This window comes from Sciurus vulgaris, assembly GCF_902686455.1.
Source record: "Sciurus vulgaris genome assembly, chromosome: 16".
Lineage (NCBI taxonomy): Eukaryota > Metazoa > Chordata > Mammalia > Rodentia > Sciuridae > Sciurus > Sciurus vulgaris.
The window spans coordinates 28,429,625-28,573,803 of NC_136477.1; the positions used below are offsets into that span (position 1 = coordinate 28,429,625).

Consider the following 144,179-nt stretch of genomic DNA (forward strand, 5'->3'; position numbering starts at 1 on the left):
TTCTGAACTTACTAGGGAGAACTTGCAGAACTCAGCATGTAGGAGGCATGATTGTGGTTTGTAAAGCATGCCAGGCGCAGTCAGTAAAGGCACAGGGCACACAGGCGAAGTCCAGGTACTAGGTGCATGCTTCTGAGTGCCCATCCAGAGCCACAGGGAGCATGCTTAGCACATTTCCAGCAATGAGTTGTAGGGACACAGGTAAAACCGGTAAGGGAAGCTTATTAGTGACTAAGAACTCAGGGATTTTACTGGGGGGTTACCATGTAGGCAGCTTCTGTCTAGCACGTATCAAAATTTCAGTCTCAGAAGGAAAATACGTTGAAAGGAGCTACCTTTCTGTGTAAACAGTTTAGGACTGCCAGTTCTAGGAATGGTGGGAACCCTCTTGAAGTCTAAGTTCCAGATCATGGGCAAGACTTTCTTCTTCTTTTTTTTTTTAATTTATTTTTATTGTAAACAAATGGGATATATGTTAATTCTGTTTGTACATGGAGTAAAGGCATACCATTTGTGTAATCATACATTCACATAGGGTAATGTTGTTTGATTCATTCTGTTATTTTCTTCCCTACCCTCCCACCCCGCTTTTCCCTCTATACAGTCCCTCCTTCATTCTTGCCCACTCCCACCCCCCATTATATGTCATCATCTGCTTATCAGCGAGATCATTCGTCCTTTGGTTTTTTGAGATTAGCTTATCTCACTTAGCATGATATTCTCCAATTTCATTCATTTGCCTGGAAATGCCATAATTTTATCATTCTTTATGGCCGAGTAGTATTCCATTGTGTGTGTGTGTGTGTGTGTGTGTGTGTATATATATATATATATATATATGCCACAGTTTCTTTATCCATTCACCAGTTGAAGGACATACAGATTGGTTCCACAATCTGGCTATGGTGAATTGAGCAGCAATGAACATTGATGTGGCTGTATCTCTGTAGTATGCAGATTTTAAGTCCTTTGGGTATAGGCCAAGGAGTGGGATAGCTGGGTCAAATGGGGGTTCCATTCCAAGCTTTCTGAGGAATCTCCATACTGCTTTCCACAGCGGTTGCACTAATTTGCAACCCCACCAGCAATGTATGAGTGTACCTTTTTCCCCACATCCTCGCCAACACCTATTGTTGCTTGTGTTCTTGATAATCGCCATTCTAATTGGGGTGAGATGGAATCTTAGGGTAGTTTTGATTTGCATTTCTCTTATTACTAGAGATGTTGAACATTTTTTCATATATCTGTTGATTGCTTGTACATCTTCTTCTGTGAAGTGTCTGTTCGTTTCCTTAGCCCATTTGTTGATTGGATTATTTGTATTCTTGGTGTAGAGTTTTTTGAGATCTTTATATGTTCTGGAAATTAGCACTCTTATCTGTAGTATGAGTGGCAAAGATTTTCTCCCACTCTGTAGGCTCTCTCTTCACAGTACTGATAGTTTCCTTTGCTGAGAGAAAGCTTTTTAGTTGGAATCTATTCCAGTTGTTGATTCTTGCTTTTATTTCTTGTGCTATGGGAGTCCTGTTAAGGAAGTCTGATCCTAAGCCAACATGTTGAAGATTTGGACCTACTTTTTCTTCTATAAGATGCAGGGTCTCTGGTCTGATTCTGAGGTCCTTGATCCATTTTGAGTTGAGTTTTGTGCAGGGTGAGAGATAGGGGTTTAATTTCACTCTGTTGCATATGGTTTTCCAGTTTTCCCAGCACCATTTGTTGAAGAGGCTATCTTTTCTCCATTGCATATTTTTGGCACCTTTGTCTAGTATGAGAAAATTGTATTTATTTGGGTTTATGTCCATGTCCTCTATTCTGTACCATTGATCTACCTGTCTATTTTGGTACCAATACCATGCCGTTTTTGTTACAATTGCTTTGTAATAGAGTTGAAGATCTGGTATTGCGATACCCCCTGCTTTGCTCTTTCTACTGAGGATTGCTTTAGCTATTCTGGGTTTCTTATTCTCCCAGATGAATTTCATAATTGTTTGCTCTATTTCTGTAAGGTATGTCATTGGGATTTTAATTGGAATTGCACTGAATCTGTATAGCACTTTTGATAGTATGGCCATTTTGACAATATTAATTCTGCCTATCCAAGAACATGGGAGATCTTTCCATCTTCTAAGGTTTCCTTTAATTTCTTTCTTTAGTGTTCTGTAGTTCTCATTGTAGAGGTCTTTCACCTCTTTTGTGAGATTGATTCCCAAATTTTTTTTTTCCTGAGGCTATTGTAAATGGGGTAGTTTTCCTAACTTCTTTTTCTGAAGATTCATCACTTATGTATAAAAATGCTTTGGATTTACGAGCATTGATCTTATATCCTGCTACTTTACTGAATTCACTTATGAGTTCTAAAAGTTTTCTGGTGGAATTTCTGGGTTCCTCTAAATATATAATCATGTCATCAGCAAATAGGGATAGTTTGAGTTCGTCTTTTCCTATTCGTATTCCTTTAATTTCTTTGGTTTCTCTAATTGCTCTGGCTAGAGTTTCAAGGACAATGTTGAGTAGAAGTGGTGAAAGAGGGCATCCCTGCCTTGTTCCAGTTTTTAGGGGGAATGCTTTCAGTTTTTCACCATTTAGAATGATATTGGCCATGGGCTTAGCATAGATGGCCTTTACAATGTTAAGGAATGTTCCCACTATCCCTATTTTTTCTAGTGTTTTGAGCATAAAGGGATGCTGTATTTTATCAAATGCTTTTTCTGCATCTATCAAAATAATCATGTGATTCTTAACTTTAAGTCTGTTGATATGATGAATGACATTTATTGATTTCCAGATGTTGAACCAACCTTGCATCCCTGGGATAAAACCCACTTGATCGTGGTGCACTATCTTTTAAATATATTTTTGTATGCAATTTGCTAAGATTTTGTTGAGAATTTTTGCGTCAATATTCTTTAAGAATATTGGTCTGAAATTTTCTTTCCTCGATGTGTCTCTGTCTGGTTTAGGTATCAGGGTGATATTGGCTTCATAGGCTTCATAGAATGAGTTTGGGAGGGTTCCCTCCTCTTCTATTTCATGGAATACTTTGAGGAGTATTGGAATGAGCTCTTCTTTAAAGGTTTTGTAGAACTCGGCTGAGAACCCATCTGGTCCTGGACTTTTCTTTGTTGGTAGGCTTTTGATGACCTCTTCTATTTCATTACTTAAAATTGATCTATTTACGTTGTGTATGTCCTCCTGGTTCTGTTTAGGTAATTCATATGTCTCTAGAAACCTGTTGGTGTCTTCGAGATTTTCTGATTTGTGGAGTATAGATTTCAAAATAGCTTCTAATTATGTTTTGTATTTCACTTGTGTCTGTCGTGATATTTCCTTGTTCATTCCGAATTTTAGTAATTTGAGTTTTCTCTCTTCTTCTCTTTGTTAGTGTGGCAAAGGGTTTATCAATTTTGATTATTTTTTCAAAGAACCAACTATTTATTTTGTTAATTTTTTCTATTGTTTCTTTTGTTTGAATTTCATTGATTTCAGCTCTGATTTTAACTATTTCCTGTCTTCTACTACTTTTGGTGTTGATTTGTCCTTCTTTTTCTAGGGCTTTAAGCTGTAGTGTTAAGTCAATTATTTGTTGAATTTTACTTCTTTTATTGAATATGCTCCATGAAATAAATCTTCCTCTAAGTACTGCTTTCATAGTGTCCCAGAGATTTTGATGTGATGTTTCTTTGTTCTCGTTTACTTCTAAGAATTTTTTTATTTCCCTCTTGATGTCTTCTGTTATCCATTCATCATATAATAGCATATTGTTTAATCTCCAGGTGTTGGAGTAGTTTCTGTTTTTTATTCTGTCATTTATTTCTAATTTCAATACATTATGATCTGTTAGAATACAAGGTAGTATCTCTATCTTGTATTTGCTAACATTAGCTTTATGGCATAAAATATGGTCTATTTTAGAGAAGGATCCATGTGCTGCTGAGAAGAAGGTATATTCACTCTTTGTTGGATGGTATATTCTATATATGTCCTTTAAGTCTAAATTGTTGATGATGTTATTGAGATCTATGGTTTCTTTATTCAGTTTTTTTTTTTTGGAAGATCTGTCCAGTGGTGAGAGAGGTGTGTTAAAATCGCCTAGTATTAATATGTTGTGGTCTATTTGATTTCTGGAATTGAGAAGGATTTGTTTGACATACATGGATGAGCCAATGTTTGGGGCATAGATATTTATGATTGTTATGTCTTGCTGATTTATGCTTCCCTTAAGCAGTATGAAATGTCTTTCTTTATCCCTTCTGACTAACTTTGGCTTGAAGTCCACATTATCTGAAATGAGGAAGGATACTCCAGCTTTTTTGCTGTGTCCGTGTGCATGGTATGTTTTTCCCCATCCTTTCACCTTTAGTCTGTGGGTGTCTCTTTCTATGACATGAGTCTCTTGCAGGCAGCATATTGTTGGATCTTTCTTTTTAATCCAATCAGCCAGTCTACGTCTTTTGATTAATGAGTTCAGGCCATTAACATTCAGGGTTATTATTGAGATATGATTTATATTACCAGTCATTTGGCTCATTTTTGTTTTTTGACACGACTTGGTTTCTCCTTTATTTAGCTATTCCTTTAGGCTAGTTCCTCCCTTTGCTGATTTGCATGATTGTTTTTCATCTCTTCCTCATGGGATATTTTGTTGAGAATGTTCTGTAATGCCGGCTTTCTTTTTGTAAATTCTTTTAGTTTTTGTTTATCATGGAAGGATTTTATTTCATCATCAAATCTGAAGGTAAGTTTTGCTGGATATAAGATTCTTGGTTGGCATCCATTTTCCTTCAGGGCTTGATATATGTTGTTCCAGGCCCTTCTAGCTTTTAGGGTCTGGATTGAAAAATCTGCTGATATCCGTATTGGTTTCCCCCTGAATGTAATTCGATTCTTTTTTCTTGCAGCCTTTAAAATTTCTGTCTTTATTTTGTATGTTAGGTATTTTCATAATAATGTGCCTTGGTGTGGGTCTGTTGTAATTTTGTGTATGTGGAGTTCTATAAGCCTCTTGTACCTGGTTTTCCATTTCATTCTTCAGATTTGGGAAATTTTCTGATATTTCATTGAATATATTGTTCATTCCTTTGGTTTGTTTCTCTGTGCCTTCCTCTATCCCGATAATTCTCAAATTTGGCCTTTTCATGATATCCCATAATTCTTGTAGATTCTGTTCATGATTTCTTAGCATCTTCTCTGTTTGGTCAACTTTGTTTTCAAGATTAAACATTTTGTCTTCAATGTCTGAGGTTCTGTCTTCCAGGTGTTCTATCCTATTGGTTATGCTTTCTATGGAGTTTTAAATTTGGTTTATTGTTTCCTTCATTTCAAGGATTTCTGTTTTTTTTTTTTTTTTCAGTATCTCTTAACTCTTTATTGAAATGATCTTTTGCTTCCTGTATTTGCTCTTTTAACTGTTGATTGATGTGATCATTTAATGCCTTCATTTGCTCTTTCATCTCGTCCTTCAATGCCTGCATTTGCTCTTTCATCTCCTCGTTTGCTTCCCTGATTTTTTTAATTATGTCCGTTCTGAACTCCCTTTCTGACATTTCTTCTGCTGTGCTGTCATTGGGTTTTATTGATATAGTATCTAGGTTTGTTTGGGACATTTTCTTCTCTTGTTTTCTCATATTGATCAGATGTCAGTGGGTCTCTGAAATATTGCAGATTTCCTCTTTGGCTTATAGTGTCCCTGTAGATTTCCAGTGTATCACCTCCCAGCCTTCAGTAGCCTGAAGTCTTGGAGGAATTTGATAATTCAGTGCTTCCGAAGAAAGCTGCCCCTGGCCAGCTGCTGGGTGCGGGATTAGGGGATGTGTGTGCTGGGAAAGCCTCTCACTGGGCAGGTCTGCTCTGAGAAGCTGGCTATGGAACGGGCCTGCCGCCGAATGGAGCCAGGCTGCTGGGGAACGCCTCTCACTGCCCTGCCCTGCTCTGAGAAGTTATCTGCGGACCTGACCGGGGTGGCCACTGGGACTGGGTGTGCGTGGAAAGCCTCTCACTAGGTGGGTCTGCTGCGAGAAGCTGGCCGTGGAATGGGCCTGCCGCTGGATGGAGCCGGGCTGCTGGGGAAAACCTCTCACTGCCCTGCCCTGTTCCGAGAAGCTGCCCACTGTCCCAACCTGCTGCCCTGGCCAAGCTTCACACTGTGGGAGCGACTCACCCAGTGTCTCTGAGTTCGTCCAAGTCTCTCAGTACCTCCTCTTCTTGAATCCTGAGTTCTGGAGTGCCGGAGATACAGTCACCCTCTAGTCAGCCATCTTGAAACCGCCCTGGGCAAGCCTTTCAAAGGACAGCTGTCAGGCCTCTTGGGCGTGACCCATTTTCTGCATGGGGGTCTTCCTTTAGTTGAGGCTTTGTCATGTTACCCCATGGTTGCCTATGGGTACCTCTCTGTATCTAGCTGTTAGCTAAGTGCCTATGTGACTACTCTCTCCCAAGTCAGGGGAGTGAGTGTTTAGGAACATTTCATCCTAAAAGCCATCTTCCAACTGGTCTTAGATATTGGTTCCACTTCCTTGCATTCAATGGTAGCCATTCATAATGTTGTTTGGGTCCTTTGTTGTTTGGGTTGTTTTGAGGCCAGCTGAGGACAGGAAGCCTTACTTATGCCTCTGGTTGCTGTTCTCTCCCTTTTTCCCACCAACACACACATAATTGTGCCTGAGCATTCTGATTCAAGAATCCTTGTTCTCAAATTCCCTGGGACCAGGGTCCAGTCTTCCAGTGACTGAAGGAAGGATGAACACCAATGAGACAGCAAAAGCATCCACACGCTGCTGATGCCTTACCTTATCACTGGTAGAAAAATTGGTGGAAACTGAGATAATGTGTCTTGTCCTGGGTCACAGAGCTGGTTTGAGGCAGGGCTGAGGCCTTGGGCAGGGTTTTCTGATGCCAACCAGCACTCTTTCCACTAAGGACTCAGGTGCTGAGGTCAACAGCACATGCCAGCAATTCTTTCTTGGGGTCCATCATTCCCACCAAGTATCAGTGCACAGAGTATGCTACCCCTTGGGTATTTAGAAGGCTTATTCCTTTCAACCTTCACTTTGTCTTTTGACGTAGTATTTTTCTGTAGGAAAGTGGAATGTCCTGTAGTGAAACGTAAGTCTGTCTTACTGTTGACCACCAGGAGCAGCCTGGACTCTGACCTCTCAAAAGAGGACAAAGCAGATGCCAAAACTCATTCCTAGTGGATAGCCCAGCCTAGCACTGCTCCCAAAGTTGCCGGCTTTACTCTCTTCTGTGCCTGCACCCTTTATTACCCTGAGTATTGTGGTTCACATACACGAATCTCATGCCTCACACCTCTCCTTGCAAACCCAGGACTCAACAACCTGTGTTCACCTGTGTTCAGCCTGCCTCAGTTTCTCTGAGTGGAAATTTGTAGTTCAAAATGAGCCCCAAGTTTTCTGGGCAGCCTGGTCAGCACTGACAACTGCAAGAGCTCACAGACCTCTGGGTAACTGAAAGCTGATATTACACCTGCTCTTAAATAATGTGGAAAGAGAGTTATGTTAATGCTCATAGGTCACATAGGTCGCCAAGGTCTCCCACTGGTGACTATCACTTTCTCTAATACCGATGGAGCAGGCTCTACTGGACCCTTCTGAGGGGTGGAGTTCAGTGCTACCAGGTAGGTGAATGGATTGTGGGATGTGAGAGGGGTGAGGCCAGGAGATGAACCAGTCTTGGACTCTATCATCTGAAACACACAGAAAGGGGTTCCCAGGCAGGACAAGACGATCCCTCCTGTGACTAAGAGAAATAGTTAGATGTGAACTTCCTGAGTCTTCAACTGACACTAGAATCAGTTTGAGAATCACTTTGATGATCCTGGGGTTTAATGGTCTAGCAGTAGAATAATACACATGAATCTTGGTTGTGCAAGAAATGTCACATTTTATTTAAATTAATTCAAATCCCATTCTGAACCCTATTGCTTTTTTAGTGAGAAATTCAACCTGAGTCATTATTGGGGTGCCTACTGCTTTTTAAGGTCTCTTTAAGTACCAGAAGGGAGGCTTAAGCAGTATGGGTGACATGAAGGAGATCCCTTCCTCTTCAGTTTATCATGACTGCCACTGACACACACTGTTCCAGCTGGCAGGGAATCAGAGATGGGGGGTGACTTTTCTCCTTCCCAGCTGAGTCTGGAAATGCTGGGAGCCTGAGGCATCTGGTATAGACTTTGTAACTAAATCTTTGGTTCACCATCCCCCACTCAGGTTATCTCATCTCCCCACTGTATTGCACTGAGGGTGACAGTAGGTCCCTGTTGGTCATGATGCACATATCGGTCTCACCCTTGCACTGAGGGAGCCTAAAATCCTGGGTACTTTCCTGAAAGGGGCAGAGGGAAATAGAGAGTAGAAACAAATGTATAGTCAAATAGGGACTTGAGGGCTAGGGGGACTTCAAGGACAGCCACTCTCCATTCCTTCCCATCCCTGTCTGTGTAGGTCACTCTTCATCCAGAGTAGGGTCTGTCTTCCTCCCCTATAGACTAATTTTAGCCAACAAAAAGCAGCAGAAGTGAAACTGTCCCCATTCCAGGTCTTGCCTTTAAGCAGACCTGGTAGATTGGGATAATTCAGCAATCATGTAAGGATTGACCACCATGCTGTGATGAACCCCGGCGTTGGAGAGGCCGTGTGTAGAAGAGAAGCCAAGGGGAGGAGTCCAAGGCACCACACACGTGAGTGAAGCCTTCTTGTTTTTGGCTCAGGTGCTGGATAAATGTGGTTGAATAGTACCCCTTACTCATGCCAAATGGAGTAAAACCACCACGAGTTGAGACCTCCCCAGATTTCTGACCCTTAAAATTATGAAAATTAATAAATGATGACTGTTTCTAATCGCTGTTTGTAATACAATGCATAACCAAATGAGGGCCTACTATGTACTGTTAGGCATATTGCATCCATGATCTTCAGATCTTAAAAGAATTTTCCAAAACAAAGGCTGAGAACTACTTATATATAGCATTACATATTAAGGGATGAGCCTGGGCCTGGGGAGCAGATAGGTGGCAGAGAAGAACTCTCTATTGGACCCCCTGCATTACAGTCTGTCATTGCGAGGAAAGAGCGTCATCCGCCTCTTCTCCTGGCCTGGTGGGGATCCTAGTACCATAGTACCTACAACCCTAGGACTCTGAGGGGATCCTAGAATCCACCCTCAGAATCAAGCTTTTGTCATCTTGGCAACCAGCTGTCTAACTTGGTTGCCAGGGCAACCTGCAGGCAGAGTGGGTCAATGTTACAGGGTTCTTACCACTGTTCCCCAGGGGCACTGTTAACCAACACTGTTGGTTGTCACAGAAAGGAAGGCCTGCCTCTAAAATTTGTAGGGTCTGGGATAAGATTATGAGTGGAGACTTCTCCCCTACTCCTTCTCTTCCCATCCTTGCTTCACCCCAAACCATAAAAGGCCTCCCTTGCAGTGGAGACATGGCAGTCGTGTCAAAACTCATTCCATGTCTGCACACTCTCTTCCCCCAGTAGTCAGCCTTGGGCCTCTGAGACACAGGACTTCAGAGGGAAGAGGCTCAGGGCTCAGGGCCTGGGATATGTACTCTTTTTTTTGCAGGTTCAGATCACAATTCTTAGCAAATAGCACAGTGCTGTACCACTCTTTGGTCATTTCTTCTCACGCATCATTTCCTTCAGGGTCCTTGCAGGTCAGGAATCTAAGCATTTATAGCTTCTTTAGCCACAAAACCATTAAAATCCTCTGACTATCTAACATCTCTCCCTCACTCTCTCCTGCCCCCTCCTCACACACACACACACACACACACAAAATCTCAAAATAAAGTAAGTTCTCCTTGGCATTCCTCAGTAGGGTGACCTGGGTCTGGGATGCTTTAAATGTGTTCCAGGATCAATACCATGTAATTATCACAAATCTGTGTCCCTGAGGTCATCCTCCAGCTCATGATTCAGAGGATAGAGAAATCAATGCACCAGGTAACTGCTCTCCTTTCTGTCACAAATCTCTCTCCTGGGCAACTGAAATGGCTGTACCTAACCTTGTCACTTAAGCTGCTCCAGAGATTCTAACTGGAGAACTAAAGGCCAAGTGGGCTGCATGAGGAATCATCATGAGAAGCCACTCAGCAACCCCCCAAACAGTACAGAGGAAAAGAGTTCATTGCAAACCTCTCTGTTTAACCTGGTAGGCTTTAATTCCTTACTGCAGCAGAGAAACCAGGTCTGCCTCAGACAGCTGATCCTCACTCCCACACACCCCTGTGTTCCCCACTCAGGAAGGAGGGGGAGAAGCCATCAGCAAGGTACCTGGCGTACTTTAGGTAGGCTGTTGTTTACAAGCCGTGCTGAAGCCTTCCATCCGTTCAGAAGTTCATGTTCTCTATTAAGACACATGTACCTCACTCTTCACACTGTGACATGATCTGATTGTCTGATAGGACCTTTGGTGGCATTGAGTTGCAACAGGTAAACAGGATACTGTCACAATAATATCTTTGAAGTGGTGCCTAAAATTAAAATTAGGCTTCCCATACTGAGCATGTGAATCCAGACCCCTTATTTAAAGTCTCTGAGCCCATCTGGGAATTTGTAAAATGGAAATAATAACACAGGCTTGTGGCTTTATTTCATGACCTTATCCTTCCTCCCTTCCCACCTCCCTTCCATAGATGGATCAAAACTCTGAAAAGAGTTCACATAGGGATTTGTTTCCAGGGCCAAGAAGGGTGGTCATGAGCAACAAGGAGCTCTGGGAACAAAGCTGGGTCAGCTTTTGTGTGCCCTTTACAGAGGTGGGAACATTTCTAAGAGGGCTTTGTTCCCAAGAACCCAACCTCCTTTTAGAGACTGAGTCTATTTTTAACCCAAGTTTTAGTGATTCTGCAGGACAGCTGTTTCAGGGAAATATGTAGGCCAGTCTGTGATTTTAGGAGTCATCATTTTTAAGGTTAGGGAGTGGGATGGGAGAAGAAAACTAGAATAACTCTGGAGTTTCTGGAGGTATTCACAGAGATCCACACCTACCCTGAAAACAGCTGCACCCTAATTTACTTGATGGCTACTACGGAGTATCTGGATGAGGTGAGCAGGGGAACACTCTTCTGTTACACTTTGAGTGTGTCAATTTCTGTCCTCTTTCCATCCCCATTTGCCATTACCAAGTCATGATGAAGAAAAGATCGACAGCACCCATGCTGGTGAGACTGTTGGAAGGGGTTTTCCCACTCTCTGTAATGGGAACAGGTCCTGCGTGGATGGCACTTCAACAACAGCTATTGTAACTATGAGTGGACTCGCCTTTGGATTCAGCATTCTTTTTGTTTCATTTTTTTCCCTTTTTAAAAAATTATTAATAAAAAATAAAATTATTAAGACAGATAACATAAAATTTACCTAATCATTTTAAAGTGTAACGTTCCATAGTGTTAAGTATGTTCATGTTGCTGTGCACCCATCCTCTGGCACTGTTTCATCTTCTAGAACTGAAACTCTACTCACTAAACACCAATTCCCCCACTTGCCTCCCTCCAAGCCCCTGGCAACAACCTTCTACTTTCTGTCTCTTTGAACTTGACCACTCTAGTTACCTTATGTAAACAGACTCACACCATAGTTGTCTTTTTGTGAATGACTTATTTCACTTGTCATGGTGTCTTCAAGTCTCTTCCATGTTGTAGCATACGTCAGAACGTCCTTCCTTGTTTAAGGCTGTATTCTACTCTATCTATAACTTGACATTCCTACTTTGAGGGATTAACATTAGAGAAACATGCCTATAAATGTCCAAATAAAGGTTCCCTTTAAGGGTGTTTGGGAGACTGCAAAATTGGAGACACTTTTTTAAAAAGGTCTAAATATTCTGGGTGGAAATATGGCAAAGATCAATTGCTCACTGAAAACTCAAACTATGGAAGAGGTTCTGTGTTTCAATCCATTTTTTGCAAAAATAAATAAAAAATGCAGTTCTAAATTAGTGATGGTGATGAGCTTCAGTATTCTGTAAGAGTTGGATTTTTGGAAATAGTTTGGATTATTTCTGGGCATAAAAAACTTGTTTTCAGAAATCAAAGTGGACACTTGTAAACCCAGAGGTTCAGGAGGTTGAGGCAGGAGGATTGCAAGTTCAAAGTCAGCCTCAGCAATTTAGCAAGCCCCTGAGCAATATAGTGAGATCCTGTCTCAGAATAATAAATAAAGGACTGGGAATGTGGCTCAGTAGTTAAGTGCCCCTGGCACCAAGAAAAGAGAAAGAAAGCAAATGGAAAATCAAGAAGGAAATATTTCTTGTCCAAAGAGATAGTTAGAAAAGAACCCACTCTGGTGTTTGCAGAGAGATACTCAGGTTTTTGCAAAACCGTATTAAGAGGTATTGTCATGTATTCTATGGCAATGATAACCCGTTGGAAAAGATGGTCTTATGGATAACCATTGAGGTTCTCCATGGCTCTGTGCCTCTCATCCAACTGACCCAAATCTATCTGCTGTGCATCTCCAGCTTCCCAGGAATAAGGAAAAATCTTAGCTTCTAGTGTTGTCCATTAGTTACACCTTGATTTTTATCTCCTGATCTTGTTATGTCCTGCTCCTGGTAATCTTGACTCTACATTCTATCTTACTCCCTGAGAGCATCTTTGCCCATCCCAGTCTCATAACTGATGGCTTCCTCCTGGGCCTTCCCTGGATTCTGTCTGTAATAGCAGCTACAATTTTTTGAATGAGTCTTTCATACTGGCTCCTACAGGTCCTGCCCAGGGAGGACACCAACAGCCCCACAAGAGCCCCACCATTATTATATCCATAATAATGGAGACATAATGGTGGAGACAGAGGCTCTGAGAACCTTATCTAGCTTTGTCCCTCTGGACGATAACTTCAGCAGTAGCCCATGCAGTAACGTTGTACAGAAATATGGTGGAAGTTTTCTTGAGGGTATGAACATTTTTCTTTCATCTTTTATCCCATAAATTTCTTCATTTATTTCAAATGGATATCAGCATGCTTCCAATTCCTGGGGTCCTTTGGTTATTTTGATGCTAACCTTGCAGGTGTTAATTTGTTGACCCCCCAATCCAGCCCCTCTCAGGTGACTATGTTACCTGTGTACACAGGTGAGGTGCTCAAAAGTCCATTTTCCAGGGCAGAAGCCAGGGTGGTAAACCCAGTACTGGGGATGCCTTCCCACTGGTCTTTCCAGCCTTGGAGAGGAACCCCTGGGACCACACAGTGCCCAGTCCCCTCCAAGGAAGGAGAAGAGGAGGGAAACATTCCCTCTAGTGGAATGTTTCTAATTTCACAAGGGAAGACACAGACCTGAAGATCAGGTTGGTGACTTTTTCAACGTAGAACTTCTGAGTCAGAGCAGGGGGAAAAGACTTCATCTCTAGCTGGGGCTGTGCAGTATCAGAACAGCTGGACAAAAGGCAGAAGATGCAGTCTGTTGTCCTGGGACTTTGTGTGCCTGCTACCAAACACTGGCATTCTTACAACTTACCACAGGAGTGTGAACCTTGATCATCAACTCTGCTAGCTCATCAAAGCTCAACGCTTTAAGAACCTGAGTCAGAGCTGGGGTTGTGGCTCAGTGGTAGAGCTCTTGCCTGGCATGCATGAGGCACTGGGTTCTATCCTCAACACCACATAAAATGAATAAATAAAGGTATTATGTCCATCTACAACTAAAAAAAATATTTAAAAAAAATGAACCTGAGTCAGGCTAGAGTGACCTGGACTTGTGACTGAGGCAATTTTCTGGAAGAATTCTAATCTCTCTTCTATCAAGGACATCCAAGTAAAAATTTTAAAGAAGTAGAAATCCTGTTAGAATAAAAGTAGATTTTGGAGATGCGGGGTTGTCAGATGCTGATTGTGCTGGAGGAGACGGAATGTGGTCTGGGCCCAAGGGCTCAGCTGTGGAGAGGGCAGGACACTTACAGCTGCAGGCAAATGTGTACAAGTGTGTGTGTGCCTGTGTGTGGCAGGGAGTAGGCATGGAGAAAGAGGGTGCATGTGGTTGAATTTCTCATTTCTTCCTTTTTTTTTTTGCATTATACTCAAAGGAAAAAATATGGTGTAGGCTGCCTGGGGGTGTCCAGGTGGAATTAAGGCCACTTGCAAATTAGTCCAAGTGAACTAAAATCTGGAAATATATCTGAGAAGGAAACTTTGCCAAGGGACAAATACTATTTTGTCCACCATATTACAGGAGATATTTTAAAAAATAAAGTGGGAGCTTGCAGTCTGAAAGGATCTAAAAATCCTTTTATCTCCACGCAGTGATGAGAGTAGGTGTATGGGGGTGGGGTCGTGTATGGAGGGTATTCTGCTCAACAGGAAGAGGCTGCCTGTTTGGTATAAGAGGAAGCAGTCTAGAGGTCATCTTGCTAAGATTGTGGTTTTCTGATTCTATTTCTGGACATCTCTGCCACTCTGGTTGGGGGACAGGTATCTCAGATTCTCCACTCTGCTCAGGACTTCACAATCAAGTCTTGCTTCTAGACCCCTCTTCCAGGAATTTCCAACCTTATGCACCTAAAACCAGCATGACCCACACATGTTTTCCCTGTGGGTCAGTTTTTCTTCCTGATTCCTCATTTCTCATTAATGATTATCCTCCCCTCAGTTGGGAGCTCAGGAGAATCCAGTTGCCTCCCTCAATAAAACGGTAAGCTCCCCAAGAGCAGGACTGGCTGTTTCCTGCCACATCCCCTATGCTTGTGTATGCAGCCATTAGTAGGCACCCAAGAGCTCTCTGGAGTCTGAGGGAATGAATCTCTACTCCTGTTTTATCCCCATGGCTAAATTCTGTTCAATCACCAAGTCTCAGAAATTGCTCAATTTGATGCATCCTTCCTACAGACATTTATGGGGCAGTTCCGTGTGTTTTGACCTCTTTGACTGAAAATTAGTTGGGTGCAGGACAGGGCAGAAGGCACTGGGCATGACATCAAGGACATGCTTGCACTGCCCCCCCCCCCCTCCCCCGCAATGCTTACCTCAACCCTGACTCAGGGCTGCAGTCCCTCTTTCTGGACCCGGCACCCACCCCCAGGCTGCACAACTTTTGTTGTCTTTTGGATCTTAGACACACTGCCTGCTTCTTAAAGCTCCTCTTGGCTTTACCACTCCATTCCTCAGAGGCAGAGAGCACTCCAGGTGTAGAGCCTGGGTGTCTCTTCAGCCCACTTGCCCTGCCTCATATTTCATGTCAGCTGGATGGTCCAGCATCTCCCTGTTCTAACTGCACTTCCCAACTTCACTGCATTGTCCCATGCTAGTGCCTGCCTGGAAGTCCCTTTTCTCCTCAGATTCACTGTAGAAGTCCTTTCCTCCCTTTAACACCCTTTACCTAGACCACCATCTCCAGAAGGCTTTCCTAACCTTCATGCATAAATTAATCTCTCTGAAGTGGGGACTGAGACTCTTCTCCCCCATTGTGTGGTCTCCTGGCCTCTATTGCAGGCCTTTTGAGCAGAAGGTGGAATAGAGCTCTTTGTGCACATGCTTACCTCCTTCCAGCCAACACTGTTCAACATAGCAGTCACTATTTATTTATTAAGATTAAAATGAATGGAAGTTAAGTAAAATGGACATTTCAGTTCCTCTTTTACCTTAGCCACATTTTAAGTGCTGTGCAGCCATGTGTGGCTAGTAGTTTCCATATTGGATACTATAGGGATGGAACACAGAACACTCCCATTGCCCTAGCAAGTTCTCTTGGGCTGTGCTGTCTAGATAGAGAGCTTCTAGTTACCTGTCCTGGCATGAAGCATGAGGCTGGCCCATAGTAGGGCCTCAACAAATGTTTGTTGAAATGCATTGGACATAGATTTTAGAGGTAGTAAGGAGAATCAGGGGACTATTAAAATAAAAGCCAGGCACAGTGTCATACACCTTTTGTAATCCCAGCTATTTGGGTGACTGAGGCAGGAGGTTCACAAGTTTGAAACTGGTCTCGGCAACTTAGCAAGCCCCTGCCCTAAAATAAAAAGGGGCTGGGGATGTGACTTGGTGGTAGGACACTTGTCTAGTACGTGCAAGGCTCTGCTACTGGGTTCAATTGCCAGTAGTAGGGGAAAATGAAAAAGAGAAAAAAATCCCAGACTTCTTCATGGGGCCCTGGAAGAAGTTCTGCAGACTTCCAAAGTGAATTTACAGCTGACCCCGAGGGGAAGAAGGCAGGGGGAAGGGAGGGAAGTCCAGAATGGAGCACCTGCGGCTCGTCAGGCTAGTATCTGGTCCAAAAGTTTGATGGGGCTGGTGGGGTGTGTGTGGGGGTGCAGACAAGTGCTATTCTAGACACATTTTCTTGTCTAGAGGAGACACATTTTTGGCTCACAGCTTCTCACAGAATCAGGGCCAAGAGTGTGCCCTCGAGTGGGCGCATGGGAGACTGTCATAATGTTTGAATGCTGCCTTCACAGTTCCCTGTCCCACAGCTCTGCCTAGTAACATGGGCCCCCTCGTGGAGGGACCAGGCCACCCTGAACTGAGTTCCTGAGAGGTGATAGACAGGCAGAGTAAAGAAAAGGAAAGGAGGCCTACGGCGATAGGAAAGAGCTGGGCTCTTGGCCTCTTTTCACAGCCCAACACTAGAGGAACTGGGGCTGTGTGTCAGTCTCAGCCTCAAACAGAGGCAGCTCCCTTGCAGCAAGAGCAAGCCTGTTTCTCTGGGAAACCCAGTCTGCAGGTCCTCTGTTGTGAGTGGGAGGCTCTCTGCTCTGTCAGGCTCAAATCAAGAAGCAGTTCATCTCCCTTTTCAAACTCTGTAAATGACTTCCCTGTACATGCTCCTGGGAATTAATATCACAAGTTGATGTTGCCACCTAGAAATCAATCTATTCCTGGTTGAAGAATTGGCACTTACTTCCTTTTCCTTTGCGAATGCTCCTGAGACATCCAAACATAGCCATCACAGCATCGGTGTGGAGCACTCACTAGCCAATATTTGCTAACCAAGTATCTCATGGTGTCACTGTATTTAGTCTTCCCGGTAACACAGATCTGCAGGCAATGCCCACTTTGCACATCTGGAAACTGATGTTTCAGAGGTGAGGCAGCCTGCCTGTGTGTTTTCCTTACCACCCTTTGGTACGTGGCTCTGCTCCTCAGTAGCACAATGTAAACATGAGGGATGGTGTGTTCTACCCCCACAGGGTTCATGACAGTTTTCAGATTCACTCTTTTGCAGGGCCAAGACTGAGTCCAGGCACCCTAGCTGGGTCTGATGCAGCAACCAGGACCACCCACTCCTGCAACTGCAGGTAAACCTTAACCAGTCCCACCACTATCACCAGCTCTAAGCAGCACCCAGCACAGACACTTGTAAAGAGAGATGGCAGTTATCAGGTAGGCCATGTAAGCTCTGTGCCACTTACCAGTATTGTCCAGTTCTGTCTTCACCATAGTCAGGGTATAACTTGCTTGGTTCCTTTCTCAGATTCTTTACAGCCAAGTTCATTGTGCCATACCTCACTTCTCACACCTCAGACACCTTCTGGGCTTCCCCCAGCCTCTGAGGCAGATTGTACTTTCTAACACTTTTAGTCCAAATGCTCTACCAGCCCTTTGACACCTCTCATTGACTGACAGAGTTTATTCCCCTACCTGAACCTGGGCGGAACTTTGTTTCTGGCAGAAGGAATAGAATATAGCAGAAGGAAGACAGTATTATTTCCAAAGCTGGGTCATAAAAAGCAATATGATTCTACTTGGTTCTCTCTTTTGGTAAACCCAGCCACCATGTTGTAAGGAAACCCAAGGAGCCACATGGAGAGTTCACTTATGTATTCTCCCCAAGGCCCAGACAAGGTCTCAGCCCACAACAAGCCTCAACCAGACAGCTCACAGATGAACACAGAAGTGAGCAAGCCTTCAGGTGATCCTAGCCCCAAGCCCTCAGGCTGCCCCATACAAAGCCAAGAGGAGCAGAGACAAACTATTCTCATTGAGCTCTATCCAAGCTGCAGAACTACAAGCAAGATAAATGTTATTTTAAGCCAGTATGTTTTGGGGGTAGTTTTTTATGCAGCCATAGTAGCTGGAATACCCTCAATGGATTTTTAATCCTAATAATTAATGTTTATTGATGTATTTTTTTTTTTTTTTTTTTTTTTTTTTTTTTTCTGATTTTCCTCCTCCAGGATCCTTGTCTCTGGCTGCTATTTAGTACCTGTCCCGGAGATAAAATTCACATGACCACAAAGACTGTGGCTCTGTGTTTAGTTTTGTTAAATACTCTCCTGATCCAGTTTTGAGGCACTGGCTATAGGCTGATCAGTTCCCCTTCTTGAGCAGCAAATTAAGTCCACATCCCTAACCACCTCCTCTATTAAGCTCTCACACCCAAGGCCACGACACCTGAACCACTATACACTTGTCCTAATCACCCCAGAACCTGGTACCAGATGATTAGGGACAGCCCCTCTGCTTCACAAATTATTCCAATTAGCTAATTCTGGAATTATTAAAAGTAGCCAGAGTAGCCTTACCTATTGCTTTCCATGCCTTGCCCAATGCATCCCCATAGAAACTACCATAAAGGCACACTCTCCCTTCCTCCTTCTGCTTTGTCACCACCTCTGCCTGGTACTTTCCCAAGTGTCCCCGCATGGTGTGCTAGGTTCTCCCCAAATGTCCCTGCACGGTGTGCTAGGTTCTCCCCAAGTGTCCCTGCATGGTGTGCTAGGTTCTCCCCAAGTGTCCCTGCATGGTGTGCTAGGTTCTCCCCAAGTGTCCCTGCATGGTGTGCTAGGTTCTCCCCAAGTGTCCCTGCATGGTGTGCTAGGTTCTCCCCAAGTGTCCCTGCATGGTGTGCTAGGTTCTCCCCAAGTGTCCCTGCATGGTGTGCTAGGTTCTCCTAGGGATCTGTGAATAAAAAAACCTGCAAGGTTCCGTTTCTCCCTCTTATCTGCTTTTGGCCTGAACCTACTTCACCCGAGGTAATATGGTTAAACCATCGTTTTCCCTTAGTGCCCTGAGTCACTAGAATTATAGATGTGTGCCCCGGGGCCTTTTGTTTTGTGGAAATAGAATCCCTGGTGTTTAACTGGTCACATGGACACAGCTGAAAAAGTGTAGACTTATGCCTTTATTTTAGCAAAAGGGAAGCCCCAGGGGCTGAGTGCTGGCGGAAACAGGATGGAAACAGGGTGAATGTGTTCAACTTCTGTGTATTTTTAAGATAAAAAAAACCAAAACATTCCTTTTGTCTGGGATTTGGACATGACAACTAGTGACAAGGGCCTGTCTTGGATCGCAAGTGGCCTTGAAAGTATGGGCCGTGCTGGTTACTTGGAAACTGGAGATGTCATAAGGAGGGTCTTGCCAGCTGCGGACTGCCATTTCTGAGCTTTCCAGGAAAGAGAAATAAACTTTTGTCTAGTTTATTTAAATGTCTTTTTAAGGTGAGGTGTCATTCACTGTTGAACTTACTCTTAAGTATTATATTTGATTCAGCCGGACAAGGTGGCACCCACCTCCAACCCCAGCTTCCCTATTGGGAAGCAGAGGTAGGAGGATTGCAAGTTCCAGGACATCCTCAGCAACTCAGCAAGACCTAGTCTCAAGATAAAAAAATAAAAAGAGCTGGGGATGTAGCTCAGTAGTAGAGCATCCCTGGGTTCAATCCTCAGTACCGAAAAGAATATTTATCTGTATCTGTATCTATAACTGTCAATATTTGATTTAAGATTTAAGCCTTCTGAGAAGGATATACTATTATAATATTGTGTGCCAGGGAAGCTAATGGGGAAATTTGATGCCTTTATTTATTCTTGGGTCATCAACAAGGCAAGCATAGTCTTGTTGTCATAGACAAGAAATTTGGGATTTCCTTTGGGTTGGAAATAATTTTATTTCTGTTTGTTTATTTTGAAACAAAGTCTCCCTGTGTTGCCCAGGCTGGTCTCTATTCCTGAACTCAAGTGATCCTCCCACCTCAGCCTCCTGAAAGATGGAAGATGGGCCAGGTACTCCTCTTCCTGGCTTGAAAATTTTTTATTTTAAAATCAGGCTCTAAATTCAAATGCCTGTTTCAGTTGCATTGGTTAGGTCAGTGAGGCTGGCCAGGTGGAGATCAGGAGAATATGTGACCCTTCTAAGAAGCCTAGTCACAACCAGGCTCCAGTAGACAGTTCCCAAGTAGTAACCAGGTCTGCCAGATTTGTCAGTGAAATTTCCTAATTATAAAATTTCAGTCATGACTGCCAAACATTCATTGTACAATCCAGTCAACAAGTGTCAGAGGGATGAGTCTGGCCCCTTGTTCTAAGGGGGAAACAGAGGAATAAGCAAGAAGGTGGATGGGGGAAGCCTGGTTGGCTCAGATGAAGAGGGATGAGGATGGGATCTTTGTGTAATAGGATGTGCCCTCTTTCCAAAGAGCCTTCCAGGAAGTGGCCAGACCTCTGTTGGGTCAGTGGGAAGGTGGAGAATGGATTCTATGGACTCATTTCTTTATTAAGTCAACACATATTTATTGAGAATTCCCTGTGTCATATGCCGGAAGATAAATGTGCATGACCATGTAGTTTATATTCTGATGAATAAGATAAATGACAGCTGAAAGTTGGATATTAATTTGGTTTGGCATGGACACTTGGGGCACTGAAAACCCACGATCACTCTGATCTAATCCATTGTCCAGGATTGAATTTGTCTGAACCACTCAGATGACTTCAGTGCAAGGAAGGTCTTACTTCAGACTTGCCCTCAATCCTGGGATATAGCCTCTTGGGGTCACAATTTAGGGCATGGGAGTTTATCAGTAAACTCACCCTTGGTGGGCTCTAGCCTCCATTTTGTTTCTCTAGACCCACAAAGGTCTCTCAACAGGCTCTTTCAGAATTGGCATGTGCTATCAGAAGAAAATAGTCCCCAGTTCTGGGATCCTCTCTGTTTTCTCTAGGATCTTTCCAGATGTTCTCTACCTACTTATTAGCTCCCTATTGTTTTCATACTTGAATAGTTGTGGACGCTAGGTGGGCTGGACAGGGGCTTTCTATGCGGGATCTGCAGCTAATGGTGGACCACATGATATCAGGTCTAAAAATCTTGAATAAGAAGAGCAAATTGTGTTGTTTCCCCTTAATCTCTGAGAAGGACCAAGCAATCTGCAAACACACCTTGAGATCAGCTAGCAGGGAGGTGCCCAGGATATTGATTGATTATCAGTAGCAAGAGATTAAGTACCGCTCATGTGTTAAGCTAAGGAGACATACCTCAGATGCTCAGGGTTGAGGATATGTCAGAATTTTCCCCTGCTTAATTCAGGTGTCTGTCTCAGAGCAGTAAATGGGGCCATCAGGAAAAGCCCCTACTGCCAAGTGCCTCTGTGACTTTAGAGTCAGTTTGCCAGTGAGGGTGTGGGGCCAGGGAACCCAGGAAGACAATAGGGTTAATCAGTTGTAGGGGGTGTGAACAAGAGAGACACCTAGTGATCTTTCTGGCCAAGACTTGTGTAATTTGTACTAAGCATTGTTTCTACTAAAATGTTGCTGTCAAAAAGATGTTTCAGTCTTCTCTTTTTCCATGTATTAATGTGAGAACTGCTGACACTGCCATCTTCAAGTGTACCTCTTCCTCTTTCTCTTTCAAGGTCCCAAGATGCTCTGGGTGAGAGCTATCCTACTTAGCAGAAATTGGCTTTGCTCACCTGGATTTGAAGCTCTCTGCCTGGTTTGCCTGTGGCATGACTGTGTTGCCTGGCAACAGAGCTCAGATGACAACAATCTGCTGAAATGCAAAGGGATCCACCACCGCTCCACCCCACTCACACAAGGTGCTTCTCTCCTCCTTTGGAAGATGAGACTCTAGTCCTCAGTTGCCAAGACCATGCTGAGACAGGGACAGTTGAGAGGCTCACCCTAGCCCCTGAGTTATACTGTGTTACAGCTTTCTGGGTTTGTTTTTGTTTGGTACTGGGGATTGAATCCAGGGACACTCAACCACTGAGCCACATCCCCAGCCCTTTTTATATTTTATTTAGAGACAGGATCTCACTGAGTTGCTTAGAGCCTAAATTACTGAGGCTGGCTTTGAACTCGACATCCTCCTACCTCAGCCTCCTGAGCCACTGGGATGATAGGCATGCACCACTGTGCCCTGGCAGCTTTCTGTTGTGTCCACCTTATAGCAATTACTGTTATTTGTAACACTTTTGTAATAAGTAATAATAATACTTTTTATCTTACTTGTCTTCTTCTTCATTGTCTATCTTCACCTACTAGATAGCAAATTCTTGAAACTTGGATTTTGACCTTTTTATTCACCTCTGCAATCTCAGCACCTGGAACCTACTTTGATGACCTTCCTCCTTTCCCAGGAGTGAAAAGAGGCTGAGTTGTTGTTATGGTTTGAATATGAAGTGTCCCCCAAAAGCTCATGTGTTGGAAACATGATAGCCAATCAGCAATGTTGAAAGGCGAACTGACTACACGATGAGTACAGTAACCTCATCAGTGAATTAAACCACTTGATGGATCAATAATCTGAATGGATTACTTGGTGGTGACTGTTGGCAGGTGGGGCATGGCTGGAGGGAGTGGTCACTGGAGGCAAGCCCTTGGGGTTTATATTTTGTTCCTGGTTCCTCACTTCCTCTCTCTGCTTCCTGGCTACAATGAGTGGAGCAGTTTCCTTCCGCTACACCCTTCACCATGATGTTCTATTTCACCTTTAGTCCCAGAGCAGTGGAGTCCCCCAACCATGGACTGCAAAGTCTGAAACCATGAGCCCAAATAAACATTTCTTCCTCTAAGTTGTTCTTTTTATTTGTTTGTTTTGTTTTGTTTGTGTGCTTATTTTTATGGTCCTGGGGATTGAACCCAGGGCCTTGTGCATGCAAGGTAAGCACTTGACCAACTGGGCTATATCCCCAGCCCTCTAAGTTGTTCTTGTCAGGTATTTTGGTCACAGTGTTGAAATACTGACTAACATAGTTGTCAAGGATTCACAATGAGAGGCCCTATAAAAGAAGAGGAGACAGTAGAAGTTGGGGAGAGGATGCCTGGTCATGGATTAGTCAGGATGGAATGGCTACTAGGCACAAGGGTCACAACGGTGGCAGATAGCTCTCTGTGGACTGCTCACAGAACTTACTTTTCCTACATTGCTGGTCACAGTGGTCCTTTCGTGCCTCTCCTGACTGCTTTCCACTGGTGTAGATGAGGCAAACACTCCGGGATCATACTTACTTACTTACATTTTTCTCAAACAAAGTACTTAATTTTTTTATTAATTTTTTTTTTTATTTTAACAGACTACATTTTGATTCAAGGAAATTGGTATGCTGATTCTCAAAATCTACTGGATTGAAGTTCCCCAGATGAGTCTAAAGGTGGTCAGGTTGCAGTTCCTTCTCATAGCTAATCTTGGTATGCTGCATAAGATTTTTTTTATAATCTGAACTAAGTACTACCTACTATCACATTTAAAGTATAATGCCCTTCTTCAGCACAACCTTGTAAGTAGGGAAGCTACTCACACATGGGAAAGAAGGGAGGTCCATAAGACCTATATGGACCCTGGTTCCCTCTTCTCTGACGGGCTTGACCATTCTCACCAGTGCAAGTTACTTCTTGGTTGGCCCAGTTGGTCCAGCCCATCACCGCTCCTAGAGAGAAAACCCAGAAGACATTGCTGTAATCCAAAAAAATGTTTCAGCCATTTCTTCATCTTGGACCAAGAGTTAGAATTTTTAACTCTTCCCCTTCCTGCTAAATGAGGCATGTGACCTGCCCTGCAAGGTTGCTTTGGATATGATCAAGCAGAAATGGTATGGCAATTTCAAAAGTAGGAAGGACAACTTCAAAGTCTTGAGTTCATGCTGATTCATGCAAGAACACTTCTCAGGCACATTAAGCTTAACTTTCACTTTCAGACAAAAGGCTATCTGTTCATATTACTAGTTTCTTCCTGAAAGGCCCTGGCTCTTCCTTTTTTTCTTCTTTGACATTCCACACACCAAATCTCCACTGCATTAGGTGAGCATGTGCTCAGAGCAAGTGGGGTCAGGAGAATTCTGCTGAGATACATGCACTTGGTAACTGCCTTGTTTTGTGGTTGCCATAGCAACTGTTTATGAGACATCACAGATAAATCTCCAGAGCATTGCTCCATCACTTTTGGAAGATGGTTTTCAGCCTAACACCCATGCTCCCTGTGTGGGCAGGGGAAGAACGAGTGAGTTTACTTCACCTGGAGTTGAACAATGCTTGGCATCTTAGTTTCAGGCTGCTGTAACGAAAGTAGCACGGACTGTGTGGTTAATAGAGAATAAAAAGTTATTTCTTGCAGTCCTGAAGGCTGGGAAATCCAAGATCAAGGCACTCTCGGGTGATTTGGTGTCTGGTGAAGGTCCACAGATGGCATAGAGATGTGGTCTATTTATGGTGGAAGGGGTGGGGGAGCTCCCTGGGGCCTCTTTTGTAGGGTCCTCAACACAGCGACCCCACCACCCAAAGGCTCCATCTCCAAATAGCACCACATTAGGGATCTGATTTCAACATACAAATTTTGAGAGGGCAAATTCAGTCTGTAGCACCTGGAGAGATGTCCCTAAAGGAAGCACTGTTGCTCTGGTTAAAAACTTGCCAAATCAGAGCAATGAGGTTCATAGATTTTAACATTCACTATTCCTTGGATCATATTTTATCCCTTGAATCATATTTTAGTGTATAATATGGACATTGAAGTGACATTCCTTTCTGGCTTATGCTTGCTTTCTGTTTGGACCTTATTTCCTTGGAGAAGATCACCTCATGTCCACTCTGGGTTTGAGTCTCATCTACTTCCTACTGATATGCTGCTATTGGCTTTTACTTGTCTAACCTGCTTAGCCACTGACTTCTGTAGATCCGGGATCATGCCTAGGTTGCTCACTCTTGTATCCTGAGTACACAGCATTGACAGACTATACTTGGACAAAGAGACTATTTTATGACTGAAATAATGTGATCTATCCAGACTCCATTTTAGCCAAATCATTGAATGTGGAGTCAACTCCTGAGATCAGATCTTGTTCAACCTTTGACTTTTTTTGTAAGTCAGCATGCTGAGATCCTGTTTTTTTCCCAGTCTTCCTCACCCTGGTTTTATTCTTAATCCTTCTTATTTTGAACAATCTCAAACTTACAGAAGAATTGCAAAAGCTGGATAAAGAACTTATTTTGTAGGGTAAGTTGCTGATAACACCCCATGACTTATCAGAAAGTTTAGTGTGCACCTACCACAGATGAGGACATTTTTCTACTAAACCACAATATAGCCATCAAAATCAGAAATTTATATGTACATATACATACATGTATATATTTAATATGTAATCTTAAGATCTCATTTAGAATACCGTGTTACAATAATGTCCTATAAAATTCAGTTCATAATCATATCTTTCTTTAAATATCATATATATTTCTTTTTCTTTCTTTCTTTCTTTTTTTTTTTTTTTTTGCTACACTGGGAATTGAACCCACGGGTGCTTTACCTCTGAGTGAAGTCCCAAGCTCCACCGCCGCCCCCCCCCCTTTTTTTTTAACATTTTGAGACTGAGTCTTGCTTAGTTGCTAAGGCTGGCTTCAAATGGCCATCTTGCCTCAGCCTCCTGAGTTGCTGGGATTATAGGTGTGTACCACCATGTGCAGCTCATACCTTTTTAGTCTCCTTTAACTCTGGAAAGCTCCTCCTCTTTTTTTGACCAGATGGACTTACTATCTTTGGAGATTATGGGACAGAGACTTTGTAGGATGTTGCTTTGCTCACTGTGGGTTTATCTGAAGTTACTCAAGATGAGAGTTGGGTTATACAATTTGGCAGGAGTATCACAGAAGTGATGCTTACTCTCCTAACTGTATTCATCGAGTGGTACATGATTTCAATTTGTCCCATTACTGGTGCTGTTAACTTTGGATTAAAGTGTTGTCTGCCAAGGTTTTTTCCTATAGAGTTACTATTTTTCCATTGTAATTAATAAATATTTTCTATAAACATTCTTTGAAATTAGGTAATATTCTGTTTTTTAATCAAATTTTCTATTTAATTCATTTGTGTCACTATGAACTCATGCATTCTTATTTTATTCAATGGACTATAATCCATTACTATCTATTTATTTAATATAATATATACTTAAATTTAAAAGACTAACTTCATATTATTTTTTATTGTAAGAAATGATGGGGTGGGGGTCTGCTGGGGCTGTAGCTCAGTGGCAGAGCACTTGCTTAGCATGTGTGAAGTACTGGGTTCAATCCTCAGCACCACATAAAAACAAATAAGTAAAATAAAGTTTTTAAAAAGTGCTTTAAAAAAAAAAAAGAAATGATGGGGTGATCAGTTAAAGGTTTTCTAGTATAAAGGCGGAATAAAATTATGTGGTGATATGCAATGGAACTATACATTCAAGGAGAAAAGAAATGACATAATCTCCCATGGCTAACAAAAAGCTTGTTCATATACTGTTTAAAAAATGCTTGATAGCTTGGCAGGGTGGCACACATCTATAATCCCAGTGGCTCAGGAGGTTGAAGCAGGAGGATCACAAGTTTAAAGCCAGCTTCATACAATTAGCAAGGCCCTACGCAACTTAGCAAGGCCCTGTCTAAAAAAAAAAAAAAAAAAAGTTGATGATAGATCTCAAATTGCTTTGGGATTTATATTTTTGACAATATTTAAAAGAGGGACATGACAGTTTTATTTTGAAAGTACATATTTACGATGAACTAGAAATTACATTCCTTACAATGAATAACTCATGTTAACAAATTTTAGATGGCATATAAAAAATGTGTGAAAATTCTTTTAAAAAAACTCTTTAAAGTTTTCAAAATTCTTTTAGAGGTCTATGTGCAGGAAAGTTTTAAGGAAAGACAGAAACTGGTGCAGCACCAGTTAGCAGCAGGATTGCATGGACTGTCTGGACTAATGGAGAATGAGTCAGCTCCACCAGCCTTCAGACATTCTCCATTTCCACTCAAGAGCCAAGTACCCAGGGGAGAGGTTGGGTGATCAAGCAAGGTATTGGCTCTGTGCTATGGTCATAAAGGCAAAACCCTGTGATTGGCAATTCACAAGAAACAACTAGAGTGGAGGAGAGTGGGTGTCCCCAGAGGAGGTGATGTTGGGTGGACTATAGCAATATATTAATACCGTACTGGTTTTCAGAAAAGATTCACCTTTTACCTTCTCACTCTCCACTTCCCAGGAACCAGTGACTTCCTGACTTCCAGAGGAGTGCTTTTATCCTAATGATTATGATGACTGTCTCCCCCAACACCAAGGTAAAAGGAATGGGGTAAATTTGTTAGAGTTTTTTTGATATTTAGCATAGTGCTTTTGACCCACAAAAGAAAATATAGCAAGAGAGAAGGGCCCAGAAAAATTTCTGGGTTCATCCTTTGGGAATGCTGAATATAATGGATTGTTTCTTCCTCAATCACAAAGCATACTTGTACATTCATGGGATCATTTTATATTTACCCTTGGTAAAATCAAATGAATAAACCAACTTATTCCAGGGAAGTTTATTATTATTAATATCATTCATATTTACCATCTAAGGAATGTGGTCCAGGCATGTTGTTTTCTTGGATCTGAACTGTTGCAGAGAAAGAAATGAAAAATATCTAGAGGAAGGGAGGGCTAAGAAGTTCCCTAGTTCAGTCTTCTCGAGCATCTGTTGCCTCTACTGTGCTTTTGACAAGCACGTCTGAGATTGAAATTGGAGATGGAATTTTCTGGCAAGGATCTCAAGAAGAGGCATTTCATGTTCAGTACAAAATATTTATGTCAAGGTCCAAGTGCTTTCCTGCACTTGCTGAATCTGCCTGCTGGAATGCTTCTTCTAAATCAGTAGTTTTCAACGAGGGGTGATTTTTCTCCACAGAAGACATTTGGCCATGTTGGAGACCTTTTGGGGAGGCACTACTGGAAACTAGTGGGCAGAGGTCAGTAGTGTTGTTAAACATCCTACAATGCATAGGACAGCTCCCACAACAAAGAATTTTTCAGTCCCAAATGTCAGTAGCATTCAGGTTGGTAAGTCCTGCTGTAAATATGATAACATATGTTTGCGTGGTCTTGGTTGTGGATGACAGGGGAGGTAGAATAAAGAGGAGTCCCTTATTAATTGTATATGCACATATATCAGTGACTTTTGGAGTTGCTGTCTATTGCAGGTTAGGTTCTTGAGAAACTGACTCTGAGATGGAGTTTAGCCTGCAAGATGGTTATTAATTGAACCCTTGGGATCAACACTCATGGAATGGAGAGGAAAGAACCAGAAGGGAACCACAGAAAAGTTAAGCTGCTAAGCAAGCCAAATGATAGCTTGGCTGATCCATTGGAAGCTTTATAACTCCAGTGATGCTTCAGAATTGTCAAGTGTTGGGTCAAGATGGCCAGTCCCTATATCTTTCCTTGATCACTCATTAAACGTGGGTGGTTCTGGGAAGAATGACCTTGAGTGAGATGTCTCTGCAGGACTGACCACTCAGGACTACACGTTGTCTTCCCTGTAGCTTCATAAGAACTTGCTCCCTGGAGGGGGTTCTGAGTGGGGCAACCCATCACGACATTCTGAAGTACTGTGATATCAGATCCATAGGAAAGGAGTGAAAGGAATTTTGTCATGGAGGAATGGAACTGGTAATGTCACCATTCTCTTCTAGGGAAGACATGAAATCAAAAGGCTCTCTTGGAAGCTGGAACCATCTTTTCTGGGTAGCAAATACAGCAGCAAACCCAGGAAGAGAAGAACTACTTAATCTCCCTCTTCAATCTGCCACCATGAGCACCTGTGCTCTGGTACTGTAGAAATTTGCAAGTTGTGGAACCCCTCCTTCTGTGGGAAGGGGGAATTACTTGAATAAATTAACAGCTGGAGTCATAGAGATACTTGTTGAGCATCATGAACATGGTAAAATGAGAAACCAATAGGAATAAAGTCTGAGTGAGGAAGGGAGTCGCATCCAGGGGGCCAACCACTGTCAGAGCCCCTAGTCTGTATCTCCTTAAGTGTCTACTATTCTGAGATTGACCAGACCATTTGGTATAGAAACTTAAATGTGTGCATTGTAATGCTGGTTTGGTGGAGGTGGGACAGAGCTAGAAATGTAGCAGTGGATCAAGGAAAGGTGAATGGAAACCACTGGAAGCAAAAAGTCTGGAGGAACAAGGCTCCCTGCCTCCAAGCCCCAGACACATACAAACTCACAGCTGGGAAGATATCAAGCAGAGGCATCAGAAATTTTAGCATCAGTGGAAGGAACCAGGACCTGGTTGTGTTAGCAGAGCAGAGGCCCATGCGTGAGACAATAAACCTGAACATATCAGTTGCCTTCTTAGGTGAGCAGGATGACTTTTGATCAGTAAAGGTAGGGGAGCGTGAGAGGGAACACTCTGCCACTTCAGGTGACATGTAGGACCAATGCCCTGTGTGAGTAAAACTGGGACTAGATGCAGTGTCTGTTGTACATGGAAACTTGTCAGTGTTAGGTATAAGGAAAAAATGAAGATTGTTGGTTCATGTTAAGTATGAAAGTAGGCTAAGAGGGAGTGAAATCCATGGCTGTGAAACCCAGGTGGGCAGATAAGACAGGAGTGCGAGTATTGGGGTAGCAGGTGAAAATGAACATTGTGCACAACCATAGAAACGAAAAGTTATAACCCATTAGTGTACAATGAATCAAAATGCAGTCTGTAAAAATTAAAAACAAATAAAAGAAAGAAAAATAATACTGGAAAGGACTTTAGAGATTCATTCCTCTCACCTCTCCTTCCCATCCCTCCACACCTCCTCTCTCTCTCTCACACACACACACACACACACACACACACACACACACACACACACACACACTGCAGTTGAGGAACTGAAGTCAGAGAAGAAAGAACTGAGCCAGAACCAGACACTGGCATGACCACTTGCCAGCTGCTGCTCTAGGCTGGGTTCATTTCTGCAGCACTTTTCCTGGTGCCCCTACTTGTGTGTGGATTGTGTTTCTACCAGTGACATCGGAATGGGCCATTCTGACTTGCTATGGCCAATGTACCATGCTATTTACCAAGTGGAAATGTGAGCTTTAAGTGCATCAGAAGTTCCACCATGTCTCTTTTCCCTCTGCCATGAGCATGGTACGTCCTAGAGGGGATGGCACTTTTAGCCAGGATCCCAGCAGGCAGAAGTCATCAGGAGCAGAGCCATGGTTGGCTCATGGCTCACGTGTAATAGGAACAAGGCACAATCTTTGCTATTGTAAGCCACTGAGTTTTTTTTTTTTTTTTCAATTGTAGCATAACTTAATCAAAGATAATACTTTCTAAGAATGGGTGAGGCAAACCAAAGATAGGATGAGGCCAAGTCAAAAAAAGCTCAGGTAGCATGTCCAAGGCCCTGGGTTCAATTCCCAGCACTTCAAGAAACAAACAAACAGGACTTCAGGCTGTGGGTGTAGCTCAGTGGTAGAGCACGTGCTTATGCTTAGCATGTGTGAGGCCTTGGGTTCAATCCCCGGTGCCAAGAAGAAAAAAAAAAGAAAGAAAGAAAAAAGAAAAAGAAAAAATAGAGGACTCAGAGAAGGAGCCAAACTAAAGTTTAATCAAGGAAAGTCTCTCTCATTATCTAATACCATAATAAAATAAAAAGAGTATACAGTCACCATCACAGATATTGCTCATCGGCTGTGGCGTGTTTCCTACTCATTCCAGACGTGGTTTCAGAATCCTCTCAGCAACATTACATAGCAGTCAGTGTTTCAAACAAAATTGAACCATTTGCCTGAAGTCATCCTGCCTCTATTCAAATTCAGCCTTTTTTGTTTGTGTGGGATGGACGTAAAAGTTTCATGCTAGGCAGGTGCTTTACTGTGGAGCTATTTCACCACTAACTAGCTGTGTGAGTTAAATACGTAGCCTTTCTGTGTTCCAGCTTCCTCATTTGTAAAAGTACTTCCTTCCTGGGGTAGTTGTGAGGATCAAATGAGTTAATATGTGGGAACACACGCGTGCGCGCGCACACACACACAAGTACTTAGAACAATGCCCAGCATGGAATAATTACTGGATGATGATGATGATGATGATATGATGAAGAAATCAGAGAAGAAACTGGCACCCAGTCACCGGCAGAGCCTGTCCTGGCCATCAGTCATTATACCTCTACAGTTCCAGCCCACCTTGCTGGCAAGGGGCATGGGCAGAACTGAGGCAGTGAGGTAGAGGGGGTCCTCATGATGTGGAAGACCACAATTGAGGAAGGAAGGTTAATACTGTCAGGACCGATATGCAGTGAAATGAAATCAGAAAACCATGCCAGGAAGAGTTACCAAGAAAAGCTGCTGCTGTTTCCTCAACCTCCATGTCTTCCCATTGCTGAAGCCATCTTTTCAGACTGGTCTCCTAAACCAACCTAGTAATATGCCATTTAATAATATAAGTACTTCCCCATCATCCTCATAACCCTGGTCCTGGGCTCCCTACCCAGGCCCCTATTCGTCTCTTGCTTCTTTAAGATTGACACTCAAATATGCAGGCCTGCTCAGAGTCTGCCTCTTACCTCCCTCTCCATTGAGCTCACCAAAGCATCCATAGCATGCAGAGATGGCTCTGGCATGGTATTGAGTCACCCGCACCACCACCCTAGGCAGATCAGAATCTCAGCTTGAGGAGCAGGGCCCCTCTAGAGCATAATGCTGGTGATGCAGGAAACTGAGCTATAGTTATGTTCCTGCAGGCATGTTCCTTTTAAACTTTCCAAGTTTTAATTTGGAAACTATTGTCTGGTTCCATGTGGGAGCCATCTCCTCCCCTCTATTGGCTTCTCCCTGGGTCTCCCCCACTTCCACACATGCCCTTTTGCTTCTCTTTCTTGTAACTCTGTTCTGGAAAATAGCTGTGATTATTGCAGGGCAAATATATTCATTCAAGAAGTATTTATTAAACCAATATTCTATGCCTCAGCTAAGTCCTGGTGTCAGAGTTGCTCTAGAATGTAAGGCCCACAGGGGCAAAGTTTTCCATCTGCTTTGTTTCTTGACATCTACGTGAAGACGCTCTAGACAATACCAACAGATGAGTATCTAGCTTGGGGGAAAGAGGGAGGATGAAGGGAAGGGCATGGAAAGATGGCCTGGGGAGCGTGAGCAGAAGGCAGATCCCAGAGCGACTGCATTTAAAGGGAGGGCAAAGAAATGGATTCTGGGAGAAGGTGAAGAGAGAATGGCCAGACAGGTAGACACCCTCAAATGTCAAGGATGTGGAGGGGTTTTGGGAGGTGAAAAAGTCACTATAGGAGAATATGAGGCACAGTGACTGGACAATTTCCATTAGATACAACAATTAGAAGGTCTTTGGAGCCATTAGCAGTATTCAGCCCGAGGACTGCCAACGCCCCAAGCATACTGTTTACTCATCCCAAATAAAGAACAGGAAAGACTCCCAGGAGAGGTTTTGGACATTTTATTACCCACTCCTAGTGGCCACAGCCTGGGATACAATGGGGGAGGGACTCACAGTATGGATTTCTTTGGATGCTTTGTGGTACATTCCTTTACATTACAACCAAGGTCACTCTGCTTTGATTCTCATCTAAAGATTGGAGATAAGGGAAGTAGCCAGCTCCCCCTCTCCATTTCCTTCCGGATCACATTCTTTAGAGTCCTTCTCTTACTTCAAGTTTTCCGAGGCAGTGATTACCAGCAAGCAGGAAATGATAGCAGAGTGGAGAAGGGAGAAGCCTTTGGGTTGAGGAGGTAATAAGGTGGAGTTGAAGGTGGAGTTGACCCTGAGCAGTGTAGGCAACTCCTTTCAAAAGGCTGGCAATAGCTAATCCTTCTCCCTTTCCTGAATAAATTAGTATTCCATGAAGGACAAAATTTCTTCACTTTAAGTCCATGCAGTAAAGGTCTCATCAGTGCCCCTGTGGGAGGTGGGTTTTCTGTGAGGTGGGGAGGAGGGTCCAGAGCATTGGTTCTCAAAGTGTCTAAGGGCTGAATCAGCAGCACCAGCATCACCTGGGAACTTGGTGATGCAAAGCCTTGGTCTCACTCTGAGAAATTCTGGATTAGAAACTTTGAGGGTGGGACCCTACCATCCGTTTCCAGGAGCTCTCCCACTGATTCTGATGGACGCTACGATCTGAGAACCTCTGTCTGTGGACCTCTTTGAGATCACTGCTTTAATCGGATACAAGGAATTTTTACGTTTTTGTGTAAGAACTGGCAGCTTTGCTATGTTGTCATCCTAATGATGAAATCATATCACTTTCCATTCACTCAGTTGCTCTTTTACGTTCTTTAAGAGCGTTAAGTTATTGTCTCTGCAAGCAACGTTGTCATTCCTTATTAATTCTGATTCTTGAGTATTTCTGTTCCTCGTGTGAATGATGCTTTATTTCCCACAGAATTATTGATTTTTGCTTGTGTAGAGAAATGGGATTATCCATTTTGATTATTACGCAGATAAGTGGATATATCACAAGAGGAAAACTCAGTGGATTTCCTCAGATGGAGCACTTTGTGTGACCAGAGCTCAGATCAAGAACCAGAGCATGACTGGCACTGTGCCTCCCTCAAGTCACAGTCTCACCAAGGGTGGCTGTGACCCTGGCTTCTAACTCCCTGTATTTGTTTTTGCCAGTTTTTCTTCTTTATGTCATGGAATCATATGGGGTAAAATCTTTTGTACCTGATTTCTTTAGTTATTTTTTCATTTAATTTTTTAATTAGAAAGTAAAACCTGCACATATTTATGGTCTACAATATGATCTTTTGATAAAAGCATACACTGTGAAAGGTCTAAAATAAACTAATTAGCATGTCATCATCTCACATACTTATTTTATTTTTGTGGTGAAAACACTTAAGTTTATTCCTAGAGAAATTTTCAAGTATACATGACATTGTTACTAACTATCGGTGCCATGCTATATTACAGATCTCTTGAACTTTTTCATAAATCAAATTTTGTGTCCTTTGAACGTCTCCCCAATCCTCCTTTCCCATCCTCCCCTGGTCCCTGATAAATATCATTGTACTCTGCTTCTGGGTTTGCCCTTTTAGACTGCACATCTCAGTGAGATCATGTGGTATTTGTCTTTGCCTGGCTTAGTTTACTCAATATAATGTCTTCCAGGTTCACCTGTGTTGTGGCAATGATAGGATTTTCTTCTTTTTAAAAGTCGAGTAACATTCCATTGTGCATATGGGCCACAGTTTTTGATTCATTCATCTATTGAGAAACACTAAGATTGATTCCATATTTTACCTTTTGTGAATAGCACCACAATGAACAGAGAGTGCAGCTATCTCTTTGACATATTGATTTCAATTCCTTAGGATTATACTCAGTAGGAGAATTGTCAGATGATATGGTAGTTTTATTTCTAATTTTTTGAGGCTCCCCCATACTATTTTCCATACAGTTTGTGCCAAATTACAGTCCACCAACAGTGTTCAAGTGTTTGAGGGTTTCCTTTTCTCCATGTCTTTGCCAACACTCATCTTTCAATTTCTTTTAGTAATAGCCATTCTAACGGGCATAAAGTGATACCTTAAGTGGTTTTAATTTGCATTTTCCTGGATGTCTTTGGAGAAATGTCTATTCAGCCTTTTTCTTCCCCCCTGTGTTGGGGATTGAACCCAGGGTTGTTCTCTCACAGAGCTATATCTCCAGCCCTTTTTATTTTATTTTGAGACAAGGTCTCCCTAAGTTGCCCAGGTTAATTTTGAACTTGAGGTCCTCCTGTCTAAGCCTCCAGAATACCTGGGATGACAGGCATGTGCCACCATGATAGATCATCCTTTGCCCATTTTTAAAAACTGTTTATTTCCTGCTAATGAGTTTTTTGAGTTCCTTAAGTGTTTTGGATATTAACCCAATATTAGGTTTGTGAAATTCATTTATACTGCTGTTTAGAGTTACAAATCATTCATTTTAAGACACACCCCTTAATTACACGGTTTATAAATTGACATAGGTGAGGAGTTACAAGGGTCATGTAATTCACCATGGGATATATACTTTGAAGTACAGACTCTATGGGGGTCTGTCCTTCAAGTTGATTTGATATCTAATATTTATAGCTTTGGGATGCCATTCCCAACTTCCATTTAAACGTCTGCCTTATACCATTGCTTCAGTTCATCTTAAAAGCAACCTTGCAATGAAGATGTTATCATCTCCATTTGATGATGAGGTGGAGGCTGAGAAGGTAGTAAAATACCCTCTCAAGGTCACCCAGTCAGTGAGTCCCACGGTAGGATTCCGGTCCAGGTCTGCCTGATTCTGAACTATGGGTTTATTCTGGAACACCCCATAAACAAATGTCATAAGGTAGGTTCTCTGGAAGTAGAGGCTGAGACAGAGTGGGGTTCATGATGCTTATTAAGAATCAAAATCTGTAAAAGGAAGGACGACGAAGGAAGATTGGACAGAGTCAAGTCAAAGCACAATGCAGGTCTGACAAGGGTGCTGTTTTAGTTGGCTTTTTTGCTGCTGTGACTACAAGATCTGACTAGAATGACTGTAGAGGAGGATCAGTTTATTTGGGGGCTCACGGTTTCAGAGGTTTCAGTCCATAGATAGCCAGCTCCATTCCTCAGGGCTGGAGGTGAGGCAGAACATCATGGTGGAAGAGTGTGGTGGAGGGAAGCAGCTCACATGATGATCAGGAAACACAGAGAGACTCCACTCTCCAGATACAAAATATGTACGCCAAAGACACACCCCCATTGACCCACCTCCTCCAGTCACATCCCACCTGCCTTCAGTTACCACTCAGTTAATCCCATCACGGAATTAATTCTCTGATTGGATTAAGGTTCTCATAACCCAAGAATTTCTCCTCTAAATCTTGGGTTGTCTCACACGAGTCTCTAGTGGACACCGCACATCCAAACCATAACAGGTATTCTGAATGAGACTTCCCTCAGAGCTGTCCAGAGGTGGAATGAAGGCCTAGCCTTCATGCTCTGACCTGACTCAGTCTTTGATGTGGACTGCTCCAAGGGTGTGACCTCAGTGGAGGAGCTTCCTGTAGCAAAATCTGCCCCTGAGGGAGCCAACAGCTGGAGCCTCCTGATGGGGGGGCTCTGGGTTTCAGAAAAGATCCATGACTCCTCCTTGTTTTTTCTTTGTTCCCTCTCTAGTGAGAAACAGCACCAGTTCTAGGGTAGGGCAGTGGGCAGAGGGTGGAGATACGGTGGGAGCTACTACTCATCTGTAACGGTCATCACCTGGAAGAGGGGCACTGGTGGACTCTGTGGAACATGCTGGAGACTCAAAGGTGGGGCAGGGACAGGATCAAGAAGATGCTCAGTTTGGAAGTGGTACAGAGGGAAGAGACTCCAGCAGTTGGCGGTGCTAAACACACAAAGGGAGAGGCCTATTTTGTTGAGCGATGTTTAAGCTGACATGTGAAGACTAAGTCAAGGGTGGCTAGGTAAGGAAATGTGAAAGCACATCCATGGCAGAGGGTACAACATGGGCAAAGGTCCTGAGGAGTAGAACAGTTGGAGTAGGTCTTAGAATGAGTTCTGAGCTAGTGTGGGAGAGAAGGCCAGAGAGGTACACAGTAGGTATGCAGGGGCTTTAGGCCATGAGGAATTTTGTGTTTTGCACTAGGAGCAAAAGAATCCATTTGAGAACAGAAGCAAGGAGGGCCTGGAGGAACGTTCAGGAGTAAAGGACACATGGGCCTAGGCTTCCTGCAAAGGACAAAAGAGGCTTTTTCAATTTTTTCCCCCTTCAGTTCTGAAAAGTGAGTAGGCGTTAGACAGATGGAGGTAGAGTAGGCATGTAAAAATGTTCTAGGCCAGGGGTTGGCAAAGTTTTTCTATAAAGGGCCAGATAGTAAATATTTTCAAATTTGTGGGCCATACAATCTCTGTTGCTATTATCGAACAAAAGCAACCACTGACAATATTTAAATGAACAGGCTTGTCTATATTCCAATAAAACTTTATTTACAAAAACAGGCAGCAGGCATGATTGGCCTGTGAGTCTGTTTTTGTCAGTTTTTGCGTCACTGTGACCAAAATACCTGATGAGAACAATTTTAGAGGAGGAGAAGTTTATTTGGGGCTCATGGTTCTAGAGGTCTCAGTCCATAGACTGCTGACTCCATTGCTCTGGGTCCAGGATGAGGCAGCACATCATGGAGGAAGAGGCCAGAAGAGAAACAGTGCTCAGCTCATGGCAGGGTCAAGAAGGAGAAAGAGGGGAGGGGAAATGGGCTGCAGGGCAGAGGTACCCTTCCAGGGAACACCCCCAGCTACCCCACAGTTAGCACCCAGTCAGTCCATTCAAACTAGAATAGACCAATTAGGTCAAAGATCTCATAATCTAATCATTTACCTCTGACTATTACTGCACTAACAGGATCTTGCGGGAGACATATATCTGAACCATAACAGAGCCATAGTTGGTCAATCAGTATTCTAGGCTAAGGGAGCATCAGGTGCAGCAGGGCTGGGGTGAGAAGAAATGAGGTACAAACCAGGAGCTGGCTCAAGGACAGGGAAGCTGGAGTTAGTAAGTAAAGGGACTGGAGGCCTAAAGAAGGATGGAGTTGTGGGCAGGTACTGAATGATATATGGTCTTGTAACCCATGTTAAGGGTTTGGGATTTTACCTTCAGTGGAAGTTACTGAACAATTTCAACACTTTTTTTGGGGGGGGGTACTGGGGATTGAACTCAGGGGAACTGGGCCATTGAGCCACATCCCAAGTCCTTTTTTGTATTTTATTTAGTGACAGGGTCTCACTGAGTTGCTTAGCACCTCCCTTTTGCTGAGGGTGGCTTTGAACTTGTGATCGTCCTGCCTCAGCCTCCTGAGCTGCTGGGATCACAGGCATGTGTCACTTCACCTGACTTCAACTCTTTTAAAATTGAACTTAAAACATACAAAAAAAGTGCACACAAGGTAACTGCACAACTTGCTGAATTTTCATAAACTGCATATTCATCTAACTTACACCCAGACTGAAAATCAGACTGTTATCAGAAGCCAGGACTCCTCCTGCAACCCCTTCCAGTTCACACCCCTCCTTCTGAGAAGAAGCACTATTTTGGCTTCAGGACACATATATGCATGCCTGTTTTTGTATGCTATATAAATGCAATTGTACCATAGATGCCCTGGTATTTTACTTCTTTCACTGTAATATATACGTGGGTCCATCTATGTTGTTATGATTGTAGGTTGTGCATTCTCACTGCATAAATATTTCATCTCTATCCATTCTAATGTGGGTGAGCATTTGGGAATTTCTAGTTTAGACTATTACAAATTGTGCTGCTGTGAATATTGGATATAAATTTAATAGTATAATTGCAGAAACACAGGATGGTTGTGTGTTCAGCTCTAATAGATTTTGTAAACTCAATTTCCAAAGTGATGATACTATTTTATATTCTCACCAGCAAGTGTGAGAGTTCCAGGCTCTTCCTATAATCATATATACTTGGCATTTTGTATCTTAAAAAGAGTTAGATATTCTGGATATTTGTAGAGACCCCTTGCTGTGGCTTGAGGTTTCATTTAGGTTTATCCTAATGGATAAACAGGGGCCCGTTTTTTGAAATCTTTCTTTGCCATTGAAGACATTTATGAAAGAGTGGGGCATGGTCATGCTTGCATTCTATGACAGGCTTTCTGGCTTCCAGTGTGGAACAGATGGACCAAGGGCCAGAAATGAAGCAAGGATTTGAGTTAGGAGATTATGGCGGTGACTGGTGATGATGGCTTAGCTTAGTAGTGATGGTGGTTGAGATGGGAAGATGCAGAAGGATTTGGAAGACATTTTGAAGGTAAAATTGGCAGGACTTGGTTATGGGTTAGATGCAGAGGCTAAGGGAGGGGGAGTTACAGAAATTATGGCTATAGGATTTCCAGGTAACCCACCACTTCTTTCTATTATGTTTCAGGTTTGCTATTATTACATATATTATCTTTAAGAATCCAAGAATTTTGTTGTTACTTTAAAAAGATCAAGAAAATTTTAATTGGAAAAAAAATGAATGTAAAAAATATGTTAATTTTTTTGTAGAGGGGGTACCAGGTTTTGAATTCAGGGGCCACTGAGTCACACCCCCAGTCTTTTTTTGTATTTTACTTAGACAGAGCTTCACTGAGTTTCTCAGCGCCTTGCTAAATTGCTGAGGCTGACTTTGAACTCCTGATCCTCCTGCCTCAGCCTCCTGAGATGCTGGGATTACAGGTGTGTGCCACTCTGCCTGGCTTAATATGTTAAGTTGATATAAACTTTTATCATTTTTTTTTCATTACTGGGAATTGAACACAAAGACACACCACTGAGTTATGTCCTGTGCCTTTTTAAAAAAAATCTAACTTTCATTCTTTTTTAATCAGAGAATTATAATTTTACATAGTATTTGGGTTCATTTTGCTAAAATCATACATGCAAAAATTTTATTTAAATCTCCATTCCTGCCCCCTCTTTTCTCCCTTCCTCTGCTTTTCTATTCTCCCTCCTCTATTCTACCCATCTTCTTTCCTTTATTTGTTTATTTTTGATTGGTACTTTCTACATATGCATAAATGTAAAATTTCCTTTGATATCTTTATATATGTTTATAACATGATTTGGTTAAATTTTTCCATATTGCTCCCCCTTTCTTTCCTCCCTCTCTCTCTTGTTCTCCTTCTATTCCACTGATCTTCCTTCTGTCTTTATGATATCCAATCCCCTCCTCCACCACCTTCTTTCCCTTATTCTGCTTCAGCTTCCACAAATGAGAGAAAACATTGGGCCCTTGATTTTGAGTCTGAATTATTTCACTTTAGCATGGTTTTCTCCATTTCCATCCATTCACTGGTAAATGTCATTATTTCATTCAATTACATGTCAACCTGTAATTATTTCATTCTTCCTTATGACTGAGTAGAACTCCATTGTGTATCTATACCACATTTTCTTGATCCATTTATTGATAGGCATCTGGGTTGATTCTGTAAATTTGGCTATTGTGAATTGTACTGCTATAAACATTGAAATACCTGTATCACTTTGGTATGATGATTGTAGACCTTTTGGATAAATACTGAGGAGAGGGATAGCTGGGTCATATGGTGGTTCTGTCCCTAGTTTTTTGAGGAATCTCCACACTGCTTTCCAGAGTGGTTGTACTAATAAATCTGCTGTTTCCCCAACAATGTATCAGTGTGCTTTTTCTCTCACATCTTTGTCTACATTTATTATTATTTGTGTTCTTGATAATTGTCATTCTGATTGGAGTGAGATGAAATCTTAGTGCAATTTTGATTTGTATTTGCCTAATTGCTAGACATGCTAAAGATTTTTTTCATATATTTGTTGGCTATTTCTGTTACTTCTTTTGAGAATTTTCTTTTTAGTTCTTTTGCCCATTTACTGATTGGGTTATTTGTTTGTTTGTTTGTTTTGGCATTGAGTTTTTTGAGTTCTTTATATACTCTGGATATTAATCCCCTATTGGAGTACTAGCTAGCAAAGACTTTCTCCCATTCCATAGGCTCTCTCTTTAACTTTTACTTTGCTGTGCAGAAGCTTTTAGGTTTGATGGCATCTCATTTACTGATTCTTGGTTTCATTTCTTGAACTTCAGAGGTCTTGTTGAGGAATTTGGTGTCTGCACCTGTATGACAAAGTGTTGACACTGTTTTCTTCTAGCAGTTGCACAGTTCTGGTCTAATTCTTAAGTCTTTGATCCATTTGATGTGACTTTTGTGCAAGGTGAAATATAGGGATCTAATTTCATTCTTCTACATATGGATAGCCAGTTTGGCAGAACCATTTGTTAAAAAGGCGTCTTTTCTCTAATATGTAATTTTGGCACCTTTGTCAAGTATCAGATGCCCAGTCCTTTTTATTTTGAGACAGGAGTCTTGCTAACTTGGCTTTGAACTTGCAACTCTCCAGTCTGCACCTCCCAAATGGTTGGGATTATAGGCATGTGCCACCACACTTGGCTTTGTCATTTTTTTTTAATTTGACTTTTCTTTTTTTATTCTGCGAGGCTTTCAAATTCTTACATTTCAGTTGACTCAGAAATGAAGCAACTGCAAGGATCTAGATAAATATTATATGAATGATGAGCAAATTCTCTGAAATACAGGGCCCTTTAGAGATGCTGATCTGAGTGGTGGCATAAAGAGCTGCAAGACAGTTTTTATGACCTGTTCTTTTGTATCTTCTCTCTATGTTAGAATGAAAATCCTGGGAATCCAAAAAAAGTCATTGAGGATCTTAACTACACCCACACTCAGAAAGCCCTACCTCAAGCTGACAGGGACTCAGGTGGCTCCTCTGAATGTGGTCCTAAGGCCAGAGGAGAGGCAAGGACCAGTGCGGTAAGCCAGGGGGAGGAGGACAGCAGCCTGCTTCCTGGTCAGAGCTCAGAGGTCATGGCCATGAGCAGAAATTACTTTTGTTCACATTTTCTAACCTTTTAGATAATCCAAAAATTACTTTTCCTTTCAAAGGCATAAAGCCTGATCTTACCCAGGGCATACCTCTCTCTAGTTTCTAACAGGAAAATTGTGTACCTGGGTCATCTTGGGCCTCTTTGCTTAGACCAACAGGGCAGACCTCAACTCCCTCATGGTGCTCTTGCCATGGTCCACTAGGAGTGGAGAATGAGGCAGAGCAGCCCCATCTATAAGTTCTTTACCTAAGTCCTTTGCTGGAAGGAGGTCAGTGTTGCCCTGTTTCACTATCCAGAGCATGCCAGCCTGGTGGGCCTCACCAGGCTCATGCTGGCAGAGCAGAAAGCAGCTGCCTTGGGAGTCTTAGTAGCTGTTCCTTGGAATGTCCCTGGGTCATGTTGAATGTTCCATGATGGAGGCCCCACAGGAGTTGTTGGAGTCTATTAACAGAACAGCATCAATTTTGTGTCTCTGGGACACATTTTTTTCCACTGAGCTGATTTCTTGTGGGCAATTCCCATGATGCACTGACATCTGTCTCTAATGTCCTTAATGGTGGAATTTTTCATTGAGAACTGGAAAGTTTGAAATGAGCTCCCACAGTTGCACTCTTGGGTTTTTCTCAGAATTTCCTGTCTAATCCAGATGTTTTCCTCTAGCAATAACTCAGATGCAAAGAGAGCCAAATTCCCTCTGATGACATTTGTTTGGAATCTAATCAGTATCCGCCTGCTGAGGACTGAAGAGGTGTCTCTTAGAACCTCAAATTCCCACTCAACTTTTCATAGCCATGACTGTAGATAGGAGGGAAGGAAAGATGAAGACAGGATACCAAGAAACGTGAGAATGATGGTCCTTCAGAGTAAAAGTTCTTGACAATCAAGAAATTTTGAATGTGGAATATAGTCTTCAGAACTAGATAAAGCTGGGCCAGAATATCCAGCCATATGATATTAGATAACTATGTAAAATGGAGTTAACAGGATCTATTTCATATCTAATGCATGGTTTTTCAAGGTCACAAATGCCTAGTGTAATATCTAATAGTATACACTCAGTAAACATTAGTTTCTTTCTTCTGCATCTAAGAGTATTTTCCTAGGACAGAGTCTCAAAAGAAAATTATTGAGAAAAATCATGTAAATATTTTAACAGAATCTTAGAGCTAATTACTTTTTAAAACTTGTACCCTGTCAAGCAATGCTTATGAGAGTCCATCTCATCACATCGGCCAGCATTGAGTACTGTGGGCAAAAGAGGTTCTCAGCACTATTATTTTGTTTTATTCTTACCATATTCTATTGCTCTGGCAGCAACCTCAATTGAACATTTTCCTATATTTTTGAACACCCGATAGACTCCTGAGTTCTGTTGCTTTCTGAATGCCGTGACTTACCAATACTTTATCTGCCATAAACTCTTATGTGAAAAATTTGTATTACCCAAAGTCACATTGTGCTTATTTAATTTTAGCAGGAATATGTTGTAACTTTGAATACATAAAAGGAATATTTGCCAAGGAAATTCTGCTATAGGTGGTTTTGTATATTAAGGTTTCACGTAAAATTTTGGTTCAAAAAGGGATGCTGCATTAAAAATCAAAAATGAAAACCCCACAAGTTTCGAGCTCTCTATCATATGAAGAGGCTGTTCTACCTCTTCTCATGGGCCTCCCCAGGAGACTCCCCTAGGAAGGTGCTGATGCTGGCCACTGTCCATGCAGGCTTCTGGAGTTATTGCTCGCACAGTTGCTTTTCCTTTCTTGCCTGATAATTTAGGCAGGGTGGTGGAGGCCTTGTTCCCCAGGTGAGGTCTACAAAACAACAGCCTGGGTATCACTTAGGGGTTAGAAATGCAGAATGTTTGGACCATCTCTAACCCCATGACTCAGAATCTGCAGGTGAGAGTGGGAATCAGTGGAGTAGGGGAAGAAACTCTTTGTAGCCAAAAGACCTCTGCATTGATTTCCAGCTCTACCACTGACCTAGCTGAAAAACTTTGGAGTGTTTGATTTTTTTTAACATATAAAATGAGAATAATAACATCTCTTCTTTACAGGTTGGTTTTGAGGATGAAATGAGCTGAGATCTGGAAATCTGTTCTGTGATGTACTCCTCAAATGAGAATCATGACTGAAGCTGGCCTTAACTTCAGGTCATTACCAACTGGACTTCTTTATTTGGTGAATTACCTGAAAACTTTCCAGCCTCCAATAGAAGTTCTTTTTTGTGTATGTGTGGTTTTTAAAAATGCTTGTATTAGTGTATTATAGTTATATAATATTGAAGTTCATTTTGACATAATCATATAAGCAAATATAGTTTGCTCTTGCTCCCACAGTTTTCATTCCAGTACTATTTCTATTTACCGGAATCAGTTTTTAATGTTCTTGGCATTGCATTTAGAAATTTATCTGTCAACAGATTCATTTACATCAGTAAGCTGGATATGAACTTTAACCCAATTCACTTATTTTTTCTGCATTTACATTGAAAATTTTTCAGTTGCTTGATGAGAAATAGGCTCACAACTGGAGCATGTGGTTTCTTGTGAACAGTTTCCTCAAGTCTATGCTTACAAAGTAAAGGAGAAAGAACAGGTTAGTAATACTTCTGTTTATAACAGAAAAAATGGGAAATATACTCTGTTTAAAAAAATGAGCATTACATACTCATAGGCTTAGAGCAAATATGTCAGTGTGTGTATATATATATATATATATATATACCTATGGACATAAATGTATACATGGAGGGACATAAATATATATATGGAGTAGGAACCAAAGATGTATTTTCATATCTAGGTAAACCAATTATTGATACAGAGCATAAACACAGAGCATATATACAGAGTATATACCTGGGTTATAACATTTTAATTCTCTTTGGCAGTTATTGTTTAAAGTCTACGTTTAAGATGGCAGTGTTTGGCTTTGGCTTTGTAAATGAATGGTTTAGGTGTTCTCATTACAACTTTTTTTCTTTTCTATTACTGAATTTTTCACCATATAGCTTCTCCAAGGACTCATAGATACTGTATTCCTCAAGATCTCTCATGTTCGAAAATGTTCCTTGCCCAATACTTGAATTTCATTTAGATTGAACATGTGTTCTTTCTCCAAAGACTTTGGAAGTTTTGCTTCACTCTCTCCAGCTTTAAGAGTGCAGTGGTGAAGTCCTAGGCCTGTCTGATTTGTCACCCTGTATTATAAGTCAATCACTACCCACCCTCCCACATACACCCATTATTTCTTTACACTTGAAGTCCAGTATCTTTATTAAGATATGGCTCAGTGTAAGTCATTCTGAGTTTTTGAACCCAAACATATTTTTAAATAGAAAAGGTTTTTTTCTATTATATCTCTAGGTATTGTTTTTCTTGCTTCATTTGCTCAGTTTACTTCAGAGATGTGATTTTTATGATAGATTTCCTACGCATGACTTTTATTATTAATAGTTTTTCTAATATACTCTTTAAACTTATTTTGTTCAACCTTCTCAAATCTATCAGAATTCTACATGCTCAACTTTGTTTTCATTGAGACGTCTGTGCTTATATTTGCTTTCTAATATGGCTCTTAAACTCTGAAACATCAATAAAACATTTAGCTTACACTTATTTCTGAGATTACACATTCTGTTTCCACCTGATCATCATCACACCCTCTGTGAGCCTTTGCTTTAAAAAGACCATAGATTCTGCAGTTTGGTTGATAAAATGGGTTAACATCTATCCAAAATTTCCCTCTAATTCGTGGCAAACTTCTGCTGTGTATTCTTCATCTGCCCCTTCTTCTTTCCCTCCTATATTACCTAGGATAGAAACTAAATTTGGCAAGTTTTCATTATTGTTCACCTATGAATGTAGATTTTGTTAGTCAGGTTTCTGTTACTGTGAAAAAAATAACTGGGAAAATTTGCTTGAAGGAGGAAACATTTATTTTGGATCATTGTTTCAGAGGTTTCAGTCCTTGGTCATTTGTTTCCATTGTTTCTAGGCCTCTGGTAAGACACCACCATGGTGATGGGGGCAGTGGAGGGGAGCAAAGCTGGACACCTCATGGCAGCCAGGAGAGAGAGAGAGAGAGGAAGGCAGAGAGAGAAAGGAGAAGGAGAAGAAGGAGGAGAGAGAGAAAGAGAGAAGAAGAAGGGGGGAGAGAGAGAGAGAGAGAGAGAGAGAGAGAAAGAGAGGGGGGGGGGCATGTTAGGGACATATACTCTTCCGAGGCACACCCCCAGAGACCTACTTTCTCCAGCTAGGTCTCCCCTCCTAAAGTTTCCACCCCCCCAATAGTCCAGTCCACTATGCTATGAATTCATCAATGGATTAATCCATTAATGAGGCCAGAGCTCTCATAATCCAATCACTTTCTGAAGGCCCCACCTCTGAACACTTCTACACTGGGGACCAAGCCTTTTAACACATAAGCTTTGGGGGAACATTTCTGATCCAAACCATAACACTGTTCTTTTCTACCTTCTTCCCTGCTGAAGGAGAGCAAGGTGAAAAGATGGGGGAAGTGAACTGAAGTTGCAGGCACCTTAGATTTAGGATGTCAACCTCCAACATTTTCTCACAAACTCCCCCATGCCCTGAGGAAACAATTATGCCAGGACTGAGCAGTGGTCCTGCTTGGCTCATGCAGAAACTCACATATCGTGATTTAGCATTTTGCCTTTCATTTTAGCTGGCGAATATCAGTAGTATCAGAATGCAGAGTTGATTTTCCACCCTGTCGTACTGACCCCAAATAGCCTGTAAAGATGACCATCTGTGAGGTTTCTTGTTCAGCTCCTCTCCTCCCCAACCACTCCAGAAGAGCAGAGCTAGGGATGCTCCCAGCCCCCTGTCCAAAGAAAGGGCATAATGGTTTAGTCCCTGAGGTCTTATCATTTTCCATGGTCTCTGCCTTCGGTCTTTAAATATGCAAGTCCTCTTCCAGTATCCTTCCCCTACTTGGTTCAAATTTCATTGCACTTTGCAGCTGATTTTTCTAGATTGAGGATTTGGGTATTTGTTGTTTCCTACTGTCCCCAAAGTCAGAGTGACTTACTTTGCTTTCTTTTTATTTCAGAGGAGAGAGTGAGATAGGAAATCTTTTGTTTTGCAAAACTTAACTGAAAGTTTTATATGTATATAATTTATATATATATATATACATATATATATATATATATATATATATATGATTTTTTTTTCTTTCTAAAGAGACCCAGTTTTATACACCAATTCTTTGTGGCAAGAGAATGGCAGGGTGACATCCTTCTCTCAGGGATATGGCTCGCTCTACCTCAGGGCTTATGGCTTGGCAAGGGGTGTGTTAGCTGGATGATGGCTTTCTCTCACTTCTTTAGGAATTCCAATGAATATCAAGTCAGATAATTAAAAGGAAATTCTCATCTAGACATATCATTGTAAAGCTATGTAGTCACACTAAACTATAGTTAAAAAGAACTTTGGACCAGATAAAATCTGAAAATTCATCTATCTGATATTTATAATAAACTCACCTAAAACATAAGGAGATAGAAAGATTGAAAGTCAAGGATAGGAAAAAATATTGGCCAAAATAAAGCTGCAACAATTACATTAATATCAGCTAAAAACATACTTTTAAAACACTATTACAGATACAGGGAGTCACTATATGATGATAAAAGGTTTACTTCTCTAGGAAGACATAATTGTTTAAAATCTGTATACAGCTAATAACATGGTCTTGTGATGTGCAAAGTAAAAATTGACAGATCAATAAGAAGAACTAGGCAAATCTATGATTATGGCAAGATATTTTTAAAAACTAACACTCAGTACAATACTTAATAGATCAAGCAGCAAAAGTTCCCTCAGGAATAGAAATTTTGAAAGTACAATTAGGATAAATCTGAGGACATGTGTAGATCATTGCATTCAAGATCCAATTCTTTTCAAGAACATATAAGATATGGAATAAAAATGACCATATGGTAGGTCACAAAATAGCCTCAACAGTTTTCAAAGGATTTGTATTATGTCTACATATAATTATGTTATAAATTGATAACAAAAATATGACTAGAAAAATATCGTATATTTTAAAAATTTTTTACTCACATTCTAAAATGACCCCTGGGTTAAAAATTGAAATCACCATGGAAATAAGAAACTACTTAAAATGAAACAGAACTTGTGAACAGTACTTAGAAGAAAATACATAAAGATATAAATATATAAACTTCTAAGATAAAATACATATCTTAGAAAGAAAGCCTCCAAGTTAATGAACTAAATATCTAACTTTAAAAGACAGGAAAATAAAAACAGTATAAATCCAAGGAAATTAGGAGTATAGAAAAAAGTACAGAAGTTAACAAAATATAAAACAAGCATACAATAGATATTGGTCAAAGCAAAGTTTTTAACTAAAAAATATGCATAAAGAGAGAAGGCCTACATAAATCATATTCAATTAAAAGAATATACTGCATTTCAGAGATTAAACTGAAACTAAGAGGATATTAGGAATTAGTTTATACCAATAAATTTTAAAATTTAGATTTATGAGAAAATTCTTAGAGAAGCACAAGTTACATAAATCAACTATAGAGGAAACAAAGAATCTAAATGACTTATAGTCATATAATAAATTGAATTAAATGTTCAAAGTCTTCCTACAAAGAAAATGCTAGAGCCAAATCATCTTACAGACAGGTTTTATGCAACATGAAAAAAACAGTTAGCTTCAATCTCAAATTTACTACTCCAGACAATATTAAAAAATGGAATATTTCATTCATTTTACACAAGCTATCATAACCTTGGTATAAAGATCTTACAGAGGGAGGATGAATAAGGTAAATTATAGGCCACTCTTACTCATAAATAGAGGGACAGACATCCTAAAGAAAATATCACCAATCTAAATTCAATAAGGTATTAAAAATGCAATACATAATGGTCCAGTTAGGCTATCCAAGAATACAAGATTTTCTTAATTCTAGGAAACTGATTATGTAAATTAACATTGGTAAATTATTAATATATCAAAAGATGAATATCATATGATTGTTCCAGTAGATAAAGAAAAAAACATTTACTAAAATTCAGCATACATTCCTTATGCAAAGCTCTTAGCAAACTAAGATTAGGCAGACATTTCTTTAACCTGAATAAATTTCTTTAACCTAAACAAATGCCATCGACTATAGCTATGGTGAATATCATGCTTCATAATGTGAATTGGAAAGCATTCCTTTTTTTTTTTAAGCATTCCTTTTAAAGTCAAGAATAAGTAAGGTAACCTTATAACCTATCCAAAGGAGGGTACCTAAGTTTTAAATAAAACTACAAACTTTGGATTTAACTGATCTCTCTTCCAATATTCTTCTATTTTAGGATCCAATTCAGAACCCTGTGTTGAGCCAGGCATGGTGGCACATGCCTACAATCCCAGTGACTCGAGAGGCTGAGGTAGGAGGACTGTAGGCTTGAGGACAGCCTCAGCAAATTAGGGAGGCCCTAAATGACTTAGACTCTGTCACAAAATAAACAAATAAAAAGGGCTGGGGATGCAGCTCAGTGGTAAAGCACTCCAGGGTTCAATTCCCAGTATCAAACCAAATCAAAACCAAAACAATAGCCCTATGAATTTAGTTGTCATGTCTCCTTTTAATCCCCCCTTCAATTTTCAACAATTTTTCATTCTGTCTTTCATGACTTTGAAAAGAATCTCAGTTTGGGTTTTCCTGGTGCTTTCCTATGGCTAGAGAGAGGCCATGGGTTTGGGAAAGGAAGTCCTAAGGGTGATGTGCAATATGGTTTATAGCTTCTCTCTTCAAGAGCATAAGTCTGTACCTTCCCCCTTGAATCTGAGCTGGACTGGAGACTGGCTGTGGACAACAGAATGTGATGGAAAGGGTGTTATGTTAATTTGGAGCCTATAACTCAAAAGGTTTTACACCCAACCACTTGTTCTCTTGGGACACTGCCCAAATTCCATGTGTACAAGCCTGGGCTAACCTTTTAAATGATTAGAAATTACATAGACCAGAGACAAGCCTGTCCCTAGACCAGTCAGCACCTAGTCAAACTATCAGATTATTGCAAGTACATGAAGGAGCCCAGGCACAACTTAAGTGCCCTGAGTCCATCCTAAATCATGAGCTCACCAAATCATTAGCTAAATAAGTGGTTGTGATTTTTAAGACACTAAGTTTTGGAATTGTTTGTTACACAGCAAGAGCTAACTAATAAACTTGCCTCCCAGCTGGTAGTAGTGTGGTATAGTAAACATAGCCTTTGGTGTCAGACAGACCTAGATTCAAGTACTTCCTTGGTTGGCTTATTAGCTGTGTGACCTTCATCCGATTACTTCCTCTGATTCATTTTATAAAAGGGCATAACAATTACGTTGGAGTAAATAAGCAACACATAGGTTGGAATAAATAAAACAATTCATATCAAGGTAGCAAAGCAGACTAGCACATAATAGATGCTCTCTATAATTGAGTTTCTAAGAACCAAGGTTCACCTTCTTAAAGTTCAAGGTGTAGGAGGTGCCATTATTCTGGGAACCAAGTTTTCTGTCACTGATTGTGTGTCATTTGCTTTAATTTGTCAGAGAAAACATTCTTTAAACCGTTATCTTGACTATTTTTATTACCAGCAATTTCCATGTGCACTCTTCAACTTCTATTTTCCTAATGACTAAGATAAATAGTGCCTATCCCTGCAGGACATTGATTGATGATAACCTTGTTGTTTTGTATGAGAGTTCTCTAATGATCCAAGGCACAAAGTTCTGTAGACACAAAGGCACAAGATGAATCCCACCCATTCCTTTAAACAAAAGTTATCATGCTGCCAAATGCTGCGGAATTATATAATTATCAGTTTTGCTTGTTAGATAATTGTGCTTTTAAAATGCTTTCTTGAAAATAGACTTTTTAAAAAAAATTGCTACTTTTCTGACTTACAGATAATTTGAGGGGATTTTTGTCTGATTTCCTTGCTGCTCAAATGCTGCAAGAAATGACATTATTAAAAGTGATCCAGAACAAAGTTTGACATTTTTTTCTTTTCATCCTTATTCTCTTCGCTAACACAGAAGAGGCTGTTTCATTTCCCTGGGTCTCATGCTCCCTACCCACTCTCAGTGTAAGTGGGATGGTCTGAAGATTCATGGAACAGTTGCAAAATTCTTGAAATTTCAAGCCAATAAGTTCTATGCACACGTACACAACAAAGAGAAGGACTCAGAGAAGACCATGGATATCAAGACCCAGTCCTGATTGCACTGCTCTCACGTTGCAAAAAGAACTGGGCCAACCTTTTTGGTCTATAGTCTGTTTATTCGGGAATTCATTTTGTTTTTTGAAATCAGACCATTCATGAAGGTTGGAGGTTTGAATTGTTAAAGATGAAAGGATAAAACAAGGAGACATTGTTACTGTCTAGGGGAGACATTGTTTCTGTCTTGTTTCCATTTAGCAAAGAATTGAAGGACAGAATAGAGAGAGAGCAAGCAGCACGTTTATTGCAAAAGTGACAGTAACAGACCTTTCCAAAGAGAAGGAGCCCCAGAGTTGGGAGTCTGGTGGGGATGTTTTGGCTTGTTCTTTGTAGAGTTCCTGTATTTTCCTCCTTTTCTTATATCCTCCTTTCTCCACTCTCTCCTCACCATTGGTCATTGATGTCCCCTGTGTCCACATAACTCTTTTAGTTTTTCTATTGGATTCCCTGCTTAGAAGCATGGGTATAGAATTGTCTGTCTAATTGGGTCCCCAGCTTGTGTCCATAAGTGCTTCTAACTGCAAAGTTGACCTCTTTGGAAGACCCTCTCCATGCTCCTTTGGTCTGGACCTGCCTCGGACTCCCTCACTCTTGCCCTTGATGCTGATGCCCTTCTACATCTCCCTCAACATGACAACTAGGGATTTTTTCATTCCTTTATTTTTGTTTTCGTTTTCTTGGTACTGGAGATTGAGCCCAGGGGTGCTTTACTGCTGAGCTACATCCCCAACCCCTTTTTATTTTGGGAGAGGGTCTTGCTAAGTTGCTCAGGGCCTTGCTGACTTGTAGTTTACCAACTTCAGATTCCTAAAATATTATAGTTTAAAAATATTACACTACTGGATATTTTTAAAAATCATAATTAATAGTAGCAATAGTTTCAGATTGGGAGGGAGAAGAGTGTTCTGTTTTTGTGGTTCAGGGTCTGTATCTGGTATCTTGAGCAATAGGACAGTCTTTCTTTAGCTGTGTTCTTTCCTTACTTCCTTGCTTGTACTGAATCACGATTTCATGAGCTCAGTATGCCAGCAGGTGTTTGGAAACTCTCTTTGTTGGTTTGGATGTTGGATTCGTATTACCACATAGAAACTGGGGAGCAATTTCTTACTGAAGACCTCACTCAGGTGGAAAGTCACATTGCACTCACAGCCCTGAAGGTGAATGATTGAGCTGGAAAGAAAATGCCACTTGCATTCCTATTCTGCACTTGGTTGATTTGTCCTGGCAAAGAATTTCTTCATGGTCCAGTGCAGTTTAAAAGTGGTTTTTAAACATGCTCAGAAATATGTGGACTTCTCTCTGTAATAAATGAAGAAAATGAAGTGACAAGGAAAAACTCAGAGATGGAGTCATTTCTACTACAACCCAACCTCCTTATGAAATGTTGATCTCTTTGATATATATAATTGTGATATTTGAGTCATGATGTTAGAAGCTTAGCTCCCCCAAGACACTGAGTATATCCCTGATACTTGCCACATGGAATCATAAAAGAGATCTTTTGTTATTATTTTTTATGTTGTCAGTGACACACACAAAACAGTTTTACAATCTCATCTTTATGTCCACAATTTGTGTGAGCATGCTTCGTGACTGTGGGAAAAATCAGAGTCGTTCTTGTTGGCCATTTTCCTTGCAGCTTACTAAGAAGGCTGATATTTAGTTACTGTCATTTGAGCATGTTCATGACTTTCACTGACTCCTTGACGTGGTATGATGACCAGAGTGCATGCTGTTGACTGCTGACTGTTCTCTGTCAATAATGCTGTGGATGGATTGACTGCCTTTTTGGGTTCATAGGTGGCTGATGTTCCATTAGCTCTGTCCCCCACATTGCTTTTCAGTTTATAACACTGCTTCCCAAAGCAATCTCTTCTCCTGGAACATGAAAGTCATTGAGTGCCTCTCCCTTATGCTTGGGTGGAGAGCTGGATCATATTTTACAGGGCTTTGTCCAAATCTAAACTGGAGTAATTTCTACCACACACAGTACCAATTCCTCTTTCCTTCTGTATCCTCTGATTTCATGTGACTCTCCGTATTGCTGTTTGATAAGTGTTATGGTTTGGATGTGAGATGTCCCCCAAAAGCTCATGTGTGAGACAATGCAAGGTTTGTGTGGGGAAATGATTGGGCTATAGCTTTAACCTAATCAGTGAATTAATCTCCGATGGGATTAACCGAGTGGTAAATGGAGGCAGGTGGGGTGTGGCTGGAGGAAGTGGCTCATTGGGGGCATGGTTAGGGGTATATATTTTGTATCTGGAGAGTGAAGTTGCTTTCTCTCTGCTTCCAGATCACCATGTGAGCTGCTTCCCTCTGCCACACTCTTCCACCATGACGTTCTGCCTTACCTCTATTCCTGAGGAATGGAACCGGCCTTTTATGGACTAAGACCTCTGAAACCATAAGCCCTCTAATAAACTTTTCTTTCTCTGAAATTATTCTGGTCATGTCCTTTGGTCATTTAGTCACAGCAATGAAAAAAATGACTAAAACAATAATAATTTTTTTTTTTTTTTTTTTGTACCAGGTATTGAACTCAGTGGTAATTAACCACTGAGACACACCTCCAACCCTTTTTTTTTTTGGTAATTTATTTAGAGACAGGATCTAGCTGAGTTGCTTAGTGCCTCCCTAAGTTGCTGAGACTGACTTTGAACTTACAATCCTCCTGCATCAGACTCCTGAGCTGCTAGGATTACAGGGGTGCACCACTGTACCTGGTGATAAGACCCTTTTGTTAATAGACATTTCTGCTCTTTGTCCAGGCATAATTTTGTCATGGTTTTGTGACTGGGTTTTCAAGATTCTTATCCTGTTTTATGTGTACAGAGTACAACGTGGAGTTATGTGCCTGAAGTTTTAGTCATTATTTTTGGCCATTAATTTTTCTGAACATCCAATACGTTTTATTCTTTTAAAATTTCATTCAATATATTTAAATGATCAATTGCATGATTTCTTATTAGCTCATGGATTTGATCTCCACCTTCTCTTCATGTTTTTATTATTTTTAAAAATTATTTATGTTGCCCAAGCTGGTCTCGAACTCATGGGCTCAAGTGATCTTCTTGCCTCAGTTTCCCAAGTAGCTGGGACTATAGAAGTGGCCACTGTGCCCATCAACCATTAATGATTAGCTTATCAGTTTTACAGTGGAAGGTCTGATTTATTCTGGGGCAGGGTGACAATTAGTTTACCTGCAACAGTGTCTTTGTCACTGTACTCAATTTGAAAATGGTAAAAAGTACAGACGAATTCTGCCATTTTTGGACAGAGTTTCAAGACAGTTCTTGAGGGTTAGGGTTCAGGAGGTTGCTGATCCAGTGATGGTCAGATTTTATGTCTTCACTACCAAACCACTGGTTTAATTACAAAAAAAAAAAAAGCAAATAAAGACTGCATTTTGATTCATTGCACACAAATGGGGTGTAACTTTTCATTTCTGTGGTTGTACACAATGTAGATTCACACCATTCATGTAATCATACATATACATAGAGTAATAATGTCTGTCTCAGTCTACTACCTTTCCTTCCCCCACCCCCTCCTGCCCCATTTTCCTCTACACCATCCAAAGTTCCTTCATTATAAAGAAAACTTTTATGACTATGTAAAACCATACGCTAGTTTTGAGCATCTTGCATTTGTCTTGGCATAGATAGATCTATATTTGCTACTTATATTGGAGCCTTCTCCATGATTTACACTTAAAATGTTAGAATAACCAAAGTAATCCATTTTCTTTACCCTTTCTAGATTTCTATGAAAGAATTCATATAACTTTGAAAATTAAGCAGAATGAAATAATAAAATCATCCCTTAAATAGCCAGAGCTGTTGTTTGAATTTTAAGATGCTGTATCAAGATCAGAGAATGAACTTCTATTTTTAAAATGTTAAGTAAAAAAGTCTGCCCAAGATCATACTGAAAAAGAATGACCCCCAGGTTAGAGATTGTGGCATGGTGATTGGGTGTGACCCGTCACAGTCTAGTGGGCTCCATGTCAACATGACACCAGACTTCCATTTGGCAGGGCGGTTAATAGAAATTCAAAGATAATCTAGGTAAAAACAACAACAACAAAAGCTGAACTGGTTTGAGCAATTGCTTCACATTTTACCACTCAACTTGAAGACATCATATCAACATTCGCACATCACACATATACTTTAGGGTTACATTCTAATCTAATCTGCACTACATCTTTTAGAAAAACAGAATCATGGCACTGTCTTTCATAAAGATATAATTTCTTTAAGTTTTTTGTTGGACTGTGGATTTAGGGGTTTCTGAGGTGTGTGTGTGGGGGGAGGTCACATTAATCTTATTTAAAATATATGTTGCCCTGATATCATTTGCTCTTCAGTGTTTTGAGGATCCTTGTGTCCCTGGTATCTGGCATAGTGTCTGGAACATAGTAGACATCCCCAAAAGGCTACATAAATATTTATCTGGTGAATAAATGAATAAATTGATTGGGCAGCAAAGCATGGTGGCAGAAGCATTGCTTTGGAACAGACATGCATGGATTCCAGTTTGGCTTCTGCAAATGATTAGGCTGTTTGATCTTCAGTGGGGTCTTAGGCTCTCTGTTTTCATGTTGCAAAATAGGAGACAGTCCCAAGAACATAGCAAGAATGACCCTATCTCAGAATTTAAAACAAGCGACCCTTTACTGATGCTCCTGATAGTTCAGAATTATTTTCTCTCTTCTCATATTCTGATTTCTCTATTCAGTAAGGATTTTGAGAATATTCAGAGGAGGTGGGTACATCAGTGGGTGGAAGACTGAAAGGGTTAGGTTAAACCAGGATGACCATCTTGAACTTGGATGAGGAACTTTTATTTTGTTCCAGAGTAGTTCTCATGACTATTAGACATATAGATAAGTGAACTTTGGTGGCTAACTCTTATTCATTTCAGGCACGACAGAACACAGACATGTGTGGACACTACATTAGTGGGCGGTAGGCTTTTTCTGTAAAGGACTTTGTGGGTCAGACAGTCTCTATTTCAACTACTCAAAAGCAGCATAGACAATATGTAAATGAATAGTCATGGTTATATTCCAATAAAGCTTTATTAATAAAACTGGTGGGAGATTAGGTTTGTCTGCAAGGTCTGTGCAGTTTCCAGATCCAGGCTGTAAAGCAGCAAGCCCTCAGTATGTGTAAAAGTCTGTTTTCTTTCTGTTTATCGTTGAGGACAGCACCCATGTATCAGGTGACCTTCTATCCTGAGACATAAGATAAATAGGAAGAATTTATCAAAGGCCAACTGAATCTTGAATATATTTATGTAGACATTTTATGTAAGAGTATTTGAGCCCATATTGAGGAAATGTCTTTTTATAGTTTCAGTTCCAGGGTGTTTCCTGGTAAGTATGGACAAATGTGCATGTGTACACGCTTGTCTCTAACTTTGTATGACATCTGTCTTATTCTGGAATCTTAGGATTGTTTTATTTATTATCTCTTCCTTTTTGGAGGGCAGGTTTGGTAATTCAACAGCATTACACATAATATTGTACCATAGTCTAGTTTTTTAAGACATAAGCCTAGTTTCCTTTTTAAACTATTATAGCTAATTATAAGCAGTGTTTTGAGAAACATTGTTTTAAAAGTATCATTGTATTCTATAATACTTGAAATCTTGCCTTGAATCTATTACTGTACCGAGAATCTTCTGGACTTTCCTTTTATCACTATCCCACATTTCAAAATTGTTTATAATTTTGAAATTATAAATTGAAAATAATTTTTTATTCTTGCTGTACTACAGAACAATTGTCTGCATCTTGCTTTCACAGCAGAGTGGCATATTTGTGGACATCAGGAGGATCCAGATGGCAACTTTACTAGACATTGGGAATAAAATGATTTGTTTAAAAGCAGGAGCTTGTATCCAGGAAAAGTGCTAACATACTTTAGATATATTCCTTAAATCGTGTCCACACATAGCTGATACAGTTTTCTCAACTAAAGTGAGAAGAGAGATTATATGCATTAATAACACTCACAGGAAATCCCATATTTTACCTTAGGCAGCAGTTTTGATTTCATCTTTGACTCCTCTCACTAGAGTGAACTCAGGTCAAATACCACGAGTCTCCAGACCAGACCTGGACATCATAGTTCAGTTAAGGGAAGGTAAGAATCACTGGCTTGATGGGATGTACCACTGACTGGGTCAGTTGGCAACCTTGGGGAGAGATCAGCTTGGCCATGATGGCTCAACACATTGGCCCACCTTACTTTCCCATCCTTCTGGTGGTGATTTGTTATCGGGGAAGGGACAGAATAGTTACCTATGAAAAACATGAGTCATAGTTCGGCAGAGGAGGTGATGCTCAAGTAAAGACTACACACGGGCAGATGGAGCTTGTGTATGCAAAGAGATGGAGGCCAAGGCCAAGCAAGGAATTTACACTAGCTGGAACCCAGAGTAGTCAGGGGAGTGGCAGTTGATGAAGGTTGAGTCGGGGGCCAGATCCAATGTTGAAGAGCTTTGCAGATCATAACAGAAAGTATAAATTTGAACTTTTATGAAACAGAGAACCACTGGAGGATTTTAAGTGGAGAAATTATGCAATCATGTAGATCTATATAGAGAAAGATTTTTGTGCCTCTGGTAAGGCTGATGCTCTGGGAGTAAGGCTGGAAGGGATGCCACTTCCCAGGGAGGAAGGGGTTGGGATGGTCTAGATGGGATGTCATGAAAGCCTGAATGAGGCGATGGCAGGGAAGTAGGAAAGAAGAGCAGAGGATCTGGTGACTGTGGAGTTGACATTAATTTCTGCAAGTATAACTTGAAGACCTAAAAATAAGACCAAGAATCCAGTAGGAGGGACAGGCTTTGGGTGGGAAAGATGAGGAGGTTTTGGGAGATGTGTTCTAAGAGATATCTATGAGATGTCTAGTAGAGACATCTTGGGAGAGAGAGGGGATGAGATCAGTCTGAAATTGAAACCAAGGGCTTAGATAAGATCATGCATGGAGAATCTACCAAAGAGAAGGAAGGAAAAAAAAAAAAAAAAAAAACCTGAGGAATATCTATGCTCAAGGATTGAATGGAGGAAGAGAGCCCCACAACTAGCAAAAGTGCTTTGAGATGGAAGGGTGAACTGGAAGGAGTCAGGACAGAAGAGAGTTTCAAGAAGCTGTAAGCATCAAGATGGTTATAGCTGCAGTGAGCTGACCAAAACAGACTGAATTTTGTTTACTGTGGCAATGCAGAAAGATAAGTCAGATTGCAGCAGGCCCAAGGAGCTCTGCAGAAGTGAGCAAGCACAGATGGAGAACATGAAGTAATCTCTCTTGTGAAGTTTACCTGGGGAGGAAAGGAGAGAAGGCGACAGCTGGGGTGTGAAGGCACATAGCAATGTCCTGTCGGTATGATGAGAAGATTGAGAAATGCACACTGTGGAGTTGTTAGAACATGGAGCTATGCTATAGAAGGTGCTGGATTTCCCCCCTTTCTTGGAATCTCCTTCTGGAATAATCCTGGCAGTAGAGAGAATAGGGAATTTTCTCTTGGAGGCTCCATGATCTCTTTATCACAGTTTTTCCTCCAAGTCATTCCTGAACACACAGTGGTATCCTGCTCAGACTCGACCTCCAGAAATGGTTCCAGCTCTTTCCTCAGCTAGAACTGACCTGATGTCCTGGGTATGTTAGTCAATTTGTCTCCTTTATGCAGCTCCCCCTGTTTCTAGGTTTAAAATGCCCTGTGCACTTCAGAATGACCATTATTCTATTCTTCTTCCTCTATCTTCTTTCTCATTGTTCCATGGCAGTTTGGACAAGGGCTGGACTTCTAACCCTCAGCTGCAAATCCAGTGACTGACCAGTGGTGTAAGTGTCCTAGTCAGAATATATAAGCTGGACTAAGTATATTCTTTGGAGAAACTGGATTTTGAGACTTAGCAATTGTGGGGGATGTTCAAGAGAAAGGTGTTGAAGTGGTTGCCAAGCTGTTTTTGGTTGTCCTTGAGATTTCTTCAGATATTCTTAAAATGTCTTGTGCACCCTGCCACTTAACCTGAGTAAATTGAGTAAATTTTGCTTACTTGTAACCAAAATAGCCCTGACACCTTTTCTAGACTGCCATGGCTATTGTTCCTTTCTTGTCAGCTATGCCAAATGAATTCCTAGTTAAGTGGCCCACGATAAGCATGATGTTCCTTTTCTGTCTTCTGTTTTACATTTAAATGATTGCAAATGTGTGTGTTCAGTGTTTCTCTTAGTGTGAAAATAAAATGGTCTCTTTCTTTGAGGGATGGATACAAATCATCTTTTTCCAGGGAATACTATATATTTTGTTTTAGTGACTTAAACATATAAAGATTTATTCTCTCTTAAAAGAGAAATCCAAAGTTAATAGGTCAGGTGGTGGAGTACTTTCATGATGTCATAGGGGTCTCAGACTTCTATTTTTCTGCTCTTCAATTCTTAGGACTTTTAATTTCAAAGTCAGTGACCCAAGAAGGATGATGGAGCTCCAGTATCAAGGGCCATTATGTTTGCTTTAGCTGCAATAGTCCTGAGTGATAAGCAAGCCCCAAACTCGGTGGCTTACAATAGTGGTTATTTATCTGTATCATTCCAAGTTCTACAAGTCTGTTGGGGTAGACCCACTTCAGACTGCAGGTCAGCTGTATTTAGCTGTAGGTCTGTTGCATCTTTATCAACACGCTCTTCAAATCACTAGTTACTTAGACTTTTGGCAGGAGCTTAACCAAAAGGTATATTTCTAGCTTGTGTTTACATTATGTCCTATAACATCCCATTAGCCAAAGTAACTAAGATTTCCAAGACTAAAATCAATGCAATCATTTGTAAGTGTAAAGGGAAGTGCTATGGTTTGGAAGTGTCCCCTGAATTTCCATGTGTTACAGGCTTGGTCACCAGCCTGTGGCACTATTGGGAAGTGGTAGAATCCTTAGGAGGTGAATCTAAGTTAGGTCATTAGAGGATGCCTTCGATAGTGAGAACTGGGCCCCTTCCTATCTTTTTCTTTGCTTTCTAGTCACCAGGAAGTGAATAGCCTCCTCTGTTATAAGCTCCTGCCATGATGTACTGTGCTATTATGGGCCCAAAACAAGAAGGTCAAGTCACTATGAATTGAAACCTCTGAAACCATGAGCCCAAACATTTCCTCCTTTAAGTTGATTATCTCAGGTATTTTGTCATAGTAATGGAAAGCTGACTAACATAGGTGGGTTGTTTGATTCTATTAAGAGAGGGCGGGAAAAACTGAAACAATAATACCACATACCACAGACATCATGACTTATCACCAGGACCAAGGAAAGGGGTTGAGAAGGGCAATCAGATGTGTCTATCAGTGGCAGCAGTATCTTGGAGACAATTAGAAAGTCCCACTTAAAACTCTTTTATATTCAATGGTCAAAAACTTTTCATATGGCCATTCCTGGCTTTAAGGGAGGTTGGGAAACATAGTCTCTACTGCAGTTGTAGTGTGCTCAGCTAGAAACTGGGGTTCTGTTACTAGGTCAGGAGGAGAAAATCTGTAATGAATAGGCTACTAGCAATTTTTTCTACAGTGTTCAATAAGATGCATGGGTCTATTTTAGTCAACTTTTGATGATATGACCAAAAGAAAGACCTGACAAGAACAATTTTAGAGGAGGAAAGTTATTTATTTAGAGGAAGAAAAGCTGAAGATCACAGTTTCAGAATTTCAGCTTATAGAAGGCTGGTTCCATTCCTTAGGGCTTTAGGTGAGGCAGAACATGGTGGAAGAGTACAGTGGCTCAGGGCAGATGATCAGAAAGGGGGGGGGGGAGAAAGAGAGAAAAGGGGTAGTTAATCCCTCTCAGGGAATTAATTCACAATCGGTTTAAGACTCTTATAACCCAATCAGTTTACCTCAAACCCTCTTGCATTGTCTCACACATGAGCTTTTTGGGGATACTACTGGGAGAAATCCTAAGTCTTGGCTAGCAGCTGTGAATGTTTCAAGTGTGTAAAAGGAAAACCTTCACACATTCACACCCATCAGGAATACCTATGGAGAGGAGCATTCCCCTCTGGCCTCTTAGGAAAGTAAAGGACTGTCCCCAAATTTACCTAGTGTTACCAAGGGGTATAGGGGCCTGGTGGTCTGATCCCCCGTGGCACATTGTGATTGGGTTAAAAGTCTATAAAATGTATGGTTTCTCCTGCAATAAATGAGTTTGTAGGTTGCTCGCCACAAGCCTGCTTTTACCCAACTCCCGGGGTCTGGGTTATGACTCCGTTGGCTCTTACCTGCGTCTGAGCTAGCCTGGCACACCCTATAGGTTACATACCTCACATCTAAATCATTACACTATCCCTTACTGTTGTGAAGTAATCTTGAGTTAAGATGTTCACTATGATTGCTTAATAGACATCTTTTAATAAATAAACAATGACTATCTAACCAGAATTAAACATTGCCAGACTGCTGCTTTTGTAAGGAGAAAACAAAACAAAACAAAACAAAAATCCACAAGTCATCTGATTTCTCTTTCACAAAAGTTAAATAAACCCTTTTCTGAAGTTCAGCTTATTGAACTTCATTTACCCCTAAAATATAAATGATAGGATCAGGAAGAGTGACTGTTAAAGGACTTCTAAAAAGAAAGTGTTTGAGTATCTCCAGGGCAGTTTTCCAAATTAGCTGTTTCCCCAAATTTTTGCTTAAATGTCACCTTTCCTTAAAAATAATAATACTCTCATTTTCCTTTCTTCTTTTTTTTTTGTATTATTTATCACGTTACTTGATTATTTTTATGATCTATCTTCTCTCAATAGGAGGAGGATGACCTGAAGGCAGGGCATTTGTGACTTTGTTCACTGTTGGGAAACTGGATTGCTGAAAATGGTCCTTGATGATGATTTGGAGTTGTCTGGCCAACAAATCAGAAAGAACTAGGAGTTCCTGTTCTCATAGTGGTTTCCTGGAGATGTTGCAGCTCTTTAATGACTTTGAGGCAACAGGTCTGTGGAGAAAGACAGTACTGAAGGTGGCTATCTGGAAACCTGGAAACCAGCAGCTGAACAAACATGTGACAGTCTGCAAGACTTCTTGTTAGGTGTGATAAAGAGAAAGACAGCTCCTGAAATCTGGGAGTGAGTCTGGTGCTATCATCTCTGCCTTGATGTTCTGTTGAGCACAAACACTTTCTCAGAACATCAACATCAGGCCAGGCCACTCTGTCACCTGAACAAGGCAAAACTAATCCATAATCTTGATCCACGTCCCTCTGTGGCAGTGTTGAGAGGTGGGTATGGTTTCTGTGCATTCAACATCCCTCCTCGGAAGGGCCCCGGGACAGTGCAACTCTTGGGACACCTGGGACTTTGAGAATGCAGTGCTGAGAAGGGACCATTCCACAACCATCACAACAATGCAAGGAGTCAATGAGCAGCCTTCAGGTGGTACCAAGAAGCCACGAGGCTGGAGAAACATTCTGCAGCCTGTCTCTCAGACCAGCGAACTGGCACTTGGAATCTTGGGACCAAGAAGGGTGGTGTAGGAGGACTGCCCAGGAGTCTAGCATGTGTGCGTTGCTGGAACCGGGTAGCGGGGAGTGTTTCGGGAAGTCTGACACCCGCACGCCCGAGACGGGCAAGGACTGTCAGGGGTCCCGGGGGCGCCTTTTGAACTGCAGCCCACAGAAAACGCGGGAGGGGTGCTCCTTCAAAACCTGGTCCTACCAGGTCCAGCTGGAACTGCGACCGGAAGGAGGAAGGGCTGCACCCCGCGGGGCGGGGCGGGGCGGGGCCTCCGAGGGGGTCCCCGGGGGCCGCCTTTGGGAGCTCACAGGCTTAGCCCGGGATGTGAGCTCAAGTTCAAAGCCCGGCTCCGCCCGGCCTCCTGGGCCAGGCGCCGCGCGCACAGCCCAGCCAGCGCAGGGAGGGCGGCTACGGCTGTGCGCGGTTGCTAAGCCCCGCGCCCCCGGAGACGTTCCCCGTGGCTGTCGCCGGGCGCGGTGCGGGGCGGGCGGCGGGAGCGAGTGCCGAGGGAGCGCCGGCGCCGGCTCCTTGCTGCTGCACCTCGCTGCTCCCGCCTTCCCGCGCCCGCTCGGCCGTCGAGCCTCGTCCCGCGCGGCCACCTTTGAGCCAGGCTCTCCCGGAGCCCGCCGCCGCGCCATGCCCGCCGCCACGCCCGCCCCGCGCCCGCCGCCGCCCCCGGCCCGGCCGGCCCCCGGCTGCCCAGCGCGGCCTGCCCCTGGTAAGTGCCGCCGGGTCCGGGGCGCCGCCTTGGCGGGGATGGGAAGATTTAAATCGCCCGACAGAGCTGGGTGCGGGATGGAGCAACAGAGCCAGAGCCCGCAAGGCTGCCCAAAGCGTGTGTGTCTGTGCATGCGCTTGCGTGTGTCTACACCGCCTGGAACTCGCTTGCTAGAGGGGTAACGCTGTCTGGAACTGGTTCCCACTCTCCTGCAGCCCGGCGGCCCTTCCTGAAAAACGTTCTGGGCATCCTGTGAGGTGTGGCTGGGTTGCAGAAAGAGAGAAGGCGCCAGGGAGGGAGCTGAGGTTTACTGAGCGTCTCCATGTGCAGGCACTTTACCTGAAGTTCACCTCCTTTCATCCCCTTTCCATACACCTGTAATGAGAAGGGGATTAGCTCCATTTCTTGGATGAGAAAACCGAAGCTCCTACTTAATAGTGGTAGAACTGGAACTTGAATCCTGGACTCCAAAACTCTGACCCATCTGAAGGAAAGAAAAAGAACAGATGAAGAGACACAGCAGAACGAAAGGCAATTAGGAAAAGGCAGAGCATTTGGAAATTAACAGAAAAAGAAAGCCCCACTAAGCTCGTGAAATATCCCCTGAATTAATTTCAAATATAGGTCCATATTTACGCTCCCTTCCACGACTGGCTCTGGGGGCGAGGTGTGGTGAGGAAGGGAGAAGACTAGTAAGTGCTGGGCAGAGGCGTCTGGGGACACCTTTTCAGAGTATCCGCCTGCCAGGAGAGCGGGGTGAGGAGAAGTTGTGGAGGGAACTAGGTTGTTATTCATTCCTGACAGTTAGTCATCTCTCCACCTCACCCCCTCCTAGTTGATCCCGTTTCCTTTCCTTGCCCTGGTGTATTACCCAAGATGACAGTTGTCAAATTGAAGCTGGGTCCCACCTTCGTCACTGGCTCTCACGAAATATCTTGGCACTAGGAGGCCCTGCACTTTGGTGATTATGTCAGGAGCCATGGAATCAGCCTGTGTTACTGCTTACAGGGGTGATCTGTTGGGTTAATGCTGAGCTAGTGATCACACTGAAGGAGGCATCTAAAATAGTAGACAAACATCAGGGCTTACCCTTAGGCAAGGTAGCAAAAACAAACAAACAAACAAACAAACAAACAAACAAACAAACAAAAAAAAACCAGGGGCCCAGGGAGACAGAGAGGAATATTGGGTTTGGCTGATAGCCCGACTTGAGAAAAGCATTTCAGTTTAATATTTGGATAGCTCTGAGTGGTGCCAGGAAACGCTTCCCTGGAGAAAGAATAGAGAAAAGCAAAAAGCTATTTCTGAAAAATGCACTGTAACTTTTTTTCCTTGAGGCTTGAGAGTTCGCTGAGGCATAATCCCTCTCCCCCTCATACTGGGGCTTGAATGCAGGGGGGCTCTACCACTGAATTAATCCACAGCCCCCTCTTTTTGTTTTCTTTTAATTTTGAGACAGAGTCTCGCTGGCTAAATTGCCAAGGCTGTCTTTGAACTTGTGATCCTCCTGCCTCAACCTCTTAAATAGCTGGGATTAAATAGGTGTGTGCCCACCATACCTGGTGATCCATGTCCTTTTATAGAGAGCTTTGCTGTCTTTGTGCACTTGGGTGCCCTGAGTACTTTCACTCTCAACTTCCGGCCCCTCCATTTCTTTGTTGGACGATGACCCTGGGCTGCAGGAGCCAAAGCAGTGGGAACTGAGAGCAAGGAGGGCCTGGAAATTTATAATGCCTCTGGGGGCAGGCCCTAACCAATGACTGATGGGTGCTGAGTATACATAGCTCCTTGGTTCTTCAGTGGGACACTCTGAAGCATGACATCTTTTGTTTCCAGAGATGTTCTGTGGAGTCACATCAACTTGACTTCTGTGAGTCTTTGCTTGGCTTACTTCTCTTTCTCGACTTACTTCTTCATTCCCCCACCTATTTCATTCCCCTACCTCCTAATACACTTTCATAGGAAGTCTTATTTAGGATCTGATTTTAAGGAACCCAAACAGAAACATGGACCCTTCTCACTCTTGATTTTTCTTCCTCTGGTATCTATAGCAAGTAACTGGTAGCCTGTGTTGGTCTGGAGGTTGCCTTTGCCTAAAATCACAAAAGGTGCTCCCCTCTGGGCGGATGAACCCCTGTGTCCAGGCACAGGATTGGCAAGTGGGGGCTCAGCACCATGAGCATTTATCAGCATGCCTTTGGCTTTGCACATGACCCTTAGCATTCCAGGAGGTACTCTGAGTACTCAGAAAAACCAAAGCCACATGGAGAATAGTTGAACAATCCCACGATCTCAGTTCTAGGTTTTTCTTATCCTCCTCTTCCCCAGTTCAAGGGAAATTTCCTTTCCATGTTTTCCTGGATATTTGAATATTTCAGGCAGATGTTTTGCTTTTCTCTGGACCAGCTGGGAAAATGTCTTTGCATCTTTCTGAAGCCAGTGGAGAGAAGGAAAAGGGCTGTTTTAGCCAATGGAGCCATAGTACCACAGACTGCTGTGGGGTGGTGGTGCCTTGCTGGAGAGAGAGGTGGGTTTCTACCAGTCTGACCTCCCAGGGGCCCCTTGTCTTAACAGTGGGGTCTTTGTAGCTGAGATGGGCAGCTTTAGTTCATTTTGCTTGGTAGAGTTTCTTTTCTTTGGGTTCAGGATATCTCTGATATCCTGCATTTCCCCACCTTTTCCTGTGGTGGTTGCCTGTTAATGTCTAAATTTGGCCCATCTGCGGATAGAGCAGAGCCCCTTTTAAAGATGCATATGTGGGGGAGTTCTTTGAGAAGCATGCTTTTGTTAGCTGCCTGATAATATAGGTCAGAAGAGGGAAATCCAGGGAGAATAGAAAATGGGAAGAAGACATCTGTACCTGCTATGAGGGAGGGGTGTTGTGTTCCAGTCCCAGAGATCTGAGGCCTCCGAGCTACTTGGGCAAGTCCTTGAACTTCTCTGGGAACCTTTCTTTAATAATAGTTTTCCAGCTGTGTGTTGTTTGATGTTCAAAGAGGAAATATTTTCATTGACTCATTAAGCAGTTGTTGAGCAAGCTTATAAAATCCTTACCTGGGGACAATCGGCAGTCTCTTGGGGACAGTGGTATTTGTAGAGGCTTCAAGATGTGGGTAGTAAGTGAGAGAATAGAGATAAACACCAGATCAGCACCTGCATGAAGGGCCCAGGAGTGTCTCTAGAGCTGCCTGAGTGTTCACAGAAATTTGCAAACATCAGGGTGCCTACAGTGTGTGGTTATCCATTTAGGGCTCTTGAGTCCATCTGAACAGCCCTTAGATCCTGGCTCTGACATTGGAAAGCCATGTGATCCAACCCTCTGAGCCTCAGTTTTCTTATTGGTAAAGTGGGCATCTTTAAGATTTAGCAATATGAAGCACTTACCTGTTATTACAAATGAAAAGTATAATTAAAGTGACCTTTTAGGCTGAAGAGATTATGTTCAGCTGCCTTGGGCCTGTACTCTTCAAATATTTTAGGGCCTTTGAATCATCTGGGGATCCTGTTAAAATACAGATTCTGATTTAGAAGGTCTGGGAGCCTGAGATCCTGCCTTTCTCACTGGCTTCTAAATCTTGGAGCTGTTGCTCATTTGGGGACCACATTTTGAGCACAGGACCTTAGATCAGTCTTTCCTTCCCAGGTAATCTGAATCTCTGTGTCTGGGGAGAGATGGAGGGTTCAGGCCTCCTGGGCAGGTCTGTCCTGGAGCTGTGTTGGAGATAGTAAGAATTTCTGTCCTTGAGTAAGATGTTGTCCTTGGCTGGTAATGGATCTAATTCAACTTTCTTCAGATGCCCTAAGGACCAGGAAGAATTCAGCTTTTTTCTATGCCTTGGTATGAAGTTCTTTCTGGACAAATGGCTAAATGGTGCCCACTTTTGCATGCCAATCCTGAGGTTGTAGAGGTGACTAAACCAGTGGCCCTATCACAGTGTGATGGGATGGGGTAGGTGGTGTGGGATCAGGCATTGAAAGGTATAATTGTGATATGATGAGATAAACATTCTGTAGAGTTCATGGATAATGGAGAGGCTGGTTAAAAGTGATGGAAAAGGGAGAAAAAACTTCCTGGTGGTGATTATATCTGAACTGGATTTTAAAAGATGAATTACTGTGGCTGGAGTAGAGAAGGAAGGCAGAAGTATCTGGGGAATTGCATTCTAGGGTTAAGGAACAGCATGTGCAAAGTAGGGTGCCATGGAACAGCTTGGTGTATTCATGTCATTGAAACAAGGGTTATTTGGACATGAGGTGTGGTGGGAAGGGCTTGGTGGGGCAGGGCTAAGTTCCTGAACCTGGATTGGTCAGGATAGGCTAAGCTCTGCTGCAGTAACAAATCAACTTCATCATCTTATAGGTTAACCCAAGAAAGATTCCTTCTCACTCACAGTATGCATCTGTGAGTAGAAGGCCCCAGCTTGATGTCTCACTGTCTGGAAAATGTGGACTGTGTAGTCACTTGTGCCAGAAGAGAGTGGGAGAGTTGCTATCTTCCTTATGCCTCCTCTGGAATGAATGTATTGTTGTTTATGTTCACACTCCATTGGCCAAAACTTAAATTGTGAGGGACCTTGGAATTGGTGATGGGTGGAGAGGGGATGGATGGAAAGTTCAGAGAACATCATTCTCTTCCACATTTGCCTGAAGCCAGTTTCTCAAATGGGCATGGATTCCTTTAAAGAAAGAAAGAAAGAAGGAAAAAGAAGGAAAGAAAGAAAAAGAAACTTGTAGATGCCTAGTATTGGCTTAAATTATTTTTATTATAAGGCAATTCAGATACATAGTAGCATTAAATACTTCTATTTTTTACTTTATTTTTACTTTATTTTTTTAATTTTTACAGATTGCATTTTGATTCCTTATACACAAATGGGGTACAACTTTTCATTTCTATGGTTGTACACGATGTAGACTGACATCATTTATGTAATCATACATGTACATAGGGTAATTATGTCTGTCTCATTCCACCATCTTTCATACCCCCACCCTTCCCTGCTCTCATTTCCCTCTACATAATCCAAAGTTCCTCCTTTCTTCTTTTACCCTCCGCTCCCCCACCCCCATTATGTATCATCATCCACTTATCAGGGAAAACATTTGGCCTGTGGTTTTTAGGATTGGCTTATTCCACTTAGCATGATATTCTCCAATTCCACCCATTTTACCTGCAAATGCCATAATTTTATTCTTCTTTATGGCTGAATAATATTCCACTGTGTATATATACCACAGTTTCTTTATCTATTCACTGTTGAAGGGCATCTAGGTTGGTTCCACAATCTAGCTATTGTGAATTGAGCTGGTGTAAACATTGAAGTGGCTGCGTTAGCATTAAATATTTCTAAACTTGAGATACTTGGAGCTCTCCTATGATCATAAAACCAAAACACATATATAAATAAAATACCAACACAATCACAAACTGAATATATTCAGATCAATGTCCTGAATTTAATGTGATAAAATTTCATTTTTGCCAAAACTATTTCTGAACACTGTCACTCAGATTCTTAAGAGTTTGGTGTGCTATGTGCCATGCCACATGGCCTATGTGATGGCTCAATTCTCTCATCAGTTCCTTCTCTGTGTATTAAATCCAATTTGTGATTTTTCTTATTAGCCTGTGATGATTAAAGTTACATTTCATGGTTTTGACCACATTGATAATGAAATGATACTTGATAATGCAAAACTTGGTTATAATATGGTCATTTAGATGGTCCAGGATAATAAAAGAAATTGTCTTGAAGATGAAAGCACAAAGTTAAACAAAAAACCATTTCTTTGAGAGCTTGTAGACCCTCTTGAATGTCTGAGGATCCCCCAGGATTTGAGAAACAGGTGGAAAGGGAGAACCATTGGAGTGCCTCCTGAAGGGGAGAGAGATCAGCTTAATGGGTTGGAGACAACACTTAGGCCAGGATGTGCAGGGTAGGTGAGGCACAGGCAGGAAAGCCAGAGACAGCAAGCTGTGGAGGTCTCGGGTGGAGGTACAGACGGGACGAGGGTGGGAACCGAGGCAGTAGTTTAGGGAAGGGGGAAGGGGGGTGCTAGATTTGAGAGAGCTGCCTTGATCAGTTCCAGAGCTGCAAAAGCTGTTTATTAATCCCACAGAAAGAATTTGAAGGACTCAACAGAGAGGGACAAGGTTTGGGCATTTATTACTCAGGCATTCCTCAGGGGCTATGGGCTGAGACACCATGGAGGGCCAGGCTGCTTCTTCAAGAAGGGGCAGAGTGTAGGATAGGCTGTGTGCCCACTGTGCAGATGAATTTCTTCAGATGTTTTATGAGTGCTTTCCTTCACTTTACCACCAAGGTCTCTCCGCTTTGATTCCCTGCTGTGTCAGTGAGCTTTGTGTCACTGAGACCAGAAGACCTGACAAGAACAATGTAGAAGAGAGAAAGTTTATTTTGGCTCATGGTTTCAGGGGTGTCAGTTCATAGACGGCCAACTCTGTAGCCCTGGGCCTAAGGTGAGGCAGAACATTATGGTGGAAAGACCCAATGGAGGAAAGCAGCTCAGGACATGGCAACCAGGAAGCAGAAAGAGAGAGAGGCATGGGAGAGCGAGCTCTGCTCACCAGGACAAAATTTATACCCCAAAGGCATATCTCCAGTGACCTACTTCCTCCAGCCACATCCTCCTGCCTGCAGGTACTTCCCAGTTAATTCATATCAGTAGAGTAATCCATCCATTAGGTTACAGCTCTTGCAATCTTCATCATTTCACCTCCGAATGTCCTTGCATTGTTTCACACCTGAGCTTTTGGGGATACCACACATCCAAATCAAAAGACTTGCCTAAAGATTGGAGACAAGGGAAGTGGCCCGTTTTCCTTCTCCTTGCCCATGTTATCACATTCTTTGAAGTTCTTCTTATGTCACCACCAGGAGCAAGTGTTCCTGCTCACTGGCTGGTTATTACCCCAGCAGACCTTTAGGAACCCATGGGTCTTGACGGTGGGCTGCATGTGGAAGATGATGGAAGGGACGAGGAGTCAGGATGACTTTTTACCATGAGGATCTGGGGTGGTTGACATGCTAGTGATTAGGACGAGGACGACAGGTGTGCACAGCAAGGACAGAAAAGCTTAAGACCATAACCGTCTCAGACCATTTCTGTCATCCCATCTTTAACTGACATGTGCTTTCCTGAACTAGTTTTTCAGAAACTGCTGTACTCGTGGTGTCTATATTTCCTCTATGGAACATTGAATTAGTGATCATTAGAATGAATTGAGCGGCTTTATTAGCTTCTCTCTTGTGCCTGTTTCTTCTGATCTGCTGGAGTAGGTTCTGGACACTTTTTGCCCAATTAAGCACGATTTTTTTTTTGTCTTTTATTCATTTCAGAAAAGTGAAAAAAAAAAATTGAGAGCATTGCAGATGTTTGTGAGATAAAAGCTGTCATACTAAGCGAGATGAGTTATCTGCCCTCAGTTTTCAAGAGCTCAGTCACTTTCCGCCTTGTTCTTTTAGACAGATGCTTAAAATTCTCCATGGAGTGATGTGGCACAGGTTCAGTGATCTCTAGATAATTACATAATGAGGACAATGGAAACTTCACACTTTGGGGAAGTGGAAGGAAGAGAACACGAAGCCACACAAACAAACAAAAATTTCGCAGACAAGATAAAATCACATAATTTTCTAGAGTGAAATCTGGTGTTTGTTAAATTTTCAGTATTAAGTACTTAAAAATCTAACAGGGTTTCCTCATTATATAAATGATTAACCTAATGCACTTATGGATGGGAGGTGATAGGAACAAGCTGCCAGAGTGGCTTTTATGCTCTTGTTTCTGGTTGTGATGGACTTCTACTCTCTCTTGGTCTTGGCACAGGTGTGATCTTTATAGCAGAGCCACTGAGTCCTCCAGGGACACATATGACCTCCCCTCCTCTGCATCTCTTTGGAACTTGTGATTAAAGTCTTGTGATCAAGAGAATACCTGTCACCCCCAGAAACCACATGCTCCTTGAAGATAGCACTGTGTCTTTTTATCCCCAACCAGGGGAGCATTTTTGCCAGACAGCAGATTCACATCTGCCAGCTACTGCAGGACACCCTACAAGAAGCACATTTGGGCTTCAGGGTTGGTTGGAGGAACAGATCTCCTAACAATAACAGCTGTGATTTTAGGAGCATCTCTTCCAGGAATGGGTTCCATAAACCTAGCTGTACAGTTTCTTTGAGATATTGCCTGGTTTCAGATGGCTGCAGCCAGAGTTCTTTGGAGCTTGGGTCTCTACACCTATGGCAAAGACTGTTGATCCTGCCAGATAACCACATACTCACCTTTAGCAGATACTATCAGTCCCTCCATGGTTTGCCTTTCCTGTTCTGATGGTTCCCATTGCAAGCCACTGCAACCCTGTTTGAGGGCCTTCTCTGGTTGCAGAAGCAGGATTGACTCATTTTTGGTGCAGACAGGAAGTGCTGGGCAGTTTATATCCTTTGGACCAGTCCTCACGTGCTAACAGAGGGGACTAGTGGATCATTATCAGTTTCCTTGCTCCTCTGGTGGGACATCCAGGCACGCTGAGGCATGTTCTGCCCAGTCTCCCTGGAGATTCCCAGCAAAACTGAGCCCAGGTTGTCCACAGCAGTAACCTGCTGGCTCACATCACTGTTGTGACTTTAGTTCTTCATGTTCCTGCATTGCTTCTGGGGATCAGCCCCCTAGATGAACTCATATCTTTGTCTCAGGCTCATCTTGGGGGAAATCCCAACCTAAGATGCTTGTGCTTGAGGTCATGTGACCATCTCTGGCCAGCAGACAGTGGGTGGAAGTGCTGCATGTCATTTCTCATGCAAGAGTTAAGATCCAGAGCACCCTCCCTGCCTGTTCAGCAGCTGTGGCAACCCAGGGGCCATGCATTTTGGATGGGGGATCTGATGCTGCATGTTTCCTAGGGAGAATCTGACACGGGAGGACTGCTCAGTGCACACTGAACTCATAAGCAGGAAACTTGGCCTTTGAACTTTGGGGCATTTTTCAGTTGAGGCGCCAACCTACCTGACATGTAGCATCAGTACTGTCCTTTTGGGGTGCCACCACTTATGTCAGCTCACCCTCCATTTCTCCATCCTGGACTGATCCCTAAGAGCTCTCTGGGAGCTTTTACCTGTGATCTCTGTGAATGCTCCCCATTTCCAAACTCCTTCCTTCTTCAGTTGTTCGATAAATATCATAAAAGTAAAATTTATGCTTTTAGTTCATCTGGCAGTTATTGTGGTATTATTTGTCAGATGAAAATCCAAATTCATTTCTAAATTATTAACTAATTGTCCCAATATTGAATAAAAATTATTCTGACCTTCCTGCTGGGTTTGTAATCATCTTTTATTATAGATTCAATTGTTATGTGAAGTTGTATCTATTTTGGGCCTACAGTTTTTTTTTTTCCCCTTGAGTTCTTGTGCAAGTACCAAACACTGTCATTGTAGTTCTGTAATATATTTTACTATCTCATTACTCAACTCCTTGTTCTCCTTCAAAAGTTGCACTAGTACTGAAATTGCATGGAACCTACAAGTTACAATAGGGAAGAACCAGATACTGTCAAACAGGTGGTTTTAACAGTTAGGACTTAACATTCTAGAATGGACAGTCATTTCCATGGCTTGTCTGGTTCCTCTCACAGTTGAGTAGTTTTCCTTATGTTGATCCTGCACATTTCTTGTAAAAGTTAGTCCTAGGAATTTTCTATAGGTTGACCTTGTGAATGTTTTTACTTTTTCATGTTACTTCCCAACTTATTGCAGTTATATTGAAAAACTTGTGTGTGTGGGTATAAGCTTTCCAACATATATAGAAAATTAATATTTAAGTGGTATAAATGTATATAATTATAATTTTCTGTCTTGTAACTGACCACTTTCTAACTCTATTTTGAAGTGAAAACATATGAAACTGTGTCATAATATTCTATAAGCTCTAATTGCCTTTTCAGGTGATTCAGAATAAATAAGTAGGTATGTCCTACAATTGAAATAAATTCATGGAGGAAGGGAGGAATACAAAGAAAAGTCACACAAAGGAGTCGGGCATTTGGTAGGAATCCCTGGATCTTGTCCCCACTAGGACCAAATGCAGAATTATGGGAGCCATGAAAACAAACAGCTTGGGTTCATAATGTCCCACACATTTAAAACTTACCTGTAAGTGTTTCTGGTCAGAGACTTCACTAGCCCAAACATCAAAGTCTTCTAGGCAATTGGCACTTGTCAGTAATAACATCTTTATCTTTTGAGCCTGGATAATAAGAGATGATGTCCGAGGCAGCCACCTCCTCATTGATGCTGACAAGTGGAGCCTGGCAGGTCTGACTGGTTAATTTAAAAGTAAATGAAAGGACACCACATCCCTGATCAGGGTCTCACCTGTGTGCCAGATAAAACCCATATTATCAAACTTATTAACTTAAAAAGAAAAGAGAATAAGAAAATAAGTGTGCTAGCTTAGAGCTCCTTTTTCTTTTGGGGATTTTGGGGTCAACTGATGTCCAAGGGTTGCAGACCTCCCCAGTAATCGGATTTATGGGGAAGTTCCTGGATTCAGGGGTGTAAGTATACCATGCTTTGGGAAATGAAGCCTTTTGAAGCTTTTTTCCTTAATGTCATCATAGTAACTTAGAGTTCCAGTTAATTGATCGTTTTCTACAAGGACAGTACAACCGACAGTGTTTTACAGGTTTTCAAAGTTGGTATTTTCCAAAGATGTTCTATAGCCTGAGAGGAAAATAGGAATCCACATTTGCCATAAGGAACAAAGGGAACAAAGAATCTGAGAACCAGTTGACAGACTCTGGGGTTCCCATGTTCCCAGGAACATTTCTTAGTTATTTACTTTTTTTCCCCCAAATGCTTTGTCAACATTGCAAAGACTGCAGTGGCTGCCTAGTTCTCTTTATGTTTAGGTACAAGGTAGGTGCCTCCATGAAACTGTGTTCTTAGAGAGGAACATGGAGTGTTAGTGTTGAGGATTGAACCAGGGATTCTTAACCACTGAGCCACATCCTCAGCCTTGTTTATTTATTTATTTTTATTTTATTTTGAGACAGGTTCCTGCAAAGTTGCTTAGGGCTTTGCTAAGTTGCTGAGGCTGACCTTGAACTTGTGATCCTTGTGCCTCAGCCTCCCAAATCGCTGGGATTACAGGCATGTGCCTCCATACCCTACTGAGATTGGTATCTCTTTATCTTTTCCCCAGCATGCTCACAGGGCCACTAACAATGTATGTGCTTTTAAATAGTCTTAAGTAAGCATGTTAAGAACCAAAGAAAAATATACATGATAGATTTTTTTTTTTTTTAATTGGGAGGAGGAGGGAATTGGGCTTCAAATATCTGACTGTTTCAGGGAAATAAGGAAAGATTTCTGTTTTCTGTACTGCTTTGAGTAACTCAGAAACTCTGAGCAGCTCCTGGCTAGCTGGTTGTCTATGTCTGGAGGTTGTCACTGTGCTTTATTAACCTACAATTAACTACAATATACTAGAAGTGCAACCTTCTAGAAGCGAAGCCTTTTATAGCTTAAGAAAAATTTTTCCTTAAATATTCTTATGGTTCTTTTCCTACCCTTGACGGTATCAGTTTTTAGCATAAAAGCTACAAAATTAGATTCTGGGGATAATGACCATGAACTAGTCAGGCATTTGCTCACATGTTTTTACTGAGCATCTACTACACGCCACTGTGGTAGGCATGATCATTTTAATTAATGGTGTTAGTACTGAATTGGAGGACTGGGGATACAAAGGTTAAACATCATGCAAATGATGTGACATCTATAGTGTTAGGCACTCTGGAGGAAAGCAGGTGGGCATGTGAGGGGTGGGGTGATTGGAGAGTCTGCAGGGACTGATATGAGACTCCTGGCCAATCTAAAGGAAAGCAGGAAGGATGTGTGTGAAGGAAATAGCTTAAAGACCATCCAGGTACCTCTGGGTAATTCTACTTTATTTATTTTTTAATGAAGTGGAAGAGAAGAACTTTCTTATTCTGGAGTTCTAAAAATGCCACAAAATAGTCTGTGCTTATTCTTATTTTAAAATTTAAAGGCCTTTCATGGTGGGGGTCTAGAATCAGAACCTGAGATGTGGATGATTTTGCAGGTGATATTTGGGGGAGACCTCTCAGGAGAAGGGAACTTGGGGGTAAGGTGGTCAGAGGGTGGAATCAAGCAAGGAGGTGGCCTCAACTGGGGTCACCTACCTGGATCTGGGTGGGTAGCAGCAGCAGTCACAACAGTCTGCTGTCCTTGCAAAAAGTTGATGGCTACATAGCTTTAGATAAATTCGGGGGCAGAAAGAGATGGAAAACCCTGGGTTCCTGGCTGCTTGACTCCCCCAGCACATTCTGATGCTTCTGGACTCCTCAGGTGGGCTGCTTCCATCAACCCTACTGCACATTCATTGGGCTCTTCCATGTGACACCTATTCATTGCCAGCCTGCCACATGCTTGGAACTAGGTCTTTGCGTTTGGAATCTTGCCAAGCAGGATCCATTTAGTAGACTCAATTTTTGCAAATTATATATTTTTGCCAAATGCCAGGAGATGGAATTGTAAGGGCTTCCGAAGAAGCTTAACCACAGCCCCTGGAGAAACCAAAAGCTGCCAAGGTTTCCCTGTACCCAGGGGAGAGTCTTTGTTAAAACACTGCTTGTGATGCTCTCAAAAGGTGTGGACGCAGAGTTGGGCTTTTTGAAGGAACGTGTTCTTTTCTCCTCACTGATGCTGGTTTCTCAGCAGAAGAGCAGGCTTGCTGCCTCGGTGACATTGTTGTCAATTTGATTTTTTTTTTTTTTTTTTTTTGGGTGGTGCTGGGGATTGAACCCAGGGCCTTGGGTATGCTAGGCACGCACTGAGCTATGTCCCTAGCCCATCAATCTGACTTGACCACAGTGTGTGGAGTGCTCACCATGGTGGAAGACCTGATGCCTGTCGTCTTGTTGGTATTGACAGCCGTCCGGGAGGCTGGGCTGGTGGTGGCCTGGCAGGCTCCCACTGCACTGAGGACGGCAGGGTCCTCTTCCAGCAGAGATGTGGGCGAGGGTCCCTTGGCTCTGGCACTCAGGAGGGTACTGGGACTGCTGCTGGCACCTTGAGATGCCTGGTGGATGCCTTCTGCCATTAGGGTGTTGGCACCATGCCTTTCCTATTCTAAACCAGAAGAAAACCAAGCCCAGGCTGAATTCCCAGATGGAGGAGAAGTTTGCATCTTCCTCTGCTTTATGGCAACATCATTCTCCTTTGTTTGGAATCTTAATATACTTTGGGGAGTTGCCTTTTTAGATCATCCTGTCTACAGGGATATCAGGGAAAACCTACCTGTTTCTTGCCAGCTGTAGGAATACTGTGTGACTGTATTTTGCCTAATTGGGATGCTGGCTGGCTTAACAACTAGGGCAGAGCTAAATGAAACTGCTTTGCTTAGGTGTTGATGGCTGCAGATGAGTCTGAGCCCCACTCCATTTCTTTGGAAGGTTGCCATGAATTTTTTTTTTATTCCAGGATTACAAGTAACACTCTGAACTTGTCAGGGTCATCCTTCAAAAAGATTCAGGATCTGTGGAAGAATCGTTTTAGTTCTTACTAGCTAGCTGTGTGACCTTTGGATCATTGCTTACTTTTCTGGTCTATAGTTGTATGTGTTAGTTGGGAGTGATGGGCTGCTGGGAGATGTGTTTTCAGTTCCAGTGTGCAAAGATTTGCACCCACACAGTCTTTGCATCCAACACACATGTCTTCCTTAGATTGGATTCATGACACTACTTTTGTTTACAAAGGATTTGTATTTCAACATAAGCTGCTTGTGAGACTTTTTACCAGCAAGTGAATTTGACTGTGTCAACAATCATTTACTGAATATTTATAGTTCTCCCTCAGCGGGGGGTACCTAAATCGACGGCACCATAAAACTATTTAAGTTATTCATTTTTTTCTTGAGTGAACTTTGATAATATGTGACTTTCATGGAATTCATTCATTTCTTTTGTCTCACTTATTGGTATGAGACTATTCATAATATTTCCTTTTATTTATTTTTAAGATAATTTTATTTTATTTGTTCTAATTAGTTGCATGACAGTAGAATGCATTTATATATTTTGATAGATCATACATAAAGAAAGTGTAATCTCTTATTTTTCTGATTTTACATATTGCAGGATCACATGGGTCATGCAGGCAGTCATGCATGTAATAATGTCTGCTTCACTCTACTATCCTTCCTTCCCCCACACCCCTTCCCCTCCCTTCACTCCTCTCTATCCAATATAAAGTAACTCTATTCTTCCCTATCCTCACCCCCCCCCTCCACTTATTGTGAATTAGCTTCCACATATCAGAGAAAACATTCGGCCTTTGGTTTTTTGGGTTTGACTTACTTCACTTACCATGATATTCTGTAACTCCATCCATTTACCAGCAAATGCCAGGATTTCATTCTTCTTTAAAGCTGAGTAATATTCCATCATATATATTTAATCACATTTTGTTTATCCATTCATCTGTTGAAGGCATCTAGGTTGGTTCCGTAGTTTAGCTATTGTAAATTGAGCTGCTGTCAACATTGATGTAAACCACCCCAGTGTTTGAATGAAAGCTGTATGTTTTGGGGAAACATTTCTTCTTAGAGTTATTTTGCTTGCTTGTTATTTAATCGTATGTTGTCCATGGAGGTTGTCATATCAAGGAGTCAAAATTCTTTAAGAATAACTTTTAAAAAGAATCTGCAAGTGGTTGGCCTCCTCTACCCTGTGCAGCAATGGGTAAGGAAGTCTCCACCTGCTCTTCAGATACACCTGTGGTGACAGCGGGGTCAGTGTCCAGGTGTGGGCTCTGACAGAAGGTTCAGGCATTCCAAATGTCCTGAGTCCATTTAAAATCCCTTCAGACCCAAGTGTGAAGATGTGGAAATGAGATAGATGCACTTCGTCTTTCTTGAGAAGAAGTTGAGGGAGCCTGCTTTTCAAATGATTTTTGCAGCTTTGTCTGCACGCAGGGAATGTGGCAGAGCTCCGTTGAGCCGGGGTGTTTGAATGTGCTGTTGACACAGACCAGTGGAGATGAGTGGGCTGCTGGAGGCCCTGGAGGTGCATTACCAGGCAAAACAAGTAAACTTTAAAGTCTTAGAGGCATCTGGGCAGCTGAAGGGAAAGCAGTTCCAAGGTGGGGTGTACTTAGCCCACTCTTCCATGTGAACACACCCAAAGTGCCTCCCTGAACAGCACCTGGAAAAGCAAAACTCAGCCCAAGCCCAAGGTGACTGTGAATCTTGCTGCAACAGACAACTGAGATTAAATATCCAGGTCACAGAAATCAGCAGCCTGCTTGGGAGCCCCGCCCTCCCGGAGTTTCAGAGTGGCTGGTGCAGCCCTGGGGATGCTGGAGGACTAGGAGGAAACTTTAAACCCAGGGGTGAGAAGGAAAGATCAGCTTTCCCTGGGGAGAGCGCTGGTCTCAGCAAACCAGCGTCCGGTGTCCCTGAGAAGGGCAATGTGGGGAATTGGGCGGGAGCATTGGAGAGGCTCCCAGACACTGGCATGAAGAGGCCGCTGGTGAAGAGGGCCCTGACAGGAAAGGACGGTCTACAGGCTGTGGAGAAAGGTTGGAAAGCAGCAGGAGAGTCCATCCGCAGGAAAGTGGGCAGCTGGAGGGAAAGTGGAGATAAGGTTATTGTTAGGGTGGCTGGTGTGCCTGAGGTGTCCCCAGCCCTGGGAGCACATGAGGCCATGTTAATATTAATGCCCAGCTTGGCGAATCTTACTGGACTCTCCTGCTCATACAGGCCCTCTGCCAGTGTCCTCAGAGTCCCCAGAGTAGGATGTCACCTGTGCTCAGGGGCACCATGGCTTGCAGCTCCTGTTCTTCCTCCAGGTGTCCTGTCACTCCTGATACTCCCCCTTCCCCAGCGCTGCCCTCCTGCTGTCACTGTCTCCCCAAGGCCCCTCATGGCCTTCCCCTGATTCTGCTGAGGCTGCCAAGCCCCAAAGCCTCCCAAAGGCTTTGGCAACAGCTTCTTCCACATCCATCCTTCTCTCTGGTCCCCAGAGGTGCTTCACCAGCTGTTCTGGGATCCAGGAGTGCAGGGCAGATGCCATCCTGGTGCTCCTTGTCATTGCCTGCTGTGCCTTTATGTCCTCCCAGGGGTCTACAGTTTCCTGTGCACAAACTCTCCTTCCCTTTCCAACTACCCGCTTGTCTGCCTGTTTGGCAACTGGTGCAGATAGGTCCTGGAGAAGCACACCCACCATGGACCAAAGCCAATCCTGGATCCTAGTTTGGATTTAATTGGGTCCTGCTGCCACACTTAAAAGGCTATACAAGTCCATATGTACTAGTCCAAGGGCTTTATTGCCCTAGAAGCCCAAACCCTTTGCTTTTGTTACCTCTCTACAAATTTGTCACTCTCCTAAACTTGATGATTAGAAGAGTTGTAGTCTAATAAATAAACAAAATAATATAGGCAGTTAGGCAGGAAAGTGGATTAATGTGACCTGTAGTCACTTTGTCACTTTGGCAGCTTTTCCAGCTTAGTTAGGTGCGGCATGGAGTCCAGTTATGCAAATTCATCTTACCTGCAGCAGCAGATAGGAAATGTGATTTCTGGGACCCAACCCCACTTGGCCATGCTGGTTCATTTAGAGTTTATTGGCTCCCACTGGAGTCAGGGCAGCTTCAGGTCAGTGAGCAGGAAGCTGCTCTCTCTCTCCAGAAGAGCTATGTGCTTATGTTTGCTGGAGAGTTTCTTATTGTCCTGTTCCTACTGGTTTTCTATGTCAATGGCTCCATGAACAACAGATTCATCCGTCTGGGTCACACACAGCCTCACATTCTCTCTGACCTTGAGATGTGCATGGATTTGGGGAATACCCAAGGTTGCAAGTCCTATTTTCTTTTAGAGTGGGGGGAAAAATAAGCACAGCGGAGTACCCATCTAGGGCAAGCTGACCATCTAGGTCAGCATGAGTGAGATATTAATGCTGTTTGGTAGGTGGGGAAACCGAGGTTTAGAAAGATTATGCAATGTTTCTAGGAGAATCCAGATAATAAGAGCTTGGCAGGGCCACAGAGTCTGAGTCCATGCTCAGTGTTCTTTGCACAACAATAAAATGAAGCTTTATCAAACTAAAGAAATGTAGGTCTCTTCCCTATCTCTATTAGTTTTCTTGGCAGATTTCCTTGTGGAAATTGATGTCTGGGATCATGTTTTCTTCCTTCCTTCTTTTTTCCTTCCTTTTCTCTTCTTTCTCCCAGTACTGAGGAAGATCATGTTTTCTTTCGTTTCATGTATTTAATCTTCTTAGGAGGTCTGCTCTGTGAGGCTGCTGGTGCCAGGTGCTGGTGGTAGTGACACTCAGCTGGAAGACTGAAGTCCACATTTACATCTGATGTTAGGGTTGAGTCTTGCTCCCCAAATCTTGAGTTTACTCTCTATAATAGGGCGAAGTAGGGGAGTTTACACAATCTTGGTCTCTGCCTTTGGAGTTTTTATAGTTTAGTTAAGAGGGAGAATACTTACACCTACTAAGATGAAGCAACAATTAGCCAAGAGGTGTGGCAGAGCTTGGATCTCAAGCATTTGTGCTAAATCTTGGTTTAAGGAATGAGCAGTGCTTCTGAGAAGGTGGGAGCTTTTGTTGTGAACTTGCTAGGACAGGGCAGGTGTGGTGGTAGAGGTGGACCTTAGACCTTTAAGGTGGTGAGAACTGGATGGGTTGGGGAGTGAGGGTGGAGTGGGATTGAGATGGGTGGGGCCTGCTGGGTGGGGCCTTACCTGTCATTCTCATGGGGTTTGGGTTTGACCCTTGATGGTAATGAGGAGCTACTGTAGGTTTTTGAGCAGAAGAGTGGATTATCAAAAGCAGTCCTCGTTCATTTGTATGATGTGTATGGTCAGTTGGGCTAGAGAGAACCCTATGGACCTTTGTATTAGGGGCATATGAAGCAAAAGCAGTGGTATTGTCAAATTGAGGCCAATTTACATTACTGTAGGAAATGAGCAGAAAGATAGAGTGTTACAAGAGTGTGCTTTCCCTTTGTCACTTGCTTCCTGGGAAGCTACTGGTTTGGTGGCTGAGAGGTGGGGGTTGGGATGTTCAATTTTTGCTCTCTATACCTTTTGTAGCTTCATAAACGATTTATCATTGATGTAGGGATAGAGTATGGATTCAATTAGATTAGGTTGAGCCTTCTGAAATTTCTGATTTGTGTAGGTCAAAACAGATAGATCGGGGCTGGGGATATAGCTCACTTGGTAGAGTGCTTGCCTTCCACGCACAAGGTCTTGAGTTCAATCCCCAGCAGCGCACACACACACCCACACACACACACAAATTGAGAGATCTACTGGCAATTTCCTATGGCTCTGTTTCATCAATTTTGCAAGTAAATTGTTGGAGATGAATAGATGGTGGTTGGCCTAGGGCTTTCTGGTAGGGTGATTGGGGTAGGTACCGGAACAATGCTGCTGTGGTGAGTCTGAAATACTTGGTGCACAGTGTCCTTGGGGATGAGAATGTTCTTGGAGGCTGAGCCCAGGGCTATGCCCCTGCCCACATTGTTTGCTTTCCCTGTGGATGGACCAGGCATTTAGAGTCTCCTTATTTTTTTTTTTTTTTTCTCTTGCTTGTAAAGAAAAACACTTTGCTCTGGACTAAGAACTTTAAAGGAGGAAGCTGGGCCTGTGGAAGAGAGGATTGAAATGGGTTTCGTTTTCCTGCCGCTCCCCAGTAGCTTGATGCAGACAGAACCAGAGGTACCATTGCTGCAGGTCCCAGTTATGCTGGGAAGGTGGCGACTGAGTTCTCATTCTTGCCTCAGACTGTACAGCTTCTGAGTGAGTTTGTGAATGCCTGGTTGGTGGACTGATCATGCCTGATGCTGTGTGGCAGGGGCTGAGCTGCTCGGTCTGTACATTATGTTTGTGCCCTTGGATGACAGATGCTCTTGTGGAGTCCTGTCTTAGTTCAGGGATGGAATGTTCTCCCAACCACAAGGGGTCAAGAGGAGTTGTGAGGGAGAGGCTGCTGCATCTGTCTTAGCCTTCCCAAGAGCACGTCCCTTCCTCCTCCCACCCCAACTGTGGGTCCCATTGTGCCAAATCACCCATCACCGTACCCTGACTCTACAGAGGGAGTGCTTGGGATCACCATGACTTGTGTCCTTGTCATTCTAAGTCACCACACAATCTGTAAGGTCCATCAGTGCTCATCCTGTTCTACAAGTACCACTTTATGTCTCTAAAATCCCAGTTAAGACCTTCCTCTGGGAACTTCCCGAGCCCCTTTCTATGCTAGGATCTCTAGCATCCTTAATATATTCACTGGATGCTTCTTCCATCTCCTGGTCCCCCCTAAGGATCCCACCCCATTTTCTTTGCTGGAATAGAGAATTCTTCTTTTCCAGAGACTGTGGAGTTTGATGGCAGGGCTCAGAATTTGGCATTTCAGTCTGTTTCAGGGCTATTATTTTTCTTCTCTCCTATAACATGCTTCCTCAGTTGAGAGTTCTAACATACCCTTTTGCCTTGGCACCTCATATAGGCCTGCCCGTACCTTATTTACTTTATCTACCTTACCAGAGTTTTCTGTTCCACCTTGAGTTTTACCTTCATTTGTGATAACCTCAACATCCATATGGACAACCTGACCTGCCCTACACTAGGGTTCCTCAGTCCTTCTATTGGGGTGCTTCACCTCATCTAATGTTAAAGGCCCAACTCAGTATCTGTATCTATGCTGTGTCTGTGTCTATGTCTAGATACTGACCTTTAAGCGCTCTTGGTTGCTCATTCTCCTGGAACTTCCATTTGATCTACCCCTTGAGGCCCCCAAGTTTTTCTGGTGTGTCCTTCCTCCTCTGACCTCATCTGATGGTCTGTCCCTAGGGCTTCCTTATCCTTTCCCTTCCTCTGCTGGGAAAAGCCCCAGTCTGGGAGATTAGCTAAGATACTTTCCTCTGTCACTGCTTCTCAGAGAAAATATTTAGGACCTTATTTGCTTAATTTGACAGGTATATGTCCAGGATCCTACTCCTTGTGAAGCACCACAAGCCAAATGAGTGAGAACCCCAACCCTTTGCTTACAAGCATTTGAGGGTCACCTTCTTTCTGTTCCCCAGTGCAGGAAATGCAAACTAGTTATCAGTGCTGCAGATTTCTGTCTCTCTTTCTTCACCAACGGTCCCTGACAGAGGGAGGCAGAGCCATTTGAAGGATTGTGAGAAGAAAAAGGATAACAGATGCCCATAAATAAATCCTTTAACTGTAAATGTGATTGTTAAGCTCATAAATTTGTGGCATGTGGGAAGATCAGTACCAGCCGCTATCTTGTCATCTGATCTGACACCTGTGTCTAGATGGAAATCATCTCAGAACAGATTGTATGTTATAATTAAAAAACAAAAAAACATTCTGTGTGGAAATGCTGGGCCAAACTGCCCCTCCTGGCACAACTGGAGTTTCTGCTATAGTTGATCCAGATACACTTATAAATAATTACTTTTAACTTCTTTCTTAAGGAAATATGCATGGCAGATTCCTATGTATAGGGTGTGACATATGAATCCTGTGGGGTAACTTTAACAATTCTCAGCCAACCCTCAAGGTTTAATGGAATTACAGATTCTATTTTCTGATTTTTTGTCAGACCAGCATAGAAATTGGGGAAATTATTTTACCTCAGCTGGGTACAGTTGATCAGGAAATTCAAAGTCTTATTTTATTCTTATATATTCTCATTATCTAAGCTCTGAACATTTATGAGACTTTGGTTCCCACCCCCACCTTTTCTCTCTCTCTGTCTTTCTCTCTCTCTTTCCAGTGCTGGAGATCAAACCCAGGGTCTTGCACATGCTAAAGCATGTGTTCTACCATTGAGCTACACACCTAACTCCTTTCTTTATTTTAGTAAGTGGAGGAAAAAAACCATCTGGAGGAGGAAGTTTCTATACTTAGTTTGAAACCTCTTTTAATTTCATTTTGCCAATGTCTAATGCAAGAGCATCCCAATTAGAGTAAGAAATACCCACCACATCATGGCACATCTAGCATTTCTCATGATGTCAGGCAAGGCTGTGCACCATAGACTTTTACTTTATCAGTAATGTCACTAATTAAATGAAATTATAATACAAAATAGATATTAAGATTATAAGAAAAGTCTTGATAACTGGCAATTACTGTGTCCTCACTGGGTGTCAAGCACTGTGTTTAGGGAACTATAATCATTTTCTTACTTACTCTTCACAAAATCCTGGGAGGAAGGTGTTATCATTCCTACTTTATGGATGAAACATCTGAAACAAAAATAATTTGTCCAGGTTCACATAGTAGTCAATGGCCACTTCAGGATTAAAATCTGGGTCTGTCTCAAACCCTGTGATCATAACCTCTTCCCCTATTGCCTTAGCTAATTAAATTGAAAATCTAGCTGGGAAAGTTGTTGTTGGTAAAGAGGTGGGTGAATCTGCACACCATAATGTTCCAGGATGTTCTGGCTTCCTGTTGCTTCCTAGGCAGTGAACATTGGACCTCTCATCTCAGTTGTAGGTCCTTGAAGCCCATTTACTTTGGAGAAGATGGGGTTGCATGTGCAGAGCCAGCCCATGCCGCTAGAGGCCCCCAACGTTTGATTGGTCTGGGGAGTGGGTCCCTGAGAGGCTGCAGGCGTAGCCTCAGCCCAGTGCTAACTCCGTTCTGCATTGCTGGTGTCTCATAGAGGAGACTGGGGACAAGACCTAAGGTATAAGGACTCCATGATTTCAAGCAGATTCCCAGAGACCACACTTAGTAGAATAAGAATCCTTAGTACGGTCCGGTGGAGCCTGAGCGCTCTTTGAACGTACATAGACTGATGTGCTGTTGTCCTTTTTCTGTTGCAGGACATCGAGGCCTATGTGACCATTCTCTGAAATATTTAAGCTCTAAAATCACAGAGCGAAGGCTGCAGGGCACCTGGCTGCCTCCTGGCCGAGGGAACCTGGAGAAACCATTCCTGGGGCCACGTGGCTCTGTCATGCCCATGTTCAGTCCCCAGAATGGCCTTCACTCCGTCCAGGCTGAGAACAGCCCACTGAAGCCCAGGGTGGTGACCGTAGTGAAGCTGGGCGGGCAGCCCCTCCGCAAGGTCACCCTGCTCCTTAACAGGCGGTCGGTGCAGACGTTCGAGCAGCTCATAGCAGACATCTCAGAAGCCTTGGGCTTTCCCAGGTGGAAGAATGATCGTGTGAGGAAGCTCTTTAACCTGAAGGGCAGGGAAATCAGGAGTGTCTCTGATTTCTTCAGGGAAGGGGATGCTTTCATAGCCATGGGCAAAGAACCATTGACCTTGAAGAGCATTCAGGTGGCTGTAGAAGAACTGTATCCTAACAGAAACCGGGCTCTGACATTGACCCAGCACAGCCGCGTCCCTTCTCCAAGGCTGAGAAGCAGACTCTATGGCAAGACTCTGAAAGGAGGTCATCACTGTGGGGAGACGGGGCGCAGCGGTGAGGCTGCCGGGAGCAAGGCAGCCATTGGGCATCAGGGGAAGTCCCCCCAGGAGCCGGTGCTGGAGGACAAGGTGAGGGCCCAGAAGAAGTGGGTGGGGGGAAGACGGGAGCCTGAAGCAGGTGGCAAGCCGCCCAGGGAAACTGCTCTGGAAGAAAGGCATGCAAGTGGAGAGAAGCACCTGGGGGTGGAGATCGAAAAGACCTCAGGGGAGATTATCAGATGTGAGAAGTGCAAGCGAGAGAGGGAGCTCCAGCAGAGCCTGCAGAGGGAGAGGCTCTCCCTGGGGGCCAGCGAGCTGGACATGGGCAAGTGCCAAAGGTACGACGTGGACAAGCTGGTGAGGACGAGAAGCTGCAGGAGGTCTCCAGAGGCGAACCCTGCAGGCGGGGAGGAAGGGTGGAAAGGAGACAGCCACAGGAACAGCCCCAGGAATCCCACTCAAGAGCTGAGGAGACCCAGCAAGAGCACGGACAAGAAAGTAGACAGAGACCCAGAGGATCAGGAAAGCCACCATCAGGGAGCCACTAAGGCCAAGAAGGACGGGGTGGAGAGTGCACCAGCCACAGAGGAGGGGCAGAGAGATGTGAAGAAAGATGCCAAGCATGTTTGCAGGAGCAAGCATGGTGGCTGGCTCCTGAGAGAGCCCCAGGCTGACCTTGAGAAGCTCCCCAGGACCCGAGAGGAGGAGAAGGAGGCAGAGAAGGAGAAGAAGCCAGGTACATCAGGAGGGAGAAAGGTGGCTCTCAGAGATGACACCCCTGCTAGGGTAGAGAAAGAGCCCAAGACAAGGCCAGAAGAGAACAAGCCAGAAAGGCCCAGCAACCGGAAGCTGCGGCCTGCGGGCATCATCTCAGCAAATGTGGAGAAGCACTATGAGATGGGCCGGGTCATCGGGGATGGGAATTTTGCCGTGGTGAAGGAGTGCAGGCACCGGGAGACCAGGCAGGCCTACGCCATGAAGATCATCGACAAGTCCAAACTCAAGGGTAAGGAGGACATAGTTGACAGCGAGATCTTAATCATCCAGAGCCTCTCTCACCCCAACATAGTGAAATTGCACGAGGTATATGAAACGGAAACAGAAATCTACCTGATCATGGAGTATGTGCAGGGAGGGGACCTTTTTGATGCCATCATAGAAAGTGTGAAGTTTCCGGAGCCTGAGGCTGCCCTCATGATCATGGACTTATGTAAAGCCCTGGTCCACCTGCATGACAAGAACATCGTCCACCGGGATCTCAAGCCGGAAAATCTCCTGGTAAGCCTCATTTTTGCTACTGTGGGGTAGTTTTTTTTTTTTTTTTTTAATGGGATAAAATAAATATTAATTGCTTCATATCCTATTACCTTTACATACTAGGACATTACCTTTATGTTATTTTAGCATACTTGTTCTAATTTTTTCAACTGTAGTTAGATTTTGTAGGTTGCTGAGATAAATTGGTTTTGATGAAATTACTGAAAAATAAACCTTGCCATTTAAATAAATGAAAACTGTTTCCTCGGGAGAAAAAAAAATTTGCTTGGATGGTCACCAGGCAGACTTAATTTCTTGATCTTTTGCACATCCTCTGGCCCAGGTACTGGGGTGTCCATGGATGGCAGTTTCTGCCTAGGCTTGGTGCCTACCATTGACTGACTTTCCACTGAGACCCTCCCTATGGCCCTTTTGAGGATACTATTTTGCCAGGGAATTCTAAAGGGATGATAGTTTGCAGGTGTCTGTGTGTGGAATGGTAAGGGGCTGACCCTGAAATCAGATATCCTGGGTTTGAACCCTGGCTTTCTTAGTTACTCACTTCAGGATAAGCCCTTTACCTCTCTGAGCCTCAGTTTACTCATTTTTAAGAGAAAAATAACAATAGCACAATAGGGAGTACAGATGAAGCATAGGAAAGAGGAGCAGCCCTTGACTGCAGGGAGCTAGCCTGGTATTCCCAGCTCAACTGTGGTGTTCTACTGTTGAACACATATAGTTTTATAGAGCACCAACCTCTGATAGGGCCACCCTGTGACCATGATGTATCAAGACAAAAACCAGACTCCTTTATAATAATGTACGCATGCAGATAATAACAAATATGGCCATGTATCCGCCATTGACTATGATCAGAAATTGCCTTGCCTCATTCCTCCCACCTCCAAATGGGAATTACAAAGGTATTCCACCCTGGAAGGACTCCTATTTCCTGACACTATCCAGAGCAAACCCCTTGCTTTTTTCAACTCTCCCCCAAATCATGTAACACAGCCCAAACCTCATGAGAAGGCCTTTGGACACCCTCTTGCTGAGATGCCAGCATTCTCCCTTTTGCTGTGAGTTGATAAACCCCACGGGTCTGACCATAAGTGTATTCCTGGACGTCTTTGTCAGGACAGCAGCCTCACACTGTCACCATCTGGAGTCTGTATTCCACTTTTTTATTTTAATTTAAAATTTTTTATTTCTTCCTTTTCTTTTCCTTTAATTTGTATTGGTGTATGTTAACTATATGTAATAGTGGGATCCATTATGCCACATTCCTACATGCATGTAATTTGATCACCCTCCTTCCCCAATAACTTCCCTTTCCTTCCCGTCCTCCTTCCCCGATCCTTTGCCCTACTCCACTGACCTCCCTGTTTCCCACTGTCTTCTCCATAGCCCTGACCACCACCTGAAACATTCTTCACTTTCCTGTCTTCCTTCTCTTACTGGGAAGAAAGTTCCATGACAACAGAGGCTCTGTTTTATTCAGACTATACCCTGAAACCTAGAACAGTCCTGTCGCACGGTAGAGATTTAATATGTAAACACAGGTTGGATGGATGAATAAAGACCACAGCAGACTGCGGGAGATAGCCGGCAGTTCACCAGTGGCAGCTGCTATTATTATCATCACATTGGAAACAACTCTGATATCAAGCTGGCTATCACAGTAAGCACTCAAAGCCACATTGCTGCAGACATAGCAATAGCAAATGGAGACAAAATGATTTCAGTGAGCTGTATTTTGCAGGGAGAAAGGGATGTAGCTGGTTTCCCTGAATTGTCATGGCTATAGATCAGTTCTGAAAACATTACTCCAGTACATTAACCACTCTTAAACTGCTTCTGCAAGCAGACTGAAACGCAGAGTACATCATGCTAATTATTTGGCAAAACGAGGTCTATGTTGACCACGAAATCAGACAACCTTGTTTATGCCCAGTTTTTGAAATTGCAGAAGTAATTTGGCTGGTCACCTGAGTGGTCTGAATTACGTTCAAATAACACCCTCTCAGGAAAAAAAGATATTGTTTTGCATTAATTAGATGCCCTTGTCCTTCTTTCACTCATGTTTAAATTATTTCTGTCTTTTGTGTCTGAGGTCAAATATTTTCCATGTATGATGTGTTGTGAACTGTTGATTATGACATTTGGAATTGCAATAGGTGTGTGTGTGTGTGTGTGTGTGTGTGTGTGTGTGTGTCAGTGTCTGTTTTGAACAAATGACTCTTCTGTTTTCACCAAATTGTTTAAGCAGGAGGGACTGATTAGAGGCTTGAGTGGGTCCCATGAGCTGAACATTTTGGACATGCACCTCCTAAAGCATTATCACAGTTACACAAGTTCTCAAATGTGTGGAACAAGATCCTCTGCTCTATAGGACTGTTTTCTTGTGGGGACAATTAGCTTAGCTTGTATTTTCTAACAAGCTCCTGGAACCCATCTGTTGCTTTGCTCATCTCTTGGGCAATCAAGGCTCTCACTTGTGTGAAGGGACTTTTGCCAGCAATTTTAAATGGCATGGAGTGTAGAATGATGGAAAAGTTCACTCGAAGAAGTAGAGACACTGTAAGGAATATGTTTAGTAAGGACAAGCTGATTGCCTCTGAAGTCTTTTGGCAATTCTTTATGGACTTCAATGTCAGTACCTGTGTGCTTTTAGTCGTTTGGGGAAATGGTGTGTGTGTGTGTGTGTGTGTGTGTGTGTGTGTGAGAGAGAGAGAGAGAGAGAGAGAGAGAGAGAGAGAGAGAAACAGGGAAAGGGGAATTGCAACTGCAGAGTAGCTATTATTTTTTAGTTCAAAATATGAGTTATTGATTGTTTTTTATCTTCATTGATATTTAGACCTTTTTCTCTTTTCTAATTTTGAAGAAGGTCTACAGTTTTTTTTTTTTTTAATAAATTTCTGTATGGGTGATGGTATGGCTTCAGAAACTGCAGAAAGCTACATATTTGAGCCATCTTTTGAAGGAAGGGTTAATTATTTGGGCTCCTGTGGGTAATGTGTCAGCTTGCATTTATTGAAATAAAACATGTTTGTCCTTTTTCTGGGTGAGTGAAGTTCAAGATATTGTGATCAGGAGTCTAAATGTTATCTGATGTCAGTGCTTTCTGATTTTTCAGACAGATGAAGATAATGTTGACTTTGACAATTGGCTCATTGTCTGTGTTTAGAAAGATGTCCTCCCTAAGCTTGCTGATATAATAATGACATTGCAAACTTGTTTTTATTCTAAGATGAAATATTAGAACAAATTAAAAACATATAAAATGTTTTTAAAAAGATGGAATATTAATATATATTGCTGTGGTGGTTACTGTATATCAGTTCAGGTTCTTCATTTGCTTTGATTTGTATTCAAGGAATTGTTTTTGAAAAATTTTTTTAGTTGTTGATGGACATTTATTTTTATTTATTTATGTTCAGTGCTGAGAATCAAACCCAGTGCCTCACATGTGCTAGGCAAGTGCTCTACCACTGAGCTACAACCCCAGCCCCTCAATGAATTCTTTAAAAAATTTTTTTCTCTTTATACATTTTTATTGGTGCATTATAGTTGTATATATTGGTGAGATTTGTTGTTACATATTTGTACATGCACACAAATAAGAATATAAATTGGCCAGTATCACTCCCTAGCACTCTCCCTCCCTCCCCACAGTCCACCCCCTTGGTCCTTTTCCTCTGCTCATCTCCCTTTGATTTTCATGAAATCCCTACCCCCCCACACCTTTCTTTTCCTTTTTCCTCTCTAGTTTCCACATATGAGAGAAAACAAATGACCCTTGACCTTCTGAGTTTGGCTTATTTTGCTAACATAATGTTCTCAAGTTCCATCCATTTTCCTGTGAAAGTCATAATTTCATTTTTCTTTATGGACGAGTAAAACTCTATTGTGTACACATTTTCTTTATACATTCATCTCACCAAACCCTTTCTTAATTTAATGTGTGGCTGCTGTCTCTATTGAGACCTGTCTTTGCTAAGCTTGGGAAAGTGATTATGTGAGAACTAACTTTTGATTATACGGTCAATGGTTAACTGTTGCTTGTTAGAGGTTTTCTGAATGTGATAAGAGATCTTCATGAAGATAGCCAGCTTACCATGTTGTTTTAATCAACAGAAATATCGATGTCTGATAATTAGGCCCGAGAGTAAAATTTCAGGCCTGTCTTACCAAGTTTATCTGTTTCTACCTAGGATCACATTTCTGATAAGATGCTAGTGTTCCTCTTCCCTTCGGGTTATTTGGACTCCTGGGGTCTCACGAAAGAAATTTTAATTATGAGATTTTCCAGCTTGCAGAAATATCTGTGTTAATTGCTGCTTCTGCCAGTGTGTTCCCCAAAGAGGTTAGAATCTGCTTGGTGGTGTTGGCTGGGCCCTGGGGAAGAAGGGGAGGAGGCAAACAGAAGCTTAAGTGATGCTGATCAGACCGGTTCACACAGGACAGGAAATGCACAGGCCAGGTCATTCATAGCCAGTGGCTGAGATATCATATCCAGCAAAGAAAACTGGGTGAGTGGATGCGGGGAGGGATCAAAGCAGTGCCAGACATGAGCAGAGTCATTTAAGAAAATCCCTTCCAGAACAAGGGCAAGAGAGGGCAGGCTCTTACTCTGGAAACAGGACTGAAAGGTATGAGAAGGGTGGGCAAGCCTGCCCCTTAACTGACCTGCAGAGTGTTCATTTCCCTAACTCATACCCCTGACTCCAGCCCAGCTGCTGCAGCTCCGGAGTGCTGGAAGACCATCAGAATCCAGGAGAAGGGGTGGCAGGGTGATGGGGACAGATCACGGCTTGGCTGAGGAAAACAGTGGTACCCTCTTGCTGGCCTCTTATTGCTTTTAGGAAGAATGGACTCATCTAGATGTTCATCTGCTGAGTATGGACAGGATAGGGCACTAACTGCTGTCCCCAGGGGCAAGGAAAACCTAGAAGGATGGAAAATAGTCCGCTATACTCCTCGTCCATTCTCCCTCCAAGGTAGACCTACTCAATCAATTTGTTGATCTCAACTCCCTCCCTGCATTCTTTATCTGCTTCTACTGTGATACACAAGAAGGACTCAGTGATCCTTGCCGCTATTGGTTCAATAATGCACAATTCTCCCTGATCAGCAAAACTTCTACCAGCTTTAGTTTCAATCTCCTTTCCCCTTAGCTTGTATGACAGAGGTGTCCTTGTCTTCTCGTCAATGGCCTAAGTATTCATGGATATTTTTATATACAGATCACATTAATTAAAAATTGAAAATAGCCATGAAACATATCTTTTTAGGCTACTCTTAATAAAATCAGAAAACATGAATTTCAACAATAACATGAAATCACTAAAGAAAAACACAATGATACAGGCCTTTAGTTCAGGTTATTTAGTTAAGATTAATAACACCAATCCCTTATTGTTCTCTTTAAAAAAATTTTTTTATTAGTTATAATTAGTTATATGTGACAGCAGAATGCATTTCAATTCATTGTACACAAATGGAGCACATCTTTTCATTTTTCTGGTTGTACACCATGTAGAGTCACACCATTCGTGCAATCATACACGTACACAGGGTAATAAAGTCTGTCTCATTCCACCATCTTTCCTACCTCCTTGCCCCCTCCCCTCCCTCACTCCCCTCTGCCCAATTCAAAGTTCCTCCAATCTTTCCTTGCCCTGCCACCCCAATTATGGATCAGCATTCAATTATCAGAGAAAACATTTGGCCTTTGGGTTTTTAGGATTGGCTTATTTCACTTAGCATGATATTCTCCAGCTTCATCCATTTATCTGCAAATGCCATAATTTTATTCTACTTTAAAGCTGAGTAATATTCCATTGTGTATATATTCCACAGTTTCTTTACCCATTCATCTGTTGAAGGGCATCTAGGTTGGTTCCACAGTTTAGCTATTGTAAATTGAGCTGCTATAAACATTGATGTGACTGTGTCACTGTAGTATGCTGATTTTAAGTCCTTTGGGTATTGACAAAGGAGTGGGATAGCTGGGTCAAACAGTGGTTCCATTCCAAGTTTTCTAAGGAATCCCATACTGGTTTCCAGAGTGATTGCACCAATTTGCATTCCCACCAGCAATGTATGAATGTCCCTTTTTCCCTATGTCCTCGTTAACGCTTATTGTTGCTTGTGTTCTTGATAATTGCCATTCTGACTGGAGTGAGATGAAATCTTAGAGTTTTGATTTGTATTTCTCTAATTACTAGAGATGTTCAACATTTTTTCATATATTTGTTGATCAATTGTATATTTTCTTCTTTGAAATGTCTGCTCAGTTCCTTAGCCCATTTATTGATTGGGTTATTTGTATTTTTGGTGTTAGGGTTTTTGAGTTCTTTATAAATCCTAGAAAGTAGTTCTTTATCTGAAGTGCGTGTGATAAAGATTTTCTCCCACTCTATAGGCTCTCTCTCCACATTATTGATTGTTTCCTTTGCTGAGAAAAAGCTTTTTAGTTTATATCCATTCCTTTTTAAAAAAATATTATTTTTAGTTGTAGGTGGACACAATATCTTTATTTTATTTATTTTTATGTGGTGCTGAGGATTGAATTCAGTGCCTCATACATGCCAGGCAAGTGCTCTACCACTGAACCACAACCCCAAACTCTGAATCCATCCCATTTATTGATTCTTGATTTTCCTTCTTAGGTTTTAGGAGTCTTGTTAAGGAAGTTAGGTCCTAAACCGACATGATGAAGATTTGGGCCTACTTTTTCTTCTATTAGGCCCAGGGTCTGTGGTCTAATTCCTAGGTTCTTGATCTACTCTGAGCTGAGTTTTGTGCAGGGTGAGAGATAGGGGTTTAGTTTCATTTCATTGCATATGGATTTCCAGTTTTCCCAGCACCATTTGTTGAAGAGGCTATCTTTTTTCCATTGTATGTTTTTGGCACCTTTTGTCTAGTATGAGATAACTGTATTTATGTGGGTTTGTCTCTGTGTCCTCTATTCTGTACCATTGGTATACTTTCTATTTTGGTGCCAATACCATGCTGTTTTTGTTACTATTGCTTTGTAGTGTAGTTTAAGGGCTGGTATTGAGATGCCTCCTGTATCACTCTTCTTACTAAGAATTACTTTGGCTATTTTGGGTCTCTTATTTTTCCAAATGAATTTAATCATTGCTTTATCTATTTCTATGAGGAAAGATATTGGGATCTTAATTGGAATTGCATTGAATCTGTATAACATGTTTGGTAGTATGGCCATTTTGACAGTATTCATTTTACCTATCCAAGAACACGGGAGATCTTTCCATCCTAAGGTCTTCTTTAATTTCTTTCTTTAGTGTTCTGTAGTTTTTATTGTAGGGGTCTTTCACCCCTTTTCTTAGATTAATTCCCAAGTTTTTTTTTTTTTTTTTTTTTTTTTTTTTTGAGAGGAGAGGGTGCTGGGAATTGAACCTAGGGCCTTGTGCATGCGAGGCAAGCACTCTACCAACTGAGCTACATCCCCAGCCCCCCCCCCCCCCTTTTTTGAGGCTATCGTAAATGGGGTAGTTTTCCTAATTTCTCATTCATCACTGATGTGTAGAAAGGCATTAGATTGATGCGTATTGATTTTGTATCCTACTTTACTGAATTCATTTGTGAGTTCTAGAAGTTTTCTGGTGGAATTTTTTGGATCCTTTAAATATAGAATCATGTCATTGGCAAATAGGGATAGTTTGAGTTCTTCTTTTCCTATTCATATTCCTTTAATTTCTTTGGTCTGTCTAATTGCTCTGGCTAGAGTTTCAAGGACTACATTGAATAGAAGTGGTAAAAGAGGGCATCCCTGTCTTATTCCAGTTTTTAAAGGGATTGCTTTTAATTTTTCACCATTTAGAATGATGTTGGCCTTGGGCTTAGTATAGATAGCTTTTACAATGTTGAGGTATATTCCTACTATCCCTATTTTTTCTAGTGTTTTGAATGTGAAGGGGTGCTGTATTTTATCAAATGCTTTTTCTGCATCTATTGAGATGATCATATGATTCTTATCATTAAGTCTATTAATGTATTGAACTACATTTATTGATGTTTGGATGTTGAACCAATCTTGCATCCCTGGGATGAACCCCACTTGGTCATGGTGCAATATCTTTTTATTATGTTTTTGTATGTGATTTGCCAGAATTTTGTTAAGAATTTTTACATCTATTGTTCATCAGTGATATTGGTCTGAAGTTTTCTTTCCTTGATGGGTCTGTCTTATTTTGGTATCAGGGTGATACTAGCTTCATAGAATGAGTTTGGAAGGGTTCTCTCCTATTCTATTTCATGGAATAATTTGATGAATATTGATATTAGTTCTTTGAAAGTCTTGTAGAACTTGGATGAGAATCCATCTGGTACTGGGCTTTTCTTGGTTGGTAGGCTTTTTTTTCCCCATGTTTTTATTAAAAATCATAAATTTACATAGAGCAATGTTGTTTGATTCATTCTCCCCCCCACCCCTCCCACCCCTCTTTTCCCTCTATACAGTCCTTCTTTCCTCCATTCTTACTACCCTCCTTATCCCTAACCCTAAACCTAACCCTAGCCCTAACGCTAACCCCTCCTACCCCCCACTATATGTCCTCATCCGCTTATCAGCGAGATCATTCGTCCTTTAGTTTTTTGAGATTGGCTTATCTCACTTAGCATGATATCCTCCAATTTCATCCATTTGCCTGCAAATGCCATAATTTTATCATTCTTTATGGCGGAGTAATATTCCATTGTATATATATATGCCACCGTTTCTTTATCCATTCATCAACTGAAGGGCATCTAGGTTGGTTCCACAATCTGGCTATGGTGAATTGAGCAGCTATGAACGTTGATGTGGCTGTATCTCTGTAGTATGCTGATTTTAAGTCCTTTGGGTATAGGCCAAGGAGTGGGATAGCTGGGTCAAATGGTGGTTCCATTCCAAGCTTTCTGAGGAATCTCCATACTGCTTTCCAGAGTGGCTGCACTAATTTGCAACCCACCAGCAATGTATGAATGTACCTTTTTCCCCACATCCTCACCAACACCTATTGTTGCTTATGTTCTTGATAATCGCCATTCTAATTGGGGTGAGATGAAATCTTAGGGTAGTTTTGATTTGCATTTCTCTTATTACTAGAGATGTTGAACATTTTTTCATATATCTGTTGATTGCTTCTACGTCTTCTTCCGTGAAGTGTCTGTTCATTTCCTTAGCCCATTTGTTGATTGGATTATTTGTATTCTTGGTGTAGAGTTTTTTGAGTTCTTTATAGATTCTGGATATTAGCGCTCTATCTGAAGTATGAGTGGCAAAGATATCCTCCCACTCTGTAGGCTCTCTCTTCACATTACTGATAGTTTGCTGAGAGAAAGCTATTTAGTTTGAATCTATTCCAGATGTTGATTCTTGCTTTTATTTCTTGTGCTATGGGAGTCCTGTTAAGGAAGTCTGATCCTAAGCCAACACGTTGAAGGTTTGGACCTACTTTTTCTTCTATAAGATGCAGGGTCTCTGGTCTGATTCTGAGGTCCTTGATCCATTGTGAGTTGAGTTTTGTGCAGGGTGAGAGATAGGAGTTTAATTTCACTCTGTTGCATATGGTTTTCCAGTTTTCCCAGCACCATTTGTTGAAGAGGCTATCTTTTCTCCATTGCATATTTTTGGCACCTTTGTCTAGTGAGAAAATTGTATTTATTTGGGTTAGTGTCCATGATCTCTATTCTGTACCATTGATCTACCTGTCTATTTTGGTACCAATACCATGCCGTTTTTATTACTATTGCTTTGCAATAGAGTTGAAGATCTGGTATTGCGATACCCCCTGGTTCGCTCTTTCTACTGAGGATTGCTTTAGCTATTCTGGGTTTCTTATTCTCCCAGATGAATTTCATAATTGCTTGCTCTATTTCTGTAAGGTACATCATTGGGATTTTAATTGGAATTGCATTGAATCTATATAGCACTTTTGGTAGTATGGCCATTTTGACAATATTAATTCTTCCTATCCATGAACATGGGAGATCTTTGGTTGGTAGGCTTTTGTTGGTGTCTTCTATTTCATTGCTTGTAATCAATCTGTTTAAATTATGTATGTCCTCCTGATTCAGTTTGGGTAGATCATATGTCTCTAAGAATTTGTTGATGTCTTTGAGATTTTCTATTTTTTTGGAATATTAATTTCCAAAAATAGTGTCTAATTATCTTCTGTATCTCAATAGTGTCTGTCGTGATATTTCCTTTTTCTTCACGAATTTCAATAATTTGAGTTTTTTCTTTTCTTCTCTTTGTTAGCTAAGAGTTTATCAATTTTATTTATTTTTTCAAAGAACCAACTTTTTGTTTGGTCAATTTTTTCAATTGCTTCTTTTGTTCCAATTTCATTGATTTCAGCTCTGATTTTAATTATTTCATGTTTTCTACTTTTGGTGTTGATCTGTTCTTTTTCTAGGGCTTTGAAATGTAATGATAGGTAATTTATTTGTTGACATTTTATTCTTTTAATGAATGAACTCAATGCAATGAACTTTCCCCTTAGTACTGCTTTTATAGTGTCCCAGAGATTTTGATATGTTATATCATTGTTCCCATTTATCTCTAAGAATTTTTTTTATCTCCTCCTTGATGTCTTCTGCTATCCATGCATCATTCAAAATGTATTATTTAGTCTCCATGTGTTAGAGTAGTTTCTATTTTTTATTTTATTGTGGATTTCTAATTTCATTCCATTATGATCTGATAGAATGCAAGGTAGTATATTTTTTTGTATTTGCTGAGAGTTGCTTTGTGGCATAACATATGGTCTATTTTAGAGAAAGATCCATGTGCTGCTGAGAAAAAAGTGTGTGTGCTCATTGATGGATGGAATATTCTATATATGTCTTTTAAGTCTAATTATTGATTGTATTATTGAGTTCTATACTTTCTTTGTTCAGTTTTTGTTTGGAACATCTATCCAGTGGTGAGAGAAGTGTGTTAAAGTCACCCAGTATTATTTTGTTGTGGACTATTTGATTCTTGAAATTGAGAAGGGTTTGTTTGATGTAAATAGATGCTCCATTGTTTAGGGCATAAATATTTATGATTATTATGTCTTGTTGATGTATGGAATGTCTTCTTTATCCCTTCTGACTAACTTTGGCTTGAAGTCCACTTTTTCTGATATGAAGATTAAACCCCTGCTTGTTTATGCAGTCCATGTGAGTGATATGGTTTTTTTTCCCATCCTTTCACCTTCAGTCTGTGGATGTGTGTTTCTGTGAGATGAGTCTCTTATAGGCAGCATATTGTTTTTGGGTCTTTTTTTGTTGTTGTTTTTCATTTCAGTCTGTCAGTCTGTGTCTTTTGATTGATGAATTTAGGCCATTAACATTCAGGGTTATTATTGAGATATGATTTGTATTCCCGGTCACTTGGTTTTATTTTTGGTTTTTAACTTGACTTGGTTTCTCCTTGATTGGTTTTTCCTTTAGTGTAGTTCCTCCCTTTGCTGACTTTCATTGTTGTCGTTCACTTCCTCCTCATGGAATATTTTGCTGAGAATGTTCTGTAGTACAGGTTTTCTATTTGTAAATTCTTTTAACTTTTCTTTATCATGGAAGGTCATCAAATCTGAAGCTTAGTTTTGCTGGATGTAGTTTTGCTGAAGCTTAGTTTTGCTTGGTTGGCATCCATTTTCTTTCAGAGCTTAAAATATGTTGTTCCAGGCCCTTCTAGCTTTTAGGGTCTAGGCTAAGAAGTCTGCTGATATACGTATTGGTTTCCCTGTATATGTAATCTGATACTTTTCTCTTGTGGTCTTTAAAATTCTATTCTCATTTTGTATGCTAGACATTTTCATTATTATGTGCATTGGTGTGGTTCTGTTGTAATTTTGTACATTTGGTGTCCTGTAAGCTTCTTGTATTTGATTTTCCATTTCATTTTTTAGGTTTGGGAAATTTTCTGATATTATCTTAATGAAAAGATTGTACATTCCTTTTGTTTGTACCTCTGTGCCATCCCCCATCCCAATAATAATAAATTTGGTCTTTTCATATTATCTCATAATTCTTGGAAGCTCTGTTCATGGTTTCTTACCATCTCTTCTGTGTGGTCAACTTTATTTTCAAGAGTATATATTTTGTCTTTATTTCCTTAAGTGATCTAGTCTGTTGGTGATGCTTTCTACTGAGGTTTTAATTTGGGTTGTTGTTTCCTTCATTTCAAGGAGTTCTTTTTTTTTTTTTTTTTTTCAAAATCTCTATCTCTTTATTGAGACAATCTTTTGCTACCTGCATTTGCTCTCTTATTTCTTTATTGAAGTGGTCTTTTGTTGCCTGCATTTTCTCTCTTATATCCTCCTTTATTTCACAGATCATTTTAATTATGTACATTCTGAGCTCCTTCTCTGACCCTTATTCTCTTTTTTAAAATATTTTTAGTTGTAAATGGACACACAATATCTTTTTATATATTTATTTTTATGTGGTACTGAGGATCGAACCCAGTGAGGCAAGCACTCTACCATTGAGCTACAACCCCAGGCCTCCTTGTTATTCTCTTAATGCCCGTGTTTGTGTGAGTTTTTACCTAAGAGAGTGTACTCTTGTGAGCCATCTGAGGATCCAAGATTAAGTTTCTTAAATATGCCCTTATTCTGAAGCAGCTCAGTAAATCTCTTCTACAAGCTTCTGAGGTCTGAGATCGACTTGCCCGATGGCATGAACATGAAACCCCTATTTCCATTTTATCTCCTTCCAAAAGTCCCATAGTTCCAGGTTATGTGAGGGTAAGGGGTGAGGAGCCCTCTGCCATAGCTGGGGTGGGCTCCTTGCTGGGCTCTAGCACAAGGTGACGGTGGCTTGGTCTTGGGGCACAGAGGTGGGTAGAGAGAAGTGGTCATCTGAAGGGACAGAATGGAATGTGGGAAACTGTAGGTTGTGTGTATATACACCTGTTCTGTGTGTGTGTGTATGTGTGTGTGTGTGTGTGTGTGTGTGTGTGTGTGTGTGTGAAGGAGATTATAGAAATGGGATAAGGGGGATGTAGAGAAAATGAAGGTTGTGTCTTTTTAAGTTGAGATATGACTATCTTCCTGTGATGATTGTTCTCAGGGGAATTCTGGGAGAGGAGAGCAGGGTCAGAGTGATGTTTCTGACATTGAGTTTGAGATTCTCATCCAATCAGACAACTTGTTGGTGACCTAAAATGTGCTGTAAAATGTGAGGTTAGCAGACTTGACCCAGAAGCACCCACAGTTCATTGTCCATGTCTTCCTCAGTGGGACTAGCCATCTCTGAACCAGCTGGGTTCATGGTAACTGATATGCTCAGAGCTGCCTCTGGCGTCCTGCCAAAGGGAGTGAAAGTCAAGTTCATTCCCATGATCTAGAACGTCCTGCGTAGTGTGGCCCCAGTCTTCCTTTTATAGATTCTCTTCATTTGCTCTGCTCCATCCCGCTGGCTGTTCCTATACTGTGCTGCACATACCCTTGGGCCTTTGCACTTGATGTTTCCTTCACCTGAAAACTCACTCCTCCGATCTTAATATGGCTCACCCCAACTTCTTTCAAATGTCGCTTCCTTAGGGGGTCCTTCCTTAAGCCACCCTGTTTAAAATTCCAACCCCCACCACTGCCTATGCCTACCTGGTCCAGTAATGATGGAAGTGTCCTCTGTTTATTTCATGTTATTGCTGAAATCCAGTGTCTGATAACATCATGAACATTTAAAATGTACCTTGCATGTCTAAGGCACTGGATTTTAAATCTTATTTAAACATAAATAACCACATAGCCTTTATCCCACTTTTTCTTAATACTCACCACTGCCTGACATCACCAATTTAGTTAAATACTGTTTGTAAGTAGAAAGGGGGCATCCTAAGAGCAAGAACTTTATCTGTTTCATTCACTGCTCTATTCTTAATATCTACAGCAGTACCTGGCACATGCTAGGCATTGAATTAATATTTGCTGAACGCATATGAGATGTTAATTCATAGAAAAAAGATGATGTGGTATGTAAGTCCCTGAGTCACGTCATAGGCTCATGATGTGACAGGTCCCTGGGAAGACCTTACCCCTACTGATTTTTTTTCAGCCATTTTTTTGACGACACTCTCTTTTACTGCTATAATATAAATTGATTTCAGGTACTGGCACTTTAATGTGATTTGGTTTCCAAGATTTGGTTTCTGTCCTTGTGACCAGTTGAAAATGAACCTTGGAGGGAACAGGTTAAAAGAACCGTGAAGGATCAAGTAAGAAATTAGCAAAAATACCAAGCTTTACCCAGGTCCTTTTAAGGCAGTTTGATGTTTGGCATATACTCTGCTGCCATCTTCTGTTCAGAAGTGAAACAAATCACAAGATCATATTTAAATTGATGTACTATTGAAGTATAGAGTGGAAGCTAATTGTTCATAACAATGAGGATTTCTCTTGAGGCTTTGAATCGTATTTAGAGAAGGGTTTATCTGGAAGCTTATGTCAGTAGTACAGATCACCTGGATAAGCAGAACACTTTGGTGTGGCTGGAAGCGGGGAGATGAACACAGACAGGCAACAGTCATGACGCTGTATGAAGCAATCCCTACATCCTGGCAGTTAAGGGGGGCTCCAGCAGCCCTTGCAGAAGCATGACCCAGAACCGGGAAATAGAGACAGGGGTGTGTGGAGTGAGGGCAAGGGAAGTGTGTGCCACGAGCTCTGAGCAGGGCTTCCACTAAGCCCAACAAAGTCCAGGAAGGCTTTCTGAGGGGGGGACACTGGAGTGGGACATTTAGTGAGGTCTTTGGTTGCCCCTATGGCCTCCCAATGATTGGTCGGCTGGGAGGTCTGAGGCTCACCACCCTGATCAAATTGCATCTGGTGTGTGGCATTCATTTTGGACATTTGTGGTCAAAAGAGGCATGTTGACATGGGGATCCCCCAGAATGTTGCTGTGCACGTGACTCCCTTTGGGATCTTGCAGAAATGCTGATTTTGGTGACTGAGATTTCCAATAAGCTCCCAAGTGATGCTTTTAGTACTGGTCAGAGTAGGGAGGAGTGAGAGAGGGGGCGAGGATCAGAGAAGTAGTTCCTTCAAGGATTAGCTGGGGGATCCTGGGATGCTAACTCAGAGAAGCCCAAAGGATAACTGGTGGAGGGGGGTCATGGTGCTTATTTTCCATCTTTGGAAGGGACCTGTCTTTATTCACTGTCACCCCAACAGGGCTGGGGTGGAATTCTGAACCAATAGGTGATGCACCTCCTCTCTAGACTCTCATAGAATGTGGGAGGAAAATGACCCCGGGAGGACATCACTCACTTCATTTCAAGGATTAAGACAGGAAGTGTTCTGCAGCTGGAATGTAAGATGCCTGTGGAAAAGCAAAAAACAAACCAAAAAATTCACAATCAGCACATGAACTTAAACGCAGTTAGGCTGCTTACACAGGGGAGATAAATGACAGCACTGAAGAATAATGCCTCCTGAGAGCAGAAGTGGGAGACGAGTGGAAAACACTTTGGGGAAGAGACGAACACTCATCTTAAACCCCTGGGTCCTGTGCATGTGCTGGTGGATGTTATGGGGTGGTCTTGAGACCTAAAGGGAAGAGAGAGGAGGAGGCATAATGTATTTTAAGCAGGCCCATAAAGTACCATAAAAACAGATCTGTCATTTTGAAAACGTGTTCATCAGCATCTGGACATTTAACATAATATATTTTCAAAATAAAAGCCTGGGTTTCCAAAATATTTAATCTCCTACTGGTACTGGCTCCGTGGAGCCAGGTTTGGGAATTGGGGGTTTCCATGAGGAAGGGAATGTTTGACTTATTTTGCAATAGGAATACACACCTTCTTTTGGTAGGTTCAATGCTAACCGTTTGGTTGGGAATATGTACAAATATTTTTGAGGGATATTGCCACGGCCCTCTCATCTCTTTCTCTGAGGCATGGCCATTAATTCAGAAGATGCCGGATGAGAGGCGATGGGGGACGAGGAAAAGACAAACAGACACACACAGACAAAGGTGGGGCTAGGTGGGACACTGTTCTCCGATGGAGAAACAGTGACCCAGAGCTAGCTCAGCATGTTTATTATATAGGTTTCTTCAAAGGGTTATCTGTGGGAAAGTTTCAGCAAAGTAGGCAATCTGAAGGATGCAGGACTGGAGAGACATCAGGGTCATCTTGTTTTGCTCAGAATTCTCCATTCCCCGGTGTTGGTGCTTGAACTCAAGGACTTGAATGATAACTCTAAGCCTTTGCATGGAGTTTGCTGGGGCCAGCGTCACCATAGCGACTGGGCCATCTTGACCTCCATCTTTGCACAGGTAGTTCTCAGTGCAACACAGCCACAAGAGAGTCAGAGGCCGTTATTCAAATCACAGGATATATCTGTATCTAATTCTTTCTTTCTTTTTTTTCTTTTTTCTTTCTTTCTTTCTTTTCATTCTCTCTTTCTTTTTCTTTCTTTTCTCTCTTCTTTCCTTTCTTTCTTTCTTCTTCTTCTTCTTCTTCTTCTTTCCTTCTTTCTTTCTTTCTTTCTTTCATTTTTCTCTTCCTTCCTTCCTTCCTTCCTTCCTTCCTTCCTTCCTTCCTTCCTTCCTTCCTTCCTTCCTTCCTTCCCTTCCTCCCTCTCCCCCCTCCCTCCCTCCTTCCCTCTCCCCCCCTCCCTCCCCTCCCCCCCCCCCCTCTCTTTCTTTCTTTCTTTCTTTCTTTCCTTTCTTTCTCCAGCAAATGTGATGAATGTGGATGCTCCATCTGGCACTTATAGGCAATAAATTATTTTGTTTTTCTTCCCTTCCAAACTAGATTTTCTAGTCTAAATGATGCCTTTGTCCCCTTTTGGGCTATGTCTATCTATATATACAGTCCAAGCAGAATTGTGTTTTAGTTGTAAATCTATGACTTTCCATTTGTTCAGGTCATTTATGGAGACATTGATTAGATTGTGCAGCGATGACTCAAGCTCAGTAATTAAGACACATGCTGCTTATAGAGATGTCAGCTCACTGACAGGAACCAGAGCAAATGCAGAGAACTGATTCTGGCCAGTAGAAACTGGGGAATGGCTGTTTTACCCTGCATTGCCAGGTGTTGCCCATGGCTCATGAAGCACAAGGAGAACCAGAGTCCCCCTAGTGTCCTCCTGACCCAAGTGCTGCTCGGACCATAGGGAATCTTTGCTTCAGTTCCAGAAGAGATGTGAGGATATGTGCCTGCAGACAAGTTGGTAATTTCTCTTATGGGTCTGGTGGCACCAATAGGTATCTTACTTGGATAAAATTGCCCAGGTTTATCCCAGTAAGTTTTCACATAAGGAGCTAACTGAGTGTTGAGTTCCCCTTTGGTCCAAAGCAATCAGATTCTAAGATGAGATATGGGCAGTTGATCTTTGATCTGATTGTAGGTACCAACGAGTATGGAAGGAGGCTGGAGTTTTGATTTGCATCAATTATTTAACTTTTCTCTCCAAATGAAAACTGCTTCCATGGAATGATGGTATCAATACATTTTGAACTTGCAGCAAGAGATGCTGGGTTGCCTTTCCCATTGTTTGTTTCTATTCTTTTTCTTTTCAAAAATGTGAACTATAACATACTTTTAGTTTTTATTATTTCTTGCATAGTCACCTAAATGCTTATTAGGCGTACCTTTTCAGATTCTTTTCTTTTAGGTGAAGAGCTAACATTTCCTAATAATCATTATCTTATATGCAAATCTCTTGAGGGTGAAGGATAGGACATATTAACTTGGTGGTAGAACTGGTTTGCCAGGGATTAGAAAGGCTTGGTTGAAGGAATGAATCTTAGATGGGATCAGTTTTGATGGGGTCGCAGAGGGAGGAGTTGAGACGGTCCTCATTCAGTGTGAGGGTGATACCCCTGGTTATTGGTGACAAGTTCTGCTTCCTCAAATGTTGAAGTTTGAATATTAGAAAAGTGCCAAGGCAAGTGTAATAAAGTAGGTTTTATTTAAAAAGTAAGTAACACGGATTTCTCCCAAGAGGGAGAAGGGGGTCATAGCTGGTGTCCTGATATCCCAAGAAGTGAGACTGTCCTGCCCCTTTTATACATTTTAGACTTTCTTTGTTCTCCTGCCCTCTTTCCTCTTATCTCTCTCCTTCTCGCATATATGCCTTGGCCCAGGAGATGCCAGTGGGATGACCAAAAGGTGAGAAGCAGGTGGGCAGGGGGAAGGACCAGATGGACTGATCCAGCAGGAAGAAGATAAGCTTGGTAATCAAAGGGCTCCGGAGACTTCAACATTCCAATCTCCCAGGGGCAGTCTCCAACTTCCTGGACCCAAACCGGTCTCCATTTTCTCCATCTGACCTGAATACCTATCTACACTGACTGCCTGTCTTTAATTTTTGCTTCAAGGCCAACTGTGTCTCTTCTCTATTTTAAAAAATGACTGATTCTATCTTTCTCTAAAACCTGGCGGGAGTCCCAGGTAAACTGGGATTATCGGTCATTTTAGGGTGAACACTTTATTCCTGACACAATCATATTTGCTGGAAATTATGATCTCCTCCTTTTTTTCTTTTTGAGCTGTGACTTTTAAAACATGTATTTATTTTATTTATTTTCATGTGGTGCTAAGGATTGAACTCAGTGCCTCACCCATGCTAGGCAAGTGCTGTCCCACTGAGCCACAACCCCAGCCCCTCCTCTTTCCTTTTAATGAAGGATGAAATAGAAGGGTCACAGGAGTACGGAAATTTGTCCAGAACCATTAGCTGCCAATCTTGGACTTAGAATTATTCAGTCTTCTGGCCTGTTTGGTTCTTAAGACCCCATGCCTCCTGATTAGGACCTGTATTTAGCCACCCTTTCCTGCTCTTTGCTTACTTCTTCATTCTAATTCCCAGTTCTCCCCCACTTCTGTCCATGTCCACATGACTTTGCATGCCCACAGGCTTCTTCTAGTTTTCACAAAAGCTAGTCTGTACTCAAAGTATCCACTGATCCTTGTTCCAACTCAGTGCTGTCCAATAGGACTGTCTGCAATGATGGACATGTTCTCTCTCCGCACTATCCATATGGTAGCCACAAGCCACAGGGCACTGTTAGGTACTTGCGATGTGCCCAGAGCAACTGAGAGACTGAGTTTTAATTAATAAATTTAAATAACTGCTTCTGACTACTCTGTTGGTAGATGGCACAGTAAACCTCATTTAGTTTTTTAGTTGAAACTGTGAGCACTTGCCTCTGAGGTCAAGTGGGATGATTTGTAAGAGTTGGGCTGAACTTAGGCTTGGGTAGGTTTACTGTTTGCCTGCCTTGACCTTGCTTGTTGTCTCATTAGTATTCCTTAGTTCTCATCGCAGTTTTAATGGTTTGGAGATTTTGGTTCCTTACAGGTTCAGCGAAATGAGGACAAATCAACCACCTTGAAACTGGCCGATTTTGGCCTTGCAAAGCACGTGGTGAGACCTATATTTACTGTGTGTGGGACTCCAACTTATGTAGCGCCTGAAATTCTTTCTGAGAAAGGTAAGTGTTACACATTGCTCTGTGGGACTGGAGCGCTCCTACTAACAAATGTCTTATTTTTAGTATTTAGTATTTTTGAATCTGGAGCAATTAAAATCTCAGAGAATTGGAACTGAGGCTTGGACTCAGATTTTTAATGGAAATATTTGGAACAGGAGAACTTTTTCCTCATCAGGGCTGCCCTTTTTACAGAGGACAGGTGTGTGTGTGTGTGTCTAGGACAGTGAGATGAAAGATGGTGGAGAACTTGAAGCAAGCCAGGCCATCTTGCAGCTGACCCAACACTACCTCAAATGGGACAGAACTGAAAGAGTTCTATGGTGCTTGGTTTAAAAACTCCTTTATCAAGTCATGCATTTAAAAGAAAAAGGTATCCCAATTCAAACTCCATGAATCTTTGTTACCTCTTGGCATATCATGTGAGGGCCTAATGAACTATTTTAGCAATATACTCTGCAAAATAAATAAAAAGGAAATGATTATTATATGATTCCACATATGTGACTATTGGACTGCTGTGGCACTCTTGAAGGAGGGTTTACTCATCCTCGGTAAGATGGAAAAGCTCTGGATAGGTTGTAGGCTTGGTGGTAGGGAGAAGGGAGGGGTAGATTCCTAGTAGCAGAGGCACCAGGGAAGCTTAGATGATGAGACCAGCACATGTACAAGGTTGGGTAGTAGAGATATTGAGAAGATGCCTCAGTAGACTTGAGACATTTGGTTGGGTAGACTGAGCCTAGGTCACCACAAATGGGAAGGTGTTTAAACTTGGAATGACCAGCAGAGTAGCCACTGTAATGTGGCTCTTATGGCAATTGGTTTAAAATTGGTTTTAAATGTGATTCACATGGTAACTGATTTAAATTAGATGGGAGAATACTAAGGGACATAAACATTTTAATGGAAACATTGAAGAACTGGATAAAAGCAAACAGACAACATAAACTTGTGGGGAAATCCAACATTGGTGGTAATATCAACTAAAACAGGGTGTTGGAAAGAAAACCTCTTTTGGAGGATGGGGGATGGGATGAATTAAATTTTGAACATGCTAACTTTACAATGTATTCAGAGTGTGTTCAGTGACAGTGTAGTGTGCTCGACACTGTATCAGGATGGATACACGGAGTCATCCACTTTGCAAGGAGGCAGGGGCCATGGAACGAACATGTAGTTTTGAGATTCACGTAAATGGTGACTGAACTGGGGAGACGGTGAGCCCCTCAGTGACACCAGTGGACAGCAAAGCATGGATTCTTGAGAAAGGTCAAATGTTCTGGCACAAGAGAAGGAACGAGGGGCTGGCAGAGGATGGGGCTGCCTGAAGGCAGGAAGAGGATCAGGAAAGGGCAGTGTCACAGAAACCAACAGCAGATTGCAAGACGATGGGGAGGCCCAGAAGATCAGTCCCCACCAAGAGTAAAAGATAGTTGAGAACTGAGCAGATGCCATCAAATTAGCTAAAAGGTATCATTCGTGACTTAGGCCCTTCATATCTTCTTAATGTGTAGTCGTATCTTGACAAACTTTCTCTGGGGCTTAATAATGAACAGCTAACTTCCACATTAAAGGTGCCAAGTGTGGGCTGGGGTTGTGGCTCAGTGGTAGAACGCTTGCTTAGCATGTGTGAGGCACTGGGTTTGATCCCCAGCACCACATAAAAAAAAAAAAAAAAAAAAAAAAAAAAAACTAAACAAACAAAATAAAGGCATTGTGTAGATCTAAAAAAAAAAAAAAGCTTCCAAGTGTTTCAAGTGTTTGCCTTTTCTAAAGGCAAAAAAGCGTTTGTAAACATATATATTCCTGCTACAACTTTTGGGAGGGTGATTGGTATGTATCAAATATTATTTTATGCATTTCATTTCTATAAAGTGGAGCTGAAGAAATGGCTTGTGTAGGAAAGCGCTTGCCTAGCATGCACAGGGGCCGCGGTTTGAATCCCTGGCACCTCAGAAGGACAAAAAAAAAAAAAAAAAAAAAAACAACAACAACAACAAAAAAAAACACAACTCATTTCTATAAAGTTATTTGAAGAATATACTCAGATGCATGTAAATATTTAAAATGTAAGGATTTGTATCAGAAAATGCCTTACAGTTGTTAAAATACTGGAAAATGACAAATTACAATATACTGACTGTTCTTATGAATCACATTTATGAAGAGTATTTTTTGTATTCTTCATAGGAAAATTCTTATATAGGAAATGCCATGATACAATATTAGGTGAATGAGATAGGGGATAACATGTGTTATGTACAAAGTGATTCTGATTTTGTGTAAAAAAAAAAAAAGAAAAAAAGCATTTCTGTGTGCGTGTGAGTGTGTGTGCTTATATGCACAAGGAAGTCTTAATAATCATTAAAAAGATCAATATATTTTTTAATTAGGGAAAAGGTAATGAATAGACAGGAAATAGACTGCTAGAAGTAATTTCCAAACTATTCTTGAGGGTTAGCTTAGGGTTTTAAATTTCCAATACAATGTGGACTCATGAATGATCTTACTGCCTGTAGTTAGAATATAGCTTGTGCCACATGTGACTTATCATGCATGTTGACAACATCTGAACTGACCTATGTTCTGTTCACTGAGACATGTCTATGGCTCATGCAGTTGAATGTTATAACCTTATCAATTTTCTGTAAGTTTCCACACATTTGCTTTCAATTTCTGTGCTTAGTTTCTCAAAGATTAGTAATAAAGGATTGCAAAAGTGGCAGAGGTCCAAGTCCACTTTGTTACTCAAAGTCTGGTGCTTGGTGTGTACTCCTTGCTTATAGGAGTTGGCACAGGGGAAGGGTGGTTGATGATAAAGCCCACCAAGAGTTTGGAAGCAGCCCTTACTTACTGAAAGCTGAAGTCCTTTGTGACTTACAACTATTGAGAACTACAGTTTTCTGTCATTTATTTCATCACATTTGATCCTATCTGGTCTCAGATTCACTTGTGTTTCTGCCTTTGGCAGGTTATGGACTGGAGGTGGACATGTGGGCTGCTGGCGTGATCCTCTACATCCTCCTGTGTGGCTTCCCTCCCTTCCGCAGCCCGGACAGGGACCAGGATGAGCTCTTTAACATCATCCAACTGGGTCACTTCGAGTTCCTTGCTCCTTACTGGGACAATATCTCTGATGGTGAGATTAGGAGCTTCTGCATACAGGAGAGGAGGGGATATGGGGCTGAGATCCCTTCTGGGTTCTGACCCCAAAGCAGGTTTTCAGATAAATATGTGAGAAGACACATAGAAGGTCACCACAGTGCCCGGCATGGATCTGGGCTGTCAACGTGCTGTGCCTCAACCCTTATTTCCTCAGTTGTTTCATGTAGCTTCGTGTAGCTCTCTGAAGACATGACTTGCTTTGAGAGTTAAAGAAAAAAATCTAAGTATCAGTTGCAGTCACCAACTACTTTCCCTTAAGGTCATTAAAGAACCTCATAACTGAAAAATATCAGGAACATAACTCTTGTTTGGAAAGAGAAAGACCGTCTTATATCCAGAAGTATTGCCAACGGAAGGACTCAAAGTACTTGATGTGCATGTGAATAATTAGGGGTCTTGTGGGGGTGCACCTGGAGTGCAGGGACTCTGCAAGGTAAGAGGTGTAGGTCTCCACTACTTTTTAGTGAGCTGAATACATGCATGGTCCTTCTCCCTTTGGTCTTCAATTGTATCAGATTCCAAATGGAATCTCTCCCCTCGTCTCTACTGATTTGTCTCTACTAGTTACCACCCTTATGAAACTGAGAACTGGATATTGTGGGGTTTGAGTCTTGAACTTAGAAAGTTAGACAGGAGTGAGGACTTCATTTTGTCAAGATTAGTTTATTGAACTGCCTCCATCTCCAGCTTCTACCTCCTCCCTAGAACTGGGGACTGAAGAAAGGGAAAAGCTTCACTTTCCCTCTTAAATAAGGTAAGGAGAGGCATGACTTGCTGTCGGTGGAGTAGGGTCTGACCTGAGCAGGGCAATGGCAACTTGGGAACTGAAGTCCTCTGCAGCATGGTCCTTAGACTTGGGCATGGATGCTTCTGTCCTGGTCCCCATTCCTATGATGGCCCTGCTTTGGTTATACTCTCCCCACAGAGTGAGGCGACTGTGTAGCCATGGAGATGTGTCCTCCAGAGCCCAGAGCCCATTTTCCCTATCCACATGGCCCATGCCCACTTCAAGGTCTAAGAGGCTTCTTCTCTCAGCCTCTTCCTCCTGTGCCAAAGGGTGACCTTGGAATGACTGTTTGGAGAGCATAGAGAGAGCTCGAGGTGGGGGTTGGGGTATCCAATCATCAGTTGGTCAAATAAGGCCATACATTGTATGTCTACATACTTAATGTAGATAAATATGAATCTCACTGGTTTCAAATGCTCAGTAGTCATGAGTTCATAGAACAGGTCTAGAATGTCTCCATCTTCTGTTGGACCATAGTGTTAGAATCCCAGCGCCTGCTAGCCAGCACGTGGTGCTAACATGAGAGTCTGAGAAGTCTCAGTTTAAATCTGGCCTCTCAGCCTCCGAGTCTTCTGAGGACCTTGAAGGAGTAATGCTGGTCAGGGTGGGACCAGGGCACTTTGTGGGCAGAATTTGCCCAACTTGAACTTAGTGGGTGGAATAGGAGACAATCCATGGCTTTTGTGCTCTAGAGGTAGCTGCATAGTGGGGGGGGGGGGAAGGGGTGATTGGTGGTTGAGCAGCTGATCTTGATAAAGAGGCATCCTACAAGAAAGGTTTAAAAAAGTGTTTTTGCCCGGTATGGTGGCGCATGCCTGTAATCCCAGCAGCTGGGAAGGCTGAGGCAAGAGGATAGTAAGTTCAAAGCCAGCCCTAGCAACTTAGTGAGGCCCTAAGCAACGCAGTGAGATCCTGTCTCTAAATAAAATATGAAAAAGGGCTGGGGATATGGCTCAGTTGTTAAGTGTCCCTGGGTTCAATACCCAGTACCAAAAACCAAAAAAACAAATGAACAAACAAACAAACAAACAAAAAAAAACCCAAGAAAAACAAGTGTGTGTTTTCTTCTTATGCATTCCTCAAATGGTTGGAAGAATAGGCTCTATGGGCCAGGCTGGGAGAGCCAGCAGGCCAGGGAGAAATATTTTGTCCTGCCTCTCTGCCACCTGGCCCATCAGGTGTCACCACATCCCTCTAGAAATCAGCCATGGTCCTGGGCAGGAAATGAAGTTGATTTTGAATTTGTGCTATTTATTGATTCATTTCTTCATACCTACATGGAAACATATTTGTCAGTGGAAGATGAGAGAACATATTTTATTTCAAAACCTGCTAGTTTGATTTAAAACTTTAAGATGCATAGATGTATGGTTTGTGGCCTCTGTTTGTTCTCTTGCCCTGAGGGCACAGATGTTAGGAGTGGGCCTTGCCCTGAGGTTCTAGAGAGATGAACAGACATCCCAGAGCTGGACTGTTCAACACAATACCCGTTGGCCACACATGGATAAATTTAAATGTGGATTGCTTAAAGTAAGTGACATGAAAATTCAGTTCCTCAGTCTCCCTGGCTAGATTTCAGATGCTCAATAGTCAGGAGTAGGCCTAGAACGTCTCCATTTTTGGTTGTTCTGTTCTCTTCTGGAACACCAAAGAGCCTGATAGCCAGCCATGGTGCTGACATGGATGTGGTTGTTCTTTCATGTCTGGGGAGGAAAAAATTCAGAACCGCCTGAATTTACCATGTATCCCTCTCTTCCATCTCTTCCACTCCTATAGCTGCCAAAGATCTGGTGAGCCGGTTGCTGGTGGTAGATCCCAAAAAGCGTTACACAGCCCACCAGGTTCTTCAGCATCCTTGGATTGAAACGGTTGGAAAGACCAGCACAGTGAACCTGCAAAAAGAGGTGGCCCCCAGCAGTGAGGGCCACGTCCGGAGCCAGCACAAGAGGGCTGCGGAGCAGGCATCATAGTCACAGAACTGATCAGCCTCAGTTCTGCTCAAGAAAGTAGAAGAGGATGAAAGTCGAGGGAGAAGCAATGAAATGGACTTCTTCACATAATTGAAGAATCAGAGAAGAGACACTCAGTTTATTTCAAAGTATATGAAAAAATAAACTGAGTCTTCATGTTAAATGTTGTAACATATTTTTAGATTTGTATATTTAAAGTCTTTAATACTTTCTTTGGGGTAAGCATTGTTATTCGTGTGGGATTTTGGTAATTATGATGTGTTTTGCTTTCTCCATGTGATCAAGTTCATGGTGTATTACAAGAGCGGTGCTTACTAGTGTCTAAACTCCCCTGTGAAATTAATAAGGTGAATCATGGTCTTTCTGTGTCAATAAAATGTGCTCTGAATAACAGAAGTGGATCTGTATTCTGATTGCTTCTTAATGCTAGTAATGAGAGTCAGGGAATTATAGTCCAGATGCATCTCCTGAAGCCAACGTGACTACATATAAATGTGATGGACACTTGATAAATTAATAGGAGCTGTTTATATTTAGGATGTGCTAACCAAGCATTGTAGTGTGACCAGAAATCAGATCTGGTGCAGTCTAAAAAATGGAAAGAAAAAATCGATCATTCTTGCTTCTATAATACCTATTTATATTGTTTTTCTGCCCTGAGCCTGTGTCACTACTACCTGAATTCAGGCACTCATACTGTGACTATTAATATTTCAGCTCACAAGGAAACCATTTAGTTCATTAGTATGTCGGAAATGCAGTGAATGGATTCCACGGAGATTTGAAAGAGTTTGAGTTGGGGCACATTCCCACCTGCAGGGCATACATACGGAGGGCACAGAGCACATGTTCCAGAGTTCGGATGACTCTGGGGGTGTGTGTGAGCAAACATTCTGGTATTGCCCTAACTAACCTTTCCAGGTCATGTGCAACCTGGTCAGTGGGCCACAGACTCAGAAGTGTGGGCTTCTCACTCCTGCTCTACCTTATCTATCACTATTGGAGTCATCTGGGTGGAGGACTGTATTAGGAAAAGAGTGCTAGAGAATTTAGTAAAAGAAATTGCTTAAACAGGTGTTGGAAAGTGGAGAATGCAGAGAGGAGGCTCTGCAACAACTTAGAGATAGTAGCTGTAGGAAGTAGTTTCCATTCCTAAGTAGAGGACCAAGGGAAGGGTTGGAGTGATTAGGTCCTAGAAACTCAGAGGAGAAATTCCTTGTAGGGGAGGCTGGAACGTGCCACCTAGTTCTTCCTTCAAAATGGAGGGAATAGCCTGCTTGGGTGCTGCCCTCTGACAGATGGCAGCTGTCAGACTTCCACAGGAATCCCTGTTCACTGGGAAGAGTTAGCCCACAGACCCCTCCTGGGGCAGGCCATATCCAATACCTAGTCTGTGTAATGAATGAAGGTTCAGACCTTTGCCTGCTGGGGGTGATGCTGAAAGGCCAGCTAGCTTCTGAGCTCCCTGTGGAGTTTGGACTAGCCGTAGCTGAAACTGCATCATAGTCTAACTTTTCTCTTTCCTGGTCTGGCTTCTTTCCTTTTTCTCCCAGGGGTGATGATCCTGAGACTCCCTAGGAATTTTTGCTATGCAAATCTGGACCAGAGTTGGCTTTCCAGGGAACCAAACTTGTGACACCTACTAGAAACCTGAAATTGTTCCAAGAGAAACCAGCTGGTACTTTAACCTCAGGAGTTCAGAGAAGGGACCCTGAGACTCAGGCCCTAAGAAGAGGGTGCTGCCCAGCAGGGTGTGCAATGGTACTAATTCTAAAAATTTGAAAAAGGCCAGCACTGGATTCCATTGCTAATGGAACATAATTTGATAAGGTGCTAGTTACCTTCATGTCACTAAATGCAAAACAATTTTCCCATCCTCATTATCATCATTTGATCCTATTGACTGCTTTCTCTACAGTCATTTCTCCTGTTGACATTTGTAATGCCACATTTTCCTGATTTTTGGATTTTGGCATTTGGATTGTTCCATTTATATACTTACTATTCTGGATTATTGGACTATATATGGATTATTATTGGATTATTTCACTTACCTACAAAACATCGTGACAGAAGCAAATCAGGGGTTACCTGGGAACAGAAATGGGGAGAAAAGGGAAAGAGAAATTGCAAAAGCACAGATAGTAATTGTGGGTTAATGGTTATGTTCATTACCTTGAGTGTAATAATGGATTCATGGGTTAATATATGTCAAAACTTATCAAATTGTACACATTTGATATGTGCAGTTTACTGTTGGTCTATTATACCTCAATAAAGGTCTATTATACTTTTGAAGTTCCTCAAAGTCTGTCCCAGTCTGTCTCTCCCTTGGCATCTTTGTCTACACTCACTATCTATTTACAGATGATCCTTGTCTTCCCTACCCTATTGATGTCTATATTCAAGTTTTCTTCTCCAAGTTCTAGACCCATCTTCCCAACTGCCTCCATGGCATCCATGTTCAGGCATTAGTTCCTCTGAGGCAGAATGCACAGTCATCAGACCCAAGCCTGGTCCTCCTCCATTGCTCCTTGTCTCAGGGAATGGTGTTGCTGAGTAGGTTCAAAACAGCAGAATTACTCTTAAATCCAGTCCATTCTCACTGATTTTTCTTCCTCAATATCTCTTGAGTATATCCACTTGTTTTCGTCAGCTTTTTCATTGCTGTGATCAAGAAAAATTTTAGAAGAGGAAAAGTTTATTTGGGGTTCATACGTTTTAGAGGTCTCAGTCCATAGATGGCTGACTCCATTGCTCTGGGGAAAAGGTGAGATAGAACATCATGGCAGAAGAGCATGGAGGAGGAAAGCAGCTCAGGACATGACAACCAGAAAGTAAAGAGAGTGACTAAGCTCAGCACACCAGGGACAACACATATACCCCTAAAGCATGCCTGCAGCAACCTACCTCCTCCAATCACACTCTACTTCCTACAATTACCACCAACTAATCCATTCAAGAGGATTAATGTACTGATGAGGTTAAGGCTCTCATAACCCAATCATTTAACCTCTAAACTTTCTTGCATTTTCTTTCACATGGACACCTCATATCTAAGACATAACACCACTTAACTTCTTTAGTTTCTATCCTGATGGACATTTAGGCTGTTTCTCACTGATTCCCTATTATTAAAAAGTGCTATATTTACCATCCTACATATATCCTTTGTGCTCTTTTGGAAGGGTTTCTTTTCTTGGAGAGAGAAAAATCCCATTGACCAGATATTGCCAACTTGATTTTGAATTCATTTATCTCCCTGTAAAGAGCAATAGAAAATTTCTCTTTCCTCTCATGATTTGCAGCATGTTTTTTTTATTTTTAAATTTAAGTGTTAATATCTGGACATAATAGAGATAGAATTACACAGAAGCTATGTTCTAAACTTTGACAACTGTGTAGCACTTTAGAACTTTTGGGGTAAATTCTTCTATGTAACTAATTTCCACCTGAGAACAATGGCACCACCAGGTATGACTCTCAGTCTCAATTTGCAGAGAGTGAGGCTCACAGACATGACATAACCTGTCCATCAGCACTTGGTTTACCAAAAATACCAGCTCCTGGTACACAGTGGCATCAAACCCAGGTCCCAGCTCCTGTTTTTTTCTCATCTTGCAAGGCTGAATCTCAAATGTCTGTGAATGAGCAATACCAAGAAGTCTCTTTCCTGCATCAGAGGTGTTTATATGGAGACTCCTTTAGTACTGGTCTCAGTCCTTTCACTTTACAAGGACCAATTGCTGTGTTAGAAACTAGTGGCCAGTACTGTGGAGCTGGAGGCATCTCATGTGACCCACTCATTTGCAAATTGTTTGGGAGTTGATGGTGGATCTCAAGGAAGCTTAGGGGCTATGGTTCATCCTTCCAGAGGAGACTCTTCCAGTGAAGCCCTCATGGTAATGATGTCAATTGTTCTTTCTTTAGAACTTTTCTCCAGCTCCTTTTGAGTTGGGCAGCAATGAAGCAGTTGCTTTGTATTCCTTACCTGCTTCAGTTATCAGAGGTGCTTCTGTCATTCTCCCCCTGAAAACTCAAGATGCTGATATGGATGCTGTGGTTGCCTGATAGATCCCCAAAGAACCTGATCTCCTGTCCATGTCCTTGGCTGGATTGAGTCTGGGACAGCTCATATCCAATTACTGGTTACAGAGATCCAGTCCCCTTGCTACAACTCAGGATGGTTCTGTAGGGCCGGGCCATTTTAGCTCCCTGTGGGATTAAATGAAGCCTGTGCTCAACTATATCACAGTTATCTTCTTTCCAATTCTATGCATTTGCACCCTCTTCCCCAGCAGATGGTGATATTGAGAATAGTCCTCAGGAGCCTTCCTGCACACAGATCTCCCAGTGTCTGCTCCCCAGGAAAGACAACTTGTCATTTCTCACATTCAGTTATAATAAGCAAGTTGTTGCTGTCCTTGGGGGGTCCATCTCCAGCCCCTCTTGATTGGGCCCTTCCATACCTAGAATGACCTGCCTAATGCTTGTCTTCCTAGGCTAAGATTAATCCCACAGGACCAGGGCACAGAGTGAGGCTGCCACTGGTGTCTGAGATGGATATTATTGTGGAAGACACTTGCTCCCTTGTCCACCTCAATCAGCAACAGCAATTAAAACTGTTTTTCAGTTCAGATTCATGGCTATGGAAATGTAGCCAAATGACAAAGTCTATACTAGAAACCTACTGATTTACCCCCCGGTTGCATTTCTTCCTCTACTATGGTTGGTTGCATTAGTTAGCTCTTGCTGCATAACAAAACAAACTCAATGGTTTAAAACAACAATTTGTTATTTCTCATGACACTGCAGGATAGGAATGTGGGTTAGGTTCAGCTGGGTGGTCCTGGCCCAGGCTGTGCTCTGCTGTTGTTTCCTGGAATAGGTGAAACAGCTGGACTCACTCCACATGGTTACTCACTCTCCTGGACTTGATAACATGGTGGTGGACGTGCTCCCAGAATGACCACTTTTGCATTCAACCACATCCACCATTTCGGTGAGGTGGATTAGCCATCCTCCTTGTTAACCTACTCACCTTTCTAAACCTGAATTTTCACCTCAATATTTGTGGTAAAGGGATAGAGACTATGCCAGGTTCCTTTCTCTATATTTAGGGAAAAAAATCACTCATAAATCATCTCTTTCCTCAGCAAATATGAATGAGTGCTCCTCATGAGCCAGTGAGCGTACCAGACCCTAAGAAGACAACAATGTATATGGCAACAGTGTCTAACATCAAGAAGATCAGTCCTGGCTGGGAGCAGATCCTTAAACTTATGATTAAATGCAATGTATTGAAGGAAGTGATGAACGTGAATACAGTTTCACATATATTATAATTAATAGTGGTTGTTTAAGTTCACATAGGAGGAGGAGTACGGCACTGTGCTAGGTCTTTGAAATTTTTTCAACTGTTTTACAAACAACCTCATGGTACAGGAACTTTATTCCACTCCAGCACCTCTTCTCTGAAGGACGATAGCAAAAATTTAATCATGTCTTCTGCTTTTGGTTTTCTATTACATTTAGAACATAACCAAACTCGCTGCGACAGGTGAGAGCAGAATGCTCTGGCTCTTCCTACCATGCTGATTTCATCTCCCACCTTCCCATGGCTAGACCTGCTTCAGTCACACAGATGCTTCTGCGGCTTCTCCACCTTTGGAGGCCTTGTACTGGTTGTTCCTTCTCTAGAATGAGTTTCCTCTAGCCTCTAGACTTTCCTCTAGACTTCCTCTTGGAAGTCTCAGCTTGTGTTACCTTTGTAGAGGGTCACTTCCCTCAGATACTCTCCCATCCCCTTATTTCATTCCCTCAGGGTGTTCCTTGCTTGGAAATGATCTTACTTGGTTTATTCTATTTGTCTGCTGACCCACCCCCAACATGTAATCTCCACGGGAGCAGGAATCTTCTCTATTTTGTTCCTCTGTATCACCAATGGCTAAAACAGTGCCTAGAAAAATTTAGGGGCACAATAAATATTTCTCTTGTGCATGAAGAAATCCCCTGTTTACTGATGAGGCTTCAAGTCACACAGGTTGTACATAGCAGAGTTGAGATCTGACCCCATGATTACCAAAGGCCATGGATTTTCCCACCATGTCATCTTGCTTAGGGAACTTAGAGAAGCTCTTCTCTCCCTTTTTCTGCATACTGATCCCAAGTTTTATGACCTTGCTGTTGTCCCAGTGTGGATTGCCATGGTCACCCCACTGTGGCAGTCACTAATGGCGGAGTTGCTATCAGACAGCAAGTTCATTGCTGGTTTAAATTTACAGAATGAATACTTTTTCATATTTCTTCTATTGGAGTGCATTGATACGTCCTTAATATCCTTTCCTTTTTCCCTTAAAAACTCTCATTAAACCGTGGGCATATCTTACAGTGAGGGTATGCTAGAATCTGGGAATTGCAGTGAAAGTTTTGTAATTGTTTTCCAGAAGGCAGGGGTACTTGGGATAAATAGTGGAAATTTCTCCCTTTCTTTTGGGTTGTATTCTTTCTGTTTTACACAGATGCTGTACAGAGTAGCATCAGACATTTATGTTGTCATTAATGGTATATTGTTTTTCTCCTTGTCTATCTTCCTGATAGAATTGTGGAATCAAATAATATCAGAACATAAAGATATATCTAGATTTGGTCTGACAAGTTTCATATCACTGAATATACTTGGAGAAGAAAATTTGACCTTAGGAGAAATTCAGCTGCTATTACAAGAACCATTCAGCACAGAGAAAATGATGTGTCCTCTAGTGTGGTAGCCATGTAATTTATGTCAACAGAAAGCCAATAACTTCATCATGATCAGAAAGTAAATTTCACTTGAGAGATCTTGGTCTCTCCTGATAGAAGAGAGCAGGCTGTAAATATTCTTTGCTCCAACTTCCCAAATAAACTTTGGTGGGAGGTGGGGGGAGGGGAAGACTGATGTCTCCCTGATGGATCTAATTTTCTGTCAACTATCACCAAAGGTTCTTGGTCATTTGGCAGCAAGAAATTTTTGCAGGACCATTGCAGAGGTAACTCTGGAAATGGAAAGTATGATTTTAATAGGCATTCTTCCTAAAACTAGAATTCATTTTATAAATTGATAGATTTCTCTAGCAAATGTCGATTCATCCAGTCCTAATGTAACATTTTGCCTAATTAACACTTTGACCTTGGTTTCTCTATCTGGATGTAGCAGGTATAAATGTTAGTCTGAAGCCATAGGGGTGAAAGAGTTATTATAATTTTATTTTATATCAATTTTGTTTTGACTATGTAACCCCATCCTGCTTGCTGGTGGGTAGTGAGCTCAGCTGTCACTTCACATTGGACATTTTATAAAGTGCTAAGTCATGGGACGCATCCTTGGGGTTCTTGATGATGCACCCATTGTCTCAGCCCAGTGGCTCCCTGCTGCTTCCTTGTCACTCTAGGACCTGAGAATCTTCTGTAGGACTGCCTGGAGGCCTGTCTTCCCTGTCACACTAATTATTCCTCCTCAGGTCCTGACTCTTCTCTGGGTCTTCGTTTGTATCAGTGGCGCTCTGGAGCTTGAGGAATTTATTCATTTTCTCTCTCTGGTTCCTTGAGCCAGGAAGACTCTCTTTGTTTAGGTTGTGCGGGGTAGAGAACCTTTTCTTTCTTTTTCTCTCTGTACATTCTTTTCTCTCTTCCTAAACCCTCCACACATTTCCACATACTTCCCTGGGCAGGGCTGGGATTAAAGTGCAGTCAGTGAGGTAGCCTCCTCAGCCACTACATTTAAGAATGTGACTTAAAAATCAAGAACTTTCTATTTGGTATTTATTTTGATTTTTAAAACTCTTGCATGAAAAGATTACTTACCTTTCTTACTTGGGGACTCTTAATTGGGGAGTCCTTGAATTTTGAAGACAAGAAGAGTGCCTCACTCATCTCACACTAATTTCAGGTGTGGATTCTGGAAACAAACAGTTGATTCTGTGACTTATTCCTCTTTTCTGTCTTGCCAAAGGTTTATTGCAGCTCTCACATCCGGACTCCTACTCCCAGGGAAAGGATGAGGTGCCTCTGGTGTCTGAGATGGATATTATTGTGGAAGACACTTGCTCCCTTATCCACCTCAATCAGCAACAGCAATTAAAACTGTTTTTTCAGTTCAGATTCATGGCTCTGGAAATGTAGCCAAACGACAAAGTCTGTACTAGAAAAATCACAACAGAAACGAAAGTGGCCCCTGAGCCACTGGGCCTTTTAGTTTCATTGATCCTCATTCCTCTGAGGCTCCATTCCTCATTTTCTGGTTGTGACCCCGGGCAGTTCTGCATTTTTGCACTCATTAAGAAACAAAACCAAAAGCACTTCCCCCCCCCCCCCCCAACAGCCTCCATTTCCCAAAATGAGATCAGTGAAGTTTGATTCTATTTTCATAAAAGGCTCAACTTCTGCCAGTGGCGCCAGCCTAGCACTATTATTTTAGGAGGGGAGGGAAGTCTTCAAACCTGAGGGTGAGTCCTTTAATTCTGTTCCTCTCTTAAAACTTCCCTTTAGGGGTAAAAAAAAATCAACATCAGGGAAACAAGCTGAGGTTGCGGGGTCAGAGGAGCTGCGCCCCGTCTGGAATCAGGGGCCTGCGCCTTTGTACCTGCGAGGTCCAAGCTGCCTGGTCGGACTCTTTCAGCGCTCCTAAAACTCCTTCAAGGGCTGAACATCACTTTTTTCTTTCCTTTGTCTGTTCTTTTGAAAATAAATGGAAGCACCGTGGGACATTCTGTTCCACATCTGCCGCTCCTATGTCTCCTCCGGAAGCTCTCCTGCGCAGGCCTCCCTTCTCCTGCCTTCTGTGTGCTTCCCAGGGACTGAAGGCTGCTTTCCCTTGGTTCATTTTCCCAGGCTGTGCTCTCCTGGCTAGTTTGCACCTGTTGCAAATAGAGCAGATCCAGTAGCCCTGGCTCCCCCACTCCCCTCACACGCCTCCTCTTATGTCTGCTTTGTTCTTTTTTCGAAGGACATTTTCCTAACACATGGGTCCATATGTGTTATGGTTTGGATGTGAGGTGTCCCCCAAAAGCTCACGTGTGAGACAAGGCGAGAAGGTTCCAGAAGAACCGATTGGACTGGGAGAGCCTTAACCCCCTCAGTGAATCAACCCCCACCATGGAATTAACTGTGGGGTAAGTGGAGGAGGTGGATTGGGGGCGTGGCTTTTGCATCTTGAGAGGAGAGTTTCTGCTCTGTGGCTTCCTGATCGTCCTGTGAGCTGCTTCCCTCTGCCACATGCTCTGCCCTGATGTGCAGCCTCACCTCCAGCCCCAAGGAATGGGAGCCTGCTGTTGATGCATGGAGACTTCTGAAACGGTGAGCCCCTGAAGAATTTTTCCTCTGTAATTGTGTTGGTCAGGTGCTTTAGCCACGCACAGAAAAAGCTGACTAAAACAATATGCACTGTATCTTCACTGAGAATCATAAAGTTGCCAGGACGATGCACAGCACAAATCCTTTGAGTAGCAAGGGGACTTACAGAAAGGCCACGGAGGACTTTTGGAAAAGGTCTTCCTGAGACCCAGAAGGTCAACATCCAGTACTCCACAGCCACCAGGGGGAGATCTCAGTGAGCCCTTGGACAGAGCGCTCTCTTCCTTTTCTCCTCTGCACACCTGGGAGCTTTGACCAGCAACCTGGGCTGTTTTCCTCGCATTTGCAGGTGTGATGGAGCCCACTCCAGCTCCTGATTCTCCATTACTTTACAACTCGTTGCCTTGGAGCTCCCTGGCTCAGTCTCTTAGGGTTCTTTTTCCAAATTCTGGGGAAAGAAACTTTGATGGGCTCACCCTGGGTCAGGTGTCCACCTCTAGTCCAATCAGCTGTGTCTGATGGTGGTGCCAGGTCACATGGTACATGTGCTACCCTTTTAGGGGAGGGTGAGTTCCAGGCAGATTTTCTAAGACGAGGATGATTTGGAGCGGACAGGAAATGACTGGTATCCCTAGTGCCACCCTTAAGTGCTACTCTGCTTTATGCCCATCACTTGGGGCACACCTCTGGTAAGCTTCCCTTTCAAAGAAACATGCTCCTCATCTGATAGTTTGCCTCCCTGGTCCTCTATTTTAGGTTTCGATGCTGATATGTTGCTGAGTGAGGCCTTTCCCAAACTAAGATGAAATATTAAATAATTCTCTAATGTATATCAATGTTAAACATTAAACAGGTTGCGAGACATTAAGTAGGGGAGTCCACCTTCAATTTTTCCTCCTAGGTGGTTAGCCAGTTGTCAGCCCTATTTATTTATTTTTTACTATCAATAATTTTTTAAAAAAATTAAAGGATGTTTCATTTGTTATTTATATGACATTTTCTTATACATCGAATCTAAAATTATTCTATGTCATTAACCTGTTAATCCATGTGCCAGAACCAAATGTATATGCTTGGTGCTGGGTAACTCAGAGCTGCTCAAATGCCAATTATATGTTCTACCAGGGCACTGCAACCCCAGCCTCAAAACACAGTATTTTAATTACTATGGGCTGTCCCTTTTAACTTGTGGGGTCCTTTGATACATTCTGTGATTGTTCTGATTGCTTATCCTCCTGGGTAAGACTGGTCTCATTTGCATAATATGGGACACTGGGTTAGGTCTTGCGTGGATTATTGAAAGTCTTTGTCTCCATGGATGGAGGCACCTTACCATGAGAATGCCACATTTGTTTGAGTCTTTCCCTCTCTCTGTCTACTTCTGCAGCCCAAAGCTTCTGGGATCAAGATTCTCTCACTCCTCAGTTTCACTGCTACCCATAGCAGGTGCCATTTTTGTAGAATCCACATACCATCCTGCTTGCTTTCCACATGCATATTGCAGGGATGAGATATGGGGAGAGGTGAAATCCATTCTGTCAGAACTTGGTAGCAGGCCATGGTGCCATACCCGTAGGAATTTGCTCTCTGTTGACTTACAACACCACTCCACCCCATCTCTTGTCACTTTGGCCCAGAGCTGGGGTAGAAGTCAGATTCCTTTCATCATCAGTTTCCAGCTGGGCCCTTCTTAGAAGGCAATTCAGCTGGTGGTGAAGAGGCTGGCATTCCTTCTAGAGGAAGGAATTCCTTTGTCTGTACTCTTTCAGTTTTTATGTTTTAGGTATATGGTTGCTACCCTTCTCTGGTTTCCTGTCAGAATACCTACTATGATTTAGAATTTTTATGCCTAAGTTCATTTAGATTTCAGAAATGGAAGAAGAGAATAAAATTCATGGACTTAATTTACCACTTGGGTTGGAGTTTTACTTTTTAAAAAATAAGCAATGGGAATATGAGCAATCTCCTAAAGAGGAGTGTTTCTGAAATGTGGGTTTGTGATTGATTATTTGTCTACAACTGCACCTTCCCTCCTGCCTTTGTCCCAGAATCCCCCAGCTTCTGTGTCTGGGCCTCCCTGCTCCAGGATGTTGGCCAAGAAACTTGCCTGAGCCAGTAGAATGTGAGCAGATGTGGTGTGAATAGAGGATTTAAATGTTTGTCTCTTTAGCTTGGCCACTTGTGCTTTTGCCATCTGTCATAAGGAGCATGTCCTGAGAAGCTCCAGTGAGAGACCCTGGGAACAGACCTGAACCTGGCCTAACACTGAAGCAGAGAGGACCTACCTGACCAGCAAAACTGTATGAGATAAACAAATGTTTGTTATTATAAGGCATTAAGTCTGTTTTTTTTTTGGTTGTTGTTATGAAGCATGCCATTATTACAGCTAACACCTGCCCAGTAGTGAGTCATGTATGGACTCCTTTTTGGGGGAAGAAAGCTCTAGTGAACTCTCAATATTGGCATTCATTTATTTAACAAATAACCCACAAACGAACGCGCGCGCACACACACACACACACACACACACACACACACACACACACAAATTGGAAGGAATTAAATCATTTATATAATGCAATACATATTCCAAACAACACTAGTTATATATTTATTGTCCTTGTAATTCATTCATTCTCTTTTCTCTCTCCTTCTTTCAGTACTGGGGATTGAACCCAGGGACATTTTGTCCCTGAGCTACATCCCCAGCCCTTTTTATTTTTTATTTTGGGACAGGGTCTCACTAAGTTGCTGAGGCTGACCTCAAACTTGCCATCCTCCTGATTCAGTCTCCCGAGTTGCTGGGATTACAGGTGTGAGCCACTATGCCCTGCCCTTGTAATTCATTACAGTCAAACAAAACTAATCATATAACCAAAACAAAATTAAAATTAAATTCAAATAACACTTATTGATAATCTATGTCAGTTTAATGGGATGAATGATGTTTTGCCCTCATTCAGTTGTGCTTTGACTGAAAATATGCTCCTAACTGTTCTGTCTTGGGTTCTTTTGAGTTAGAGATGCTTGTGCCTTTGTAAACCCTGCATAATTCAATTCTCATCACTTGTCCACGATCACCATGAGCTTGTAGCTGAGTCCTTTGACTTTTGTGCATAATTTCTTAAGGAATTAGTTCACCTCTTTTCAGTTTCATTAACCTGTAACAAGGAAAATAATGACTCCTGACAGGAGTCATTAACCTAACCATGCAGTATAAAGGCTTGAAATCTGGTTTGATGATTTTTCTTTCCTATCAGTTTGGTAACCTGGCATATATTTGTATTAACCTTTTTAGATTATCAAAAAAATAGAAACACCCACAAACAGCTCATGAACCTTGGAGGGAACTTCAGATTGCCAGCATTCTCCTCCAGTTTGGGGCCTGCTCCCTTAAAGCACCTTTTGTTGATGGTGGAGAAAGAACAAATGGGCTTTTCAGGACGGGCAGCAGGTGGCGCTCTTGGCATTTGTAATCACGGGAGCCTGCAGTGCTGCCTGCGTGAATCTGTTCTGACATAAATTTGCTGGTGTTGCATTGCAGTGGGTTTGTTGCTTTTTAATCTTTCAAAAATACCTTCTTTGTGATGATATTATGTGAGCTGGCTCAGCCACACTTAGCCTGGCCAGGTGACTCGGCTGTTCTTTGGTCCTTGGGCTATGTTCTATTTTTTCTAGACTGCAAAGCAATATAGGTCCTTGCTTGGTAGCTGATAGATTACTGGGGAGGCCTTGGTACGCTCCCCAGATTTTCTAAACTAGTCTACTCTGGAGCCCCTCCCTTTGTAGGCCAGAGGATGGATTCTGGTGCCAGGGTGAGGGTGTAAGTCCTATCTGCTTCTAACCTCTAGGTCCATGACCTGTCGAAGGGGCCTCTAGAAAGCAAATATGTTGATTTCCCCATTAGCAACATGGAAACCCCAGCATTCATTTCTCTTTAATGATGTGGAGGTCATGAGACACTTTGTTTTCAGTTTTTGTGTGACCTCAGCTGCTCCAGGCTTGGTTTCTAGTCAGGAATTTGGAATAGCAGCATCTTCTTGGAGATGTTCACCTACAGGGCATCTCACTTGTATGGCTTATAATGAGTTGCCCTGAGCTTTCTGGAGAGATTAAACACAGAATCGTAAAGTTTAAGATGTAGGGGTCACTTGTGTACCTTAAACATTCACAGCTGAACATCGGGGTCCTAAGGAGAAAAAGAGACGTGCTTAAGTGAGCACAGTAGACAGGTAAAGGAGCTGACATCCTCTCTCCCAATCTGGTTTTCTGAAGAAAAAAATTTAAAAAGAATGGCTTTTCTTTTTCTCCCATAGCACCAAACTTACATATATTTCCATGCTAACATGGTGCTGGAGTCTGCTCACCTGGTTCTGTCCTGCTCAGGTAACCTGTGTTGTTGAAATTGGTCGAATTCATACTATAAAATAAGAATATTATTTATGTTCATTCTCCATTAACCTGATCCAAATCTAGGGCATCTTAAAGTGTGGAAGGAGGACTGATAGTATATTACTTTTAATGTTTTGCAGATGTCTTTGATGACATGTATGTCTGTTTCTAGATTTTAGGGACTCCTATAGTAAGTATTCCTTTTTAAAAAAAATTATTAAAGTTGAGGGCAAAATAAATGTAATAAAATGCACTAATCTTGAGTATGATGAATTTTCATAATCAAATGATTGCTTTTTGAGAACAAAAATGACCATAGATTTAAGTGTTAAGGAATGAAATAGCCCAACTTATATGTGAGGGAAAGAATTTTGTTGTCTTACACCTATCTGGAAAGAGAGAAAGACTGAATCTGAGACTTTGCCAGTTTTCCTGGGCTTCTTACAAGAAAGAATTTCACTGGGTAGCTTGTGGTAGAAGATTGTTGGTCATTTTTATTTAGATTTCAACGGACATACTTGATAGCCATAGCTACTAATTGTTGACTGTGATTTGTGTTCTAGATGTCCCTTGCTAAGGATCTGGAGTCACCCATCACTAACATGGTCAAAGTCCAGACCTGTCTTGGTCCACTCAGGGGACTGTGTGTGACTATGGGTTTTAAATGCTTGGATTTTAATTTCTTACCCCTAACTCTCTGTCTTCAGTCTCTGTTTTATATTTCCTCCCAGGTGCCTGTAATTCTAGTGGCAGATTTCTGCAGTCTATTCCATGCCAATATGTTTGGGGCAGTGTGAAGCTGAGTCCTTCATAGAGGGTGTACAGGAAGGATCACTTTTTTTTTATTTTCTAATATGCTGAGCCCCATTCTGTTGGGTTGACAGGACATTTCACCTCAGGTGTTACTGTGGGCGTCACTTCTCAGCCTGTGCCATAGTCCTGGGATCACTCACCTCTCAGAGATCAGCAAGGGGATGCCTTTCCAGTCACGAGCCATGGGTCCACATTGGTTACTACTGAGACACACCCTTGTGTCTCTGCCCCAGGGCCTGTTCAGGTTCAGCTTGAGGCAGCAGACCTTCTGGTGAGGCCAGGAGCCCAGGCACTTTGGGCTGTTGGATCTGGCCCTTCTGCCCAGTGTCCCCTTGAGGGTCTCTGTGACCTTCCTGGAGCACTGTTCCCATTTCTTATGGGGTTCAGAGCTATTTCTGTCATCAGAGACTCTGCCCTGTATTTTCTCCTTGCAGTAGGGGCTCCCTCTATCCACTCTGCCTCCGAGGTCCCCAGTATTTTCTCCTCAGGGGGCCATTACAGAGGGCAGGAGAAGGGCAGCTCTGACCTCAACTGCTTACTATATCCTGCTCTGCAAGGGCACCCCAGGGTAGAGTATTACCAAGGCTGCTTGCATGAAATCGAAGGAGATGAAAACAGCAGTAAGCAAAACATAGGTCAATGTTACAAGAAAAGTATCCCCTGCTGACCATTTCTAAAGCTTGTGATGCTCCAGAGTTCTCTCTTGCTCACTTTCCAGAACATTTTGTGTCCCCTTTGTCTGCTGCGATTGCTCTGGTAATATGAGTTATGATGGCAGGGATTTTGTGAATGCTTTTACCTGGCAATAGTTATTGTCTGTATTAAGTTGAGCTGAAAGAACACATCCGAGCATATCCCAACACTGGTTCTGGCTGATTTGATGTCTAATGCACCCCAGCAAAGGAAAGGAGTAAGTCGCTTTATTTCAAATTGGATTAGGGTTTGTCGAGTTTTCTCTCATCATGCTCATTACCAGAGAAATCTGGACTGTCGAACAAGAGCAAGCAGGTGTGAGAAAGAATTAAAGGCAGAGCAAAGCTTTCACTTTTGGGCAGCACGGACTGTAGTTGAGATTTTGTTGGTCTTCCTTCAGGCTTTGCAGGATGGCACATCACCAAGGATCCACCAGGTGGCGGTGTAGGCAGCATCACAGTCACCTCTCCCAGGTGAGGAGATTATCTGGAATCTGTCCTTGTCACCAGGACACTGTGTGTCTGGCCTGGAGGACTGACTTGGCTCTGATCAGAGAGTGACTGAGTTTGGCAGGTGAGACAATGTCCGGGCCTGGATCTTGCTCCCTGACCTGTACCTGAGGGATTGGAGCTATATTGGCTTCTGATAAATGCATTCCTGACAATCTGGGTTTGGTATCTTTCTCATTTTCTGCCCTGCTAGGTTTAGTCTCTCAAAATGGGATAGTTCTGTCTGACAAGATAAGGATTGTATCATCATAACAAGATGTTCTTGCTCATGGCAGTGTAAAGCCTCTCAGATAAGCTCTACAGGGTACAGCCCTAGCTTAGCTTCACTTTATCCCAGAGGGCAGGAGAGAGAGAGTGGGGGTGGACCAGGCCCAGGGATATGCTGGTGCATGGCTAAGACATTGGGAGAGGGAAGAGGTGAGGTTGGGTGGTCAGCAGATGGTGCTGTTTATGAGAAAAGTCTCAGCCATCAAATGATGGTGAAGGAAGGAGAGAGACTGTGGGAGTGGGGGTATGCACCTACTTTTACAGGAAAGTGCAAAAGAGTGCTTTTTACATGTGGATTAGGTCTGTTTTGCTATAGATGCTAAAAAAGAGAAGATAAAAATGTCCTAACGGTTAGGAGAGTCTTATCAAATTACTGTTTTGAAATGTCCTGATTTGTCCTGTGGGCGACTCCAGCCATGGAGACCTTTCTCCTGACACTAACCAGAGGATGAGCTGAGCTGCATCTGCTGAAATGGACCCTCTGGCAGGATGGTGACCTGGGGATGTGGAACTGTGAGGTGGTGGCCGCCCCTGAGGGTTACAAAGCCCTTGGGGTTCATCCCTGCCCAAGTCTCTGGGAGAGAAAAATTTGGTAAGGGTTTGACTATCAGTCTTGGGGACTCGTAGCTTTATTTCTTCCTCTTTTTTATTCTACCCTAGCTAACAGCCCCAATTCCTGGACTAGGGAAGCAATAAGCGTTTAGGACTGCTTCGCTCCAACTTGCCTAGGACTAGCCGTCACGAAGAAGAGATAAGGTCTGGGAACTGAAATGTTCAAGTTGTACATTTTTCCCCCCCTAATAATAGAGTTGCAGACAGTTGTGAAGCCTACATTATTTTTTCCTTTTAAAATAGCTAAAGGTCAGTCAGTATTTTAAAATCAGAAAACTAAAATGTGTTGAATATGCCCAAGATGCTCCCCTGATGATGACTTTACAAATGTGAGCTTTCATATGTTGAAAGAGATCAATTTGTTATAAAGGAAATTTCCCTTTATATGATAAAAACATGTTTTAAATCCATGCACACTGCTAAACCTCAGAGGCATTTAGATTTGGGAGGGGTGTGCCCACACACTCGTGTGTGTGTGTGTGTGTGTGTGTGTAACATATCAAAGTTTTGGGATGTAAAATATTTACTTTTCCAGGGCAGTTTACTTGTCAACTTTCCAGGATTGGATAAAAGTTTTCCAGAGCTTTATAGAATGCTCCTAACTTCTACACAACAAGTATTGTTTCTTGTAGAAGGCTAGGGAGAGATAGTACTACAGGGCTGGGCCTTCCAGAAAATTAAGGCAGGTGAAGGTCCCTGCTTCAAACACCCATTCTTGTGATAAAGTCAGAAAGATTGCAGATGCATTGCTGAGAATAACAGGCATGAGTTTATTAGAAGGGATGGGGAAAGGGTACACTTTCAAGGGAGAGAGTGGGTCCTCTCAGGGAGGAGAGGGACAGTGCCTCTCTTGCCCTCCAGTTTTATTAGGGGCCATGGGGAAGTTTCCAGAGAGTCCCCTCAGGTCCACCTCTTGACTTTTGACTGACAGCACGATGATATCAGACTTTCAGGTCCCTGTTGCCATGACCACTTTAGGTCACTTGGCCTGTGCTGACTGGTTCTAGTTGGAGTATGTTCTTAAAGACTTTATGGTTGGAGGAACTGGGGTAGATTCAAACTAAAAAGCTTTCTCTCAGCAAAGGAAACTATCAGTAATGTGAAGAGAGAGCCTACAGAGTGGGAGAAAATCTGCCACTCATACTTCAGATAGAGCGCTAATTTCCAGAATATATAAAGAACTCAAAAAACTCTACACCAAGAATACAAATAATCCAATCAACAAATAGGCTAAGGAAATGAACAGACACTTCATGGAAGAAGATGTACAAGCAATCTACAGATATATGAAAAAATGTTCAACATCTCTAGTAATAAGAGAAATGCAAATCAAAACTACCCTAAGATTCCATCTCACCCCAATTAGAATGGTGATTATCAAGAACACAAGCAACAATAGGTGTTGGCGAGGACGTGGGGAAAAAGGTACACTCATACATTGCTGGTGGGGTTGCAAATTAGTGCAGCCACTCTTGAAAGCAGTATGGAGATTCCTCAGAAAGCTTGGAAAGGAACCACCATTTGACCCAGCTATCCCACTCCTTGACCTATACCCAAAGGACTTAAAATCAGCATACTACAGAGATACAGCCACATAAATGTTCATTGCTGCTCAATTCACCATAGCCAGATTGTGGAACCAACCTAGATGTCCTTCAATTGATGAATGGATAAAGAAACTGTGGTGTGTGTATATATATATATATAATGGAATATTACTCGGCCATAAAGAATGATAAAATTATGGCATTTGAAGGCAAATGGATGAAATTGGGGAATATCATGCTAAGTGAGATAAGCCAATCTCAAAAAACTAAAGGATGAATGATCTCGCTGATAAGCGGATGAGGACATATAATGGGGGGTGGGAGGGGTTAGCGTTAGGGTTAGGGTTAAGGAGGGGTCAAGAATGGAGGAAGGAAGGACTGTATAGAGGGAAAAGAGGGGTGGGAGGGGTGGGGGGAAGGAAAAAAATAACAGAATGAATCAAACAACATTACCCTATGTAAATTTATGATTACACAAACTGTATGCCTTGACTCCATGTACAAACAGAGAAACAACATGTATCCCATTTGTTTACAAAAAAAAAAAAAAAAAAAAAAGACTTTATGGTTGGAGGGAATCATTCTTTCCCTGAGTTCAGAAATCTGGTCTGTGAAAGTGTCACAAAAGTGCCCCCTTCAGGGTGACTTGTATTTCTCTTAGTGAAATTATTTCAGGTCCTCATTTCTCCTGCAGAAAACAGGTAGTTTGCTGAGGAATGTGACATATCCTTTCCACTTAAACCAGGCACAGCTGCAGGTAGATTGCTTCTCAGAAAAGAAAGTGTGTGTGGGTCAGCACAGTGGGCCCATTTTATAGTACTGTTCCCTTAACCTCGTGTTCCTGCCACTCACGTCTGTCTGTGCCCTATAAGTAGGTCAGGTCAAAAACATAGGAAGGGTATACGCACATTATCTCACCCAGAACCCTGTGTTTCCATAGTTGTCTCCAGAATGATTTTGTCCTTCCTTTCACTGAAGATAAGGATTCCCCAGCCTTAACCTTCCAAGTGACCACATTTTACCACAGTGACTAGCCTCCTTGACAAGGTAATCTATGCTTTTATTTATTTTTTTTTTGGAGAGAGAAATATAGTGAATGTATTAGTTAACTATTACTGTAGTTGACTGACAAATAGCTCAAAAATCTCAGTGGCATATAACAAAAAGCATTTATTTAGCTCATATATCTACAAGTCAACTGGGTATGTCTATTGCTCTCAGCTGGACTTGCTCATGCATCATGACTTGGCCAGAGATCGATCTAAGCAGGGCACAGCTGAATGGTTCTGCTTTGGCTGCAGAGGGTGGGAAAGTCCCAGTTCTTACTGCAAGACCACAGGTCTCTTGAGCACAGTCTCCATTCTCCCCGGACTAGCAGCCTCTCCAGGGCGTGTCTTTGTCATGGCAATGACAAAGTACAAGAAGAAGACCCATTGAAAAAGCACATTTCAAACCCTAACTTTATGCTCAGTTCCCAAAGCAAGTTTTATAGCTGATCCCAAAGCCGAGGAGTGAAGAAATGCACTTCATTCATGCATATATGGGAGAAATGTAAAGTCACATGGGAAAGGGTGTGGACCTAGGGAGGTGTAAAAATTGATCCCCAAAGTGTAATGTACTAGACTGTGTATGAGACGTCTCTCTGCATCGGTCAGAAAATACCAATGACTTTTCATTACCTTTAGCTGAGAACTCAAGTCTAAAGATAATCTTTTCTTTACCCTTCTCTGTAACCTTCTTTTCCACTATTTTTCAATAAAACCACCCACTCCCACCTCCTAGCCAAACACATCTTAAGCCTGCCTACCTTTCTCTGGGTTTTGTTTGCCTAGTCCTATCCTTGCTTCACAGTTGAATAAAGCATCTGCTTCCTCCAAGGATCCCTAACCACCCTCTCATCCTTTGTTATCAATTCCCTTTCTTGGCTACTGATCTGGGATTGGAGCTCTTGGAGGGCTGGACAAGTCCATCGTAACCTCAGCATTCAGTCTAGCACCCAGCAAACCAGTAAGTGCTCAGCATATGCTTTTTATCCAGAAGCTGGAAGTGTAAAGGAAGCAAAAGGGGAAGTTACTCTTCCAGAAGTTGGGAGGAGCTAGAGCTTCTGCTTCATCCAGCTGTCAGCATGATCTGCTCCCTTCATTCCTCACTGGAGCTAGAACACAGTGGAGACAGTTCTTGTTTCAAACACCTGGCTATTCAAATCAATCAATCATTTTTCTGTTCAATACCCAATTCTCAACCTCACTGATCTGCTTTTATTAGTTTGGTAAATTGATATGGTGATGAGACAAGTGGCTTATATTAACCAGATGATAAGACGTATTTATGAGTTGCAAAACCATTTCCTCCTAGTGTTGGTTCTGTCCTGGGGTTCTGATCTCAGGGAATCTGTACATGATGTTCCCTCCCCTGGAAAGCCCCCACTTTCCTCGAAGTCACACTCTACCTTTGCATGACCTTTTTCTTAGGATCAGAAAGCTCAAGGGAAATGCTAGCTCCATTTTTCTTTGGTAAATTACTTATTTGTTCTTTTACATTTTTTTTAAAAAGATTAAATGAGAGAATTGTGTCAAGGATTTAAGATTGACATCACACATATATTTATAAACCTTTCACAATGGAAAAATTCCAATATACTACAAAGCTGACAAAATAATGGACTTTTATGTATTGATGTATTAGCAACATTTTGCCAGTCTTGATTCATTGATCCTTCCTGGAGAATTTTTAGAGAAATCACAAACATCCTATTATATCCCTCTGAAATATAGATAGCAGATTATGGATAAATGTTCCCCTGTCTTTATTGTTTTCCAGCATACATAGATTACTGGACCCTTAAACTCTCTAACACTAAACTGGGGATATAGTGTAGTGTTAAAGTCTTGCCTGGCATGCACACAGCTCTGGGTTCAAACCCAGTATCATGAAAGCCCCCAAACTAAAACCCAAACCAGACCCAAACAAAAAACTTTCTTTACTTTCTGGTCAGTACATTTAGCATCTAATCACGTAGCTTTGCTATGTTTATCCTTATTTCCTAAGGGAAATTGCAAGCAAGAGACAGAGAGTTTTGTTTAGCCTTGCCCCTATGTTCAGCTACATATCTATTAAGATAGAATCATGGGGGCACAAGATAATGTGTTTCAACAAATAAATAATAAAGGAGGATGGTGTCACAGCAGGAGCCAGTGATGCATGGAGGGGATTCAAACAGTTGAATTTGTACTTGGAGAATGAATGAGATTAGTTGTGAATTATGTCAGCAGGGTTGGGGCTGTTTATCAGCCCACTTAACCTCAATCATAGGTTGACAAATGAGATATCTGTACTATGTAAGAAAGAGACTGGAATTCCAGGGCAAGAAGAGCCCCATCTCATAGATTAAGCAGTGAGATACTTTATTGTGTGACTAGCTAAGTGTAGCAAGCCGATAGATGTCAGGCTGGTGTAGGCATCTGGATATCCAATATTCTGTCTTTTATTCTTGATTTGCTCTGTGCTCTGTAGTCTTGGGCCTTCTCAGAAGAGCCTCAGAAGCTGACTGAGGCCATGTAAGAGGTCTCGAGAGGGGGAGGCTCTGACTTTTCGTCTGTGATCTACGTACCCCATAAGATTTTCTCTGAAGAAGAAAAGGGTTCCATGACTACAAAAGAGTTCACAAACTACTGCTGCAAGTGGTTCTGCATATTCCTTAAGATGGTCTGTCATAGCTGACAACACCATAATTTGATAAAATGAGAGGTGGGGCTTAATATGTTTCCTTCTGTTTACAAACGTAGAAACACATCTGGAAAAGAAGAACAAAAACATACATCTGGCAGAAAAAAATTTTAGCAAAGTTTTTTTTTTTAATTCAAAGAAAACATTTATGTGACCCAAGTTCAACACTTCTCACTGTGTTCAGCTTTGATTTCTGCATCTGTGAAAATGAGGGCTGTCTTAATGCCAGAACACCTATAGAAGAAGCTTGGGATGCTCTGCATCTCCTGGGACCACCTACTTTCAGCACCTCTGTGATGGACAGATCAGTGTGTCTCCTCAGAGTCCCACAGTGTGTGCTCACACCGTGAGCACAACTCAAGATGTCTCTCTGCTTTGCTTTGCTGTCCCTTAGAGTCCTCAAGAGCTGCGAAAGGTCTTTCAGCTTCAGACAGGCACAATCCAGAAGAACAGGGGAGTTAGTGCCTCAGGGGCAGCTCTCAAATAAAGAAGAATGAGAATTCATGATGAATTCTGTAGCCATCTCCATCTTCTGGTGGCATGATCCTGAAGTGTGACTTCTCCTTGGTGGTTCACCTGGGTTTGAATCCCATTTTCCCACATGGTCATTAACTTACTGATGCACCTTTTATTGATGTCAGAACCTATCAACCCAAGACCACAGGACCTTTCCTGAAGTCAAACAAAGTTAGGTTTACAGCTTGCAACAAGGGAGAATCCATACCACGGGGAACTGTGAGACAGTTGAGGGAAACTTTTTTTTTTTTTTTTTTTTTTTTTTTTAATAGAAGATGGATTTATGCTGGATAGTTTTGGTGGGATTTTTTTTTTTTTTTTTTTTTTTTTTTGCCTTTTTTGGAACTGGGGGTCGAACCCAGGGCTTTGAGAATGCGAGGCAGATGCTTTGCTACTGAGCTACATCCCAGCCCCTATGCTGGGTGGTTTAGAAAAGAATTGTAGGAAATGGATTTTTTTTCTGAACTGGGTGCCTAACTGGTTATAGGGACAATTTGATGCCTGGATGTTTCGATTCTTTTAAATCTAAGAGGCAGGACTAACAGTGTTGCTAGAGCTATTGATGAAGAAGGACTCCCTCATGTGGATTGTTTTTGGCGGTGTACAGTATCCTTGTCTTTGTGTTTAGTTGAGATTATGGGTTAGTTTTGTTCTCGTCTTGTTCCATGGTGGCTTTGCCTGATGAGTTGTGAGAGTCTGTGGCAACTGTTTGTGGTCAGCTACCAGTTTCCAGCTTTCAGAACTTTATATCCCCTTCTGTTGGGTTTTCTCCTTCTCCTGCCTTCCTCAGTCCCTCACTTCTGCTTCCTGGGATGATCTCACTAATTAATTATGGCATCCAAGTCTCAGCCTTTGCCCTCTGAGAACTCAAAAATAATATGATGCCCTTTTTAGTAGCCCAGGTCCTTTGGGTTTCTGGAATAGCTTAAAGAATCTAAAGAAGAATGAGATTGTGGCATTTGCTGGTAAATTGGATGGAGTTGGAGAATATCATGCTATGTGAAATAAGCCAAACCCAAAAAAACAAAGGCCAAATGTTTTCTCTGATATGCAGATGCTAATTCACAACAAGGGGTGGGGGGACTAGGGAAGAATAGAGTTACTTAAGATTAGGTAGAGGGGAGTGAAGGGAGGGGAAGGGGTATGGAGGTAGGGAGGATAGTAGAGTGAAACAGACATTATTACCTCATGTACATGTCTGACTGCAATGTGATCCTATAATATGTGCAATCAGAAAATTGAGAGATTACACTATGATCTATCAAAATGTATGAATGCATTCTACTGTCATGTACAACTAATTAGAACAAATTAAAAAATTTAAAAAATATAATCAAGAGATATCAAGTTTAGTATTGGAAGGATTATGTTTAAGAGATTTTACCCAATATAGAATATATACATTAATAAAATTTTTATGAATATTTTAAAAAAAATCCAAAGCTAGTCTAGTTCCCAGAATCTTAAAGTGTTTTTTTTTTTTTTTTAAATCAATAGTAACTGTTGTATCATAGGAGTCTGAACGTAGTCACCTCTACCCTAACTCAGAAATATTCACTCACAATGAAGCACATGTACCTGAATAGAACAAAATAAACACAGCTAAGAAGCATTTTGTGGTCCTGCACAATTTCTGCTGACTGCAGGAGAATTATCCGGAAGGAGCTTTTCTGCCACTGTGGCATCCATTCTTCATTCAGAGATGCTCTACCATGAAGCTCACTCCCACTGCTTTCCAGGAAGATCTTAGTATCTTGTGACCCTCAGCTGCAGCTGGACCTGTTAGAATTGGGTCATCTCTGTATTCGACAAAGGTAGACAGCCAAATAGTCCCAGTCAAAATATATCCTATACCTCCATTGGGAGAAAAGCAAGGTGTACCCCAAGACAGTAAGGAAGGGTGGGTTCTCAAAGGGCACATTGTTATCATTGTCATATTATCTTATAATTAATAGTCTATTTTTAGTATAGTTTTAAATTTTTTGGAATAACTGAAAAGACTGTGTAGCAGGTTCCTTCCACGCCCTTCCATCCTAAGCACACAGTTTCCTTTAATATGGTAATTGGGTAACAATTAATAAACCAATCTTGATACATTATTATTATCTATGATTTGGAGTTTGTATTAAGGTTGACATTTTTTCTTTTTTTAAATTTGTTCTAATTAGTTGTGCATGAACAGTAGGATGCATTTATACATTTTGACAGATCATACATAAATGGAGTGTAATCTCTCATTTTTCTGATTATACATATTATAGGATCACATCAATCATGCAGTCATACATGTACATGAGGTAATAATGTCTATTTCACTCCATTATCCCTCCTTCCTCCATGCCCCTTCCCCTCCCTTCACTTCCCTCTACCTAATATAATGTAATTCTATTCTTCCCTATCTCCTCCCCCTTGTTGTGAATTAGCACCCACATATCAGAGAAAAAATTTGGACTTTGTTTTTTTTTTTTTTTTTTTTTGGGTTTGGCTTATTTCACTTAGCATGTTGTTCTCTAACTCTACCCATTTATCAGCAAATGCTAGAATTTTATTCTTCTTTGAATCTCAGTAATATTCAATCATATATATGATGGAATATTATATATATATGACATTTTCTTTATCCCTTGAGCTGCTGTAAACACTGTTGTGGCTGTGTCACTGTAGTATGTTGATTTTAAGTCCTCTGGGTATCAACTGAGGGGTGAGATAACTTGGTCAAGTTTTCTGAGGAATCTCCATACTGCTTTCCATACAAGACAAGGTTGACTTTTTATCTTATATAGTTCTATAGGGTTTTTTTTTTTTTTATTGTAAACAAATGGGATACATGTTGTTTCTCTGTTTGTACATGGCGTAAAGGCATACCATTTGTGTAATCATAAATTTACATAGAGCAATGTTGCTTGATTCATTCCGTCATTTTTTCCCTTCCCCCCACCCCTCCCACCCCTCTTTACCCTCTATACAGTAGTTCCTTCCTCCATACTTGCCCCCCTCCCCAACCCTAACTCTAACCCTTCCCTCCCCCCCATTATGTGTCATCCTCCACTTATTAGCGATATCATTCGTCCTTTGGCTTTTTGAGATTGGCTTATCTCACTTAGCATGATATTCTCCAATTTCATCCATTTGCCTGCAAATGTCATAATTTTATCATTCTTTATGGCTGAGTAATATTCCATAGTATATATATACCACAGTTTCTTTATCCACTCGTCAATTGAAGGGCATCTAGGTTGGTTCCACAGTCTGGCTATTGTGAATTGAGCAGCTATGAACATTGATGTGGCTGTATTTCTGTAGTATGCAGATTTTAAGTCCTTTGGGTATAGGCCAAGGAGTGGGATAGCTGGGTCAAATGGTGGTTCCATTCCAAGTTTTCTAAGGAATCTCCACACTGCTTTCCATAGTGGCTGCACTAATTTGCAGCCCCACCAGCAGTGTATGAGTGTACCTTTCTCCCCACATCCTCGCCAACACCTGTTGTTGCTCGTATTCTTGATAATCGCCATTCTAATTGGGGTGAGATGGAATCTTAGGGTGGTTTTGATTTGCATTTCTCTTATTACTAGAGATGTTGAACATTTTTCCATATGTTTGTTGATTGCTTGTAGATCTTCTTCTGTGAAGTGTCTATTCATTTCCTTAGCCCATTTGTTGACTGGACTATTTGAATTCTTGGAGTAGAGTTTTTTGAGTTCTTTATAGATTCTGGAGATTAGTGCTCTATCTGAAGTATGATTGGCAAAGATATTCTCCCACTCTGTAGGCTCTTTCTTTGCATTGCTGATAGTTTCCTTTGCTGAGAGAAAGCTTTTTAGTTTGAATCTATCCCAGTTATTGATTCTTGCTTTTATTTCTTATGCTATGGGAGTCCTGTTGAGGAAGTCTGGTCCTAAGCTGACATGTGGAAGATCTAGACCTACTTTTTCTTCTATAATCTACAGGGTGTCTGATCTGATTCCGAGGTCCTTAATCCATTTTGAGTTTAGTTTCGTGCATGGTGAGAGATATGGGTTTAGTTTCATTCTGTTGCATATGGATTTCCAATTCTCCCAGCACCATTTGTTGAAGAGGCTATCTTTTCTCCATTGCATATTTTTGGCCCCTTTGTCTAGTATGAGAAAATTGTATTTATTTGGGTTTGTGTCCGTGTCCTCTATTCTGTACCATTGATCTACCTTTCTATTTTGGTACCAATACCATGCCATTTTTGTTACTATTGCTTTGTAGTAGAGTTGAAGATCTGGTATTGCAATACCCCCTGTTTCACTCTTCCTGCTAAGGATTGCTTTAGCTATTCTGGGTTTCTTATTCTTCCAGATGAATTTCATAATTGCTTGCTCTATTTCTGTAAGGTACACAATTGGGATTTTAATTGGAATTGCATTGAATTTGTATAGCACTTTAGGTAGTATGGCCATTTTGACAATATTAATTCTTCCTATCCAAGAACATGGAAGATCTTTCCATCTTCTAAGGTGTTCTTTAATTTCTTTCTTTAGTGTTGTATAGTTCTCATTGTAGAGGTCTTTCACCTCTTTTGTGAGATTGATTCCCAAGTATTTTATTTTTTTCGAGACTATTGTGAATGGGGTAGTTTTCCTAATTTCTCTTTCTGAAGATTCATCACTTATGTATAAAAATGCGTTGGATTTATGGGCATTGATCTTGTAACCTGCTGCTTTACTGAAATCACTTATGAGTTCTAAGAGTTTTCTGGTGGAATTTCCAGGTTCCTCTAAATATATAATCATGTCATCAGCGAACAGGGATAGTTTGAGTTCTTCTTTTCCAATTCGTATCCCTTTAATTTCTTTGGTTTGTCTAATTGCTCTGGCCAGAGTCTCGAGAACGATGTTGAATAGAAGTGGTGAAAGAGGGCATCCCTGCCTTGTTCCAGTTTTTAGGGGGAATGCTTTCAGTTTTTCACCATTTAGAATAATATTAGCCATGGGCTTAGCATAAATGGCCTTTACAATATTAAGGAATGTTCCCACTATCCCTATTTTTTCTAGTGTTTTGAGCATGAAGGGGTGCTATATTTTATCAAATGCTTTTTCTGCATCTATTGAAATAATCATGTGATTCTTGACTTTAAGTCTATTAATATGGTGAATTACGTTTATTGATTTCCTGATGTTGAACCAACCTTGCATCCCTGGGATGAAACCCACTTGATCATGGTGCACTATCTTTTTAATATGTTTTTGTATGCGATTTGCTAAAATTTTGTTGAGAATTTTTGCGTCGATGTTCATTAAGGATATTGGTCTGAAATTTTCTTTCCTTGATGAGTCTCTGTCTGGTTTAGGTATCAGTGTGATATTGGCTTCATAGAATGAGTTTGGGAGGGTTCCCTCCTCTTCTATTTTATGGAATACTTTGAGAAGTATTGGAATGAGCTCTTCCTTAAAGGTTTTGTAGAACTCGGCTGAGAACCCATCTGGTCCCGGACTTTTCTTTGTTGGTAGGCTTTTGATGACTTCTTCTATTTCAGTACTTGAGATTGGTCTATTTAAATTGTTTATGTCCTCCTCATTCAGTTTAGGCAATTCATATGTCTCTAGAAACCTGTTGATGTCTTCGAAATTTTCTATTTTGTTGGAGTATAGATTTTCAAAATAGCTTCTAATTATGTTTTGTATTTCCATCCTGTCTGTTGTGATATTTCCTTGTTCATTCCGAATTTTAGTGATTTGGGTTTTCTCTCGTCTTCTCTTTGTTAGTGTGGCTAAAGGTTTATCAATTTTGTTTATTTTTTCGAAGAACCAACTATTTATTTTGTCAATTTTTTGTATTGTTTCTTTTGTTTCAATTTCATTGATTTCAGCTCTGAGTTTAACTATTTCCTGTCTTCTACTACTTTTGGTGCTGTTCTGTTCTTCTTTTTCTAAGGCTTTGAGCTGTAGTGTTAGGTTGTTTATTTGTTGAGTTTTACTTCTTTTATTAAATGCGCTCCATGAAATAAATTTCCCTGTAAGTACTGCTTTCATAGTGTCCCAGAGATTTTGATATGATGTTTCTTTGTTCTCATTTACCTCTAAGAATTTTTTAATTTCCTTCCTAATATCTTCTGTTATCCATTCATCATATAATAGCATATTGTTTAATCTCCAGATGTTGGAATAGTTTCTGTGTTTTACTCTTTCATTTATTTCTAACTTCAATCCATTATGATCTGATAGAATACATGGTAGTGTCTCTATCTTCTTGTATTTGCTAACATTAGCTTTGTGGCATAATATATGGTCTATTTTAGAGAAGGATCCATGTGCTGCTGAGAAGAAAGTGTATTCACTCTTGGTTGGATGGAATATTCTATAAATGTCCGTTAAGTCTAAATTATTGATTGTGTTGTTGAGATCTATGGTTTCTTTGCTCAATTTTTGTCTGGAAGATCTGTCCAGTGGTGAGAGCGGCGTGTTAAAATCACCTAGTATTATTGTGTTGTGGTCTATTTGGTTTCTGAAATTGAGAAGGATTTGTTTGACATACATAGATGAGCCACTGTTTGGGGCATAGATGTTTATGATTGTTATATCTTGCTGATTTATGCTTCCCTTAAGCAGTATGAAATGACCTTCTTTATCCCTTCTGACTAACTTTGGCTTGAAGTCCACATTATCGGAAATGAGGATGGATACTCCAGCTTTTTTGCTGAGTCCATGTGCATGGTATGTTTTTCCCCATCCTTTCACCTTTAATCTATGGGTATCTTTTTCTATGAGGTGAGTCTCTTGCAGGCAACATATTGTTGGATCTTTCTTTTTAATCCAGTCTGCCAGTCTATGTCTTTTGATTGATGAATTCAGGCCATTAACATTCAGGGTTATTATAGAGAAATGATTTGGTTTCCCGGTCATTTGGTTCATTTTTAAAATTTTGTTTATTTATTTGTTTGACACAACTTGTTTCCTCCTTTATTTGACAATTCCTTTAGGATATTTCCTCCCTTTGCTGATTTGCTTCTTTGTTTTTCATCTCTTCCTCATGGAATATTTTGTTGAGAATGTTCTGTAATGCTGGCTTTCGTTTTATAAATTCTTTTAGCTTTTGTTTATCATGGAAGGATTTTATTTCATCGTCAAATTTGAAGGTAAGTTTTGCTGGGTATAAGATTCTTGGTTGGCATCCATTTTCTTTCAGGGCTTGAAAAATGTTGTTCCAGGACCTTCTAGCTTTTAGGGTCTGGATTGAAAAATCTGCTGATATGCGTATTGGTTTCCCCCTGAATGTAATTTGGTTCTTTTCTCTCACAGCCTTTAAAATTCTGTCTTTATTTTGTATGTTAGGAATTTTCATTATAATGTGCCTTGGTGTGGGTCTGTTGTAATTTTGTGTATTTGGAGTCCTATAAGCCTCTTGAACTTGATTTTCCATTTCATTCTTCAGATTTGGGAAATTTTCTGATATTATTTCATTGAATAGGTTGTTCATTCCTTTGGCTTGTTTCTCTAGGCCTTCCTCAATCCCAATAATTCTCAAATTTGGCCTTTTCATGATATCCCATAGTTCTTGTAGATTCTGTTCATGATTTCTTACCATCTTCTCTGTTTGATCAACTTTGTTTTCAAGGTTAAATATTTTGTCTTCAATGTCTGAGGTTCTGTCTTCCAGGTGTTCTATCCTATTGGATATGCTTTCTATGGAGTTCTTAATTTGGTTTATTGTTTCCTTCATGTCAAGGATTTCTGTTTGGTTTTTTTTCAATATCTCTAACTCTTTATTGAAATGATCTTTTGCTTCCTGTATTTGCTCTTTTAACTGTCGATTGGTGCGATCATTCAATGCTTGCATTTGCTCTTTCATCTCATCGTTTGCTTCTCTGATCATTTTAATTATGTACATTCTGAACTCCTTTTCTGTCATTTCTTCTGCCATGCTGTCATTGGGTTTTATTGATGTAACATCTAGATTTGTTTGCAGCATTTTCTTTCCTTGTTTTCTCATATTGTTCAGATATCAGTGGACCGCTGAGATATTGCAGATTTCCTCTGTTGATTTACAATGTCCCTGAAGATTTCTATATATATCCCCTCTTAGCCTTCAGTAGGCTGAAGTCTTGGAGGAAGTTGATAATGCGGTGCTCCACAAGGAAGCTGCCTCTCTAGGAGTGGTGGCCTTCAGGTGGGGTATATTCCCTGCTAGTGGGCAGAGGTGCCTCCACTTGTTGACCAATGGTCATCCAAAGGGGACCTAGGCTGTGGGCTGAGGCAAGGCCTGTTTGGGCCTGTGTCTCTGGTTTTACCGTCCTTGTGGGGAAACCTCACCAGGCAGGGAAGACTCACCCAGTGGGGAGGTCTCGCTGGTCAGTCTCCTCCTAGAGGTTCCCCTCAATTTACAGCTACTGCCTGGGCTGGGCTGCCTTCCTCTGCAAAGTTTCCAGGGGCTCGGCCCTACCTCCTGGGCCTGGGAGCCTCACCCTTCGCAGATGAATCTCCTTAGGCTGCCCCTCCTCAGAGAATTTGCCCATAGGCCTGGAACCTTCGCTCCGCCCTAAGCCTGTCTCTGTGCGGCTCTTCCACCCAGAAGCCTCCTAGATCCTGGGACCCTGTTCTGCACCTAATCGCCTGGCTGCGTGGCCCCTCCTCTGAGCAGCCACCTGTGGCCCCGAACAATCGCTCTGAGTCCCAGAGACCCGCCACAGGCCTCTTCCTCCAGACAGCCGCCCAGTATGCCGGTGCGGTCACTAGGAGTCCAAGAAACTCACTTCGTGCCTCCTCCTCCCACCAACCACCCGTAGCCCGGGGCAATCAATCACTCCGAGTCGAAGTGACCCTCCCCGTTCCTCCTCCTTCTCCAGATAACCCCCCGGGTGTTCAGGAGCAGTCCCTCTGAGTGGCTCTGAATCCACGTGACCCGCTGCACGGGTCCTCTGGGCACCGCCCGGAGCTCTGGTGCGGCCCCTCAAGACCAAGTGTCCCACCACGCTTCTCCTCCAGGCAGCCCCCCTGTGTTCAGGAGCTGTCACTTTAAGACCAAACAACTCACCACTCGCCTTCTCCTCTGAGCAGCCGCCTGGAGCGCTAATGCAGTCACTGCGAGTCCAAAGGACCCGCCGCGCTCCTTCTCCTCCTTCTCCTACTCCTCCGGGCAGGCCCCAGGGTTCAGAAGTGGTCAGAGTCCAAACAGCTCGCCACGCAGCCCCTTCTCTGGCAACCGCCTGTAGCTCCCGTGTAGTCACCCGAATCCAAGCGGCCGCTCCTCTTCCTCCTCGTCCTCAGGGCAGGCCCCGGTGTTCAGAAGCGTCGTTCTGATTCCAAACAGCTCGCCGCGCAGCTTCTCCTCTGGCAACCGCCTGCAGCTCTGGTGCAGTCTCTCCGAATCCAAGTGGCCACGCTCCTCTCCTCCTCCTCAGGGCAGGCCCCGGTGTCCTGAGTCCACACAGTTCTCCCCGCCACTCCTCCCCCGGGCAGCCGCCGGAGCCCCAGTGGCTGCTCCGAGTCCCAGCGCTGTGCCGAGCGGCCTCCTCTACGGCGCTCCCAGCTATCCGAGTTCACTGCTCCAGCGGGGGGAGGGGCGTCTCGCCGGCAGTTCTACTTCACAAAGTTTCCTGCGTTCCGGGACCCCCGTCCCATCCGGGATGCCCCCCCAGGGGGTGAGAGTCACCCGGCTACTTTGAGTTGGTCCCAAGCGTCCCAATATCTCCTCTCTTGAATCCTGAGTCCTGGAGCAACACGAAATGCAGCCACCCTCTAGGCCGCCATCTTGAAAAACCTTTGTTCTATAGGGTTTGACAATGCA

The 144,179-nt window shown here is 42.1% G+C and overlaps 1 protein-coding gene across 1 annotated transcript; it reads left to right on the plus strand.

Moving 5' to 3' along the window:
* Positions 1-62,578: 62,578 nt before the first annotated feature.
* Positions 62,579-114,278, plus strand: DCLK3 (doublecortin like kinase 3). The gene is made up of 5 exons (XM_079116379.1): positions 62,579-62,910; positions 84,810-86,677; positions 105,976-106,108; positions 109,077-109,244; positions 111,834-114,278. Exons 1-5 carry the CDS (start codon positions 62,829-62,831, stop codon positions 112,025-112,027), a joined length of 2,445 nt encoding a protein of 814 aa, XP_078972505.1. The 5' UTR covers positions 62,579-62,828; the 3' UTR covers positions 112,028-114,278.
* Positions 114,279-144,179: the final 29,901 nt, after the last annotated feature.

Excerpts from the sequence above, each read along its gene's own strand:
- DCLK3 (XM_079116379.1), top strand. The coding sequence starts at position 62,829 with ATGCCCGCCGCCACGCCCGCCCCGCGCCCGCCGCCGCCCCCGGCCCGG. Across the intron at positions 62,911-84,809 it reads CCCAGCGCGGCCTGCCCCTG|GACATCGAGGCCTATGTGAC; the intron begins GTAAGTGCCGCC and ends TTTCTGTTGCAG. Across the intron at positions 86,678-105,975 it reads TCAAGCCGGAAAATCTCCTG|GTTCAGCGAAATGAGGACAA; the intron begins GTAAGCCTCATT and ends GGTTCCTTACAG.